Here is a 139,442-nt window from a genome sequence, read left to right as displayed (position 1 = left end):
TTTTTATTATTGATTTCCAGCTTAAATTGTAGTATTTGTTGAGATTTATTTTGTCAATTTTTTTTTTTTTTTTTTGAGACGGAGTTTTTCTCTTATTGACCAGGCTGGAGTGCAGTGGTGCCATCTCGGCTGGCTCACTGCAACCTCCGCCTCCCGGGTTCAAGCGATTTTCCTGCCTCAGTCTCCTGAGTAGCTGGGACTACAGGCGCCCACCAGCACACCCGGCTAATTTTTTGTATTTTTAGTAGAGACGAAGTTTCACCATGTTGGCCAGGCCGATCTCGAACTCCTGGCCTCAGGTGATCCGCCCACCTCGGCCTTCCAAAGTGCTGGGATTACAGGCGTGAGCCACTGCGCCCGGCCTATCTTGTCAATTTTTATGCATATCTATGTGTTCTAAAAAAGAACACACAGAAAAAAATTGTTTTCTACAGAAAATGTTGCAATATTTACATCCCTGTTTGCTGTCTGCTTCATGCCTCAATTAATGAGTATGTAAAAATTTCCCCTTATGATGTGGACTTGTACATTTATTCTAACAATTCTGTCATTTTTCTTTTTTCCCAAAGAATCAGTTGATTTTTTTTTCTGTAAAATACAGACATCCCTGTTTGCTGTCTGCTTCATGCCTCAATTAATGAGTATGTAAAAATTTCCCTTTATAATGTGGATTTGTACATTTATTCTAATAATTCTGTCATTTTTCTTTTTTCCCAAAGAATCAGTTGATTTTTTCTTTACTGTAAAATACACATAACACAAAATTTATCCATTTAACTACTTTTCTTCTTTTTTCATGCTACCTTGTCTAAGACCATTTTTAACTATTTTTTTAGATTTTAATTCATTTTATTTTATTTTTTATTTTTTTTTAGACGGAGTCTCGTCTTATCACCCAGGCTGGAGTGCAGTGGCGTGATCTCCGCTCACTGCAACCTTTGCCTCCCAGGTTCAGGCAATTCTCCTGCCTCAGCCTCCCAAGTAGCTGGGATTATAGGCACGTGCCACCACGCCCAGCTAATTTTGTATTTTTAGTAGAGACGGGGTTTCTCCATGTTGGTCAGGCTGGTCTCGAACTCCCAACCTCAGGTGATCCACCCGCCTCAGCCTCCCAAAGTGCTGGGATTACAGGCATGAGCCACTGCACCTGGTGGAGATTATTCTTTTTGAGCTATAAATTTCCCTCTGAGCACTGTTTTCACTGCATTTCATAAATTTTGGTATATCGTAGCTTTGTTTTCATTTGTCTCAAAATATTGTTCTATTTTCTGATTTCTTTTTGAAGTTGTGTGAATGTATTATTTCAACATAATTGTGAAATTACTTTTTTCTTCTGTTATTTATATCTAGCGTCATCACATTATAGTTAAAGAAATACTTTGTATGATTATGATTTTTAAAAATTCTTTGGCCGGGCATGGTGGCTCACACCTGTGATCCCAGCATTTTGGAAGGCTGAGGTGGGAGGATTGCTTGAGCTCAGGAGTTCAAGATCAAACACCATAGGGAGGCAACATAGTGAGATCTCACCTCTACTAAAAATTAAAAAAAAAAAAATAGCCAAGCATGGTGGCACGTACCTGTACTCCCAGCTACTGGGGAGGCTGAGGTGGGAGGATCACTTGAGTCTGGGAGACAGAGGTTGCAGTGAGCTATGATTGTGCCACTACACTCCAGCCTGGATGACAGAGCGAGACCCCTGTCTCAAAATAAATAAAGAAATAAAAACAAGGCCGGGCGCTGTGGCTCATGCCTGTAATCCCAGCACTTTGGGAGGCCAAGACGGGTGGATCACTTGAGATCAAGAGTTCGAGACCAGCCTGGACAACATGGTGAAACTCTGTCTCTACTAAAAATACTAAAAATTAGCCAGTCGTGGTGGTGGGCGCCTGTAATCCCAGCTACTCAGGAGGCTGAGGCAGTAGAATCACTTGAACCCGGGAGGCGGAGGTTGCAGTGAGCCAAGATTGCGCCATTGCTCTCCAGCCTGGGCAACAAGAGTGAGACTCTGTCTCAACAAAAAATAAATAAATAAATAAATAAATAAATAATGAATAAAAACAAAAATTTATTGAGGCCAGGTGCAGTGGCTCATGCCTGTAATCCCAACAGTTTGGGAGGCTGAGGCGAGCAGATCACTTGAGGTCAGGAGTTTGAGACCAGCCTGGCCAACCAACATAGCAAAACCCTGTCTCTACTAATACAAAAATTAGCCATGCATGGTGGCGCGCCTGTAGTCCCAGCTAGTTGGGAGGCTAAGACATGAGAATCATCTAACCCAGGGGGTGGAGTTTGCACTGAGTTGAGAACCCGCCACTGCACTCCAGCCTGGGTGACAGAGCAAGACTCTGCCAAAAAATTGAAAATAAAAAAATTGAGACATTTAATTTGTCTAACAAATGACCAGTTCTGGAGAATGTTCCATGTGCATTTTGGAAAAATATGCATTCTTATGGGTGGAGTGTACTGTATGTATTATGTCTAGTTGGTTTACAATGTTGTTTAAGTTCTGTATTTCCTACTGATCCTCTAACTGTTCTATCCATTAATAAAAGTCGTGGGGTTGTTTTTTTGTTGTTGTTGTTGTTTTTTGAGATGGAGTTTTGCTCTTGTTGCCCAGGCTGGAGTGTAATGGCGTGATCTTGGCTCACTGCAACCTCCGCCTCCCGGGTTCAAGCGATTCTCCTGCCTCAGCTTCCCAAGCAGCTGGGATTACAGGCCAACACACCCGGCTAATTTTGTATTTTTAGTAGAGACAGGGTTTCTCCACGTTGGTCAGGCTGGTCTCGAACTCCCAACCTCAGGTGATCTACCTGCTTCAGCCTCCCAAAGTGCTGGGATTACAGGCATGAGCCACCACGCCTGGCCAAAGGGGTGTATTTTTAAGTTTCTAATTATTATTATAGAACCACCTATTTCACCCTTAAACTATGTCAGTTCTTGCTTCATATATGTGGGGGCTCTGTTGTAAAGTATGGACATGTTTATGATTGTTATATCTTCTTGATGGTTTAACCCTTTTATCCATATATAATGTTCTGTTGTAGCAAATTGTAGCAAATTTTGACTTGCACTTTTTTTTTTTTTTAATTTGAGACAGAGTCTCGCTCTGTCGCCCCGGGCTGTAGTGCAGTGGCGCGATCTCGGCTCACTGCAAGCTCCGCCTCCCGGGTTCACGCCATTCTCCTGCCTCAGCCTCCCCAGTAGCTGGGACTACAGGTGCCCGCCACCACACCTGGCTAATTTTTTTTGTATTTTTAGTTGAGACGGGGTTTCACCGTGTTAGCCGGGATGGTCACAATCTCCTGACCTTGTGATCCGCCCACCTCAGCCTCCCAAAGTGCTGGGATTACAGGCGTGAGCCACCGTGCCCAGCCTACTTGCACTCTATTTTTATACTAGTATATCCACCTCAGCTCTCTTTTAGTTACTGTTTTCATGGAACACCTTTTTCCATCCTTTTACATTCAATATATTTGTCTTGGATCTAAAATGAGTCTCTTCAAGACATATAGTTGTATCTCTTTTTTAAATTTTTATTTTACCAATCTCTTTCAGTTGCATACTTTAATCCTATTAAGAGTTGAATTTGCCATTTAAAACACAAGTGCATAGAAGCATAAGTTATAAATCTATGTTAATGGGCATACATTGTGTAAAGGTTTCCTTTGTAACAACAACTACATGAAGATGGAAGGATGAAATTGAATAGGAACACAGCATTTGTATACTGCTGAAGCTAAATTGGGATTATTTAAACTGGATTCTTTTTTATTTCCTTTCTTTTTTTTTTTTTTTTTTGAGATGGAGTTTTGCTCTTGTCGCCCAGGCTGGAGTGCAATGGCGCAGTCTCAGCTCACTGCAACCTCTGCCTTCCGGGTTCAAGCGATTCTCCTGCCATAGCCTCCCGAGTAGCTGGGATTACAGGCGCCCACCACCATGCTCGGCTAATTTTTGTACTTTTAGTAGAGGTGGGGTTTTGCCATGTTGGCCAGGTTGGTCTCAAACTTCTGACCCCTAGTGATCCACCTGCCCTGGCCTCTCAAAGTGCTAGAATTACAGACATGAGCCACTGCACCCGGCCTATTTAAACTAGATTCTTAAGGTTCTGGGTTCACAGGAGGGAGCATATGGGTCTGCCACATGCTGTGGGGGCCATGAACCCCCACCAACTGGCTGCAGCAGAGGCTTCTCCCCACTTCTGGCTGCCCCGGGCCTGCTGCCTCCTACTCCACATCCATTGGAGCCCTCTCAGTTTTGGTCACTTGTCTAAGGGCACCCACGGGTATCCAGCCAAGGTCATCGAGAAAGGAGTCTTGCTCGTTGCCCAGGCTGGAGTGCAGTGGTTATTCCCAGGTGTGGTTGTGCACTATAGCCTCAAAATCCAGGTCTCGAACCACCTGCGGTATCCAGCCAAAGTCATCGAAAAAGAAGTCTTGCTGCATTGCCCAGGCTGGAGCCCAGTGGTTATTCACAGGTGTGATTGTGCACTATAGCCTCAAAATCCAAGTCTTGAGCCACCCTCCTTCCTTGGAGTAGCTGTGACTACAGGTGCATGCCACCATGCTAATTTTTGTATTTTTGTCATGTTGCCCAGGCTGGTCTCAGACTTCGGGCTCAAGTAAAGGATAGTTTTGTTGGATACAGAATTGTTCATTGACATGTATTTTTTCTTTCAGCATTTTAAATAGTATCATCCCACTATTTCCTAGCTTCTGTGGTTTCTGCTGCAAAATTGGCTGTTAATCTCATTGAAACACTTGGATGTGATGAGTTGTTTTGCTCTTGCTATCAGTAATCTTTTTGTCTTTCTACAGTTAGATTATAATTGGATTGGTGTGAATATATTCAAGTTTATTCTACTTGGAGTTCATTGAGCTTCTTTGATGTGTAGATTTATGCCGTTCATCAAAGTCAGGGATTTTTTTTCAAAAGTCTGGGTCTCGGCCGGGCATGGTGGCTCACGCCTGTAATCCCAGCACTTTGGGAGGCTGAGGTAGGAGGATCACCTAAGGTCAGGAGTTGAAGGCCAGCCTGGCCAACATGGCGAAACCCCATCTCCACAAAAATACCAAAATTAGCTGGGCATGATGGCAGGTGCCTGTAATTCCAGCTACTCGGGAGGCTGAGGCAGGAGAATCACTTGAACCAGGGAGTCGGAGGTTGCAGTGAGCTGAGATCACACTACTGCACTCCAGTCTGGCAACGGAGCAAGACTACGTCTCAAAAAAAAAAAAAAAAAAAAAAGGTTATTTGGCTCATGGTTCTGCAGACTATACAAGCAGCACGGTGGGTAGGCATGGTGGCTCACACCTGTAATCCTAGCACTTTGGGAGGCTGAGGCAGGCAGATAGCTTGAGCTCAGGAGTTCAAGACCAGCCCAAACAACATGGGGAAACCCCATCTCTACAGAAAACACAAAATTAGCCAGGCATTGTGGTGAGCACCTGTAGTCCCAGCTACTTGGAAGGCTGAGATGGGAAGATGGCTTGAGTCTGGGAGGCAGAGGTTGCAGTGAGCTGAGATCATGTCACTGCACTCCAGCCTGAGCAATAGAGCAAGAGCCTGTCTCAAGAAAAAAATGCAAAAAAAAAAAAAAAGCACGGTGCAAGCATCATGAGGGCCTCAGGAAACTTTTATTCATGGCAGAAGGGAGAAGGAGAGTTGGCATGTCACATGGTGAGAGAGGGAAAAAGCAGGGCAGGGAGGAAGTGCCAGGCTCTTTAAACAACTAGCTCTTGCATGAACTAATAAAGCCAGAATTCACTCATTACTGTGAGGAGGGAACGAAGCCATTATTCATGAGGGATCTGCCCCCATGACTCAAACACCTCCCATGAGACCCTACAACCAACATTGGGGATCACATTTCAACATAAGATTTGGAGAGGAAAACATCCAAACTATATCAGATGGGGTCTCAATATACTGCCCAGGCTGGTCTCAAACTCTTGGCCTCAAGTGATCCTCCTGCCTTAGCCTTTCATTGCTAGCATTATAGACACGAGCTATTGCACCCAGCTAAATTTGGGGTTTGGCCATTATTTCTTCAAATATTCCTTTTGTTCCTCTTTTTTCTCTCCTTCTGGAATTCCATTATGTGTATGTTGCTACTCTAAGAAACCCACAGGTTTCTTAGGCTATGTTCATTTTTATTTTCTTTTTCCTTTCTATTCCTCAGACTGGATAATTTCAATTGTACTATCTTGAAGTCTGCTGATTCTTCTGCCTGCTCAAACCTGCTGCGCAATTCTAGTAAATTTTTTATTTTAATTATTGTTATCTTCAGTTCTAGATATGTATTTGGTTCCTTTTTATAATTTTTATTGATTGATGTTCTCTAGTTGTTGAGATATTGTCCTCCTGCTTTAATTTTTTTCTCCATGGTTTCCTTTAGCTTTTTGAGGTATATTTAAGACAGCTGAATAAGGTCTTTGCTCAGTAAGTCCAATATCTGAGCTTCCTCAAGGACAGTGTTTCTGTTCATTTCTTTTTTTCCCCCTATGAATGGGCCAGGCTTTGTTTCTTTGTATGCCTCATAATTTTTGCTGAAAATTGAACATTTTGAAGATTATAATGTAACTTTTAAAATCAGAATTGTTGCCGCTTATTGTTAGAGTTATGTGAGTTTTTTAGTTTATATGTTTAATGACATATCTAAACTCTGTCATGTGTAGTCACTAAAGTATCTGTTTTGTTAGCTCAGTGTCCACCTAATGTTTTGACAGATACTTCATTTTTTTAAACACCTGGAGCAAGAAAAAAAATCTGCCAGACTTTGCAGTAGAGCTCTTTGTGTTGGGCACACTTGTAATATTCAGCTGGTCACTTTCCAACTCTGCCTTAACCTTCATGACCTGCTGGCCCAGGACTTCAAGGTCAGCCAGAGGTGAGAGCTTAGGAATTTCTCAAATCTTTTTTTTTTTTTTTTGAGAGGGAGTCTCTCTGTCGCCCAGACTGAAATCTGCAGTGGTAGAATCTTGGCTCACTGCAACCGCTGCCTCCTGGGTTCAAGCAATTCTCCTGCCTCAGCCTCCCAAGTAGTTGGGATTACAGGCTGGGGCCACCATGCCTGGCTAACTTTTATATTTTTTAGTAGAGATGGGGTTTCGCCATGTTGGCCAGGCTGGTCTTGAACTCCTGACCTCAAGTGATCCGCCCACCTCGGCTTCCTAAAATACTGGGATTACAGGTGTGAGCCACCACAACCAGCCACTCAGCCACTTTTCTGAACCTGCACCCTGCCCTGTTCATACACATGGTCTGGATATCCAGAAATACGTGAAAGCACTTGAAAACCTTTATTTCTCCAAAGCATCTCATGCCTCAGCCTTTCCTCCCAGGCTTTTTGGTGTCTCTATTGTTTGCTCCAACTTATATCATTTGCCCTAAGTGGTAGTGAGTGGTTCATTTGACTTTAAATATTTTTGACCAACACCCTCTGTGTTGGTCAACTCTCCACCCTCAGAGAGTTCTGAGCTATTTCTTCACCCTGAGAGAGTTCTGAGTTAGAGCAAATAAAGGCAGTCTTTGTATTAGTCCTTCAAAAAGCCACCTGAGAGACAACCACGATTCTTTGAAAACAAGATTGACTTTGGTTCCTCCGATATCTGGAACCCACAGGAATGTGAACTGTTATCTTCAACAGCATCACCATGACTGGGAGGGATAATTAAGCATAAGTAAAAATGACACAAAGCCTTCCTACCAGGCATTAAAGTTTTTTTTTTTTAACAGCTTTATTTAGATAAAATTAGGTTCATCCATGTGGTAGCTTTTTAAATTTTATTTTATTTTTTTTGGAGACTGAGTTTCACTCTTCTCGCCTAGGCTGGAGTACAATGGTGTGATCTCAGCTCACTGCAACCTCCACCTCCCAGGTTCAAGCAATTCTCCTGCCTCAGTCTCCGAGTAGCTGGGATTACAGGCGTGCACCACCACACCTGGCTAATTTTGGTATTATTAGTAGAGACAGGGTTTCACATGTTGGCCAGGCTGGTCTCAAACTCTGACCTCAGGTGATCCACCTGCCTCTGCCTCCCAAAGAGCTGGGATTACAGGTGTGAGTGACCGCACTTGGCCAGCATTTTTTTTTATTACTGAATACTATTTTATGGCTATGCCACGTCTTATTTATCCACTTGTTGGTTATGAACGTCAGGGTGATTTCTGCATTGTGGCTCCTATGAATAATGCTTCTATGAACATTCGTGTACAAGTTTTTGTGTGGACATATATTTGTTGCCTTAAAGTCTATTTCACCTCATACAAATATAGCCAAGCCAGCTTACTTTGAGTAGTATTTGCTTATAATTTCCCATCCCTTTCAAACTTTCTGTGCCCTATGTGTTTGATATTGCTTGTAATGAAAATACAGCTTTCGGCCAGGTGTGGTGGCTCACACCTGTAATCTCAGCACTTGGGTGGCTGAGGTGGGAGGATGTCTTGAGGCCAAGAGTTAGAGACCAGCCTGGGTGACATACTAAAACCCTTTCTACGAAACAATAAAAATAAATTTTAAAAATTAGCTGGGCATGGTGGTGCACACCTGTAGTCCTGGTTACTTGGGAGGCGGAGGCAGGAGGATTGCCTCAGCCCAGTTCAAGGCTGCAGTGAGCTGTGATCACATCACTACACTCTAGGCTGGGTAACAGAGCGAGACCCTGTCTCAAAAACCAAAATGTGTGCGTGTGTGTGTGTGTGTAGCTTTAGATCATTCTTTTGTTCAGCCTAGCGTCTGTCATTTACTGACAAATTTAGTCCATCACAGTGGAAATAACTGTTGTTTTTGGATTTGTATGTATCATAGTATGAAATGTCTTATTCTATGTTTTATATGCTTTATTTCTCCTTTCTCATCCTTTTTTTTTTTTTTTTTAATGGAACCTTAAAAATTTCATCCCCTCAGCCGGGTATAGTGGCTCACGCTTATAATCACAGCCCTTTGGGAGGCTGAGGCAGGCAGATCACGAGGTCAGGAGTTCGAGACCAGCCTGGCCAACACAGTGAAACCCTGTCTCTACTAAAAATACAAAAATTAGTTGGGAGTGGTGGCAGGCGCCTGTAATCCCAGCTACTCAGGAGGCTGAGGCAGGAGAATTGCTTGAACCTGGGAGGCGGAGGTTGCAGTGAGCCGAGATCGCACCACTGCACTCCAGTCTGGGTGACAGAGCTAGACTCCATCTCAAAATAAATAAATAAATAAAAACATCCCCATCCCCACTACTTTGGAATTTATATCTATTTATTCTCGTTTTTTTAGTTAGCCTTACACTGTGAACACTTAGCTTTAAAAGGAATAAATATTTCTTATCTACTCACACAAAATGGAAGAACCACAGAATATTTCAACTTCTATCAGCCCTCCCATTGTACATTTTAAAAAACTTTTTATCTTGAAATATTTTATAGATTCACAGGGAATTGTCAAGATAAGCATAGAGGTCCTGTGTCCCCTTCCATCCAGTTTCCTCCAATGGTTACATCATACATATAGTACAATATCACAACCATGACATTGACATCATTTAAAAATATATATAGTCCACTATCATTTTATCATGTGTAGATTCATATAACTGCCACTGCAATCAAATATAGAACTATTCTGTCACCACAAAGATCATTGTCATGCTATTCCCTTGTAGTCACATCTACTACCCTCTCCCACACCATCTCTAGCCCCTGGCAACTAATCCATTTTCCATCTCTGTAATTTAGTTATTTTGAAAAAGTTATATACAGTGCATGACATTTGGAGACTGGCTTTTTTCACTCAGAATAAGGCCCTTTGGGTGGGATGTGGTGGCTCACGCCCGTAATCCCAGCACTTTGGAAGGCCAACGTGGGAGTATTGCCTGAAGCCAGGGGCTTGAGATCAGACTGGGCAACAAAGCCAGACCCCACCTCTACAAAAAATAATTTAAAAATTAGCCAGGCATGTGGCAGGTGCCTGTAGTCCCAGCTACTCTGGAGGCTGAGGTGGGAGGATCACTTGAGCCCAGGAGTTCGAGGCTGCACTGGGCCATGATCATGCCACTGTGCTCGCTCTGGCCTGGATGACAGAGTGAGACCCCATCTCTTAAATAAAAGAAAGAAAAAAGAAGGAAAAAAACAGAATAATGCCCTTGAGATTCATCTAAGTCATTATGTACATCGTTCTTGTTTATTCCTAAGTACTATTCCATAGTATTGATGCACCAGTTTGTTTAACCATTCTTCAGCCATAGGACTTTTTGCTTGTTTCTAGTTTTTGGCTGTGATGAATAAAATTGTTACAAATAATCCTGTACAGGTTTTTGTGTAGATATGTTTTTGTTTCTCTGGAATAAATGCTCAAGAATGCAATTATGAAGTTATATCAGCATATGTCAGATTTTAAATAAATTGCCAAACTTTTTCAAAGTGGCCGTACCATTTTACATTCCCACCAGCAAGGTATGAAAGATTCCATTTCTCTGCATCCTCATCAGCATTTGGCATTGTCACCGTTTTTATTTTAGATATTCTCTAATATATATACAGTGATATTTTATTGTGATTTTACTTTTTTTTTTTGAGACAGGATCTCACTTTGTCATCCAGGCTGGAGTGCAGTGGCAGCGATCATAACTCACTGTAAGTAATCTCCGCCTCCCAGGCTCAAGCGATTCTCCCAGCTCAGCCTTCACAGTAGCTGGGAACACAGGCATGCGACACCACGGCTGGGTAATTTTTGTAGTTTTTTTTGTAGAGGCGGGGTTTCACCATGTTGCCCTGGCTGGGCTCAAACTCCTAGATTCAAACAATCTGCCCCCTTCTCAGCCTCCCAAAGTTCTGAGTGGTGGGATTACAGGCATGGGCCACGATGTCCTGCCTGTGGTTTTACGTTTCATTTCCTTAATGGCTTAGTGATGTTGGTCATCTTTTCATGTGCTTGCCATTCTTATAGCTTCCTCAGCAAAATATCTCTTGATGTCTTTTGCCTATTTTCTAATTGGATTTTTTTTGTAACTGTTGAATTTTGAGAGCTCTTTACATATTCTAAATGCTAGTCATTTGTCAGGATATGTAGTTTACAAATATTTCCTCCCCGTCTCAGCTGTCTTCTCATCCTCTTAACAGGGTCTTTGAAAACAGCAAAGGTTTTTAATTTCAGTGAAGTCCAATTCATTTTTTTTTCTTGCAAGGAGTACATTTTTGCTGTCATATTTGGAAACATTTCAAGCCCTGGGTCCCCAAGATTTCTGTTTTCTTATCTAAGTTTTAGAGCTTTACATTTGACATTTAAATCTATGATCCATTTTAGGCTAGTTTCTATGTAAGATTTAGATGGAGATTTTTTCATGTGTTTTTTTTTTCTTTTGCCTATGGATAGCCAATTGCTCCAGTACAATTTCTGAAAAGACTATCCTTCCTCTATTGAACTGTTTTTTTGTTTTTTGTTTTGAGACAGAGTCTCGCTGTGTCACCCAGGCTGGAGTGTAGTGGTGCGGTTTCAGCTCACTGCAAACTCTGCTTCCCAGGTTCAAGCAATTCTCTTGCCTCAGCCTCCTGAGTAGCTGGGATTACAGGCGCCCGCCACCACGCCCGGCTAATATTTTGTGGTTTTAGTAGAGACGGGGTTTCACTATGTTGGCCAGGCTGGTGTCAAACTCCTGACCTCATGATCCACCCGCCTCAGCCTCCCAAAGCGCTGGGATTACAGGTGTGAACCACCTCACCCTGCCATATTGAACTGTTTTGTAACTTTTTCAAATCAGTTGGCTGCACTTGTGTGAGGAGACTATTTCTGTGTTATTTTGTTCTGTTCATCTATGTGTCTTTCTGCCAATACCTTTTTGATTACTGTCTCAATTTAGTAAATCTTGAAATCTGGTACAGAGACCACCCCCCTCCATGTTCTTTTTCTAATTATTATTATTTTTTAATATAAGAGATGGGATCTCATTATGTTGCCCCAGCTGGTCTGAACTCCTGGACTCAAGCAACCTCTCACCTTGGCCTCCCAAAGTGATGGGATTACACGTGTGAGCCATCACGCCTGGGCCTTCTTTTTTAACATTAAAGTTTTGTAGTTCCTTTGCCTTTCTATATGTTTTAGAATCATCTTGTGTATAACTACAACAATTTTGCTGGGGTTCTGATAGGAATTGCATTAAATTAGTATATCAGTGTGGACAGAATAAACATCTTTACTATATTGAACCTTCTAATCTGTGAACATGGTATATGTATCCATTTATGCAGATCTTTTTTGATGTCTTTCATCATCATTTTGTAGTTTTCTGCCTCCAAATCCTATAAAAAGATTTTTTAGATTTATCCCAAAGTACTATTTTTGTTTGTTTTTTGAGACAGTCTCACTCTTGTCGCCTAGGCTGGAGTGCAGTGGCGTGATCTTGGCTCACTGCAACCTCTGCCTCCCGGGTTCAAGTGATTCTCCTGTCTCAGCCTCCCAAGTAGCTGGGATTACAGGTGCCCACCACTATGTCCGGCTAATTTTTGTATTTTTAGTAGACACGGGGTTTCACCATGTCGGCCAGGCAGGTCTCAAACTCCTGACCTCAGGTGATCCCCTGGCCTTGGCCTCCCAAAGTGCTGGGATTACAGGCATGAGCCACTGCGCCTAGCCCAAAGTACTATTTTTTAGCAAGAGAAAATGGTATTGCATTTAAAATTTTGATTTCCATGTGCTCACTGCTAGTATATAAAATGCACTTGATTTTAGCGTGTGTTTTATCTTTATCCAGTATTTTAGCCCCCAGATTAGCATTATTAGTTTCACACAGTCATCAGTGCTTGTTTAGTTACCCAAATGCTTATCACTGTTTCCAGTTCTCTGAATCTCTTTTCCTCTCATTCACTTTTCTTCTTCTGATAGAACAAACACCTTTAAAAAGTTCTGCCAGTAGTCATTTTCTTATAAACTATGTATTTAAAAATGGTTTTCTTTTGCCTTCAGTCAGAAAATTCCACGTTGACATCTCCTCAACTTTTATATTAGGTTGGTGCAAAAGTAATTGAGGTTTTTGCCATTTTTAAAAAAAATGTGACAGCTTAAGTAGTTTCCTTTTCTCTGGTTGCCATTAAGATCTTTTTCTGGCCTGGAGTGGTGGATTATGCCTCTAATCCCAGGGTTTTAGGAGGCCACAACAGGAGGATGGTTTGAGGCCAGAGCCAGGAGTTCAAGACCAGCCTGGGCAACACAGTGAGACCCCATGTTTCTATAAAAATTTTAAAATTAGCTGGGCGTGGTGGCACATGCCTGTAGTCCCAGCTACTTGGAAGGCTGAGGTGGGAGGATTCCTTGAGCTTCTAAAATTCGAGGCTACGGTGAGCTATGATCATACCACTGCACTCCAGCCTGGGCAAGAGGGCAAGACCCCATCTCTAAAGAAAACAAATTCGGTCAGGTGCGGTGGCTCACGCCTGTAATCCCAGCACTTTGGGAGGCCAAGGCAGGTGGATCATGAGGTCAGGAGATCGAGACCATCCTGGCTAACACAGTGAAACCGTCTCTACTAAAAATACAAAAAATTAGCCGGGCGTTGTGGCGGGCACCTGTAGTCCCAGCTACTCGGGAGGCTGAGGCAGAAGAATGGCGTGAACCCGGGAGGCGGAGCTTGCAGTGAGCCAAGATCGCGCCACTGCACTCCAGCCTGGGCAACAGAGCGAGACTCCATCTCAAAAAAAAAAAAAAAAAAAAAATTCTTTTTCTATGGTATTCTGTTTTGCTCTTCACCATCATGTGTCTCAGTGGAGATTTCACTTACTTATCCTGTTAGTAACTCATTTTTTGCTTCCTGAATTTGGGGTTTCTTACCTTTCTTGAAGTCTGGAAAAATATCAGCCATTTTATTTTATTTTTATTTTATTTTTTTTGAGACAGAGTCTCACTCTGTCGCCCAAGCTGGAGTGCAGTGGCGCGATCTCAGCTCACTGCAGCCTCTGCCTCCTGGGCTCAAGCGATTCTTCTGCCTCAGCCTCCCGAGTGGTTGGGACTACAGGCAGGCGCCACCACGCCCAGCTAATTTTTGTATTTTTAGTAGAGATGGGGTTTCACCATATTGGCCAAGATAGTCTCGAACTCCTGACCTCGTGATCTGCCCACCTCGGCCTCCCAAAGTGCTGGGATTACAGGCATGACCCACCGCACCCTGCAAACATCAGCCATTTTATAGTTCTCTCCACTCTGTTCTCTCCTTCTGCAACTTCTATTAAAGCCTGTATTGGACCTTTTTACTTTATTTTTGTAGTCTCTTACCCTCCCTTGTTTGCTGCACTTCCTTGAGTAAATTCCTCAGAACTACCTTTAAAATCTGTTGTCTCTAATATAGTTTAACTCATCCATTGAATCTTTTTTCTTTTTCCTTTTTTTTACAGAGTCTCATTTGGTTGCCCAGGCTGGAGTGCAGTGGCACAATCTTGGCTTACTGCAACCTCTGCCCCCAGGATTCATGTGATTCTCCTGCCTCAGCCTCCTGAGTAGCTGAGATTACCAGCGCATGCCACCACACCCGGCTAAATTTTTTGTATTTTTAGAGACAGGGTTTTGCCATGTTGGCCAGGCTGGTCTCGAACTTCTGACCTCAGGTGATCTGCCCACCTCGGTCTCCTAAAGTGCTGGGATTACAGGCATGAGCCACCGCACCTGGCCATTGAATCTTGTTTATAGGTCACAGGTTAACACAATTTAAAATCTAAAGCATGGGTACAGGGTTTCAGTTTGGAAAGATGAAGTTCTTGAGATGAATGGTGGTGATGGTTGCATAATGTGAATGCACTTAATGCTACTGAAGCATACAGGTAAAAGTAGTTAAAATGGTAAATTTTGTTATGTATTCAGATTTTAAAATCTGTGTTAGAATAAACAATTTATCCCAAAGGCAGGATTCCTCTCTCCCACTCCTATCCTTATTCACTTCATTCCTTCCCTATTCACGCTCCATAGATATAACTACTTTTATTACACTCTTCAAATGTCCTTTCAGTGTTTTTTCAAATGCAAATTCTAGGCAAGTCAAGTATATGGTCTTATTTCCTCCACCCCTTTCAGTTTTTTACATTTTTTTCATCCGGTAACATAACCTAAATCCTTTCCTAACGAATTCAGTGCACCTTATTTTTTAATAGCTGCCTAACATTCCATTGCGTAAATGTTCATGGTTTATTTAGCTGGTCCACTTTCATTCAACATTTGGGTTGTATCAAACATTGTGCTGTCACAAATAACACTTGTCCAGAGATGAGGTCTCACTCTGTTGCCCAGGCTGGAGTGCAGTGGTGTGATGATAGTTCAATGCAGCCTCGCACTCGGCTCAAGGGATCCTTCCAGCTCAGCCTCTGGAATAGCTGGGATTACTGGCAAGCGCCATCACTCCTAGCTGAAAATTTTCATTTGAAAAGGCTGTTTTTCATTTTTTGAACCTTTTTTCAAATCTGCATTTTTTATTTTTGAGACGGAGTCTCGCTCTGTCGCCCAGGCTGGAGTCAGTGGTGTGATCTCGGCTCATTGCAACCTCCGCCTCCCGGATTCAAATGATTCTCCTGCCTCAGCCTCCTGAGTAGCTGCGACTACAGGCGTGCACCACCACACCTGGCTAACTTTTGTATTTTTAGTAGAGACGGGGTTTCACCATACTGGCCAGGCTGGTCTTGAACTCCTGATCTCATGATCCACCTGCCTCGGCCTCCCAAAGTGCTGGGAAAACAGGCATGAGCCACCGCACCCGACCCTATTTATTTTTTAGGCAAAGTTTACTTTTGTTGCCCAGGCTGGAGTGCAATGGTGCAAAATCGGTTCACTACAGCCTCCTGGGTTCAAGCAATTCACCTGCCTCAGCCTCCCAAGTAGCTGGGATTACAGGCATGTGCTATCACTCCCGGCTAATTTCATATTTTTGGTAGAGACGGGGTTTCACCACCTTGGTTAGGCTGGTCTCGAACTCCTGACCTCAAGTGATCCACCCTCCTTGGCCTCTCAAAGTGCTGGGATTACAAGTGTGAGCCACCACACCCGGCCTCAAATCTGCATTTTATACTGTTACTCTTTTTCACTTATTCTTCCGCTTTTTTGAGACAGTCTTGCTGCCACCCAGGCTGGAGTGCAGTGGCATGATCTTGGCTCACTGCAACCTCCACCTCCCAGGTTCAAGTGATTGTCCTGCCTCAGCATCCCAAGTACCTGGGATTACAGGTGCGCGCCACCATGCCCAGCTAATTTTTGCATTTTTAGTAGAGATGGGGTTTTACCATGTTGACCAGGCTGGTCTCTAACTCCTACCTTCAAGTGATCCGCTCGCCTCAGCCTCCCAAAGTGCCAGTATTACAGGTGTGAGGGAGCCACCGTGCCCAGCCTTCCTTTTATCTTTCGGGTCACCTGGTATTCAGCTGTAGGTAAACCATTCCCTCTTATGATTTGAAATGTGGGGGCTCTGAGCTCATTTTTGACAAGGTTAAATTTATGCAACCTCAGAATTTAAATTCTGAGGCTGTCAGTCTTCATAAAGTATTTGTTTGCTTCTTCCAGGTGCCTGAGAGTAAAGCCAGTCCAGGGAGATTCTTGATGTTAATATTTAACTTCGTGTGTTGACAGACCACATAAATGGTATATACCTTGAAAATCAAAATGCACATGAACACAAACTCCTGGTGAAAAAGTTTTGAGGGATGATTTCATCTCTCCCAGTCCACAGCCCAGACCAAAACAGGCAAGTTTCCCTCCACTTCCCTATGCTGGGGGGTGACGGGGTGGAAGGGGCCAGATTTTTTTTTTCCTAGTTCACCTATGTGCACTGCCCTTAAAAGGGTCCTGGTTTGGCTGGGCATGGTGGCTGTTTGTAATCCCAGCACTTTGGGATGCTGCGGTGAGATCACTTGAGCCAAGGAGTTTGAGACCATCCTGGGCAACATAGCAAGACCCCATCTCTACAAAAACATTTTAAAATAAAAAAAAGGTGAATTACTTACATACCTTATCTCATCTTAAGCCCCAAAGTTAACTGTGTCATGCGGGTTTTTAGTTTCCTTTTAGTTCTCTCTGGCCACTGGAGATTGTACTTTATGGTGAGCTGATTTGTATCATAGTTCTACTCAGCATTTCCATGTGTCCTGTATTATATGAAATACACATCATTTGTGTGTTTCAAAGCATTTAAATTACCCCACTGGGGCACAGAGCAAGGTTGTAAAGACCATGAAGTTAGGCACATGAATTTGAATCCTGGCTCTTGCACATTAATAGCTCTGGAATCCTAAGTAAATAGTTTCCCTCTCTAGAGTTTCCTCTTCTGTAAAATCAAGATGGTTGATCAGAGGACTATATGCTTAAAGGATATAAAATGCTTAGTATACTGCCCAGCATATATTAAATAATTACATTTTCATTTTTTAGTAATTTCTACAAAATAAAATGGTACTTGTTAAGAGGGTTTAAAACTATTTATACTTTCAAAATGCAGCAGTAAGAGTGGCTGCAATAGTAGGCAAATTACCCAACTATTTACATATAGATACAACTATTGTTACTCATTGGTAATTAGATCATAACAGTCAGTACCAAGCTCTGACCGCATTTAGTAGTTAACAAAATTATTTTTAAAAGGATCATGAACTAAAGATTATCATATGGAATACAGTGCTGATGTGAAAGATAAACATTTTATAAAACGAACTGAAGTTAGAGACAACATATTTGGTCCAGAATTTTCTTACCACGAGAACTATCCAAAAATTGAACAAGCCGCATCACAAAAAAGTGAGGTGGTCACTTAAGTATCCAAAAGCAGAAAGCGAAGGACTGCTTAACAGAACAGAAGGAATTCCTATATTCGGAAAAGTCAGAAGTCAATGTTGAAATAAAGGAGAAAAACTACTTGGATAACTGACTTATGACACTAATTTAAAAAACCCAGTGAATACTACATTAAAGAAAAAGACCGGGCACAGTGGCTCACGCCTATAATCCCAGCACTTTGGGAGGCTGAAGCGGGTGGATCACCTGAGGTCAGGAGTTGGAGACCAGCTTGGCCAACGTGGCAAAACCCTGTCTCTACTAAAAATACAAAAATTAGCTGGGCATGGTGGTGGGCTCCTGTAATCCCAACTACTTAGGAGGCTGAGGCAGGAGAATCACTTGAACCCGGGAGGCAGAGGTTGCAGTGAGCTGAGATCGCACCACTGCACCCCAGCCTGGGTGACAGAATGGGACTCTGTCTCAAAAAAAAAAAAAAATTAAAATTAAAAAAGAGTTAAGAAAAAGACAAAAGATAAACACCAAATAAAACTTCTTAAATAGGTAGAAACATTGAAAACCAAACTTGGGAAATTTTTTTTTAGCCAATTAAAACTGAATAACATGAGATTATTTCTTATGCCTGGTTCCATTCTAAGTCAACCACACCATCATCAAAATTTCTCTCTCTGAATATATATTCTTTTAAGTACATTGTTATTTTCCTCCATTGCATTATAGACATTCATTCCAAATGTTAACTTCCAAATATTAAAATACTCAAAGTCACAGAAAAGTCAGAATTAAATTTTATTTCACATTGATAGAAACCATGAAAAACATTTAAATTTTCCCATGTTACAGCACAACATTTCAATGGAATATTTCTTGCCATAAATAATATCTTGCTGATTTGTAGAAGTGAAATAACAGTTTATGTTCTTCAAGGTAAAGAAAAATGACATAGTAAATGATTGTTTAAAATTTTTAAATCCAGACATAAACATATGGCTTCATTATTAACATCCTGTATAGTCCATTACTAAATTATTTCCATTATCAATTAGCACCCATTTATAAAGATGCATTCTTAATATTGTTTTGGTCAGCTGGAATACAGCAGAAAAATTAACACAGTTGAGAAATACCAAGCATACATTTTTGCTACATATTAATCTGTATGGTAACTACACTTTATGGTATAGGGTTCTGACTAGCCTTTATTACCCATAAGTTTGTTTTCAAATAATTTTTACCAGTAATCTGGAAATTTTGACAATTTAAAATGATTGCTATTTTTATGTTTGCATGAAAAACTAATACAAAAAATAATTTGACTAAAGTGAAAATTTCAAATAAGTCCACTGGCAGATGAAAATAAAGCAAAAAATTACAATAGATTCCTCATCTTCTACAGTAGTTGGTTTCAAATGTGTACAAAGTAAACTCTATGCTATGAGAAGATGAAATCATCTTAGAAGTTAGTTTTTAAGATCAGTCTTAAAGATATTTCAGAACATACTAGAATATGATCTAATTATTCTTTCAGTTGTTTACAGAAAAATGAAACCACAGAATTATTCCTGTTACCTGGGTTGAAGATCCTAATAGCTAGGTGTAAATTTGGATAAGGTACAGTAATTCGAAATAAGTAGTGCATGAAGTTTTAATGTCTGATTTCTCTATAAAGCATAAATAGATTTTAAATACCTTATATCTGTGACCCAGAATGTCAAATTACAGCATGTATTGACAGTAGCTGTCTATTGCAGAGAGGCAATACTTGGTCTGCTATGAAGGACAATAAAGAAAAAACAAATTTTTTTTTTCTTGAGAGAAAAGAGTATTAAATAGAAATAATATCAGGGAAAATAAAAGCCTGGTCCCAAAATAAAAGGGCCATTAACTGAAGAGAACGATTTTACTTTTTCTTGACAATAAACAGCATTATCCCTATTATTAGGAATAATGTAATACCACCTCATTCTTATTATGTATTATAATCATTATGTATATATGAACACATATATAAAAATATAGACACTGCATGGTGACTAAGCAATTTTGGAATAAATCCATAGACTAAGTCACAGCATGCATAAATTGTTTATATCTTAACTGCTCATTTATACCTGAACAAATTTTCATTAAGCATACTGCTAATTTTCAAATGATGTAATAAAAAATCTGGTGGCAGTACTGTATTATTTTGCTGAATTACATTTGAGAAAAAAGAAGCTACCTGCTTCATCTATTCTAATATAGTAGATCCTGGGTCGTCTTATAAGAATACATGTATAGAAACTTAAAAGATCATAAATTTCTCATGAGGAGATATTATTTGATCTGTGTTATTGGCATGTATTTGCAAAACATTTTAACACTGCAAAACATTAGAAATTTGAAGACTGGGCATGGGAAAAGGTTTATACTCTACTACAATGATGCTGGTGTACTTCTACACAAGGCCTCTTAGTGACGTCAATCAATTGGAGGTAGGAGTTTATCAATGAATTGCTTGACATCCATCATTTCCTGTTTGGAATAAAGTAATTTAATAGGTAGGTAGTTATGTAAGTCAGAAATTAAATTCCCACTAAAATGCCACTAATCAAATCTATGGTATGCATAAAGGTGAAATCACATTTTTACTACAATTAAATAAGACGAAAGAGAAATGAGGCTCCAACAGAAATTTCAGGACATTTCCTATCATGATTATTGTACACTGAAATGACAGCTCCCATCCAGTATTAGTTCTGCATCTTCCTATACTGGAACAATGTAAGACACTGGGGGGCAGGGAAGTTTAGAAGCGATGGTGCCTACACTGAGAAGTCTCAGTAAGTGAGCAATTACTGACAACTAAGTATGAGTGACAAAGCAGAGCTTCTACCATTCTTCAAACTGAATTATGCGCTAAATCCATAGCATTAACTATGTTGTGTCTTTCATAAAGAATTACATACAACTAACCATTTGATAGAGAGCATGTACCTAAGATGTTCCTGGGAAGATATGAACATTAATATACCAAAGATTTATCACAGAAGAAACTTTCTCCTCTTAGCCTCTTGCATTTGGCTCAGTTTTCTCACCTCCCTCAAACTCACTTCCTGCTATCAGCTCTTATATTTCAAGGCCTTACTTAGCCTCACAGTGCCAAATAGTAGCAATGCAGCTAACCTTCAGCCTTGTAATTTAGTCACTCAGAAAAGAGCCCCAGCATGAAAGTGTTCTATTTCACAATACTCTGAAGTCCCAAAGAGTTTCCTGTGAGATCACCTCCCACTATCCTACTTCTCCTCATTTTCTGCTCCTCCTCATTCAGCCCAGAGTTGTTGTAGACTCATCTATAGAGCTTTTATGAAGCTCCAGGGTATTTGTGATACAAAGCCCATGAAGAAAACAGCTGCTCTAGAGACCTTCAGTCCCTCTTGCACACATTAAGGGTTCCAGGACTTCCCCTGCCCTCTCTTTTCTGGATTCAACACTGTAATACTCTATATCAGTAGGGGAACACCCTAGGTTCAGGTTCCCAGGCACCCTTGTCTTTCTGGATAAATCATATTACCACCTCCTTCTCCGTCCCTAAATTATTTAACCCAGGCTGAGTGGCTGTAAAACTGTCAGTGTGACTATCTCACTAGGAATCAATTTTTACTCTAGGTCTTCTCAAGCCTCCAGACCTATCCAGGCCTCCGGCCTCCTTCATTCTATCAAGTGATCGCATCTTCTACTTGACTGAAAAGATAAGCACATCTAATATGAGCTCCCAAGCACTCTCTTCTCTCTCCATCTCCTGTTTATATTCATCCATCCTTCCTTTTTTCTTTTTTTTTAGGGTCTCACTCTGTCACTCAGGCTGGAGTGCAGGGTGCCAACATGGCTCACTGCAGCAGCAACCTCCGGAGATCAAGTAATCCTCTCGCCTCAGCCTCCAGAGTAATTGGAACCACAGGTGCCCGCCACCTCACCCGGCCTGTCCTCTTCTATCTTGATTGAAAATGGTTTTCTCCTCTTTTAAGGCAAGCACTATACATCTCAGGACTTAATTCTATTCTATGATCCCTCTGAGAATGCCTCTGTCAATTATCTTCTCTTTACTGCATCTTCTTCCTCCCTCCTTCCACTCATAGGTCTTTCTCTGATCCCACTGAAGAACAGATTTCCTACTCTTCTTCCTCTTTACCAAAACTTTTTTAAAAGGTCTATACATGTTGCCTCTGCTTCCCCATTTCCCTATCCACTTCACACAATCCTTTGCATTTTGGCTTTATCTACCCAAACATCCAAGGTCACAGGTGGCTTAATATTGGGTACTTTCTTCCTAACCTATTTCTCCTTAATCCTTCTCTGGAACACATTACGCATCTCCTTCCCACTCTGAAATTCTCTCCACCCATAACTCTCAACACCTAACTCCTTTTCTCATTAGGCTAAACTGTAATGTGTCCCCCAAAGTTCTATCCCTGAGCTTTTTTTCTTATAATGCTTTCTCAAGATAATTCTTCGTTGATCAATTATATTAGTAATTATTTCAAATATCCATTTCCAGGCTTGAACTTCAGACAAGTATTTCCAATATCCTATTTTGATATTGTGGGGGCACATTGATCTCAATACATTAAACTCAGTATTATCTCCTTCCTTTACTCTAAAACTGTTTCTTGCACCTACTTTTTATGATGGCATCAGAGCTAGAAATCTCAGACCCTTTTGATACTTCCTTGGTTACCACACCCCATATAATTAATCTCTAAATCCTACTGGATCACCTGTCTCTAGAATGTAGATCAGATCACATCTCACTTCAACCAAAAACACTGACAGCTTCCTGCTGCCTGGAGAGTAAGTCTAGTAAGTCCCTTCTCAGCACAAAGAGTCTCTGTTCCCTATGTCTTCTGTCCTATCACGCCCAGCTTTTCCTAAGACTGAATGGCTTGCTTTTCCTGTCCTATAGTTCTTTCTCTGCGCATTTGCTATCCAAATCCCACCGTTTTTCAAAATCTAGCTGTTTCATCATGGTCTCAGTGCCTCCTAAGATAAAATTAATCTCTTCTCAGTTTTTCAGGGCACCTTTTGTTATTTTCCAAGGGCACTTTTTAAAGCTTCTAATACAATGTATATCACATTCTGCTATCCATACAGTTACTTAGACATGCATCTTTCTATTAAATTTTATCTTAAATTTTAATGAAAGGGAATGTTTATTATTCATCTTTGAATCATGTACAATGCTGTGTATAATAGCCAATCAGTAAATATTTGTTGAATTAAGTTGAATACACACTCATCTAATGACTGCTAACTTATGACTCAATATGAATTAACTCATTTAAATCCCCAAGCATTCAAATGTTACTTTTCTTGAAAATATCATATGAAAAAAGTTACAAATATGGCGCTGATCACTGCTTCCAGACACCTACCTGTTGACACGAACTGTGCATCATACCTTCATAGGTTTTAAAGGTCACATTGGCTGGATTCACCAATGTTTTTAGTTTTTCAACCGTAAGAGAACCAAACATCAGGGGAACCAAAGGGTCACAATCCCCGTGGCACTGGAGAATAGAAATATCTCTATTAGCACCACCGATAGGACCCTGCAAAAAGCAAAAGAAGAAATAGTATTATTTTTGTAAAAGTATAGGACACTATGTATGCCAGGCATTTAAAATTGTACATAAATATGCATATATATAACATATTAGAAGTTACATTTGGCCAAAAAAAAAAAATTCCTTCATCCATATACTCACCACATCCCTTTGACTTCTATAGGATGTATGATCACCTTGCCTCATATTATATATCTTCCCAATGAATGAGTTCCTTGAAGCAGATTATATATACGTTTTTTTGTTTCGTTTAGTTTTTTTGAGACGGAGTCTTGCTCTGTTGCCCAGGCTGGAGTGCAGTGGCGTGATCTCAGCTCACTGCAACCTCTGCCTCCCAGGTTCAAGCAATTCTCCTGCCTCAGCCTCCTAAGTAGCTGGGATTACAGGCACGTGCCACCACGCCCGGCTAATTTTTTTGTATTTTTTAGTAGAGACAGGGTTTCACTGTGTTACCCAGGATGGTCTCAATCTCCTGACCTTGTGATCCACCTGCCTTGGCCTCCGAAAGTGCTGGGATTACAGGCGTGAGCCACTGCACCCAGCCAAGAAGATTATATTTTAATCCATCTTTATATTTTCAGCTTTTTTTTGTTTGGTTGGTTGGTTGTTTTAGTATTTTGAGTTGCTGTTTTATTCAGCTATCTTTTTTTTTTTTTTTTCCAAAGACAGTCTTGCTCTGTTACCCAGGCTGGAGTGAAGTGGCACAATCGTGGCTCACTGCAACTTCCACCTCCTGGGTTCAAGTGATTCTCATGCCTCAGCCTCCTGAGTAGCTGGGATTATAGGTGTGCACCACCACGCCCAGCTAATTTCTGTATTTTTAGTAGCTACGGGGTTTCACCATGTTGGCCAGGCTGGTCTTGAACTCCTGACCTGAGGTGATCCACCCGCCTCAGCCTCCCAAAGTGCTGGGATTACAGGCATGAGCCACCGCATCTGGTCTAAAAATAAGTATGATTTCTATATGTTAAAAAGAGTCCTAATTTTCATATATATCCTAAAATGTATCAAATCCTTCTAAGATTTGTGACAATAAGGTTTCTTTCTAATTCCATTCTATGTACTCCACAATACAGACAGTATAGCGTACAGAAATAAGGCCTAGTAATACATCACAAAAGTCTAAGAAAATTATTTTTAAAAAAGGATGAGTGCTGTAAGTGGAGGACTCGGTGATGGTGATGTGTCAGTGCAGCATTACTGACTGCAGCAAAAACATGGCTGTGGAGGTGGGGATGCTGATGGTGGGGAGGCTGTGATTGTGTGGGGACAGGAGGTAGATAGTAACTCTGTACCTTCTGCTCAGTTTTGCTGTGAATTTAAAACTTCTCCAAAAAATAAAGTTTATTAATAAAAAAAATAAGATGACTTTATCTCCAACATTATCTACTAGCTACCTTTAGCTCAGTAATCTCATGTTGAGTGCATCAACCAAATTACCTGTGGAAAGGAAGCCCGAAGTGGAAGCCAGCAACTGAGTGCAGTGACACCTGCCAGTTTCTGCTGCGTGGTAAGGGCAGTATATAAAGATAAAGCTCCTCCCTGAAAAGACAAGCAGGGAAAGAAAGTCAATGGAACACACACGCTTGCCCACAGCAATTTAGGGAATTTCTTGTTACTAATGATATCCATAAAAAAAATCAAACTCGGTGGCTGGTATCAAATCAAATAGGGCAAATAGCGGAAATACAAACACACCCCACCGTGTCCTAAAGGATGCGGTTCTCTACACCAGAGAACATACAGACTTCCTTTCCGACGAGACATAGTTTGTACCATGGGAAACTGCTGCACTTACAACATGCCTTACGAATATTCTGAATTTATATTTTCTCCTTTGCAGAGTTTTAGGCATAAAATCCAATCTGGTCTTAAATTGGTATTACTTTCTTTTTTTTTTTTTTTTTTTTTTTCTGAGATGGAGTTTCACTCTTGTTGCCCAGGCTGGAGAGTAATGGTGCAATCTTGGCTCACCACAACCTCCGCCTCCCGAGTTCAAGCGATTCTCCTGCCTCAGCCTCCCGAGTAGCTGGGATTACAGGCATGTACCACCACACCCAGCTAATTTTGTATTTTTGGTAGAGACGGGGTTTCTCCATGTTGGTTAGGCTGGTCTCAAACTCCCGACCTCAGGTGATCCACCCGCCTCAGCCTCCCAAAGTGTTGGGATTACAGGTGTGAGCCACCGTGCCTGGCCCTTAAATTGGTATTACTTTCTAAATGAGAATTTAAGATAATAATAACTATTTAGCAGACACCTTCAGAGTATCTGCCTACCCAGCTCACAACATCCCGCATTCTGGAAGCTGTACTCCTGCCAGCATCCAGAAGCCCCATCACTCTGACCATGCCCATGGGTTACTGCAACACATGAGTACACGAGAGCCTTTCACATCCCAGGCAGTGATGTTTTCTCCTGGCACTGTGGAAATGGGATTCGACGACCACCAGTCACTCTCTGTGTGGCTACACCTGTAACATGTAAATTCAAGAGCTGGAAAAGCTATAGGCTGCAAAAGCCAAGATGGCCAATTGTTTATGGAAAGGTAAATGAAACAGACAAGCAAAGAAACAAGAGATGAGAGATGGTGAGCAAGGCCCAACTGCTTTTCAATTCCTAGCTACTTCCTGAGGCCTTGCCTCATTTTCCTCCTCAGTTTCCTTCATAGGATGCCACAGACTCATTGCTTACTCCTTGCTTGAGGTATTGAGTTGGTTTCTATATACTGTAATGAATGAATATCAAATATACAGACTCCCACATGAACTTGTTATTCTGGATCATTATTATTATTATTTTTGAGACAGAGTCTCAGCTCTGTTGCCCAGGCTGGAGTATAGTGGTGCGATCTTGGCTCACTGCAACCTCTGGCTCCTGGGTTCAAGTGATTTTCCTGCCTCAGCCTCCGAGGTAGCTGGAGTTACAGAGGCGCGCACCACCATGCCCGGCTAATTTTTGTATTTTTAGTAGAGACGGGGTTTCACCATGTTGGCTGGGCTGGTCTCGAACTCCTGACCTCAAGTGATCCGCCCACCTTGGCCTCCCAAAGTGCTGGGATTACAGGCGTGAGCCACCGCGCCTGGCCTGGATCATTAATTTCTGTCCCTATGTTTATGTCACAATGTGTATTACAATATACATTATCTGTGAATTTCAACAAACACCAAATCAGTAACACCTTTTCACTATATTGTATCAACAAATCTTTCTACTGAATTCTATCTTCTAAATAATTTCAGAATTCTGACATCTCCCTAATTAAGGTAATCCAAACATCTCCCTAATTAAGGTAATCCACAAACTTAGAAGATTTACAGATGATAAGTTAGAGCATCTGGGGACTGGTTCCATGGCAAACAGCTTATATGCCGCAGTAGCCATGAAAGAAAGGTCCGTATGAGGAAGCTATGTCTGTGGAGGGAGTACAGAAAGCAGGGGAAAAAGTACAGAGACAAAGAAAAATGCCAAAAATAAAACACCACATATTCATACCTAAAACCTGTAATATGTGAAGGTAAAGGGAAGAAATTCTCTTGTCTTCCACTTTACTGTTCCTATCAGTAGTCTCCTCCTATAGAGGGGACTCATGCCTGTGTTATCAGTTTTAATTAATTAAAAGGATACACTGTGTTAACTCAGAAATTTAATTACATGTGTATATGTGTATTATAGTTCTTTTAAGAAGAAATTAATTAGTTCCAGTACACTGAAACTTAATTAAACATTAAAGGTAAGTGTATCAGTCAAGATTCTATAACATCAAAAAAGACTACTCTATAGAAAGGATTAATGCACAGACTTCTAGATAAGTATACTGATGGTACTGACATTCCACTCAAATTTTATCTTACCTGAGAAAACCCTCCCAAAATAATTCTGTTAGAAGGAATGCCATTCTTCACTTCTTGATCAATCAAAGCTTTTACTAAAAACAACATGAAAGTTAGTCAGCAATACTTTCAGAGTTAAGCCCACTGATAAAATTTAAATTAGGAAAAAATTAGTAATAGAAAAGCGCAATTACTTTTAAGGTGGAAATGAGTGAAAAATTCAAAGCACTTCATTAAAATACAAAATTAGAATGTATTTTCATATGCCAATGGAGAACAATGTGAAAAGGAAATTTAAAAAAAATCAAATTTCCGATAGTCACACATAAAATTAAATACCTAGGAATTAAACAAAGAAGTGAACGGTCTCTATAATGAAAACTATAAAACACTGATGAAAGAGGACACCAAAAAATGGAAAAAAGATTCCATGGTCATGGATAAGAAGAACCAATAACAATATTGATTGTTATTGTTCATGAATTCTTCTAATCCATGACCATGGAATATTTTTCGCAAATCACCCAAAGCAATCTACAGATTCAATGCAATCTCTATGAAAATACCAATGACAATCTTCACAGAAATAGAAAAAACAATCCTAAATTTTTTTTTTTTTTTTTTTTTTTTGAGACAAAGTCTCGCTTTGTCACCCAGGCTGGAGTGCAGTGGCATGATCTTGGCTCACTGCAAGCTCTGCCTACCGGATTCATGCCATTCTCCTGCCTCAGCCTCCCAAGTAGCTGGGACTACAGGTGCCCACCACCATGCCCAGCTAATTTTTTGTACTTTCAGTAGAGACGAGGTTTCACCGTGTTAGCCAGGATGGTCGATCTCCTGAACTCGAGATCTGCCCGCCTCGGCCTCCCAAAGTACTAGGATTACAGGCGTGAGCCACTGTGCCTGGCCACCTAAAATTTATATGGAATCACGAAAGACTCAGAGTAGCCAAAGCTACCCTAAGCAAAAAGAATAAAACTAGAGGAATCACATTACTTTACTTCAAATTATACTACAGAGCTATAGTAACCAAAACTGCATGGTACTGGCATAAAAACAGACACATAGACTAAAGGAACAGAATAGAGAACCCAGAAACAAATCTATACACACACACCTACAGTGAATTCATTTTTGACAAAGGTGTCAAGAACATACACTGGGGAAAAGACAGTCTCCTCAATAAAAATGGTACTGGGAAAACTGGATATCCATATGCAGAAGAATAAAATTAGACCCTATCTCTTGCTGTATACAAAAATCAAATCACAATAAACACTTAAATCTAAGATCTCAAACTATGAAACTACCACGAGAAAAAATTGGGGAAAATCTCCAGGACATTGGTCTGGGCAAAAATTTCTTGAGAAATACCCCACGAGCATATCAACCAAAGCAAAAACGGACAAGTGGGATCACATCAAGTTAAAAAGCTTCTGCACAGCAAAGGATACAATCAACAAAGTGAGGAGACAACCCACAGAATGGGAGAAAATATTTGGAAACTATCCATCTGACAAGGGATTAATAACCAGAATATACAAGGAGCTTTAACAACTCTATAGGAAAAAAACCTAATAATCTGATCAAAAAATGGGCCAGGCCGGGCACAGTGGCTCATGCCTGCAATCCCAGCACTTTGGGAGGCCGAGGAGGGTGGGTTACGAGGTCAAGTGATCAAGACCATCCTGCCCAACGTGGTGAAACCCCGTATCTACTACAGATTAAAAAATTAGCTGGGCATGGTGGTGCGCACCTGTAGTCACAGCTACTTGGGAGGCTGAGGCAGGAGAATCATTTGAACTCGGGAGATGGAGGTTGCAGTGAGCCAAGATTGCACCACTGCACCCCAGCCTGGCGAAAGAGCAAGACTCTGTCTCAAAACAAACAACAACAAAAACAACAGGCCAAAGATCTGAATAGACATTTCCAAAAAGATGACATAAAAATGGCAAACAGGCATATGAAAAGGTGCCCAACATCACTGATCGCCAGCAAAATGCAAATCAAAACTACAATGAAATATCGTCTCACCCCAGTTAAAATGGTTTTTTATTCAAAAGACAGTTAATAGCAAATGCTGGCGACGATGTGGAGAAAAGAGAACCCTCATACACTGTTGGTGGGAATGTAAATTAGTACAACTACTATGGGGAACAGTTTGGAGGTTTCTCAAATAACTAAAAATTGAGCTAGCATATGAACCAGCAATCCCACTGGATATATACTCAAAAGAAAGTATCTTTCTTTTAACTATATTTGGGTATATATCTTTTGGGATATATACCCAAAAGAAAGGAAATCAGTATATTGAAGAGATATCTGTACTCCCATGTTTGTTGTAGCACTGTTCCCAATAGCCAAGATTTGGAAGTAACCTATGTGTCCATCAACAGATGACTGGATGAAGAAAATGTGGTACATATACACAATGAAGTACTGTTCAGCCATAAAAAAAGAATGAGATCCAGTCATTTGCAACAACACAAGTGGAACTGGAGATCATTATGTTAAGGGAAATAAGCCAGACACAGAAAGACAAACATTGCATGTTCTCACTTTTTTGTGGGATCTAAAACTAACTGAACTAACAGACACAGACAGTAGTAGAAGTATGGTTATCAGAGGCTGGAAGGGTAGTGGGGGGCTGGAGGTGAGGTGCAGCTAGTTAATGGGTACAAAAAAAATAGAATAAGACCTACTATTTGACAGTATAATAGGGTGACTATAGTCAATAGTAACTTAGTGTACATTTTAAAATAACTTACAAGAGTGTAAATGGATTCTTTGTAACTCAAAGGATAAATGCTTGAGGGGATGGACACCCCATTCTCCATGATGTGCTTATTTCACATTGCATCCCTGTATCAAAACATCTCACGTACATATAAATATGTACACCTACTATGTACTCACAAAAATTGAAAATAAAAAAATAAAATTTTAATTAAAACTTCAATAATTTCCCATTAAATATTTTGTTAACAACAGTTCTTTCTCTCATCAAGAGATGGATTTTTAAAAAATTAATAGTTAATTCTGCTCATATATATTCCATGTTTCTCTCTTTAATGAACCATAGGCATTTGTACCTAAAAGCTGTCATTTTATAATTGTACGTAGTTAAGTGTTTACAATTGTACGTAGTTAAGTGTTGCACTTAGTTAAGTTAATGGTTTAAAAAGTGTTTAAAACTATTCATTCTATTGTTTTTTAAAAAATCACAGAATTGGCCAGGCACAGTGGCTCACGCCTGTAATCCCAGCACTTTGGAAGGCTGAGGCCAGCAGATCAACTTGAGGCCAGGAGTTTGAGACCAGCCTGGCCAACATGGTGAAACACCGTCTGCACTAAAAATACAAAACGTAGCCAGGCATGGTGGCACAGGCCTGTAGTCCTAGCTATTTGGGAGGCTGAGACAAGAGAATCACTTGAACCCAGGAGGTGGAGGTTGCAGTGAGCTAAGATCGCACCACTGCACTCCAGCCTGAGCAAGAGAGCAAGACTCCATCTCAAAAACAAACAAACAAAAAAAACCAGAATAAATCTCTTTTGCTCGCTCACACTCTCTCTCTGTGTCTCTGTCTCTGTCTCTCTCTCTCTCTCTCTCAAAACAGGGTCTCACTCTGTTGCTGACCTCCCAGGCTCAAGCAATCCTCCCACCTCAGACTCTCAAGCAGCTGAGGCGGCCACAGACATGCGCCACCACGCCCAGCTAATTTTGTTTATTTTTTGTAGAGACTCTTGCCCAGGCTGGTTTTGAACCCCCGGGCTCAAGTGATCCTCCTGCCTCAGCCTCTCAAAGTGCTAGGATTACAGGTATGAGCAACATCCCTTGGCCTCAATCACCTTTCACCTAAGGGTAAGGGCACTATGTACCCCCAACTATGTAACCTGAGCACTGTCTTCTTTGTTCAGTAGCACATTCTCTTTTGTTTTTTCTTTCCTGGCTGAGTCTGATTCTAATTTTCTCCAGTAAGTCATCACTTCAGAGAGGAAAGAAGTAACAAGTATTTCGTAGGCCAACTCTATTGTTAGGACAGAATCTTTCATTCTGGACCTCATGAGGCCCACGTATCTTCTTCACAGGGCCCAGGCCCTCCCTGTTTTCCATAGCATCTAACACTTACCCTCATACTTTCGTCATCTATTATTTTCAGACAAGACCCCAACTCTAGGATTCTAACTCCAATCTACTTTTTGATGATCCCATAAGTCAGTGTTGTTGGTTTGACATTCCCAAATATCTCACATCTTTTGAATGTATTTTCCCTGTTTTAAAGACCTTAAAGAGTTCTTTTAAAACAAAAGGGCTGCGCTCAGTGGCTCGTGCCTGTAATCCCAGTACTTTTGGGGAGGATCACCTGAGGGCAAGAGTTTCCCACCAGCCTGGACAACATAATGAGAATTCATCTCTACAAAACAGTTTAAAAATTAGCCAGGCATGGTGGCACATGCCTGTAGTCCCAGCTACTCAGAAGCTAAGGCGGGAGAGTTGCTGGAGACCAGGAATTTGAGGCTGCAGTGAGATATGATCACCAACTGTACTCTAACCTGGGCGACAGTCTGTAAGTAACTATGTAAATAAAAAATTACCAAAAAGCAAAACAATTCACAGCCAGCCTGCCTTGCCATTGCTGCCCACACCCACCTACACCCACCCACACTCAGGAGTCACCAACCAGATTTTCCTGAAGGCAATCCCAGTCCTCACATTATTATACTTGTCAATATTTCAGTACATATGTGTAAAAGAAAAGCACATTCCTGTGCACCTGTGCATTTCTTTTTTTTTTTTTTTTTTTGAGATGGAGTTTCACTCTTGTTGCCCAGGCTGGAGTGCAACAGTGGGATCTCAGCTCACTGTAGCCTCTGCCTCCCAGGTTCAAACAATTCTCCTGGCTCAGCCTCCCAAGTAGCTGGGATTACAGGCAGGCGCTACCATGCCTGGCTAATTTTGTATTTATAACAGAGACGGGGTTTCTCCATGTTGGTCAGCCTGATCTCGAACTCCTGACCTCAGGCGATCCGCCCGCCTCAGCCTCCCAAGTGCTGGGATTACAGGTGTGAGCCACCGTGCCCGGCCTCCTGTGCATTTGTTAAAAATAGACACGTCCCAGTAAGTTAGTATTCTGTTTCTCCCTCCGAACAACTAGAATTACCATAATCATAAAGGAGATGGACTCCTAACCAGAGACCAGGCTTTCAAGGTTCTGTAAAGCAGAGCTAATACTTCACAGGGGTGTCAAATGAGGTGCCCTGTAAGAAACACCTAGCTTGTAAACAGTTATGTGCTCAATCAGTGGCACCTGTTATTATTACCGCACTAACATTAACAACTTTTTTCTTCCTTTTTTTTTTTTTTTTTTTTTTGAGACACAGTCTCCCTCTGTCACCCAGGCTGGAGTGCAATGGCACAACCTCAGCTCACTGCAACCTCCACCTACTGGGTTCAAGCGATTCTCCTGCCTCAGCCTCCCGAGTAACTGGGATTACAGGTGCCCACCACCACGCCTGGCTAATTTTTTTGTATTTTTAGTAGAGACGGGGTTTCACCATGTTGGCCAGGCTGGTCTCAAACTCCTGACCTCAGGTGATCTGCCTGCCTCGGCCTCTCAAAGTGCTGGGGTTACAGGCGTGAGCCACCGCACTTGACCACATTTTCACTGTTTCTTATCATTATACTCATTATATCATTATTTTCACTGTTATTCCAAGTCTCCTTAATGAAGATAACTGGCCAAAACTTTTTTTTTTTTTTTTGAGAGAGAGTTTCATTCTTGTTGCCCAAGCCGGAGTGCAATGGCGCAATCTCGGCTCACTGAAACCTCTGCCTCCTGGGTTCAAGCGATTCTCCTGCCTCGGCCTCCCAAGTAGCTGGAATTACAGGCGTGCGCCACCATGCCCAGCTAATTTTTTAATTTTTAGTAGAAACGGGGTTTCACTAGGTTAGCCAGGCTGGTCTTGAACTCCTGACCTCAGATGATCTGCCCACCTCGGCTTCCCAAAGTGCTGGGATTAAAGGCGTGAGCCACCACGCCCGGCCGGCCAAAACTATTAAAACATTCTGCTGTTTTCTCCATTTTCCTATGTAAATCAAAGAAAAATTATTATATGTCTGACAGAGTTTAAAGTTGATAAATGCCATTTGTCCCCATCCACCTCATCTCCATTGCCTATACTCAAGTGAGTCCATGTGGACACTGTGGCAAACAAGTAACAGAGTGACCAGAAAGGAAAACAAGCCTGGGCAACACAGGGAGACCCTGTGTCTACAAAAAGAAAAAATTAAAACCTGGCGGGGCATGGTGGTGTGCGCCTCCGTGGTCCCAGCCTACTCAGGAGGATGAGGTGGAAGGGTCACTTGAGTTCAGGAGGTCAAGGCTGCAGTGAGCTTTGATCACGCCACTACATTCCAGGCTAGGTGACACAGCAAGACCCTCTCTGGGGGGCAGGGGGTAAAAGGAAGCAAACAGCAGTACCTCCTGAGATTAGATAAATGTGGTTTTTTTTTTGGTTTGTTTTTGTTTTTGTTTTTCTGAGACGAAGTTTCGCTCTGGTTGCCCAGGCTGGAGCGCAGTGGGGCGATCTCAGCTCACTGCAACCTCCACCTCCCAGGTTCAAGCAACTATCCTGCCTCATCCTCTCAAGTGGCTGGGATTACAGGCGCCCACCACCATATCCAGCTAATTTTTTGTATTTTCAGTAGAGATGGGGTTTCACCATGCTGGCCAAGCTGGTCTTGAACTCCTGACCTTCAGGTGATCCACCCGCCTCTACCTCCCAAAGTACTGGGATTACAGGCGTGAGCCACCGTGCCCGGCCCAAATGTGTAATTTTTAACCAGTAGCGATATGATTACTAAATCTACTAAAAACATTTAAGAACACTTTTGGCTTTAGAAACATTTTCTGTACTTACTATTTTCTGCTGCCTGTTTAATCCCAGATTCATCCTCCTGTGAATCTGGTGAAAGCCCAATAATATCAAACCTGTAAAATAAGGCAAAATCTTTTGATTCTAAGAAAAATCTATTATTGTAGTAAGTATATTTTACTACATTCATGGTAGCTTGGATTAAAAGGCTAACCAGAAATATTTTTTTATTTTATTTTATCTATTTAATTAATTAATTTATTTTTTGAGACGAAGTCTCACTATTTATTTATTTATTTTTTGAGACGAAGTCTCACTCTGTTGCTCAGGCTGAAGTGCAGTGGCACGATCTCTGCTCACTGCAGCCTCCCCCTCCCAGGTTCAAGCGATTCTCCTGTGTCAGCCTCCTGAGTAGCTGGTACTACAGGTGCACGCCACCACACACAGCTAATTTTTGTATTTTTAGTAGACACGGGGTTTCACTGTGTTGGCCAGGCTGGTCCTGAACTCCTGACCTCAGTTGATCAGCCTGCCTCTGCCTCCCAAAGTGCTGGGATTATAGGTGTGAGCCACCATGCCCGGCTAAAGTCATCGTTTTTTAACAGACCTGATGTTAGGAGTCTCAGAGAACAGTTAGGAAAAATCATAGTCTGGAAGTAGCATATAGGAACAAAAAACTGACCCTACTTTCTGACAGTAAAGTGCAGAGGGAATGTGAGGATATCTTCAGAGGGCTGGAAGGGAAGCGGTTTCCTTAAAAACAACCCAGACAGGCAAGAAATTGGAAAGATGAAGAGGCTGTGGTTTAAAAGGGGTCATTCGAATGTTGGGTTACTAAAACCAACAAAGGTTTATCAAGCAGCAGAAGATATTCTCCCACATGATTTTTATTCAAACACTCTCTCCTATTTCCTCTACCTGTATGTACAGCTCCTTAAGTTTACCCCTAAATCTAGAGTATAAAAATGTAAATAGAGGTTAACTATGCAACTTTGCAATTTAAAAAACAGCTAAATAAAAACTGCTGTATACAAAAGCATTTCTGATAACATTAAATAAGTAATATAATGTTCTTATTGAATAAGTAAATTCTTACTTACCATGAAGGCATAGCCATGTTCATATTTAATGTAACAGGCCTAACAGGCCTACATGGAAAAGAAAAAACAACAAAATCAGAAAACAAAGCATAAAAACTGATAAATTCCATTAATCAAAAACAGAGACTTGCTTGAGACCTACACAAAACTATATGCTACAGTTTTAACATATGAACTGTTTTATTTCATCCACACCTGTACAACTCTGCTTTCCACGCCCCTCCAAATGTGTTCTGAAGACAGAGCAACAGCAACAAAGGACGAAGCTTGACAGATACGTTTTCCCTTCTCAACACCCTTACTTACTACTTTTGACTTCTCAGACACGAGAAGAGAAACCAGAAACCAAGACAGTTGGAAATGTATAAAACACGAGATTCCAGTATAGGGCTAAGGACAATGAGTGATTTATTATACTGATACTGTAGCATCAATTCTCATATGCTCAGATTACACTTTTCCTAATTTTCTAGTTCTTAGCTATGTACTTGCTTAAGAGACCTCTAAATAAATAAGGGAAATCCAAAATTTGCCTAAGTGTCCATTATAGCCAATTCAAGTCTGTGATTAAAAATATGCTAGATAATCTGAATTCAGCTCCATCCAAAGGAAAGAAAAATAAGCACACTCTAACTACATCTCACCACTTTCCTCCTGATTCATGAAGTTAAGTCCACCTTAGAGGTTACAAACTGTATCAAAATTTCTTTGAGAATACAAACTTCCTAGGTTGGGCAACAGCCTTTTAAAGCAGTTCAACTTGGGGCAAATATCAATATCCATTGCAACGTAATTAAGAATTCTGGGCCAGGCGGGGTGGGTCACGCCTGTAATCCCAGCACTTTGGGAGGCCGAGGCGGGCGGATCACCTGAGATCAGGAGTTTGAGACCAGCCCGGCCAACATGGTGAAACCCTGTCTCTACTAAAAATACAAAAAATTAGCCGGGCATGGTGGCAGGCGCCTGTAATTCCAGCTACTTGGGAGGCTGAGGCAGGAGAATCGCATGAACCCAGGAGGCAGAGGTTGCAGTAAACCAGGATTATGCCACTGCACTCCATCTTGGGCAACAGAGAGAGACTCCATCTCAAAAAACAAAGAAAAAGAATAAAAAGAATTCTGTCTCTTGCTTAAGCAGAATGATAGAGGACATAGCAACCCTAGCCACAGTATTCACTGTAGCCTAGAGGTAAGACAGACTGTATTTCAGGATAAAAAGAGGAAGAAATGTTTTCTTATCCAATCTTCTCAGCTGTTGTTCTTCTTCCCATTCCCTCTTTCATGTTTATGTATCTGTCCCAACTCTACTGCTACTACCACTTCTGGGGATGAATTACTAACTGACATGAGTATGTCCAATCCCTTCTTGTCTTCTCCATGGTTACTGCTTCTCAGCAACTTTTTGACCTAAATCAAGGGTGTCCAATCATTTGGTTTCCCTGGGCTACATTGGAAGAAGAATTGTCTTGGGCCACACATAAAAATACATTAACACTAACAATAGCTGATGAGGTAAAAAATAAAATAAAATAATATTTAAAAATCACAAAAAAAAAAATCTCATAATGTTTTAAGAAAGTTTACTAATTTGTATTGGGCTGCATTCAAACTGACCTGGGCCACAGGTTGGACAAGCTTGACCTAATGTGCCAATCTTATTGATCTTCTAAGTTTGCTCAAAACTTTCAGAGCCAGAATTCAAAACAAGACCTATCATATTCCAAAGTCTGTGCTCTTTCCACAGTACATCAGCATTGCCCCAAACGATAAAATTAAAGTGTTTTCAACATAATAAAGAGTTCTCACAAATCTAACAGGTAAATCCCCTTCAGAGATACCCTAGGGATATCCTAGAACGTTATAGATATTTGTATATCTAAGATAATTTTTCTGGGAGGCCAAGGCAGGTCGATCACTTGAGGTCAGGCATTTGAGAATAGCCTGACCAACATGGTGAAACCCTGCCTCTACTAAACATACAAAAATTAGCTGGGCCTGGTGGCATGTACCTGTAATCCCAGCTACTCTGGAGGCTGAGGCAGGAGAACTGCTTGAACCCAGGAGGTGGAGGTTGCAGTGAGCCGAGATCACGCCACTGCACTCCAGCCTGGGTGGCAGAGTGAGACTCTGTCTCAAAAATAAATAAATAAATAAATAAAATAATTTTTCTGGTCTTAAGTTCAGCTGACCTCCAAGACAGCAATATTTTAAATTGCTTAACGAAAGAGAAAAAGAGAAAAAAATCAATTTACCTAAGAAACCATTTTAGTTTTAAGGAATTCTACTAATCTTTATTTTTAAACAATATTTAAAAAGTAAAAATTAACTGTATTCAAATACTTTTCTGGAAGGGTAAAGCAATCACAATTGCTCCTCTCCAGACTCTGAATCACAAGCCTGAAGATCAGAAATACTCACGCATGCGGGCAGATATATTTGATATGTGAACTTCTGATACCTGCAAAGGCTTCTGCCCATCCGTGCCTGGTGGAAAAATCATTGAATAATGCTATTAGACACTGTTTTAAATCCCAGTAAGTAAGTAGCAGAAGAGTAACTTTAAAAAACTGTGAAGATAAATGTTAAATCCTAAAAATACTTTTTTGTTGTTTGTTTGTTTGTTTTTTGAGATGGTGTCTCGCTCTGTCGCCCAGGCTGGAGTACAGTGGTGCGATCTCGGCTCACTGCAAGCTCCGTCTCCCGAGTTCACACCATTCTCCTGCCTCAGCCTCCCAAGTAGCCAGGACTACAGGTGCCCGCCACCACACCCAGCTAATTTTTTCTATTTTTTAGTAGAGACGGGGTTTCACCATGTTAGCCAGGATGGTCTTGATCTCCTGACCTCGTGATCCGCTCGCCTTGGCCTCCCAAAGTGCTGGGAATACAGGTGTGAGCCATCACACCCGGCCTAAAAATATCTTTAAAATGTGGGCCCTCAATACTATTAAAACAACACTATGAATCTAAAAAGAACCCAGCAGCTGTTAAGTTTTACCTAGGGATAAGGATGATTTCTCAGATTTCTGAACAGCAATGTGTGCCCCTTCAGATATTTCCACAGGGCTTCACAACTTCCAAACTATAGATATATTTTTAAAATGTCTTTATACAATGTGTTTATAAAGTAGGCAAGACAAATAATTAACATTTTACACAAAGAAAAAAAGCCTTGGCCGGGTGCAGTGGCTCACGCCTGTAATCCCAGCACTTTGGGAGGGTGAGGCAGGCAGATCACCTGAGGTCGGGAGTTCAAGACAAGCCTGCCCAACATAGTGAAACCCCATCTCTACTAAAAATACAAAAATTAGCCAGGCATGGTGGTGTGCACCTGTAGTCCCAGCCACTCAGGAGGCTGAGGCAGGAGAATTGCTTGAACCCAGGAGGTGGAGGCTGCGGTGAGCCGAGATCACGCCACTGCACTCCAGCCTGGGCAACAGAGCGAGACTCCATCTCAAAAAAAAAGAAAAGAAAAAAAAGAAAAAGAAAAAGAAAAAAGCCTCAGATAAATAAACTAAATCAGTTGTCTAACATCTCTACATGCTTACTACACTATTTAAAAACAGTAACTTTCACCTGGGCACAGTGGCTCATGCTTACAAGCACTTTGGGAGACTGAAGCATGCGGATCACTTGAGTCCAGAGTTCGAGACCAGCCTGGCCAACATGGTGAAACCCCGTCTCTACTAAAAATACAAAAACTAGCTGGGCGTTTTTGTGCATTGCCTGTAATCCCAGCTACTCAGGAGGCAGGAGAATCGCTTGAACCAGGAGGCAGAGGTTGCAGTGAGCCAAGACTGGACCACTGCACCCCAGCCTGGGCAACAGAGTGAGACTCCATCTCAAAATAAATAAATAAGTGAGTAAATAAAATAAAATCAGCAACTTTCGCTGAGCATGGTGGCTCATGTCTATAATCCCAGCACTTTGAGAGGCTGAGGTAAGAGGACAGCTTGAGACCAGGAGTTTAAGACCAGCCTAAACAATATAGTAAGACCCACTCTACAGAAAACTTAAGAAAAAAAAATTTTTTAATCCAGCAACTTTAATATTTCTTCATGTGTACATGTTCACATACATACACGTTCAAAGCAGAATACGGAATAATTGAAAAATTATAAATAATCAAATCCTTCTAGCCAGGAATAAACAGTTAATTTTCTGATGCATTTCCTTCTGATTTTTCCCATGCATGTCAATTAAGGAATAGATAGATGCACATTTTACAAAACAGGCATCATGTTATACATATAGTTTCCTGCTTATTTACATTTGGCCATATACTTGATGCTTTTTACATATTATCTCTACTAAAGAATAAAGTACCAGTAATTTCAGCCTTTCTTACATCAAAGAGTCTAGATGAATGTTAGTGTTTTTTTTTTGTTTTTTTTTTTTTGAGACAGAGTCTTGCTCTGTTGCCCAGGCTGGAGTGCAGTGGCGTGATCTCGGTTCACTGCAAGCCCCGCCTCCCGGGCTCACACCATTCTCCTGCCTCAGCCTCCCGAGTAGGCGCCCGCCACCACACCAGCTAAATTTTTTTTTTGTATTTTTAGTAGAGACGGGGTTTTACTGTGTTAGCCAGGATGGTCTTGATCTCCTGACCTCATGATCCATCTGCCTCAGCCTCCCAAAGTGCTGGAATTACAGGCGTGAGCCACCATGCCCAGCCCCCTGTTAAATACTTTTCTATTAACTATTTTTCTGTTTCAACCCACTTCCCCCAAAGTGTTAAAGACATATAAAAATATTAGTAACAACAGTATTAACTGCAATAGTTACATAACATTAACTATAACCAGGATATTATATAGGAGTGTTGTGTATATGCACATGTGTATATGTGTAAATAGCTATGTTAAAGACTTTTTTCTGAAAACTATAAAACATATTAAGAAATAAAAGAAAATCTATATAAATGGAAGGATATCCCACTTTCATGGATTGGGAGATATAATATTTTAAAGACGGCAGTACTCTCAAATTGATCTATGGAGTCAATGCAATCTTTAACAGAATACCACCTGACTTTGCACATATTAGAACCCGATCTAAAATTTGTATGGAAACTCAAGAGACCCAGAATAACAACAACAACAAAAATCTTGAAAAAGAACAAAATTAGAGGACTCACACTTCTTAATCTCAAAAATTCCTACCAAGTAACATTCAGAAAGACTAGTACTAGAGTACAGACAGACATATAAATCAACCGAAAATCCAGAAATAAAACCTCACATTTACTGTCAACTTATTTCTGAAACAAATCAACGGGGAAGGAATAGTCTTTTTAACAAAAGTAGCTGGGACAAGTGGATATCCACATGTAATACAAACAAGTTGGACTGCTACCTCATACCATATGTAAACACTGACCAAATACCTAAATGTAAGAGATAAAACTATAAAACTAGAAGAAAACACACATACATCTTTGTGACCTCAGATCTGGCAATTTCTTAGATATAACATCAAAAGCACAACCGACAAGAAAAAAATAGATAAATTAGAAATCATCAAAATTAACTGTTGTGTTTCAAAGGACACTATGAAGAAAATGAAAAGACAACTTACATAATGGGAAAAATGTTTGCAAATCACATCTAATTAAAGTGTCTAGTATCCATAATAAAAAAAACTTGCAACTCACAAACAAAAAGACAACCCAATTAAAAAATATGCAAAAGACTTGATGAGATGTTTGTCCAAAGAAGATATACAAATGGCCAAAAAGCACAGGAAAAGATGCTGAACATCATTAGTCATTAAGGAAACATAAATCAAAGTCCCAATGATACATCACTTCATACTCACTAGGATGCTATCAATATAATGACGAAAGGAATAAATTCTGGTGTTCTGTAGCACTGTTGAGTGAATATGATTAACTACAATTCAGTGTATATTTTCAAAATGCTAGAAGAAAGGATGTTGAATGTTCACAAAGCAAAGAAACGATAAATGTTTGAGGTGATGGATATGCTAATTACCCTGATTTGATTCTTACATGTTGTACACATGTATCAAAATATATCACTCAGTATCCCATAAATATGAACAATTATGTATCAACTAAAAGTAAAAGGAAAAGAAAAAATACTTTTAAAAAAACTTTGGCCAGGCATGGTGGCTCATGCCTGTAATCCCAGCACTTTGGGAGGCCAAGGCGGGCAGATCCCTTGAGTCCAGGAGTTCAAGACCTGCTTGGCCAACATGGTGAAACCCCGTCTCTACTAAATCTATGAAAATTAGCTGGGCGTGGTGCGCACCTGTAGTCCCAGCTACTCAGAAGCTGAGGCTGGAGAATCACTTGAACCTGGGAGGCAGAGGTTGCAATGAGCTGAGATTGTGCCACTGCACTCCAGCCTGGGCGACAGAGTGAGACTCTGTCTCATTTTAAAAAAAAAAAAAGGAATATACTAAATGTCATGAATTGTTCACATTAAAAGGGTTAGTTTTATGTCATGTGAATTTTACCTCGAATTAAACAAAAAAGACATCTCAATAGAAAAATAGGCAAAAGACTTGAATAGACATTTCTCCAAAGACAAATGAATGGTTAATACACCATGAAAAGATGCTCAACATCATTAGTCATTAGAAAATGCAAACCAAAACCACTGTGAGATACCACTTCATAGCTACCGGAATGGCTATCGTAAAAATGACAAATAATAGCCAAGTGTTAAAGGGTATGGTGAGAAATCAGAACCCTCATACACTGTTGGTAGAAATGTAAATGGTGCAGCGACTTTAGAAAACCTTTAGGTTCTCAAAAGGATAAATATGAAGTTACCATATCCAGCAATTCTATTCCTAGGTCTATACCGAAGAATAGTGAAAAAATATGTCCAGTACAGATGTGGTGGCTCATGCCTGTAAACCCAGCTACTCGGGAGGCTGAGGCAGGAGAATTGCTGGAACCCGGGAGGCGGAAGTTGCGGTGAGCCGAGATCGTGCCACTGCAGTCCAGCCTGGGCAACAAGAGTGAAACTCCATCTCAAAACAAAAACAAAAACACAACAACAAAAAACTTGTACACAAATGCTCTTTTTTAGCAGTATTACTCAACTCCAAGGTGCAAACAACCCAAATGTCCATCAAATGATGGATGAATAAACAAAATGAGGCCAGGCGTGGTGGCTCATACGGTAATCCCAGCACTTTGGGGAGGCCAAGGCTGGCAGATCACCTGAGGTCAGGGGTTCGAGACCAGCCTGGTCAACATGGCGAAACCTGTCTCTACTAAAAATACAAAAATTAGCCAGGCTTGGTGGCGCACGCCTGTAGTACCAGCGACTCGGGAGACTGAGGTAGAAGAATCACTCAAACCCGGGAGGAGGAGGTTGCAGTGAGCTGAGATCACACTACTGTACTCCAGCCTGGGCGGCAGAGTGAGACTCCATCTCAAATAAAGAATAAAATAAAATAAAATAAAATGAGGCACAGCCATACAACGGAGTATGATTCAACAATGAGAAGGAAGTACTGACATGCTATAGCATGGATGAGTCTTGAAAACAATGTTAAGTGAAAGAAGCCAGTTACAATAGAACACAAATGAAAGAGTATAGGGTTTCTTTTTGAGGCAATGAAAATGTTCTAAAATTGACTGTGGTGATGGTTGCAAAACTTATGGTGAATACATCTAAAACCATCGAATTACACACTTTAAATGAGTGAATTGTGTGGTATATGAATTATATGTCAATAAAACTGGTACCAAAAATAAAGACAAAGAATGCATGACTGGACCCAGTCATGAGGAACCATTAAACAGACTCAAGTTGAAGAGTCATTCTGCAGAATATGCAGAACTGAAGGCTGTGGCTATATGCTTTAAAACTGTAAAGGAAATGAAAGAAGAACTGATAAACAGTTTCAGACTCAAGACATGACAGCTCAAATGAACACATACTCCTGGAAAGGATCTCAGGCCAGGAAGGAAACGGACACAGCTGAGAAAGCTGGCAAAACTTCAATGGAGTCTGTGGACTGGATATAGTGTTTAATCAATGCTCATCTCCTAATTCGGAGTGTTGTATGTTGGTTATATACAAGTATCCTTGTGCATGGGAAATACACATGAGAGTATTTAGAGGTGATAGGAAATCATGTTTGCAGGTTTATCTCAAGAGTTAAAAAAAGACTCATCTATATATACATACATATATACACAGGGTGGGGGTGTGGACAAGCACACACAGGACTGAGTGCACACACAATGGAACACACGCAGTAAAAGATGAACCAAGGAAGCTCCATGACAGTGATATGAGATTTTTTTGTACAAAAAGCACACATTTTATTTTAAAAGTGTGAGTTACAATTGCCACAAAAAGAATAAAATACCTAGGAATACAGCTAACCAGGGAGGTGAAAGATCTCTACAACAAGAATTACAAAACGCTGCTCAAAGAAATCAGAGATGACACAAACAAGTGGAAATGCATTCCATGCTCATGGATAGGAAGAATCAATACTGTTAAATGGCCATACTGCCCAAAGCAATCTACAGAGTCAATGCTATTCCTATCAAACTACCAATGACATTCTTCACGGAATTAGGAAAAAATGTTTTAAAATTCACATGGAACCAAAAAAAGAGCCCAAACAGACAAGGCAATCCTAAGCAAAAAGAACAAAGCTGGAGGCATCATGTTACTGGACTTCAAACTATGCTACAGGGGTACAATAACCAAAACAGCATGGTACCGGTACAAAAACAGACACATAGACCAATCAAACAGAATAGACAGCACAGAAATAAGGTCACACACCTACAACTATTTGATACTCAACAAAGCTGACAAAAACAAGCAATGGGAAAAAGGACTCCCCAGTCAATAAAAAGTGCCAGGATAAGTGGGTGACCATATGCAGATGATAGAAACTGGACCCCCACCTAACACCACATACAAAAATCAACTCAAGATGGATTCGAGACTTAAATGTAAAACCCCTAACTATAAAAACTCGAAAGACAACCTAGGAAATACCATTTTAGACATAGGACTTGTCTAAGATTTCATGGTGAAGACGCCAAAAGCAACTGCCAACAAAAACAAAAATTGACAAATGAGATCTAATTAAACTAAGGAGCTATTGCACAGCAAAAGAAACTATCAACAGAGTAAACAAACATCCTGCAGATGGAAGAAAATATATGCAAACTGCGCACCCAACAAAGGTCTAATATCCAGAATCTATAAGGAACTTAAATTTACAAGTAAAAAACAAACCACCTAGCTGTTCTGTGGTGTAGCCATTCTTTTATTCCTTTACTTTCTTAATAAACTTGCTTCCACTTTACTGTTAAAAAAAAAAAATCAAACAACCCCATTGAAAAGTAGACAAAAAACATGAACAGACACTTTTCAAAAGACAGGCTGGGCGTGGTCGTGGCTCACGCCTGTAATCCCAGCACTTTGGGTAGCGGGCGGATCACTTGAGGTCAGGAGTTCAAGACCAACCTAGCCAACATAGTGAAACCCTATCTCTACTAAAAATACAAAAAATTAGCCAGGCGTGGTGGTGCGTGCCTGTAGTCCCAGCTACTCAGGAGGCTGAGGCAGGAGAATTGCTTGAACACAGGTGGAGGGTGCAGTGAGCAGAGATCGCACCACTGCACTCCAGCGTGGCGACAGAGCAAGACTGAATCAAAAAAAAAAAAAAAAAAAAAGACATACATGTGGCCAACAAGCATATGAAAACATGCTCAAGATCATTAATGATTAGAGAAATGCAAATCAAAACCACAACAAAATACCATCTCACAGCAGGCAGAATGGCTATCATTAAAAAGTCAAAAAAGGTCGTTAAGGGTTGGGCCATCAGGAACTTGCGCGTCCATCTCAGGGAGACCTGGCCTTCAGAGATGACAGCATTCAGCCCCAGGAGGAGCCTGCATCCTCGGTCTTCCCAACTTGTGCCGCCCAGGGAGATACAGGACAGTAAGGAACTAAACAGAACCTGCTGTCTGAATGGGGGAACCTGCATGCTGGGGTCCTTTTGTGCCTGCCCCCTCTCCTTCTATGGACGGAACTGTGAGCATGATGTGTGCAAAGAGAACTGTGGGTCTGTGCCCCATGACACCTGGCTGCCCAAGAAGTGTTCCATTTGTAAATGCTGGCACGGCCAGCTCCGCTGCTTTCCTCAGCCATTTATCTACCTGGCTGTGATGGCCTTGTGATGTATGGCATCTCATGGCTTCCAGGACTCCAGAACTACCAGCATCTACACTGCCACTTCTATGCTAGCTGGCATCTGCTTTTCTATACAAAGTTACTATTAATCGACACTGACCTATTTACAGAAATATGATTTTAGATATCATGCAAATTTCATGACCAGTAAAGGCTGCTGCTACAATGTCCTAACAGAAAGATGATCATCTGTTAGTTGTCTTAAAATAATGAATACATTTCCAAAATGGTCTCTAACATTTCCTTATAGTACCAACTACTTCCTACCTCTTTGCCCTGCCCTCCCCCAAAAAACTACTTCTTTTTTCAAAAGTCAGTCATATCTCCATTGTGCCCAAGTCCAGTGTTTCTTGATACATGTAATTCTACCAAAGTCTTCTTAATATGTTAAACAATTGAATTATATCTTCAGATTATTAGAGACTAATCCTAATGTGGACCTTAGGATACAGTTTTGAGTAGAGTTGATCAAAATCAATTAAAATAGTCTCTTTAAAAGGAAAGAAAGCAGCCGGGTGCGGTGACTCATGCTTGTAATCCCAGCACTTTGGAGAGGCCGAGGTGGGCGGATCACGAGGTCAGGAGATTGAGACCATCCTGGCTAACATGGTGAAACCCCATCTCTACTAAAAATACAAAAATTAGCTGAGTGTGGTGGCGGGCGCCTGTAGTCCCAGCTACTTCGGAGGCTGAGGTAGGAGAATGGCGGGAACCCGGGAGGCAGAGCTTGCAGTGAGCCGAGATCGTGCCACTGCACTCCAGCCTGGGCGACAGAGCCTTTAATAGTCATAGATTTAAAAAACTGTTTCTTTACCATCCCCTTAGCTGAGCAAGACTGTGAACGGTTTACATTTACAATTCCTGCAGTAAACAACCTGCAGCCTAAGCGTTCTTCATACGTGGTTCATTCCACAGTTAATTGAAAACGCTCAGTTACAATTTCATGCAGATGAACAACTGATGACTTTATTTACTCAACTGCAAACAGCAGTTAAGAGTAGAATGCATCCTTTTTACATCACCCACATTAGGGCTCATACACCTTTTCCAGGACCTTTGAAAGGAATCAAATGGCTGATCGCCTAGTTGCTAATGCAATTATTTAATGCTAGACACTTTCATGATTTAACCCATGTTAATGCCTCTGGTCTCAAACGCGGATACAGCATTACCTGGAAAGAAGCTAAAGCTATTATCCAGCGATGCCCAACTTACCAAATGGTACATTCCTCATCTTTTACAGGAGGAGTTAATCATCAAGGAATGGAACCTAACTCTCTTTGGCAAATGGATGTCACACATATTCCCTCATTTGGGAGACTAGCTTATGTACATGTATGTGTGGACACCTTTTCTCACTTTGTCTGGGCTGCATACCAATCAGGAGAGTCTTCTGCCTGTGTTAAACATCATCTTTTGCAGTGTTTTGTGGTGATGGGCATTCCAACTTCTATTAAAACAATCAGGTAATGCCCCACGCTATACTAGCCAAGCTCCAGCTACATTTTTCTCTATGTGGAATATTAAACACATTATTCGTATCCCATACAATTCTCAAGGACAAGCCATAGTGGAAAGAATGAATCTCTCCCTAAAACAGCAGTTGCAAAAGCAGAAAGGAGACAGAGAATATGGAACCCCACAGATGCAACTGAACCTAGCATTATTAACTTTAAATTTTTTGAGCCTGCCCAAAGGCCAGATGTTATCAACAGCTGAACAGCATCTACAGAAACCAGCTGCAAAGACAGAAGCAGAACAACCGATTTGGTGGAGAGATCCGATTATAAAAAGTTGGTAAATAGGCAAAATAATAATTTGGGGTAGAGGTTATGCTTGTGTTTCTCCAGGCAAAAATCAACAGCCGATTTGGATACCATCAAGACACCTGAAACCTTATCAGATGAGCCAGATGCCGAGCAAGAGACCCGGGAGCATCCCAAGGGCCCCCTGATTGCAGCCATGTCGAGACGGACGCTGAGGAGGATCCCAACTGTCATGAGCAACACCCGAACACAGCCACCCACCTGGGGACAGATCAAGAAGCTGTCACAGACGGCGGAAGAAAACCTGAGGAAAGCGGGACAACCAGTCACAATGAATAATTTAAAGGTAGCTATGATAGTGGTTATCACCACTGCCTTGAGTATTCCTTCAATAAGGGCTGACACAGAGACCAATTATACTTATTAGGCATATTCATCAATCTTGGCTGGCAATAATGCCTAGATGTAATCACCCTGACACAGTTACATATGCTTTCTGATCTCAGTATTTACCATAATAAATCTGCTCCTATTATTGAGGCATACTACCCTCAAAAACCTATTTGTAAGAAGGACTGGACCTGGCCAGAAATAATGAACATACTTGTTTAGGAAGACTGCACTGCAGAACAGGCAGAGATGCGGCACAATGATTCCTATGGAATCATTATTGATTGGTCCCCTAAGGGGATGTTTAGCTTGAACTGCACCTCTCAGTCTGCATGCCACGGTCACACTATGTTCAGGTGATCTGAACAAAATGGTCAGATGGTAGAAATGATAAGAAGTATGGCAAGAGTTCCTATTATCTGGAACCACAGCAGTATAGTGGCACCTCAACCTCAAATGATATGGCCTGCTCTAGGAGCTTAACATAAGGATTTGTGGAAACTATTAAAGGCTCTTAATAAGATCAAAATTTGGGAAAGAATAAAAAGGCATCTAGAAGGACACTCTACAAACTTGTCTTTGGATATTGCAAAATTAAAAGAACAAATATTTAAAGCATCCCAGGCACACCTGACCTTAATGCCAGGAACTGGAGTGCTTAAAGGAGCTGCAGACAAATTAGCAGCTAGTAACCCATTAAAATGGATAAAAACACTTGGAAGCTCTGTGATTTCAATGATGATTGTGCTTTTAATCTATGTTGTCTTTGTATAGTCTGCAGATGCGGATCCTGACTCCTGCGAGAAGTAGCTCACCATGACAAAGCTGCCTTTGCTTTTATCTCTTTGCAAATCAAAGAAGAGAGACATGTTGGGAGCAAGCCCCCCGAAATCTGGCTATAAACTGGCCCCAAAACTGGCCATAAACAGAATCTCTGCAGCACTATAACATGTTCATAATGGCCCTAATGCTCACGCTGGAAGGTTGGGGGTTTACTGGAATGAGGGCAAGGAACACCTGGCCCGCCCACGGCTGAAAACCGCTTAAAGGCATTCTTAAGCCACAAACAACAGCATGAGCGATCTGTGCCTTAAGGACATGCTCCTGCTGCAGTTAACTAGCGCAACCAATTCCTTTAATTTGGCCCATCCCTTCATTTCCCATAAGGGACACTTTTAGTTAATTTAATACCTATAGAAACAATGCTAATGACTGGCTTGCTGTTAATAAACACGTGGGCAAATCTCTGTTTGGGGCTCTCAGCTCTGAAGGCTGTGAGACCCCTGATTTCCCACTTCACACCTCTATACTTCTGTGCGTGTGTCTTTAATTCCTCTAGCACCGCTGGGTTAGGGTCTCCCTGACAGAGCTGGTCTTGGCAGTTCTCCCATAAAGACACATGCATACTTACTTTCATTGCACTGCTATTCACAACAGCAAAGACATTAAATCACCCTAGATACCCATCAATGGCAAACGGGATAAAGAAAATATGGTACATATACACCATGAAATGTTATGCAGCCATTAAAAAAAGAATGAGACCATGTACTTTGCAGCAACATGGATGGAACTGGAGGCCATTATCCTAAGCAAACCATCACAGGAACCGAAAACCAAATACCACATGTTCTCACTTGTAAGTAGGAGCTAAATAACAAGAACACATGGATACTAGGAGAGGAACAACAGACACTGGGGCCTACTTGATGGTGGAGGGTGGAAGGAGGGAAAGGATCAGAAAAAAGACCTATCAGGTACTACGCTTATTACCTGGGTGACAAAATTATCTGTACATCAAACCCTCAGAACACGCAGTTTACCTTGCAGATGTACTCCTGAATCTAAATACAAGTTACAAAGTAAAAAATAGAAAAGTAGTCCGGGCACGGTGGCTCACGCCTGTAATCCCAGCACTTTGGGAGGCCGAGGCAGACAGATCACTTGAGGTCAGGAGATACAGACCAGCCTGGCCAACATGGCGAAACCTCGTCTCTACTAAAAATAAATAAATAAATAAATAAAAAGTTTATTCTTCTGAAAATAAAAGGAATAGATTTATGAGATAGTAAAGTGTATGTTCCAACTTTTAAAAAGAGCTGGACACAGAAGATATACATATAATACCATTTATCTGAAGGTCTAGAACAGGCAAAACTATGGTATAGCAATAGAAGTCGGAATAATGGTCGCCTCTGGGATGGGAGGGTACTAACTCCAGGAGAATGAAAAATACTCCTGGGGAGCTGGAAATGTTCTCTATCTTCATCAGGTTGATGGTTTCATGGGTGTAAGTAAAAATTTATCCAGCTAAACATTTATTTTTTATTATTTTGAGACAGAGTCTTACTCTGTCACCCAGGCTGGAGTGCAGTGACACGATCTCAGCTCACTGCAACCTTTACCTTCTAGGTTCAAGCAATTCTCGTGCCTTAGCCTCCTGAGTAGCTGGGATTTCAGGCGTGCACCACCATGCCCTGCTAATTTTTTGTATTTTTAGTAGAGACGGGGTTTTGCTATGTTGGCCAGGCTGGTCTCCAACTCCTGACCTCAAGTGATCTGCCCTCCTCAGCCTCCCAAAGTGCCAGGATTACAAGTGTGAGCCACCGCACCCAGCCTGGCTGAACATTTAAGATTTGAATACTTGATTATATCATAATCCAATACAATTTTCAAAATAATTTTCAAAAATAGCAAATCCAACTCAAAAAAGTTCTTACACCAAACCAATCTGAGTTTAGAACTGCATAATAGTTGCAAAGCAAAGCAACTGATAAATTCTCTACCCACCAGACTCAACTACTAAAGTATACATGGTCCCCAATTTACAACGGTTACACTCAAGATTTTTCAACTTTACAATGGCACAAAAGCAAAACACATCCGTACGCTGCTCAACTTTTCAGCTCTGCCAGATGTAACCCCATTGTAAGTCAAGGCGCATCTATATTCAGCTAAAGGTCACCAAATTTGGCTGAGTGTGGCCTTTTCTGGGCTACCTGCTGCTCACTGCTGATCTAGACTTGTGACTTTGGGATAAGCAGGAAGAGAGAGATGAAGTTGAGGGAAATGAGCTGTTTGCCCTGAGGTAAGTCTGAAAACATTTGGGAAATCATTTTGAGACAAGATTATAGATTCTGTAGATAGAAACACCTTCTACCATCTGCTAAGAGAAATGTAAGTTATGAGCTATATCAATTGATTCAAGTACATATTACAGGTCTATGTAAGTCTATGCTCAACAACTCCCCCCCCTTTTTTTTTTTTGCTTTTTATGTTTAACACTTTATTACAAGCTATTCACTTGAATTTGATACACTATTTCAATGTACGTATTTTCAGTGTTAACAGCCACTAAGTTTTCTTCTTTTTTTGTGAGACAGTTTTGCTCTGTCGTCCAGGCTGGAGTGCAGGGATGGCTCACTGCAACCTCCGACTCCTGAGTCCAAGCAATTCTCGTGCCTTAGCCTCCTGAGTAGTTGGGATACAGGTGCCCACCACCAAGGCTGGCTAATTTTTCTTGTATTTTCAACAGAGATGGGGTTTCACCATGTTGGCGAGGCTGGTCTTGAACTCCTGACTTCAAGTGATCCACCTACATCAGCCTCCAAAAGTGCTGGTATTACAGAACTAAGCCATCGCGCCCGTCCAGTTTTCTGTCGGATAATTTCAGTAGAATTAGGAATAAACAACGTGCATAGTTAGCTTTGCAAATAGATTTTAATGTGTATAATAAGCAATATTTTGCAGCAATAATAAATACCTGGCATATGGCCTACCATTCCTAGATCGTGGGCCCAGAGTAGACATTACCAAGTAATTAAGGCACTCTTTGTCACAGAGCCTTGACCAGCAAAGGTATCCAAGCAGCATATAAGATAAAAAACTAGACTGGGTGCAGTGGCTCAAGCCTTTGACCCCAGCAGTTTGGGAGGCTGAGTTGGGCGGATCATTTGAGTCCAGGAGATCGAGACCAGCCTGGGCAATGTGGCGAATCCCCCATATCTACTGAGAATACAAAATTAGCTGGGAGCGCTCCTGCAGTTTCAGCTACTCAGGAGACTGAGGTGGGAGGATCAATTGAGCCTGGGAGGCGGAGGGTGCGGTAAGCAGAGATCACACCACTGCACTCCAGCCTGGGCAACAGACTGAGACCTCGTCTCCCCCTGAAATAAATAAATAAATAAATAAATACAATTTAAACCTGTCTGTTATCTCTGCAAAAGATAACAGTATAAGCACATTATAAAATGTTTTCCATGGTTATTGCCAATGCTGATTTTCTGTAAGCTTTTTCTATTTCTATTTCAATTTCTAAGTATATCGTTACTATATTTTCTATTTCAGGATTTGTGCTGATGACCTCAGGGATAACTAAATAAGTTTTAAACATTACAGTATTATTTCAGCTAATTATAGCTTTGGGAATACACAGCCACTTAAAAAAAATCACACTTATAAAATAATCTTCAGGCTGGGCGTGGTGGCTCACACCTGTAATCCCACCACTTTGGGAGGCTGAGGTGGGTGGATCACTTGACCTTAGGAGTTCAAGACCAGCCTGGGCAACAATGGCAAAACCCTGTCTCTACAAAAAGTAGCCAAGTGTGGTAGCACGTACCTGTAGTCCAAGCTACTCGGGAGACTGAGGCGGGAGTTGTACTAAGCCACGAGCGTACTATGCCACTGCACTCCAGCCTGGGCAACAAAGCAAGATTCTGTCTCAAAACATAGTAATAACAATCTTCCACCTATTTATTAGAGTCCAAAATAAAATAAAGCTTCAATTATGTTCCTCAAAACATTACTACATATAATAAAAGCTTGACCTATATCATGGCTGGCTAAGGCAGATGACAGCCGTATTCCTTTATGTTTTACACTTACGAAGTATATTGAGAAATATGTAAATTGATGGTGACTATAGAAACAGAATAAAAAATGTAAATATATTTATTTATTTATTACATTTCTTGAGATGGAGCCTCTCTCTGTTGCCCAGGCTGGAGTGCAGTGGGGTGATCTCGGTTCACTGCAACCTCCACCTCCTGAGTAAAAGTGATTCTCCTGCCTCAGCCTCTCAAGTAGCTGGGACTACAGGCCTGTGCCACCATAACCGACTAATTTTTTTATTTTTAGTAGAGACAAGGTTTCACCATGTTGGCCAGACTGGTCTCAAACTCCTGACCTCAAGTGATCCGCCTGCCTTGGCCTCCCAAAGTGTTGGGATTACAGGAGTAAGCCACTGCGCGCCTGGCCAAAAATTTAAATTTAACATGAATTTTAGAATTGTTATTAATACAATAAAACATTGGCTATTTTCTCCATACCAAAGAACTCTATACCACTGGCTTTTTGAATACTTAACAATCTTTTGTATGTATTAGACATCTGCCAAAGAATAAAAATGCTGGAGTTCACACAGAAAAGTACAACAGCTTTAAGGTATGGACTTTATAGTTCAAAGGCCTTTTGCTGTACTCACTAGTTTCTACCCCTGTCTGGAGTAACAGGCTGTTGAAGAGTTGCCTCTCAATTATTCACCCCAAATATACAGACAATGCAACAATATTTCACAGTAAATTTTGACTATTTGTGGCTCTGCCCCTATTTGTGCTCAAAATTGTAATTCTGTAATTATTAATATTATTCATTTATATTTTGTGCTACTTCTCTTAACTGTGTTTATGTCTTAACCACATAGACCCTTGTTTTCCCTACTATATACACAGTTTTTGGCCAGCAGCTCTTGTCCAATGAAAGAGCTCAAGAAAATGTATTTTTTAAATAACAGAAGACATGTTGAAGAAAAAAAAAAAAACAACTAGAAGATTATTTTATTCTGAAACACAGTCTTGCTCGGTCACCCAGGATGGAGTGCAGCCTGTAATCTCTTCACTGCAACCTTCGCATCCCAGGTTTAAGCGATTCTCCTACCTCAGCCTCCCGAGTAGCTGGGATTACAAGTGCGCCACCATGACAGGGTTTCACCGTGCTGGTCAGGCTGGTCTCAAACTCCTGACCTCGTGATCTGCCCACCTTGGCCTCCCAAAGTGCTGGGATTACAGGCGTGCACCACTGCGCCCAGCCTTTCTTTTTTTTTTTGAGACAGAGTTCTGCTCTTCTGCTCTTGTTGCCCAGGCTGGAGTGCAATGGCGCGATCTTGGCTCACTGCAATCTCCGCCTCCCAGGTTCAAGTGATTCTCCTGCCTCAGCCTCCCAAGTAGCTGCGATTACAGGCATGTGCCACCACACCTGGCTAATTTTTGTATTTTTAGTAGAGACGGGGTTTCGCCATGTTGGCCAGGCTGGTCCTGAACTCCTGACCTCAGGTGATCCGCCCGCCTCCACCTCCCAAAGTGCTGAGATTACAGGCACGAGCCACCGCATCTGAGGAGAGAAATTTAAAAAACAAACATTCTACATGCATGAAAGATAAAGATTGAGATACAGACTGTATCCTCAACAAAACTGCAGTCCCATAGGAGAAACAAGATATAAACATACCACTACACAGATCAAACGTTAAGCCCTACAAACAAGTTACAAAGAATGTCAAAATGTGGAAGAGAAGGAAAAGATTAGTTTCAGCTACGAAAATCAAAAAGAATTTATACAGTAGGAGCAGTAAGACAGAGGACAGGTTTTCCCCACAACGCACACGCACATACATACGCACCATAGTATGTTTTATTCCTTATTACAATTAGGGGAGAAAAGACAAAAGTAGAAAATGAAAAGCATTTGGACTGGTGCGATCAAGAACTAATCCTTTTTTTAAAAAAAGAAACAATCATTAACAGCTTAGCTCCTATTTGTTATGAGACTATACTGTATCTACAGTTTTAGAATGCACTTTTTTTTTGGTAGAGACAGGATCTCACTATGTTGCCCAGGCTGCTATCAAACTCCTGGCCTCAAGTGATCCTCCTGCCTTGGCTTTCCAAAGTGTTTGAATTACAGGTGTGAGCCATTGCACCTGCCCAGGATACACGTTTTCCACTTAAATTGCTGAAATTCTAACTTATCAAATATTCTTCTTTCTAAACATTTTGGCATTTCAATTTTTTTCACACAGATTTCTCATTGTACAGTCTTTCTTTTTCTGAGACGGAGTCTCGCTCTCTTGCCCAGGCTAGAGTGCAGTGGCGCCATCTCGGCTCACTGCAAGCCCCGCCTCCCAGGTTCACGCCATTCTCCCGCCTCAGCCTCCCAAGTAGCTGGGACTACAGGTACCCGCCACTACACCTGGCTAATTTTTTGTATTTTTAGTAGAGATGGGGTTTCCCCTTGTTAGCCAGGATGGTCTCGATCTCCCAACCTCGTGATCCGCCCGCCTCGGCTTCCCAAAGTGCTGGGATCACAGGCATGAGCCACTGCACCCGGTCTCATTGTACAGTCTTATAAAATGAATGTTCGCAGACATCATTTTTTCCTTAGAAAAAATTCTTTAAAACATTAATGTCACAAAAATCTTTTAAAAAATTAGGCCTTTGCACATATACTGTTATATTAGTCTAGAAGAATACTTAAAAATCAGAGATAGAAATTGAAGACACCTCAGATAAAGTAGGTTAAGACCACATGGTGAAGAAATGACTGCTGTGCTCTATATTTGAATGTTAACAGGTAGCCCATAAGAACCCACAGAAAAATCAAATGACGTATATTATCATCTTAGGAATATTACTCTAAGCAAATACAGCTCTAACTCTCATGCAAGCTAAAAATTACAATGAAAAGCTCAATTTTTCATAGTACGAATATACAAACAGTTCCCAACTTATAATGGCTACATTTATGATTTTTTGATTTTATGATGAATTTATCATGATGTAAAACATCTGTATATCAAGAAATATTAAACAACAGGGGTCAATAATTGTTTTCTGCAAAGGACCAAAAGAGTCAACATTTTAGGCTTTACTAGCCAGAAGGTCTCTGTTGCAACTACTCAACTCAGCCACTCTAGGATGAAAATTAACTATAGACAACATGTAAACAAAAGGATGTGGCTCTGTTCCAACAAAACCTTATTTATGTACAATAAAATCTGAGTTTCATATACTTTTCACGTGTCACTAAGTCTTAAGTTTTTTCCTAACCATTTAGAAAAAGTAAAAACAAGCAGCAGTGAAAATGCATAGGATGCAGCAAAGGCAATGCTCAAATGGAAATGTATAGCTGTAGACATCTGTGTTTAAAAATAAAGATCTCAGGCCGGGCACGGTGGCTCACGCCTGTAATCCCAGCACTTTGGGAGGCTGAGGTGGGCAGATCACCTGAGGTCAGGAGTTCAAGACTAGCCTGGCCAATGTGGTGAAACCCTGTTTCTACTAAAAATACAAAAACTAGCCCGGTGTGGCAGTGAATGCCTGTAATCCCAGCTACTTGGGAGGCTGAGGCAGAGGAATCACTTGAACCTCGGAAGCAGAGGTTGCAGTGAGTTGAGATCATGCCACTGCACTCCAGCCTGGGAGACAAAAAAAATATATATATATATATATATATATATATATATTAAAGACTTCAAATTAACAACCTAATCTTCTACCTGAAAAAAAAACCAAAACCAAAAAACTTTATCCACAGCAAACAGAAAGAAGAAAATAATAAAAACTAGAGTGGAAATAAATGCAACAGAGGCCAGCGCAGTGGCTCACGCCTGTATTCCCAGCACTTTGGGAAGCTGAGGTGGGTGGATCACTTGAGGTCAGGAGTTAGAGACCAGCCTGGCTAACATGGTGAAACCCCATCTCTACCCAAAATTCAAAAACTAGCTGGGTGTGGTGGCACGTGCCTGTAGTCCCAGCTACTCAGGAGGCTGAGACAAGAGAATTGCTTGAACCTGGGAGGCGGAGGTAGCAGTGAGCCGAGATTGAGCCACTGCACTCCAGCCTGGGAGAAAGAATGAGAGTCCATCTCAAAAAAAAAGAGAGAGACTATCAACTAAAGCAAAAGTTGGTTCTTTGAAAAGATCAACAAAAATGGCAAACCTTTAGCTAGATCAACCAAAGAAAAAAAACAGAGAAGACTCAAATTATTACAATCAGGAATCAAAGAACAGACTACTACTAACTTGACACATAAAAAAGATTATAAGAGAACAGTATGAACAATTACATGGTAATAAATTAGATAACCTAGACTAAATAGACAAATTCCTAGAATGACACAAACTACCAAAAACGGATTCAAGAAACAAAATCTATACAGGCCTGTAACAAGGAATTGAATCAGTAATCAAAAGTCTCATAGAGAAAAGCCCAGTACCACATGGCTTCAAGGTGAAGTCTACCAATCCAATGTTTAAAGAATCCTCCTCTCCCTCTCCCTCCTCTCCCTCCTCTTCCTCTTCCTCTCCCTCCTCTTCCTCTCCCTCTCCCTCCTCTTCCTCTCCCTCTCCCTCTTTGCACGGTCTCCCTCTGATGCCGAGACGAGGCTGGACTGTACTGCCGCCATCTCAGCTCACTGCAACCTCCCTGCCTGATTCTCCTGCCTCAGCCTGCCGAAGGCGCGCGCTGCCACGCCTGACTGGTTTTTGTATTTTTTGGTTGAGACGGGGTTTCGCCGTGTGGGCCGGGCTGGTCTCCAGCTCCTGACCGCGAGTGATCTGCCAGCCTCGGCCTCCCGAGGTGCCGGGATTGCAGACGGAGTCTCGCTCACTCAGTGCTCAATGTTGCCCAGGCTGGAGTGCAGTGGCGTGATCTTGGCTCGCTATAACCTCCACCTCCCAGCCGCCTGCCTTGGCCTCCCAAAGTGCCGAGATTGCAGCCTCTGCCCGGCCGCCACTCCATCTAGGAAGTGAGAAGCGTCTCTGCCCCGCCACCCATCGTCTGGGATGTGAGGAGCCCCTCTGCCCGGCTGCCCAGTCTGGGAAGTGAGGAGCGCCTCTTCCCGGCCGTCATCCCATCTAGGAAGTGAGGAGCGTCTCTGCCCGGCCGCCCATCGTCTGGGATGTGGGGAGCGCCTCTGCCCCGCTGCCCCGTCTGGGATGTGAGGAGCGCTTCTGCCCGGCCGCGACCCCGTCTGGGAACTGAGGAGTGTCTCTGCCCCACCGTCACCCCGTCTGGGAGGTGAGGAGCGTCTCTGACCAGCCGCCCTGTCTGACAAGTGAGGAGCCCCTCCGCCCGGCCAGCTGCCCCGTCAGGGAGGTGGGGGGGCAGCCCCTGCCCGGCCAGCCGCCCTGTCCGCGAGGTGGGGGGAGCCTCTGCCCGGCCGCCCCGTCTGGGAAGTGAGGAGCCCCTCTGCCCGGCCTCCACCCTGTCTGGGAGGTGTACCCAACAGCTCATTGAGAACGGGCCATGACGACGATGGCGGTTTTGTCGAATAGAAAAGGGGGAAATATGGGGAAAAGAAAGAGAGATCAGATTGTTACTGTCTGTGTAGAAAGAAGTAGACATAGGAGACTCCATTTTGTTCTGTACTAAGAAAAATTCTTCTGCCTTGGGATGCTGTTAATCTATAACCTTACCCCCAACCCTGTGCTCTCTGAAACATATGCTGTGTCCACTAAGGGTTAAATGGATTAAGGGCGGTGCAAGATGTGCTTTGTTAAACAGATGCTTGAAGGCAGCATACTCGTTAAGAGTCATCACCACTCCCTAATCTCAAGTACCCAGGGACACAAACACTGAGGAACGCGGCAGGGCCCTCTGCCTAGGAAAACCAGAGACCTTTGTTCACATGTTTATCTGCTGACCTTCCCTCCACTATTGTCCTATGACCCTGCCAAATCCCCCTCTCCGAGAAACACCCAAGAATGATCAATAAATACTAAAAAAATTAAAAAAAAAAAAAAAAGAATCCTTCTCCTCATCCCCCCCGCCGAAAAAAAGAAGGAACACTTACTCACTTAGAAGGCCATTATTACTCTGACATCAAAACCAAAGGGTACAAAAAAAAAAAAAGACAGCCAGGTGTGATGGCTCACGCTAGTAAGCCAACACCTTAGGAGCCCGAAGTGGGGGGACTGCTTGAGCCCAGGAGTTCAAGACCAGCCTGCGCAGCATAGTAAGACCCCATCTCCACAAAAAATAAGAAAATTAGCCAGGCATGGTGGTGTGCACCTGTGGTCCCAGATACTTGGGAGTATGGTTTGAGCCTGGAAGGTTGAGGCTGCAGTGAGCTGTGTTCACTCCACTGCACTCTAGCCTGGGTGACAGAGCGAGACCCTGTCTCAAAATGAAAATGACAGACTATCCCATAGGAATATAAATACAAAATCCTAAAAACTACCAAACCAAATCTATCGACATATAATTAGGATTATACACCATGACCAGGAGAGATCTTCCCTAGAATGCAAGGGTGGTTCAACATAAAAATTTAATAAATACAATACACCATTTTACCAGAGATTGTAGCCAGGGAAACTGGCAAGATAAATGGCATCCAGATAGGAAAGGAATCAGTAAAATTCCCTCTCATGATCTTGTGAGCTGAGTATCTTATGATCTTATATACAGAAAATCCTATGAAATCTACAAAAACATCCTAAGAGCTAATGAGGTCAGCAAGATCCCAGGATATAAAAAACTTATCAAAAAGGTATATTTCTATACACTAGCAATGAACAATATAAAAATGTAATAAAGACAACAATTCCATTCGTCATAGTATACAAAAGAATAAAATACTTGGAGGAATAATTTAACAAAATAAGTGAAGGACTTGAAAACTGGGCAGGGCATGGCAGGGCATGCCTGTAATCCCAGCTACCCGGGAAGCCGAGGCAGAAGAATCGCTGGAACCCAGGGGAGGCAGAGACTACACTGAGCCGAGATCGCGCCACTACATTCCAGCCTGGGCTACGGGGCAATACTCTGTCTGAAACAAACAAACAAACATAAAAATCACCAGGATGAAAAACTGTTGTGTTGCAAAACATACTACCAAGAGGGTGCAAAGACACCCGACACAATGGGAGACAATATTTACAAATAATGTATCTGATAGGAGTCTAGTGTCCAGACAATATAAACAATTCTTATAAATCAACAACAAAAAGGCAACCCAATTTTTAAAACGGCAAAGGATCTGAACAGATACTTCTCCAAAGAAAATATGCAAATGGCCAATAAGGATGTTTGAAATGCTTGTTCTCCGGTGCCGTAAAGAAACAGCACTTGAACATAAATTTAATTTATTTAGTAAGGCCATTTTTACTTTCTGCAGAAAGGGTACACTTGCCAGTGGCTGTGTCATGAGAGTACACCGAACAAAGGAGACACAGTCATTTATAATCTGACAAGTCCACCCTACTGCTGTGTCTGGTTTCCATTGGCTGGAACGGGACCTCACATTCTGTTATTTGTCCCGACTGGCTAGCAACTTAGAACTTTTTAAAAGAGGCAAAGGTAGAGGAGAACAAAGGAAGGAGGAAGTTAACTTGTGGAATGCTAAGATAAAAACACTTTTAAATAAGGAAGAGGAACAGGCTATGACCCAATGCTTGCTTGGACCAGTATAAGCATGCCAGGGCAAATATTTAGGCTAAATTGAGGGAGCTAAGAACATAAAGTACATTGATTTCTTTATTACGGTTAGCACCGGTCTTCAAATAAATTTTGCTTTTAAGAGAAGTTACTATTTATTCCTAATTAGATGGGGAGGAAAATCTTTGAAGAGGGACCTCTATTTTACTTGTTTCAAGGACATGAGATGATGCTCAACATTAACCATTAGGAAATGCAAATCAAAATCACAATGCGACACCACTTCACATAGAAATGTATGGCTATAATCAAAAAGACAATAACAAGTGTTAATGAGGATGGCGAGAAATCAGAGCACTCACACACTGCTGGCCATTTATCTTGGCAGAAGTGTAAAAAAGTGCAGTTACTATGAAAACTGTCCTGGAGTTCTTCAAGGGTTAAACATAGAGCTACCATTGACTTAGATATTTGACTCCCAGATATATACCCCAGAGAACTAAAAACATATGTCCATACAAAGTCTTGTACACAAATGTGCAGAGTAGTATTACTCATTAGAGTCAAAAAGTAGAAACAATCCAAATGTTCATTAATTGATGAATGAATTATTTTTATGTGAATTTTCTTAAGAGACAGAGTCTCACTATATTGCCCAGGCTAGACTTGAACTCCTGGCCTGAAAGGATCCTCCTGACTCAGCCTCCCAAGTAGCTGAGACTACAGGTGCATGACACCACGCTCAGCTAATTATTTACTTGGCAATGAAAGAAAGCAGTACTGGTACATGTTACAAAATAGATGAGCCTGAAAAACATTATGTTATAAAATGAAAGAAGCCAGATGCAAAAGACCAAATATTATCTGATTCCATTTCTACGCAGAATAAGCAAATCCACAGAAACAGAAAAAGATAGTGGTTGCCAGGGAGGGGAATAAGTAGTCTGCAGATGAATGTTGGGTTTCTTTTGGGGATGTTGAACATATTCTGGAATTAAGACAGTGGTAATAGTTGAACAACTCTGTAAATAAACTAACTACTGAACTGTATACTTTAAAAGAGTGAAGTTTTTGGTATGTGCATTATATCTCAATAAGTACAGTAGTTCCCCATCAACCACAGTTTTGCTTTCTGTGGATTCAGTTACCACCATCGAAAAATAGGTAAGTACAGAACAAGAATATATTTTGAGAGAGAGATCACATTCACATAACTTATTTTACAGTATATTGTTATAATTATTCTATTGTTGTTGTTCACCTCTTTGCCTAATTTATAAATTAAACTTTATCACAGGTATGCATGCATAGGAAAAAACATAGTATCATAGGGTTTGGTACTCTCTGTGGTTTCAGACACCCCCGGGGGGTGGGGGGGATCTTTGAACATATGTAACAATACTAACACTAATATGTATGTATTAGAATGTATATACTAATACTGTAATAATAAGTAAGTGGCAGGCCAGAATTGAACCATGGGCCCTTGTTTGCCAACCTTTTTTTTTTTTTTTTTGAGATAGGGTCTCACTGTTGCGCAAGCTGGAAGTGCAGTGGCATCATCTCAGCTCACTGCAGCCTCGACCTCCCAGGCTCAGGCGATCCTCCCACCTCAGCCTCCTAAGTAGCTGGGATTACAGGCACACTCTACCATGGCTGGCCAATTTTTTGTATTCTTTGTAGAAGGTGGATGATACGGTTTAGCTGTGTCCCTGCCAAAATCTTACCTTGAATTGTAATAATCCCCATGTGTACGGAGACCCCCTGAAACTATTGCTACAGAATAAAAGATGAAATGCTCCTGATTATTGTAAATACAAAATTGCATGCAGGATTGTGTAAAGACAATGCCAGGTTGGACTGCCAGAACGAGCCAACAGCGTGTGATGTGCTTCCCCCTGCAAAGAGCCTATGAATGGATGTGCAATCACGGAGGATTCACATCACCAAGATTCCTATCCCAGAAAAGCAGATGTTCATAGCTCTGGGAACGGAATGCGACCCTTGTGGAGAGCCTATAAACGGACGCATTGGGGGCGCCTGTCCACATGGATAAGATAGGGCTATAAACGCCCTCATCTTGCCACGGCTCTTCTAGGCCTCTTTAGGGTTAAGACATACTCCCCTTCTGAGAATTTCTGGTCTAACCAGTTGTCTAGCTTCACATCCTGTTTCTATGGATTGTTTGTAACCAGCTTTTGCTGCAACTGTTACTGCTGATTAATATCTTGCTAATCATAGGTTATGGAAAGACTGTGTTTCTGTTTTAAGGCTCTATTAGAAATTACTGATGCACACACTATATTGTAAATTCTTATCTCTGTATACTGTACTTCTACATACAAATGTACTGTATTCCACATACAAATGTTATGTTAAAGAATTATTTCATCCCCATGTGACCATCTCACCTCATAATCAAATGACCCTAAATCCCTCACTAACCTACCCCCACCCTCACTAAACTTAGTAATAAATGCTGGTATATCCAGTGCATTGTTGGCACCGCGGGACCAGAAGACAGTGACCCCCCTGGACCCAGCTTTCACTATCTTGTGTGTGTCTATTATTTCTCAACCTGCCAATCCGCCTAGGAACAAAGAGAGAGCCCCATTGCATTGCGGGCTGCTGGCCAGATCCCGCAATACCCATGTGTCAAGGGTGGGACCAGGCAGAGATAATTGAATCACAGGGGTGGTTTCCCCCATGCTGTTCTTGTGACAGTGAGTTCTCATTTGACCTGACAGTTTTATAAGGGGCTTCCCCCTTTGCTCAGCTCTCATTTCTCTCTCCTGCCACCCTGTGAAGAGGAGCCTTCCACCTTTCCTGAGGCCTCCCCAGCCATGCAGAACTGTGAGTGAATTAAACCTCTTTTCTTTATAAATTACCCAGTTTCGGTAATTATTTATAACAGCAAGAGAACTAATACACAGGGTTTTGCCATGTTGCCCAGACTGATCTCAAACTCCTAGGCTCAAGCCATCCTCCCACCTCAGCCTCCCGAAGTGATAGGATTACAGGTGTCAGCCACCATGCCTGGCTCCAACCTCCATTCTACATAAGAAATACTAAGAACCAGGCAGGGCATGGTGGCTCATGCCTGTAATCCCAGCACTTTTGGGAGGCCGAGGTGGGCGGATCACCTGAGGTCAGGAGTTCGACACCAACCTGGCCAACACGGTGAAACCCCGTTTCTACTAAAAATACAAAAATTAGCCGGGCACAGTGGCAGGCACCTGTAATCCCAGCTACTCAGAAGACTGAGGCAGAGAATCGCTTGAACCCAGGAGGCGGAGGTTGCAGTGAGCCGAGATCACGCCACTGCACTCTAGCCTGGGCAACAAGAGCAAAACTGTCTCAAAAAAAGAAAAAGAAAAGAAAAGAAAAGGAAAGAAAAAGAAAAGAAGAAAGGAAGGAAAGAAAGAAAAGGAAGGAAGGAAGGAAGGAAGGAAGGAAGGAGAAATACTAAGAACCCTTATATGAGAAAAAGAAATAGGAATCTTGGGTTCTAGTCCCCACTCAGCCACTATCTAAAAGTGTGGTCACAAACAGTTCCGTCAGTCTGGTGGTTCTCAGAAGTGTGATCCCCAGACCTGTACCATCAGTATCCAATGAGAACCTGTTAGAAATGCAAATTATGGCCAGGCACAGTGGCTCATGCCTGTAATCCCAGCATTTTGGGAGGCCCAGATGGGAAGACAGTTTGAGCCCAGGAGGTAGACTAACCTGGGCAACATACTGAGACCCTCATCTCTACAAAAACTTTAAAAAATAGCCAGGCATGGTGGCATGCAGCTGTACTTCCAGGCACTTGGGAGGCTGAACCCAGGAGGTCAAGGCTGCAGTGAGCTGTGTTCACACCACTGCACTCCAGCCTGGGCAACAGAGTGAGAGACCCTGTCGAAGCAAGAAGGAGGAGGAGGAAAAGGAGAAGGAAGAAGAGGAGGGGGAGGCAGCGGCAGCAGAGGAGATGGAAGAGGCAGAGGCGGCGGCGGAGGAGAACCCTGTCGAAGTCGAGGGGAGGAGGAGGAGGAGAAAGACGGAAGAGAAGGAGGAGGAAGAGGAGAAGGAGAAAGAAGGAAGAGAAGGAGAAGGAGGAGAAGGAGAAAGAAGGAAGAGAAGGAGGGGGAAGAGAAGGTGGAGGAGGAGAAGGAGGAGAAGGAGGAAGAGGAGGAGAAGGAGAAGAGAAGGAAGAGGTGGAAGAAAGAAGAAAGAAGAAGAGGAGGCATGCAGACAAATTCCTTGGTCTCATTCCAGACCCACTCAATCAGAAACTGGCAGTGGGGCCCAAGAATCAAGTCTTTCAAGTGATTTTGATTCATGCTATAGAATGAGAATCATGCCTTTCTAGTTCTCAGTTTTCCCATCCATAACCAGGAGCTAGTTGTACTGGATGATTCAAAGGTCTATACAGGTTATAAAAATCTGACTCCAACCATATTAATACAAAAAGGATGGCCAAGCTGTAGCCAACTCTTTTGATAATTTTCAATGACAATGAAAAACTCAAGATTTAAGAATTCTGGCTGGGTGTAGTGGCTCACACCTGTAATGCCAGCACTTTGGGAAGCCAAGGTGGACAGACTGCTTGAGCTCAGGAGTTTGAGACCAGCCTAGGCAACATAATGAGACCCTGTCTCTACTTAAAAACAAAACAAAATCAGGACCTGTGTGGTGGCATGCACACATATTATTTCCATTTGTTCATTATCCTGTAGTAATATGGGTGTAGAACAGAGATTCTGGCTGGGTTTGTAAAAGAAACACCACTCATCCCCAACCCCATTCATGTAGCACGTTATTCTTATGAACTCTCCTATCAGTCCCAATTAGTCTTACCAACTAACTAGACAAGAAAAAAAATGACCTAAGACAGATCAGATTCTTGACTGAACACCAGAAGTAGGGTTGATATAAGTCAGAGCTAGGATCGTTCACTTTTGGATAACACGAGTGTGTCCACACTGAGAATTATGCAAATCTACAGAAAGAAGCAAGTGAGAGACCATAAGACCAGGGAAAGGTAGTGAGAATAATGGTGTAGTTGAACAGTGTTCCCCCCAAATTCACATCCACCTGAAACCTCGGAATGTGACTTTATTTAAAAATAGGCTCTTTGCAGATTTCCTTAGTTAAAGGTTGAGATCACACTTGATTAGGGTGAGCCCTAAATCCAATAACTGGTGTCCTCCTAAGAGGAGGAGAGAACAGAAACACAGCAAAGGTCACATGAAGACAGAGGCAGAGGTTGGGGGTATGGTGCCTGAGGCCAAGAAAAGCCGGGAGTTATCAGAAACTGAACAGGCAAGGACGGATCTTCCATTAAAGAGAATGTATGTGGCCCTGTTGACAGCTTGGTTTTGGACTTTTGGCCTGTTTAACTGTGAGAATGAATTTCTGTTGTTTTTAATCCACCTAGTTTGTGGTTATTTATAATGGCAGCCTTAGGAAACTAATACATGTGGTGATTGATGCTCCTCGTATGTCTCGCCCTTTAATTCTTTATTTATTCATTTATTTGTCCAACAAATACTTAGTGCTATTACATGTCCTATACTATTCTAGCACTGGGAATACAGTATTAATTTAAACAAAACACAAAAAATCCCTGTGCTGAGGTATATTTTATGGTATGTGAATTTTATCTTAATGAAAGCTTATTAAAGAAACCTTTGCCTTCATGGACTTTATATGCCAGTGGGCTGCTCTTCTATCCTTCCACAAATTCTAATTTTTGTTTAAGCTAGTTGAAGAGTTTTCTATTCTTTGTAATTAAATGATCTCCAAATCACATTCCATAATTCTATTATTAATAGTTCTTGATTACAGGAAGACTTGCAAACTTATTATGGTCACAAAACATATCCATGTTGCCAATTTATTTTAAATCCTCACCTTGTTTGACCTCTCAGTAAAATCTGATCCAGTCAACCACTTATTTTATCTTTCAAACATTCTTCTCTATACTTTTATAATCTCCTTGGTCTAGGAAATGACACAGGGACTGGTAATACAGATAAGTAATTCCTGGAATACATCGGGGCTGGGGAGTCGCAGGGAGGGGGACACATGAAGAGAACCAAGCTTTCCACCAGGCCTTTCCTCCTCCTCGTTTCCCCTTAATTGGAACTGAGCTTTCAGGTGTGATATTCAGCAGATGGGGAGAGGTCCCATGAATGAAGCACAGCTGTGAGCTGGTGCAACTGGAGGGGCGCACTCCACTGTTGCACTGTTGGCCAGAACCCCCCAAGAACAGAAGTCAGGTTCCTCACGGAATTACAAATATGGAAAGGGAGAAGGCTATAATAAACCCTGTGGTGCTGGGCTGCAATTGGAGGAATCATTATAAACTCAAGATTTTGAATACTTATAAATACTAAAACTGATACATGTGTACATATGTATGTATGTGCATATATTCTTAGCTCTGTCCACTGCAAGGGTCTAGATCTGGGAGCACACATAGCATCCAGATCTCACTGTCTATTAAAAGGAACCAGGGTTCTTGGAAAAATGGCTGAGTCCAGGACTAGAGCAGGAAACATATAAGATAATCCTAGAAAAAATCTTGTACCATAAAGTGAGGAAGTGATCAAATAAGAATGAGGATATGTCCAAAAGACACCGAGTACCAGCTTGAAAGGGTTACTGTGGCCAACTAAAGGACAATTTGAGCATCAAAATAAATAACTAACTTGATTGTTATCCTCTGAATACAATAGGAATCCAAGAGTCTGTAATGATTTAAAATTTTGAAACAAATGAGTATGTACATAAGTAATAAATAAAGGAGAAAGGAAAGCTCTACCCTACAGTAGACTGCTAAATAATAAATCCAGAATAAAGGAATTTTTTTTTTTTGAGACTGAGTCTCACGGTCGCCTAGGCTGGAGTACAGTGGCACCATCTTGGCTCACTGCAACCTCCAGCTCCCAAGTAGATGGGACAACAGGCATGCACCACCCTGTCCAGCTAGTTTTTTTATTTTTAGTAGAGATGAGGTTTCGTCATGTTGGCCAGGCTGGTACTGAACTACTGACCTCAGATGATCCTCCTGCCTCAGCCTCCCAAAGTGCTGGAATTACAGGCATGAGCCACTGCACCCGGCCAGAACAAAGGAAATTTAATTAAAAGACCATATTTTAACTTTAAACATTTAAATATCATAAGATATTCGGCAACTACCACAACAATAGATTCTGGCAATAATCATTAATGGGTGCTAAATCCATGGGTGAACATATGGTGGGGATCAGGAATATGTTATAATATCAAGGTATCTCCCCACAAAATATTTGTAATATTTTAATTACATATTCAATATTTTAAATATTTCATATATTTATTATTTTAATGTGGAGAAACCTGGCAGACACCATCTTAACCAAGTGATAAAACACATCAGTAACAACAAACTCATCATGAGGTCTGCCTAATATGATGCACTGTTATGGACACAGCAACACCCCTGTAGTGTTACTGTCAAAAAGGTATAAATCACAAAACATCAGATAAACCCAAACTGAGGGACATTCTACAAAGTAACTGGCTTACACTTTTTTTTTTTTTTTGGTAGCGACAGGGTCTGGCTGTTGCCCAGGCTGGTCTCAAACAGCTAGGCTCAAGCGATTCTCATGCTCAGCTTCCCAAATCACTGGTATTACCATACCCGGCCTGTATTCTTGACAAAGTGTCAAGGTCATGAAAGACAAGGACTGTTTCAGAATAAAGAAAACTAAAGAGAAATGATAAGTAGAGGCAATATGTGATCCCGGACTGATAAAGGACATTATTGGCTCAAATCAATGAAATGTGAATGGACCTGGTGGATTAGACCGTAGTATCCCATCAGTGTTAACTTCTTAATGATGGTTATACTGGAGTGTCCTGGTACTTAAAAATGTACACTGAAGAATTAAGCTGTAATGAGGCAACACGCCTGCAACTTATTCTTTAATAGTTCAGAAATATTAACAATTGGGTAATTTGGGTGAAAGGTATAAGGAGCTATAAATGTTATTTCTGCAACTTTTATGTAAATTTCAAGTTATTTAAAATGAAAAGTTAAAAAGTTTAAAACATAACAGAATAGAACATAACCTATTAAATAAATCTGAGTCCAGGCATGACACAGTGGTTCATGCCTGTAATCCCAGGGAGGGACTGGGAGGCCGAAGTGGGCAAATCACTTGAGGTCAGGAGTTCGAGACCAGCTTGGCCAACATGGCAAAACCCCGTCTCTACTAAAAATACAAAAATCTGACTGGACACTGTGGCTCACGCCTGTAATCCCAGCACTTTGGGAGGCTGAGGAGGGCAGATTACGAGGTCAGGAGTTTGAGATCAGCCTGACCAACATGGTGAAACCCCCGTCTCTACTAAAAATACAAAAAAAATTAGCCAGGCGTGGTGGCGCGTGCCTGTAATCCCAGCTACTCATGAGGCTGAAGCAGGAGAATCACTTGAACTCAGGAGGCAGAGGTTGCAGTGAGCCAAGATCACGCCAGTACACTCCAGCCTGGACGACAGAGCGAGACAGGGTCTCAAAAAAAAAAAAAATTAGCCGGGCGTGGCGGCACGCACCTATAGTTCCGGCTACTTGGGAGGCTGAGGCAGCAGAACTGCTTGAACCTGGGAGGTGGAGGTTCAGTGAGCCGAGATCGCACCACTGCACTCCAGCCTGGCTGGGTGACAGAGCGAGATTCTGTCTCAAAAAATAAACAAATAAATAAATAAATAGAAAATAAATCTGAGTCCATACTAACTAAATGGGGAGTAGCAGATTAATAAACAAAATGGAATGACAAAAAAAAGGAATGACAGAATTGGAAAATCACACTGTAGAAATGATTGACTCAAGCAATTATCAATGGATGGTAAAAATATTGGGTGAAAGCTTGATGAACAACTTGCATAGTCACAAAGTATCCCCCCGCAACTTGCTTTTTAATTACAAAAGGAAAGTAACTGCAGTCGAGACCTGGAAGATACCACCTTAATCAAAAGATCGAAGTTACAACAATAAAAGGACTCAGCATCATTAGTCTACTGATGCGCGCAATGAATAGGACATATTGTTTACATGGTATTTATACCAGAAATGCATAAACTGAATCTAATCATGAGTAAATACACAAACCCAAATTAAAGGACTAGCCTGTTCTCTGCAGAAGTGTCAATGTCGTGAAAGACAAAAGAAAACCTAGGGAATTGTTCCAGATTAAAAGAGACAAAAGAGACTAAAGAGACATGATAACTAAATATAATGTATGACTAGGGAGGAGATAGCTACAAAGGATATTAATGGAACAATCTGGCAAAGGTTGAATGCATAATATATTAGATAATACTAAATGTTAAATTTAATGGGATAACTTTTCTGTGATTATATAATGTTTAAAATACCCTAGTCCTTCTCACCCACAGTTTTGTTTTCCATGGTTTCAGCTGCCCACAGTCAACTGTGGTTCGAAAATATTACATGGAAAATTCCAGAAATAAACAGTGGGGGATGCTCTAAAACCCCTAGTGGATGCCTGAATCCATGGATAACACCAAACCCTATATATACTATGGTTTTTCCTATACATAATGCTTGTGATAAAGTTTATTGTGTAAATTAGAAATAGGAAGAGATTAACAATAATAAAACAATTACAACAATATGCCAACATCACTTCTCTTGCACTTTGGGGCCATCATTAAGCAATGTAAGGCTGATGTGGATAAAAGCACTACAGGCTGGGCGAGGTGGCTCATGCCTGTATTCCCAGCACTTTGGAAGGCCAAGGCGGGCAGATCGCTTGAGGTCAAGAGTTCCAGACTGGCCTGGCCAACATGATGAAACCCCGTCTCTACTAAAAATACAAAAATTAGCCAGGTGTGGTGGTGCACGCCTGTAGTCCCAGCTACTCAGGAGGCTGAGGCAGGAAAGTTGCTTGAACCTGGAGAGTGGAGGTTGCAGTGAGCCATGATCGTGTCACTGCATTCCAGCCTGGGTGACAGAGCAAGACTCTGTCTCAAAAAAAAAAGCAAAACACTACCACAACAGTTGACCTGATAACCCACATGGCTACCAAGTGACTAACAGATGGTGAATGCATATAGCATGGATACGCTAGGTAAAGGAATGATTCGTGTCCTGGGTGAGACGGAATGAGATTTCATCACAATACTCAGAATGGTGTACAATTCAGGCCAGGCATGGTGGCTCATGCCTGTAATCCCAGCACTGCGGGAGGCCGAGGTGGGTGGATCACTAGAGGTCAGGAGTTCAAGACCACCCTGGCCAACATGGCAAAACCCCATCTCTACTAAAAATACAAAAAAATTAGCTGGACGTGGTAGCACGCGCCTGTAATCTCAGCTACGCCGGAGGCTGAGGCACAAGAATCACTTGAACCCGAGTGGCAGAGGTTGAAGGGAGCCGAGATCATGCCACTGCACTCCAGCCTGGGTGACAGAGTGAGACTCCATCTCAAAAAATAATAATAAAATAAATAAAAAAGAATGGTGTACAATTTTAAACTTATAAAGTATTTCTGGAATTTTTCATTTAGCATTTTCAAACCACAGTTAACCACGGGTAACTGAAACCATGGGAAGCAAAACTGCAGGTAAGGGGAGACTACAATATCTTAAATATTAAATTGCCACTTGTCAGGCTGACAGGTTCAAAGTTTCATCATGCACTCATGGAACCAATCTACAGTCAGCCTTTCCTTAGCATTATCCCACCAAATAATTTCAGAACTGGAGACCTTTGTTTTTTCTTTTATCACAACAGGTTAAAAAGGAGGATACTTTTTTAATATAAACTTAACTTTTGGTCAAGATGTAACGGATGTTCTTGGTATTTTTGATCCTAATAGTCTTCACCATTTTTACTTTTAGCTTCAGTCTGTGGAATCTGCCTAGACTGAAGTTTTTTTTTTGCTTGAACTAATCATTCAGGCATAGAAGCGCTCATTATTGGCAAAGTTAGAGGGTAGCAACCTTCTCCCTGACTTGCAACATCAAGAAAGGTTTGGCCATAAAATAGAGATTCTGCTATTCGAGTTTCATTTAGTAAAATAAGTTCATCATTTTCACAGGACCACTGGATTGCCAGAAAGAGTGCTGCAACCTTTTCTGTAACTCCATACAAAGTTTGTATTATATAACTCGACTTATTAGGCAAAAAATAGGAATCACTTTTAAGTGGTGGCTCACGCCTGTAATCCCAGCACTTTGGGAGGCTCAGGCGGGCCTATCATTTGAGGTCAGGAGTTTGAGACCAGCGTGACCAACATGGCAAAACTCTGTCTCTACTAAAAATACAAAAATTAGCTGGCATGGTGGCAAGCAACTGTAGTCCCAGCTACTCAGGAGGCCCAGGAACCCAGAAGGTGGAGGTTGCAGTGAGTCAAGATCACGCCACTGCCCTCCAGCCAGGGCAACACAGCAGACCCCGTCTCCAAACAAACAAACAAAAATCTAGCCTAATGGCATTTTTTTTTTTTTTTTTTTTTTTGAGTCTCACTCTGTGGCCCAGGCTGGAGTGCAGTCGTGCAATCTTGGCTCACTGAAGCCTCTGCCTCCCAGGTTCAAGTGATTCTCTTCTCTCAGCCTCCCTAGCAGCTGGGATTACAAGCATGCACCACTACACCCGGGTAATTTTTATATTTTTAGTAGAGATGGGGTTTCACCATATTGGCCAAGCTGGTGTCGAACTCTTGACATCAAGTGAACTACCCACCTCGGCCTCCCAAAGTGCTGGGATTACAGGTGTGAGCCACCGCGCCCGGCCCCAATGGTTCATTTTAAAGAAAATTTAGTCGTTCTGGGGCTACTTTATCAAAATTTACTTATCTTCAGTTTTCCTCTATTTCTGCAATTTTTCAACAACATTCATATTTTGCTTAAGTTTCACAGATTATCACCAATTTAAATATAAAAACAAAAACATCTCAATACAGAAAAAGCTTGAGTAAAAGATAAATCATGTATCTAAAGTTAGTACAAAAGGCCAGGCTCAGGCAGCTCCCACCTCTAATCTCTGTGCTTTGAGAGGCTGAGGCTGAAGGATCACTTGAGCCCAGGAGTTCAAAGCTGCAGTGAGCTAAGATCCTGCAACTGCACTCCAGCCTGGGCGACAGAGAGAGCCCTTGTCTCTAAAAATAATAATAAAAGAAAAAAGCAAACAAACAAAAAATAAAATAAAAATAAGTAGTTAGTACAACAAATTGTTTGATAAGCCTCCAAATAAATCTTTGAGTTGCCTCCCCTGCCTTTCAACTCATTAGAGTGAACATCTAATCCCTCTATTCAGAATGCTGCATGCCTTATGTTGCCACTAGTTCTCTTATCAAAATCAACTAGTTCTTCTCTTCAATTTGCTCTGAAATTCTAACTGCTCTGGAAAGCTCTCAATTGTACACCGTCCCTACTAACATTCCACGGATCTCTGGTATCCAATACCCAAAGCAACTAATGAGGAATTTGCAATTTTAATATGTTCCAGAAACCAGAGTTAAAAAATCAATAAACTCACGATGATAAGGGGAAAATTCTGAGGGTTTTCAAAACATAAAACCACCGCACTGTAAGATACATTAACTGGCAATCTTTTAAAATACCATTTTAGCGCCCTTAAACATTAAACCTTTGAACGCGTAAACAAAAGTTGCATGACCCAGTTTCATTACTGTTACTATTAATAATAATGGTACCTACCCAGTATCTCCCAATCCATGTAGGAAAATCACCTATAAGAGAAGAGGAAAATTAATAAGCAATGCCTAAATAAGCCCACACAGGATTGTTACACACTAGCTTTGCTTAAGGTGGAAAACGGAACGAAACCTACGAGAGAATTACACAACACTATCTTCGGCGACTTAATCTCTATCGACCTCTTTTAAATGGCAAAAATTCTGATCAACTTCTCTCTTTATTTCCTGAGATAATGAATGGGGGGGGGGTAGCACTGAGAGGTCCCAGTTAGACATTGAGTGCAAATGATCACATTCTAAGAAAAACAGTTTATCTCTTTCAAGTCAAATCAGGAACATCTCACATATCCTGTAGAATTTTTCCATTGCAAAAGCAAGCTTCCGGAGGCAAAAATAAGTTTGACTTTTCATACACAAGTTTTCTAAAAAACAGTACGTCTGACCTTGTAGGACACTCAATCTTCAAACTTCTTTCATTGAGGATAAGAGTGCGAGGTGACAATAAGGCGATTTCCTGGCGGACTTAGGTTTCCCTCACCCACACACCAGGCAGAAACACGCTGCAGAGGCTGACGCCGCGCTCTAGGCCGGCCCGCGGGGGTCCCGGGGCCGCACTTCCTCCGCAATGCAGGGAGGAGCTGGGGACTGGCCCTAGCGCCGGCTGTGACCCCCCGGCTGCCCCCACCCCCCGCGGACACGGCCGCGCGGACCATTCGCACCCCACCCGGGCCGGGAGGAGCGTCCTCGTCCGCAGGCCGCCACGCGCCCGCAACGCCCACCCCGCGCGAGGGGCAACCACCGGTGGCCGGCCCAGTGGACCCCTCCGAGCCCACGCCTACGCCACTCACCGCAGCGGTGGCCTTCCGGGCGGCGGGCACGATGGCGGGCAGCGGGGTTGACATGTTATTGCCGCACATACACCGCCTCAGCTCACAGCGCAAGCGGAAGGAAGAGCGGGCGCCCGGCCGCGGCCCAAGGGCGTGCGAGCGGCGAGTCCCGGCCGGCCCCACCGGGCGCACGCTCAGGCGCGTGCGCGCCAACGCGGCCCCGCGCTACCTTCCGCGCGCGCCCGCGCGTCCAGGGTCCGCCCTGCCCTGCCCCTCGCCCGCCGCCCCTCCCTCGGCGCCTCACAATGTCCGGGCGGCTCCCTCCCTCCGATTGGCTGCGGCGGCAGCGCGGACCTGGCTGCGCTTTCGCCACACCACGCAGCCTGCGCATGCCCAGTGCTGGCTAGGGAAAATGTGCTCTCAGGTGCAGGCTGAGGGCTGGTCTCTTGGGTCTTGGTTTAGGTTTTTGCTTTTCTGGCGCTGTAGTGAAAAGAATGAGCCCTAGAGCCAATTCACCCAACCCCAGGTGCTCCTTGGTTTCCTGCGGCCGGGGTCTATTCATTTGTAAAAGTCTGGATGGACTGGGAGACGGTGATGGAGCTTTTGCAGTATTTCCGTTTGGGGCTACAGCAGTATGTAGATTTGGGTTCAACTTACCTTCTTTAAACTTTAGTTGGAAAGGGTAACATTTGTCACCAGAAATCCACTACTTCCCTAACTTGATCGACAACACTTATTGATGTACGGATATTGACACAGTACAGGTTTAAGTGAGAGATAAAGCCAGCTGGTCTTCTGGGTCGGTTGGGGACTTGGAGAACTTTTCTGTCTTACAAGAGGATTGTAAAATGCAACAGCACTCTGTAGCTAGGATTGTAAAACGCACCAATCAGCACTTTGTGGCTAGCTAGAGGTTTGTAAAATGCACCAATCAGTACCCTGTAAAATGGGCTAATCAGTGTTCTGTAAAGTGGACCAATCCGCAGAACGTGGGCCGGGACAAATAAGGAAATAAAAGCTGGCCACGCCCCCCATCCCCTAGCCGGCAGCGGCAGCCCTGGGTCCCCTTCCATGCTGTGGAAAGTTTGTTCTTTCACTCTTCACAATAAATCTTGCTGCTGCTGCTCACTCTTTGGGTCTGTGGGACCTTTAAGAGCTGTAACACTCCCAGCACTTTGGGAGGCCGAGGCGGGTGGATCACGAGGTCAGGTGATCGAGACCATCCTGCCTAACACGGTGAAACCCTGTCTCTACTAAAAATACAAAAAAAAATTGGCCAGTCGTGTAGTCCCAGCTACTTGGGAGGCTGAGGCAGGGGAATGGCGTGAACCCGAGAGGCAGAGCTTGCAGTGACCTGAGATCGCGTCACTGCATTCCAGCCTGGGAGACAGAGTGAGACCTTGTCTCAAAAAAAAAAAAACCAAAAAAAAAAAACTGTAACACTCACCACGAAGGTCACAAGCTTTATTCTTGAAGTCAGTGAGACCATGAACCCACCGGAAGGCACCAACTCTGGACACATAAGCATGAGACTAGACTGCCCTTTTCTGCACGGGTGCCTTTATGGCCTAAAATGTAGTTACTCAACAAATGTGTTGCATATCAAATACATGGTAAGATCTGGAAGAGAGCACAAGATAGAAACACTTAAAGCCAAAATGCCCTGACCTTCAGAAGTTTACAATTCAGTGAAGGACATACTGGAGGCTGGGCGCAGTGGCTCAAGCCTGTAATCCCAGCACTTTGGGAGGCCGAGGTGGGCGGATCACGAGGTCAGGAGACTGAGACCATCCTGGCTCACACGGTGAAAACCCGTCTCTACTAACAATACAAAAAAAAAAAAATTAGCGGGGTGTGGTGGTGGTTGCCTGTAGTCCCAGCTACTCAGGAGGCTGAGGCAGGAGAATGGCATGAACCCAGGAGGCGGAGCTTGCAGTGAGCCAAGATAGTGCCACTGCACTCCAGCCTGGGCAACAGAGCAGGACTCCATCTGAAAAAAAAAAAAGGACATACTGGATACCATCCTTAGAGAGTAAGGTTGGGAAGGAAGCTGTAAAAAAAACAACACTCCATTTCTTTCACACGGTAACCAGTGTCAGAGGCGTGTGAACCAGAGCAACTCCATCTTAAATAGGGGCTGAGTAAAGTAAGGCTGAAACCTATTGGGCTGCATTCCCAGACGGTTAAGGCATTTCTAAGTCACAGAATGAGATAGAAGGTCAGCGCAAAATATAGCTTATAAAGATCTTGCTGATAAAACAGGATGCAGTAAAGAAGCCGGCCAAAACCCACCAAAACTAAGATGGCAATGAGAGTGAACTCTGGTCGTCCTCACTACTGCACTCCCATTGAGAGATAACAACGCGCTAGCAGTCCTCGCTGATTCTCAGCACCTCCTCGGCCTCGGTGTCTGCTCTGGCCACACTTGAGGAGCCCTTCAGCCCGCCGCTGCACTGTGGAAGCCCCTCTTTGTGCTGGCAGAGGCCAGAGCCGGCTCCCTCTGCTTGCGGGAAGGTGTGGAGGGAGAGGTATCCGTGGGAACCGGGGCCAGAGCGAGTTCCGGGTGGGCGTGGGCTCGGCGTGCTTAGCACCTGGGCCAGCAGCTGCGGAGGGGGCACCGGGTCCCTCGGCACTGTGGGCCCACCCTCACTGCGCTGGAATTCTCCCCGGGCCTCAGCTGCCTCCCCGTGGGGCAGGGCTTGGGACCTGCAGCCTGCCATACCTGAGCCTCCCCCGCCCCCGCCGTGGGCTCCTGCGTGGCCCAAGCCTCCCCGATCAGCACCTCCCTTTGCTCCGTGGCACCTGGTCCCATTGACTGCCCAAGGGCTGAGGAGTGCGGGCCCACGGCGTGGGACTGGCAAGCAGCTCTGCCTGCGGCCCCAGTGCAGGATCCACTAGGTGAAGCCAGCTGGGCTCCTGAGTCTAGTGGGGACTTGAAGAACTTTTATGTCTAGCTAGAGGATTGTACACACACCAATCAGCACCCTGTGTCTAGCTCAAGGTTTGTAAATGCACCAATCAGCGCTCTGTATCTAGCTAATCTGGTGGGGACGTGGAGAATATTTATGTCTAGCTAAGGGATTGTAAATACACCAATCAGCACTCTGTGTCTAGCTCAAGGTTTGTAAACACACCAATCAGCACCCTGTGTCTAGCTCAAGGTTTGTAAATGCACCAATCAGTGCTCTGTGTCTAGCTAATCTAGTGGGGATTTGGAGAACTTTTGTGTCTAGCTCAGGGATTGTAAATACACCAATCAGCACTCTGTGTCTAGCTCAAGGTTTTAAACACACCAATCAGCACCCTGTGTCTAGCTCAAGGTTTGTAAATGCACCAATCAGTGCTCTGTGTCTAGCTAATCTAGTGGGGACTTGGAGAACTTTTGTGTCTAGCTCAGGGATTGTAAATGCACCAGTCAGCACCCTGTCAAAATGGACCAATCAGCTCTCTGTAAAATGGACCAATCAGCAGGATGTGGATGGGGCCAGATAAGGGAATAAAAGCAGGCTGCCCGAGCCAGCAGCGGCAACCCACTCGGGTCCCCTTACCCTCTGTGGAAGCTTTGTTCTTTTGCTCTTTGCAGTAAATCTTGCTGCTGCTCACTCTTTGCCTTTAGGAGCTATAACACTCACTGCGAAGGTCTGCAGCTTCACTCCTGAAGCCAGTGAGACCAGGAACCCACCAGAAAGAATAAACTCCAGACACACCATCTTTAAGAACTGTAACACTCACCGCGAGGGTCTGCAGCTTCATTCTTGAAGTCAGTGAGACCAAGAACCCACCAATTCTGGACACACCATCAACGCCATGACAGTTTACGAGTGCCGTGGCAATGTCAGGAAGTTACCCTATATGGTCTAAAGAGGGGAGGCATGAATAATCCACCCCTTGCTTAGCATAACATCAAGAAATAACCATAAAAATGGGCAACCAGCTATGGAGTAGCCATTCTTTTATTTCTTTACTTTCTTAATAAACTTGCTTTCACTTTACTGTATGGACTTGCCCTGAATTCTTCCTTGCGTGAGAGCCAAGAACCCTCTCTTGGGGTCTGGATTGGGACCCCTTTCCTGTAATACCAGCGTTCTGAAGGATTTGGGGTCTTATTCACACTGTTTTTAATCATTCTTGTGGATTGGATTTGGACAACGAGAATTTTGTGGATTCTCCAAAAGTTTTAAATTGATGACAATTTACTGAAAATGATAATAGTGGGATTCACATTTCATGTACTTGTGTACATTTATCAGGCTTTTAAGTCCTTTCGTTGTGATATCAGTGTTACTGGAAAGGGATCCCAGTCCCAAGAGAAGATTCTTGGATCTCTGGCGAGAAAGAATTTGGGGCCATAAGTGAAAGCAATTTTATTAGAGAAGCAAAAACAAAACAAAACAAAACAAAACAAAACAAAAAACAAAAGAATGGCTACTCCGTAGGCAGAGCAGGGCTAGGGGCTGCTCCACTGAGTATACTAATAGTTATTGCTTGTTTATATGTTAAACAAGGGGTGGATTATTCATGAGTTTTCTGGTAAAGGGACAGGGATTTCCTGGAACTGAGGGTTCCTCTTTTGACCATATAGGGTAGATTCCCTACCTGGCTATAGCAGTTTACAACTGTCATGGAGCTGGTGAAAGTGTCTTTTAACATGCTAATGCGTTATAGTAAGTGTATAATGAGCAGAGAGGACGACCAGAGGTCGTTTTCCTTGCCATTTTGGTTTTGGTGGGTTTGGGCCAGATTCTTTACTGCATCCTGTTTCATCAGCAGGGTCTTTATAACCTATGTCTTGTAATACCAGTCCTGTGACCTCCAATCTCATTCTGTGACTAAGAATGCCTAACCTCGTGGAAATGCAGCCCAGCGGGTCTTGGCCTCGTTTTACCTTCCTCCATTCAGAAGGAAGTCGCTCTGGTTCTAATGCTTCTGACGTTAATTGAGAAAATAAAACTCTCTAGTTCTTACTGTGAACATGTTCCAAATCACTATTACGTTGAGTTTTTCTATGATGTAATAAATAGAGAATTCTAAGGGCCACCAATCATTTATTAATTTATTCCATTAGTGGGGAGTAGGACAGTTCAGGTTGAGGTGTCTACGCTACTATACCTGCAACATTTACCCAAGTTATGTATCCTCCAAGGAGCTTTCTATGAAAATGATCTCTCTCTTCCCCAGGTAAGGGAATGAAATAAATATAATAATTGAAAAAGACAAAATTATTCTTATTTTAGAGGATATGATTGTACAAAGCAAAAATACAGTAAGAGCATTTAAAAATTACTAATAAGGCCAGGTGTGGTGACTCACACCTGTAATCCCAACACTTGGAAGACTGAGGTGGGGGGATTGCTTGAGCCCAGGAGTTCAAGACCAGCCTAGGCAACAGAGCGAGACCTTGTCTATGAAAAATTTAAAAAGAAAAAAATTAGCTGGGCTCAGGAGGCTGTGGGAGGGGCGTCACTTGAGTCCAGGAGGTCAAGGTTGCAGTGAGCCGTGTTCATTCCACTGCACTCCATCCTGGATGATAGAGCAAGACCCTGTCCCCACCTGTGCCCCCCAAAAATAAACATTATTAACAAGAAAATTCAGTAATATAACCAATTATTAAATCAGCATACAAAAAAGAATGGTTATTCTAGCTACAAACAATAGCTGGTTAGAATATGTAAATGGAAGAAAAATGTTCAAAACAGAAATTTAAAAATATCAACATAGGTCAGCCTGAGCGACAGAGTGAGACTCTGTCTCAAAATAATAATAATAATAATAATAAGGGCCAGGCACGGTAGCTCACGTCTGTAATCCCAGCACTTTAGGAGGCCAAGGTGGGCAGATCACCTGAGGTCAGGAGTTCAAGACCAGCCTGGCCAACATGGTGAAACCACGTCTCTACTAAAAATACAAAAATTAGCTGGGCATGGTGGCAGGTGCCTGTAATCCCAGCTGCTTGGGAAGCTGAGGCAGGGAGAATCGCTTGAACCCGGGAGGTGGAGGTTGCAGTGAGCAGAGATCACTGCAGCCTAGGCAACAGGGCAAGACTCCATCTCAAAAAAAAAAAATACATATATATATATATGTGTGTGTGTATATATGTAAATAAATACATGTTATATATATATAAATACACACACAGGCATATATATTATATATATATGTATACACACACACAAGCAAAACTTTTTAAAAACCACTTTATTGAGGTATGATTGATATCATCTTGATAAGTCTAGGGACAAGCATACACCCATGAAACCATCACCACTATAAAAGTCATAAACATATCCATCACCTCCCAAAGTTTCCTCCCATCCTCTTTATTATTGTAGGGTTTTTTAACCAGATGCAGTGGCTCATGCCTATAATCCCAGCACTTTGGGAAGCTGAAGTAGGAGCATCTCTTGAGCCCAGGAGTTAGAAAACAGCCTGGGCAACATAGGGAGACCTTGTTTCTACAAAAAAAAAAAAATTTGTTGAATTAGCTGGGTGTGGTGGTGTGCACCTATAGTCCCAGCTACTTGAGAGGCTGAGGCAGGGGGATTGCTTGAGCCCAGGAGGTTGAGGCTGCAGTGAGACATGATAGTGCTACTGCACTCCAGGGTGGGTGACAGAGCGAGACCCTGTCTCAGAAATAAAAACAAACATATTGTGGAGGCTTTTGTTTTTGTTGGTTGGTTTTGATAAGAACACGTAACAGAAGACCTATCATCTTAGCAATTTTAAGTATACCATATTGTTATAGGCACTGTGTTGTATAGATCTCCAGAATTTATCTTGCATAACTGAAACTTTGTACTCCTCATCCTTCACCTCTCCATTTACCCCTCTCCTCAGCCTCTGGTAACCATCATTCTAGTCCCTGCTTCTATGAGCTTGACTATTTGAGACTCCACATACAAGTGAAATCATACGATGTTTGTCTTTCTTTGTCTGGTTTATTTCACTTAGCATACCGTCCTCCAGGTCCTACCATGTTGTCCCGAATGGCAGGATTTTTTTTTGGTTTAAGGCTAAATAATATTCCATTGTATTTCTGTATTCATTCATTTCTTAGTATACATTTAGGTTGTCTCCATATCTTGGCTACTGTGAATAATACTGCAATAAACATGGGTATGCAAATATATCTTTGAGCTCCTGATTTCAATTCCTTTGGCTATATACCCATAAATAAGATTGTGAGATCACTTGATAGTTCTATTTATAATTTTTTGAGGGAGCTCCATACTGTTTTCCATAACAGCTACAGCAATTTGCATTTCTACCAGCAGTGTACAAGGGTTCCCTTTTCTCCACATCCTTGCCAGCAGTTGTCTTCTGCTTTCTTGATAATGGCCACCTTAACAGGTGTAAGATGATGTCTCATTGAGGTATTGATTTGCATTTCTCTGGTGATTAATGATGCTGAGCATCTTTTCATATTTCTGCTGGCCATTTATTTGCACGTCCTCTTGTGTGAAATGTCTATTCAGGTCCTTTGCCCATATTTTAGTCAAGTTGTTTGTTTGTTTTGCTATTCAGTTGTATGAATTCTGTGTATATTTAGAATATGAACCTTTTATCAGATACATGGTGTGCAGATATTTTCTCCCATCTGTAGATTGCCCTTTCACTTTGTTGATTGTTTGCTTTGCTGTGCAGAAGCTTTTTAATTTGATATAATCCTACTTGTTGATTTTTGCTTTTATTGCCTGTGCTTTTGGTATCATATCCAAAATATCATTGCCAAGACCAACGTTAAGGAGATTTTTTTCCTATGTTTCTTTCTAGAAGTTTTATGGTTTCAGGTCTTATGTTTAAGACTTTAATCCATTTTGAGTTTATTTTTGTGTATCGTGTATAGATAAGGATCCAATTTCATTCTTTTGCATGTGGATAAACAGTTTTCCCAACACTATTTATTGAAGAGACTATCCTTTCCCCATTGTGTATTGTTGGTGCCCTTGTTAAAAATTAGTTGATTTATATGCATGGAATTATTTCTGGGCTTTCTATTCTGTTCAACTTGTGTATGTGTTTATTTTTATACCAACCCCATACTGCTTTGATTGCTATAGCTTTGTAAGATACAATAATTTGAATTCAGGAAGTGTGATGCCTCCAGCTTTGTTCTTTCTCAAGATTCTTTTGACAATTAGGGGTCTTTGTGGTTCCATGTGAATTTTAGGATTTTTTTTTTCTATTTCTGTAAAAAAAAGCCATTGGGATTTTGACAGGGATTGCATTGAATCTGTAGATCTGTAGATTGATGGGTAGTAAGGACATTTTTAACAATTCTAATTTTTCCGATCCATAAACATGAGATACCTTTCCATTTATTGTTGTCTAATCTTTTTCATCAATGCTTTACAGTTTTTACAGTTTTATAGAGCTTTCACCTTCTTGGTTAAAGTTATACCTAAGCATTTTATTTTTTTATACTATTATAAATGGGATTAACAATTTTTTTTGAATAGGTCGGGTGCCGTGGCTCACGCCTGTAATCCCAGCACTTTGGGAGGCTGAGGTGGGCAGATCACCTGAGGTCAGGAGTTCGAGACCTGCCTCAACATGGAGAAAGCCCATCTCTACTAAAAATACAAAATTAGCCGGGCGTGGTGGTGCATGCCTGTAATCCCAGCTATTCGGGAGGCTGAGGCAGGAGAATTGCTTGAACCTGGAAGGCAGGAGAATTGCTTGAACCTGGGAGGCAGAGGTTGCAATGAGCCAAGATCGCACCATTGCACTCCAGCCCGGGCAACAAGAGCGAAACTCCATCTCAAAAAAAAAAATGTTATTTTATTTGTTCTTAAGGTAATAGTTTGTTCTTAAGGTAACTAACACAACTGATTTTTGTATGTAGATTTTGTATCCTGTAACTTTACTGTATTTGTTCATTAGTCATAACAGGTTTTTTGGTGGAGTTTTTAGGGTTTTCTATAAATAAGATTATGACATCAGTCAACAGAGACAGTTTTACTTTACACAAGCAAAACTTGAATTTACAAGACCTATATCAGGAAAAGTAAAAAGCTACCGAAGTACAAAAAAGACATAATTGGATAGGAAAATCTAATACTGTAAGGTTGTCAATTTTCTTAGAATTAATCTACTAATGCAATGTAATCCCCATTAAAATCTCAAAATATTATGCTTTAATAAACATGATATTTAAATACCCCAAGAAGACTTTTTAATTTAGTTACTTATCAAATTAACATGGGAGAATAAACATACAGGAATATTCATTAATATTAAAATAGAAATAGGGCCCGATGTGGTGGCTCACGTGTGTAATCCCAGCACTTTGGGAGGCCGAGGCAGGCAGATCACCTGAGGTCGGGAGTTCGAGGCCAGCCTGGACAACACAGTGAAACCCCATCTCTACTGAAAATACGCAAATTAACCGGGCATTATGGCGTGTGCCTGTAATCCCAGCTACTCAGGAGGCTGAGGCAGGAGAATCAATTGAACCTTGGAGGCGGAGGTTGCAGTGAGCCGAGATCGTGCCACTGAACTCCAGCCTGGGCAACTCATCTCAAAAACAAACAAACAAACAAAAAAGAGTACTGATGTGGCACTAATCTTCCCAAATGTATGACATCATTTAGAATTACAGAAATTGCAATAGCAAATTACCAGCACAGAGAAAAAAGCAAATCAGATCATTTACTGAATATTCTTTGTGACTTGGATTTATTTCTAGAACAGAATTAAACTCTGAGGAAAACACACATATGAGGGAGAAATAGGTACATGATGAGGGTATTTCATTAACATTTCAAACCAGTGGGGAAAAAAAAAGAAAATTTTCCATAAATGGTATTGGAATAACTGGCTACAGTTGGGAGACAATTTAGCTGGTTCCTCCCACCAAATTTTGGGCAATTCCAGAAGGGAAAAAGACCCCATATTGCATGATACCATTTATGTAAAATGTCCAGACAAGCAAGTCCATAGTGACAGAAAGTAGATTGGCGATTGCCTAGCGACAGGGGGTTGGGGGAATTTGGGAGGAAATGGGGAGTGACTATTAATCAGTATAGGGTTTTCTTTGTGGGTAACCTAAATGTTTTAAGATTAGATTGTGGTGATGGTTGCACAACTCTGAGTGTACTAAAAGTCCCTCAAATGCACATTTTAAATATGTGAATTGTATCTTAATAAAGCTGTTAAACAATCAGTCGTCCATAAATTTGTGAACCTGCTTCTGAGTTCTTTATGATGTTCCATTGATCTGTATGTCTATGCCAATACCACCTCATCTGGACTGGTCTGGTTCTATAAGCCTAAAATCAATGACTGTAACTCCTCCTACTTTGTTTTTCTATCTTGAAGTTACTTTGGCTATTCTAGCATTTCTGCATTCATTTTGGAATTGGCTTGCCTATTCCTCCATACAAGCCTATTAGGATTTTCACTGAGATTGCCTTAAATCTATAGACCAATTTGAAGAAAACTGAGTCTTCTGATCCATGAGCTAGTATATCTCCCAATTTATTTAGGTCACCTTGGATTTCTGTCAGCTTTATTTTATACTTTTCAATGTATAGGTCTGCATATCTTTTGTTAAATTTGTCCCCAGGAATCCCATATTTTCCATGCTACTTTAAATGGTATTTAAAATTTCAATTTGATTGTTTATTGCTAGATATAGAAATTGAACTGATCTTTGCACATTGATTTTGTATTTGCAATTTTCTATACCCACATAAAAGTTCTGGTAGCTCTTTTTGTAGATTTCTTAGGATTCTTTAGACAATTACGTAATTGCAAATAAACAGTTTTGCCTTTTTTCTAGTGATTACGTCTGTTGTTTTCTTTTGCCTTATCACACTATCTAGGACATCCAATAGAAGTTGTGAATGAATGTTGCTTCATTCCAGATATTAGGGCAAAAGTATTCAGCCTTTCACCCTTAAGTATAATGTTAAGTGTAAGTTTTTTTATTTTTTGAGACGGGGTCTCACTTTGTCACCCAGGCTGTAGTAGAGTGTCACAATCACATCTCACTGCAGCCTCCACCTCCTGGGCTCAAGTGATCCTTCCACCTCAGCCTCTTGAGTAGCTGGGAATACAGGCCTGAGCCACCACCCCCGGCACATTTTTTTTATGTTTTGTAGAGATGGGGGTTCCACTATGTTGCCCAGGCTGGTCTCAAAATTCTGGGCTCAAGCAATTCTCCTACCTTAGCCTCCCAAAGTGCTGGAATTACAGGTGTGAGCCACCTCACGTGGCCTATAAGTTTTTTTGTTGTTGTTGTTTGTTTGTATTTTGAGAGTGCAGTGGCACGATCTCAGCTCATTGCAATCTCTGCCTCCCAGATTTAAGTGATTCTCCTGCCTCAGCCTCCTGAGTGGCTGGGATTAGAGGCGCCCACCACCACGCCTGGCTAATTTTTTGTCGTTGTTTGTTTTGAGATGGAGTCTTGCTCTGTCGCTCAGGCTGGAGTGCAATGGCACAATCTCAGCTCGCTACAACCTCCGCCTCCTGGGTTCAAGTGATTCTCCCGCCTCAACCTCCTGAGTAGCTGGGATTACAGGTGCCCACCATCACACTCGGCTAATTTTTGTATTTTTAGTAGAGACGGGGTTTCACCAGGTTGGGCAGGCTGGTCTCGAATTCCTGACCTCAAGTGATCTGCCCCCCTCGGCCTCCCAAAGTGCTGGGATTACAGGTTTGAGCCACCACGCCCGGACATGCCCAGCTAATTTTTGTATTTTTGGTAGAGACGGGTTGGCCATGTTGCCCAGGCTGGTCTCAAACTCTTCACCACAAGTGATCCACCTGCCTCAGCCTCCCAAAGTGCTGGGATTACAGGTGAGAGCCACTGTGCCCAGCCTGTAAGGTTTTGTTTGTGTGCATGTTTTGAGATGGGGTTTTGCTCTTGTTGTGCAGGCTGCAGTGCAATGGCATGATCTGGTCTCATGGCAACCTCCGCCTCCCGGGTTCAAGCAATTCTGCCTTAGCCTCCCGAGTAGCTGGGATTACAGATACCCACTCCCACGCCCGGCTACTTTTTTGTATTTTTAGTAGAGAATGGGGTTTCACCATGTTGGCCATGCTGGCCTGGAACTCCTGACCTCAGGTGATCCACCTGCCTCGGCCTCCCAAAGTGCTGGGATTACAGGCGTCAGCCACTGCACCCGGCCCCAGCCTGTAAGTTTTTTGTATATACACTTTATCAGGTTGAGGAAGTTCCCTTTCATTCCTCATTTGCTGAGAATTATTGCAGTAAATGAACCTTTTGTGACAAATGCTTTTTCTACAGTTATTAAAATAATTTTTAAGTCTGTCAATATGGTGAATTATATTGACTAATTTTTAAAATATTAAGCCAATTTTGCCTTTCTGGGATAAACCCCACTTGGTCATTACCTATTGTCTTTTTATAAATTTAGTTGGATTTAATTTGTTAAAAGTTGTTAAGAATTTTTTTCATGAAGGATATTGGTTTGTAGTTCTCTTTTATTGTAATGTCTTTATCTGGTTTTGATATTAGGATAGTGCTGGCCTCAGAATGAGTCGGAGTATTCCACCCTCTTCAAAAGTCTGAAAGAGTGTATGGAACTCGTATTATTTCTTCTTAAATGTTTGCTAGAATTTACCAGTAAAGCCATTTAGGCCTGAAGTTTTCCTTGTGGAAAAGGTTGGGTTGTTTTATCTTGTTTGTTCTTCTTTTCTTTCTTTCTTTTTTGAGATGGGGTCTTACTCTGTCACCCAGGCTGGAGTGCAGTGGCACAATCACAGCTCACTGCAGCCTTGACCCCCACCAAAGCTGAAGCCATTCTCTTACTTCAGCCTCCTGAGTAGCTGGGAACACAGGCATGCACCACCATGCCCTGTTCATTTTTTTCTTTAATTTTTTTGGAGAAATGGGGTCTCACTACGTTGCCAGGCTAGTCTCACACTCCTGGTCTCAGGTGATCCTCCTGCTTGGCTTCCCAAAGTGCTAGGATTACAGGCATGGGCCACTACACCTGGTCTGGGAAAAGGTTTTTAAATTAAAATTAATTTCCTTTTCCTAGGCATAAAGCTAGTTATTTTATCTATGTCTTCTTTTTTAAAAGATCTTTTAAAAAATAGCTTTATAAAGCTATAATTCGCATACCGTATACCTATGTAAAGTGTGAGATCTAAAATTTGCACAACCATCACCATCATCTAATTCAAAATACAGTCATGCACAGCATGATGACATTTCAGTCAATGACAGACCACATATGTGACAGTGGTCCTGTAAGATTATAATGGAGGTAAAAAATTCCTACGGCTTTGTAATGTCATAGCTGTCATAATGTTGTACCACAATACATTACTCACATGTTTGTGGTGATGCTGGTGTAAACAAATCTACTGCCAGCTGTATAATAGTATAGCACATACTATGTTAAGACACACAAGATGTACAAGTGGAGTAGAAGTACATTGCTTAATGTACAAGTGGAGTACAAGTACATTGCTTAATGGTAGGGATGCATTAAAAAATGCATCATTAGATGATTTTGTCATTGTGCAATTGTCATAAAGTATACTTACACAAACCTAGATGGTCTAGTCTACTCTACACATAGGCTATGTGGGATAGCCTGTTACTCCTAGGTTATAAACCTGTACAGCATGTCCCTCTACTGAATATTGTATGCAATTGTAACACTGTGGTATTTCGTGTATCTAAGCATAGAAAAGATACAGTCAAAATATGGTATTAGATTGATCCAAAAGTAATTGTGGTTTCAGACCATGAATTTTAAATCATTATAACTAGGCTCAAACACATCTTTGTTAATCAAAATAGGAACAATTAAAATCAACACATTTTTGCCAATGATAAATAAGTATGTTAATTTCTGTAGTGTAAAAATCCATGCTTCAGGATTCGATTAACTCTTGGAAAGCATTTTCTGCATGCTGCTGGTTGTGGAAGCATTTTCCCTGCTAAAAACTGTCGAGATGCTTGAAGAAGTGGTAGTTGCTTGGCGGGACATCAGGTGAATATGGTGGATGAGGCGAAACTTTGTAGCCCAATTCATTCAACTTTTGAAGCATTGGTTGTGCGAGGTGTGGTTGGGTGTTGTCGTGAAGAATTGGTCCCTTTCTGTTGACCGATGCTGGCTGCAGGCATTGCAGTTTTCAATGCATCTCATCAATTTGCTGAGCATACTTCTCAGATGTAGTGGTTTCAGCAGGATTCAGAAAGCTGCAGTGAATCAGATCGACAGCAGACCACCAAACAGTGACCATGACTTTTTTTGGTGCAAGTTTGGCTTTGGGAAGTGCTTTGGAGCTTATTCTGGGTCCAGCCACTGACTTAGTCGTTGCTGATTGTTGTACAAAATCCACTTTTCATCGCCCGTCACAAACCAATTGAGAAATGGTTCATTGTTGTTGCCTGCAACACGAGAAGATGACACTTCAGAAAGATGACTTTTTTGATTTTCACTCAGCTCTTGTGGCACCCACTTATCGAGCTTTTTCACCTTTTCAATTTGCTTCAAGTGCCGCATGACTGCAGAATGGTTGACGTTGAGTTCTTCAGCAACTTCTTGTGTACTTGTAAGAGGATCAACTTCAATGATTACTCTCAATTGGTTGTTGTCAACTTCTGATGGCCTTCCACTATGCTCCTCATCTTCAAGGCTCTCATCTCCTTTGCAAAACTTCTTGAACCACCACTGCACTGTATGTTCGTTAGCAGTTCCTGGACCAAATGCGTTGTTGATGTTGCAAGTTGTCTCCACTGCTTTACAACCTATTTTGAACTTGAATAAGAAAATAGTTTGAATTTGCTTTTTGTAGAACATCATTTTCATATTCTAAAATAAATATAAAATAAACATCAAGTAATAAGTCATTAGCAAAATACATAAAGTGAGAAATGTTCATGAAAATGATGTATAACAGAACCACATTTATTTAAGAATGTATTCCAATATCAAACAGCAAATTTCCACAATGCAAAAACTGCAATTACATTTGCACCAACCTAATATAAAAGATAAAAAATGGTATACTTTTTTTTTGTTTTGAGACACTTTCACTCTGTTGCCCAGGCTGGAGTCCAGTGGCACAATCTCACCTCACTGCAGCCTCCACCTCCCATGCTCAAGCGATCCTTCTGCCTCAGCCTCCCAAGTATCTGGGACTACAGGCACACACCACCACACCTGGCTAATTTTTCTATTTCTTTGTAGAGACAGGTTTTTTCCATGTTGCGCAGGCTTGTCTTGAATTCCTGGGCTCAAGTGATCTGCCCATCGTGGCCTCCCAAAGTGAAAAAATGGTATACCTGTGTAGGGCAGCTGCATTATAATCTTATGGGACCACTGCTGTATATATGCAGTCCATTGTTAACCAAAATGTCAGTATGCTGTGCATGACTGTAATACCATTATGTTACAATTGCTTAGAGTATTTAGTACAGTAACATGCTGTATAGGTTTGTAACCTAGGAGCAATAGTCTATACCATATAGCTTAGGTGTATAGCAGGCTATACCATCTGGGTCTGTGTAAGTACATTCTATGATGTTCACACAATGACAAAATTGCCTAATGATGTATTTCTCAAAACGCATCCTGGTTGTTAAGCGATGCATAACTGTATTTAGATCATCTACAAAAGAAACTCTATCTATTAGCAATCACTCCCAATTCCCCCACCCTACCCCTAGGCAACAATTAATCTACTTTCTATCTCTATAGATTTGCCTGTTTTAGACATACATATGTGGTTTTCTTTCACTTAGTACAATGTTCTCAAGGTTCATCCATGTGATAGCATGTATTGATACTTTATTCCTTCTTATTTTCAAGTAATGTTCCATTGTATGGATATACCCTTTTATTTACATTAATAAGTTGATAGATATTTGAGTTGTTTCCATTTTTTCTTGGTCAATGCAGCTAAATGCTTATCAATATTGTTAATCTTTTCAAATACCAACTTTTGGGTTCTTGGTTATTGTTTTTCTATCCTTTATTTCTTTTCATTATATCTTTACTATTTTATTCTTTAGGTTCAGTTTGCTCTTCTTCAGTTTTCAAAGTGGAATGTTAGTTATTAATTTGAGAGCTGTCTTCTCTTTTAATATAGGCAACTATAGCCATGAATTTCCCTGCAAGTGCTGCTTTTACCTGAATCTGATAAGTTTTAGTTATGTTTTTGTTTTCATTCATCTCAAAGTATTTTTTGACTTCCTTTGTGATTTATTATTTAACCCAGTGGTATTTAAGATTGTGTTTTTAAAGTTCCATTTTTTTGTGAATTTCCTAAATTTCTTTCACAAATTCCAGTGTTTTTAGCAAACGTACTTTACATTATTTCAATCACTTAAAATCTATCAAGGCTTGTTTAATGGCCTAGCATGTGATCTATTATGGAGAATACTCCATCTGCATTTGAGAATAATATATATTCTGCTGTTTTTGGGTAGAGTATTCAATAGATGTCTATTAGATCTAACTAGTTTATAGTGTTGTCCAAATCTTCTATAACCTAGACATTTTATGCCTATTTTTTAAATCCATTATTGAATGTGAGGAATTGAAATCTCCAACTACTGTTTTTGAATTGTCTATATCTTCTTTCACTTCTGTCAGTTTTCGCTTTATGTACTTTGGTGCTTTGGTGTTAGGTGCATATATGTTTATAATTGCTATATTTTCCTCATAGGTTGACCCCTTTATCATTATACAATGTCCTTCTCTATTTTTAGTAACAATTTTTTTTTTTTTGAGATGGAGTTTCACTCTGTCGCCAAGGCTGGAGTGCAGTGGCGCGATCTTGGCTCACCACAAATTCTGCCTCCCGGGTTCAAGCGATTCTCCTGCCTCAGCCTCCTGAGTAGCTGGGATTACAGGTGTATACAACCAGACCTTGCTAATTTTTTGTATTTTTTTTTTTGAGACGGACTCTCACTCTGTTACCCAGGCTGGAGTGCAGTGGTGTGATCTTGGCTCACTGCAACCTCTGTCTCCTGGGTTCAAGTGATTCTCCTGCCTCAGCCTCCCAAGTAGCTGGGATTACAGGCATGTGCCACCACGCCCACCTAATTTTTATATTTTTAGTAGAGATGGGGTTTCACTATGTTGGTCAGGCTGGTCTCGAACTCCTGACCTCATTATCTGCCTGCCTCAGCCTCCCAAAGTGCTGGGATTACAGGCATGAGCCACTGTGCCCAGCCCAAATGTCATTACTTTTTAAGACTTAATAATATCCCATCATATGTATATACTATACTTCATTTATCCATCTATTTGTTGATTGACAGTTGGAGTACAAGTATGTGCTTAGATCCCTGCCATTAATTTATCTGGATATATACCTTCAGCTCTCGACATTTGACTTTGATGTGTCTAGATGTGGCTCTTCTTTGATTTATCCTTCTTAGAATTCATTGAGCTTCTTGGATGTGTGAATAAATGTTTTTCATCAAATGTGGGAAGTTTTCAGCCACTACATATTCACTATATATAGAATTCTAGGTGGTTGTTGTGGTGGTTTTCTTTTTTTTGAGATGGTGTTTTGCTCTGTTACCCAGGCTGGAGTGCAATGGCACGATCTTGGCTCACTGCAACCTCTGCCTCCCAGGTTCAAGTGATTCTCCTGCCTTAGCCTCCTGAGTAGCTGGGATTACAGGCTCCTGCCACCATGCCCAGCTAATTTTGTATTTTTATTAGAGACGGGATTTCTCCATGTTGGTCAGGCTGGTCTTGAACTCCCGACCTCAGGTGATCCGCCTGCCTCAGCCTCCCAAAGTGCTGGGATTACAGGTGTAAGCCACCGCGCCCAGCCTTTTTTTTTTTTTTTTCCAGTACTTTAAAGATGTTGCTCCAGTGTCTTCTGGTTTTCATTCATTTCAAGATGTCTATAACATGTTAGCTTGAGAATAGAAAAAAAGAAACAAAAGTCTGCTACCATTCTTATCTGTGTTCCTCTGTACATGTGTGTTTTTTTTATTTTTTGGCTGCTTTAAAATTGTTTCTTTACCACTGATTTTAGGCCTATAATTATGATGTGCTACTGTAGACTAAAGTAGCGTGTTCTCCCCCAAATTCATATGTTGAAATCCTAATCCTACAACAATATGATGTTGTTAGGATGTGGGGCCTTTGGGAGGTCATAATGTCATGAGGGTGAAGATCTCATGGATGCGATTATCGCCCTTATAAAAAAAGACTGCAGGGAGCTTAGTGCCCTTTTGACAGAGATCACAGGGAGCTCTCCAGCCTTCTTTCTGCCAACAAGAAGTCAGCTGTCTGCAACCTGGAAGAGACCCCTCACCAGAACCTGACTATGCTGGCATCCTGGTCCTGGACTTCCAGCATCCAGAACTGTGGAAAACAGATATTTGTTGCTTATACTACCTAGTCTATGATAATTTGTGTATTGGCCCAAATTGACGAAGACATGTGCCTTGGAATAGTTTTTAAAATTTCTCCTGCTTAGGGTTCATTGATCTCCTTGGAAATGTAGGCTTATAATTGTCATTATAATTATCATTAAATTTGGAAAAAGTTAGCCTTTATTTCTTGTATTTTTTTTTGTTCCATTCTTGCTCCACAATTTTTGGGAATTCAATGACACCTGTACTAGGCCACTTGATGTTATTCCACTGCTCACTGATGTTATGTTTATTTTTTCCAGTCTTTCCTCTGTTTCATTTTAGATGATTTATGTTGTCCCCAAGTTTATTAATTATTCTTCTACAGTGTTTAACCTGCCGATGATCTTTTTCAGACTATGTTTCCTCTCAGACATCGTATTTTTCATCTCTACATGTCTACTTTTAGGTTTGTTTTTGTCTGTTAATTAGCAGATGTGTTCTTTTTATTATGGTAAAAACATGTCACATAAAAGTTGTCATCTTAAACTTTTTTTTTTTTGAGATGGAGTATCACTCTGTCGCCAGGTTGGAGTGCAGTGGTGTGATCTCAGCTCACTGCAATCTCTGCCTCCTGGGTTCAAGCGATTCTTCTGCCTCAACCTCCTGAGTAGCTGGGATTATAGGTGCATGTCACCACATCCAGCTAATTTTTGTATTTTTGTAGAGACGGGGTTTCACCATGTTGGCCAGGATGGTCTCGATCTCCTGACCTCGTGATCTGCCTGCCTCGGCCTCCCAAAATGCTGGGATCACAGGTGTAAGCCACTGCACTTGACCAAACATTTTTAAGTATACAGTTCCATAGTGTTAAGTATATTCACATTGTCATGAATCTTAAAACTTTTTTTTATATCTCTCCTTAAAGTGCTCATCCTTCTACCTTCTTGAACACATGACCCATATATTAACTGTTTTAACTTTCTTGACAACAATTTCTATCGCTTCTGCCATTTCTGGGTCTGTTTATATTGAGTGATTTTTTTTCATCATAGATCTTATTTTCCTGCCTGATCATAAGTGGCATTTTTTACTAAATGACAGATACTGTAAATTTTACTTTGTTGATTAATGAAGTTTTTGTATTTTTTTCTGATTTGGGGGCTTTGTTTTGGGATACAATTAAGTCACTTAAAATCAACTTTGTTATTTTGAGGCTTGCTTTTTTGCTTTGTTAGGTGGGCCCACTACAGCCTTTAGTATAGGACTAATTTGGTCTCAGTATTGGTACAACACCCTTGTGATAATGCCCCTTCTGTTAGATCTTTTGATTTGGCTGATGGGAACATGAAGTTTTCCCAACCTTGTGTGGGTTCTGAGACTGGCTCTGCCAGAATCTTTCTGGTGGGCTTTTACTGGCCTTGGTAGTTTCCTCACACAATGTGCTGATCAATTCTCCTTTGAAACTCTCTCCGTAAGCTGGAGTGCAGTGGCGCTATCTCAGCTCACTGCAAGCTCTGCCTCCTGGGTTCCTGCCATTCTCCTACCTCAGTCTCCCGAGTAGCTGGGACTACAGGTGCCCGCCACCAAGCCTGGCTAATTTATTTGTATTTTTAGTAGAAACGGGTTTTCACCGTGTTAGCCAGGATAGTCTCAATCTCCTGACCTCGTGAACCGCCTGCCTCGGCCTCCCAAAGTGTTGGGATTACAGGTGTGAGCCACTGTGCCCGGCCAAATCTCATTTTTTCAAAAAAGAAAATCCAGCTGTACTAAAAGCAAAAATCTGGGTGGGCGCAGTGGCTCATGCCTGTAATCCCAGCACTTTGGGAGGCTGAGGCAGATGGATCACTTGAGGTCAGGAGTTCGAGACAAACCTGGCCAACATGTTGAAACCCTATCTCTACTAAAAATATAAAAAAATTAGCCAGGGGTGGTGGCACATGCCTATAATCCCAGTTATGGGGAGGCTGAGGCAGGAGAATAGCAATAGCTTGAAACCAGGAGGCAGAGGTTGCAGTGAGCCAAGATCGCACCACTGCACTCCACCCTAGGTGAAAAATGAGATTCCGTCTCAAAATAAATAAATAAATAAAAGCAAAAATCTGAAAAATATATTGTTAATGGATATATATATATATATATACACATATAATAAAAGTATGAAGAAATACAGGGGAAAGATAAATTCCAAATTCAGAATGTTGGTTACTTCTGGGGAAGCTGTGAGAAAGAGGAATGTGATAAGATGTGAAAAAGGGCCTATGATTGTATATGTAATATTTTATTTCATAAGCTGGGTGGTGGGCACACAGATATTCAGTTTACTATTAGTTATATTTAACATCAGACATCAGACTGAAAATATCTTACAATAAATAGATTCCCAAAAGAACAGAGGATTAAGTTATTAAAAAGACAAAGACACTCTAACAACACTGAAAGAAAAAAAGTATATATCTTAGGAGCATCTATGACCTTGACTGAAGCTTTTACTTTCTCCTTCAAATGTGTGTGTAGGCTGGGTGTGGTGGCTCACGCTTGTAATCCCAGCACTTAGGGAGGCTGAGGTGGGTGGGTCACATGAGGTCAGGAGTTTGAGACCAGCCTGACCAACATGGTGAAACCCTGTTTCTAGGAAAAATACAAAAATTAGCAGGGTGTGATGGCATGTGCTTATAATCCCAGCTACTCAGGAGGCTGAGGCAGGAGAATTGCTTGAACCCAGGAGGTGGAGGCTGCAGTGAGCCAAGATCCCGCCATTGCACTCCAGCCTGGGTGACAGAGTGAGACTCTATCTCAAACAACAACAATAACAACAAAAAACAAATGTGTGTGTAATATATAAGAAATAGTCTTAAAATTACAATGATCAGGCTGGGTGTGGTGGCTCACGCCTGTAATCCCAGCACTTTGGGAGGCCCAGGCGGGCAGATCACTTGAGGTCAGGAGTTTGAGACCAGCCTGGCCAAAATGGCGAAACACCGTCTCTACCAAAAAATACAAAAATCACCTGGGTGTGGTGGTGCACACCTGTAATCCCAGCTACTCCGGAGGCTGAGGCAAGAGAATCACTGGAACCCGGGAGGTGGAGGTTGCAGTGAGCCAAGATTGCGCCACTGCACTCCAGCCTGGGCAACAGTGAGAGACTCCATCTTAAAAAAAAAAAAATTACAATGATCAACGATTTATGAAATAATTGAGCCGGTCTTGTGCCCATTTCTTTGATTTTTGCTCTGTGAATTTGATATGGAGAATATACATGTCTCCAGACTATTCTTTACTTTTAGAGAATTTTAAGGCCGTGTGGCTGAAGCTTAGGAAACTGAAATCATTAGTAGGGAGAAGGAGGTAACAGTTTAAGGGCTCTTTCTTGCAGCTCTGTAAAACAGTAGGAAACCATTTCCCCAATTTTAGAGGAGTGAAATAGCAGAAAGACTTGGGGAAGCTCACCAGATCACCTTCTGTCTTGTGCCTACCAGAAGGACCAGACCTGGCAATACTATGCCCCTGTACAGTTAACAGAACTCTTGCCACTGCCAAGCATGTATCTATGTCTTTCCCTCCCTCCCTATTTTTTTTTTTTTTTTTTTTTTTGCAAGGGAGTTTCACTCTTGTTACCCAGGCTGGAGTGCAATAGTCCAATCTCAGCTCACTGCAAACTCTGCCTCCCATGTTCAAGTGATTCTCCTGTCTCAGCCTCCCAAGTAGCTGGGATTACAGGCATGTACCGCCACCCCTGGCTAATTTTGTATTTTTAGTAGGGTGGGGTTTCACCATGTTGGTCAGGCTGGTGTGGAACTCCTGATCTCAGATGATCCACTCGCCTTGGCCTCCCACAGTGTTGGGATTGCAGGCATGAGCCATGGTGCCCGGCCTTTCCCTCTTATTTTTCCTCTCGGTTTGAAGGATTGTGGTAGTCATTAATCATGTTTTCTAAATATTCCTGATTCTCTGTTTTCCAGGACATGGTAGGATTGCATTTCCTAGGCTTGATTTGGATGAAGCCATGTGAGTAGTTCTGGTTAGTGAGTTGTAAGTGAAAGAGACAAGCATCACTTCCAGACCAGAGCTTTTCTTTCTTTTTTATTTTTATTTTATTTTATTTTATTTTTATTTTTTGAGGTGAAGTTTCACTCTTGTTGCCCAGGCTAGAGTGCAATGGTGTGATCTCGGCTCACTACAACCTCTGCCTCCTGGGTTATAGCGATTCTCCTTCCTCAGCCTCCCAAGTAGCTGGGATTACAGGCACCTGCTACCATGCCCAGCTAATTTTTCTATTTTCTATTTTTAGTAAAGATGGGATTTCACCATGTTGGCCAGGCTGGTTTTGAACTCCTGATCACAGGTGATCCGCCCGCCTTGGCCTCCTGAAGTGCTGGGATTACAGGCATGAGCCACTGCACCTGGCTGAGAGCTTTCCATTGTTGGTGTGAGATCCTCCAGATTCTCTTTTCATCTGTCACGACAACATGCAAGTTTCAAGCGGGTGCCTGCTTGCTCAGCTTGGGTCTTAATTAGACAGATAAGGAGCAGAGCCCCCAGCTGATCCTTCATGGGATTACTATGTAATTCCAAAATAAACCTTTGCTTAGAAAGTGCTAAAAGTTCCTTTGTATCATTCAGCTTAAATGACCCTTTGGAAAGGCAATCCTTGACCACTCAGGATAAAAGTCCTCAAGGATATTGGTTACTTTTTTAACACATTCCCATGTTTAATTGTCTTCATGGTACTCCTTACTCCCTGAAATAGTTTTTTATTTATTAGCAGTTCGTGTGTGTGTGTGTGTGTGTGTGTGTGTGTGTGTGTGTGTGTGTGTGTGTGTGTGTGTGTGCCTCCCCTCTTTAAAACAGAAAATTTGCTGCTTATTTCATTCACAGAAGTCTCCCTAATGCTTTGAGGATAGAGACAAGTAGGGACCAGATCAGCCAGATACTTACAGGCCATGGCAAGAAGTTTGCATTTAATTCCTTTTTTTTCTCTTTTATTTGTGAGACAGGGTCTCTCTCTGTCACCCAGATTGGAGTGCGATGGTGCCATCTGGGCTCACTGCAAAGTCCGCCTCCCGGGTTCAAGTGATTCTCCTGCCTCAGTCTCCCAAGTAGCTGAGATTACAGGCACGCACCACTATACCTGGCTAACATTTGTATTTTAAGTAGAGATGGGGTTTCACCATGTTGGCTAGGCTGGTCTAGAACTCCTGGCCTCAAGTGATCCACCTGCCTTGGCCTCCCAAAGTGCTGGGATTACAGGTGTGAGCCACTGTGCCTGGCCCCTAAGTTTGCATTTAATTCTAAGTGCAACATGAAGCCACTGAAGGACAATGAGGCTCTGACTACTTTCAGAGAATGGCCATGGGAATGGGGCAACAGTGACAGTGAAAATAGATCAGTCAATAGACTGTTGCATTATCCTAGGCAAGATGATGGTGGCTTGAACTAGGGTGGTGTCTGTGGACCAAAGATATAGGTCTTGTTGATGTGGGAAATGGGGAAAGTGAGGAAACAAGAATGACTCCCAAATTTCTCTCTTTAATAACTAGGTAAACAGGGGTTCCATTTGTTAAGATGGGAATAGCAAGGGACGAACAGTTTGGGGGAAGGTTGTGGCAAAGGGCTGGAAATCTAGAATTCCCTTTTGAGTATATTAAGAAGACATTCTGATTTATGTATATCAATTTGGGGTAGCAGATATAAATCTGAGAATTTTTAAGTCATTTATGATCACTTTTGGAGAATATCTGTATACCGAAATACATTTTAACATTAGTGCTGGGCACGGTGGCTCACACCTGTAATCCCAGCAATCTGGGAGGCCAAGGCAGGCATATCACCTGAAGTCAGGAGTTCGAGACCAGCCTGGCCCACATGGTAAAACCCTGTTTCTACTAAAAAAAAATATACAAAAATTAGCTGGGTGTGGTGGCAGGCACCCGTAATCCCAGTTACTTGGAGGCTGAGGCAGGAGAATCGCTTGAACCTGTGAGGCGGAAGTTGCAGTGAGCCAAGATCATGCCATTGCACTCCAGCCTAGATGACAAGAGCAAAACTCGATCTCAAAAAAATAAAATAAAAACATTTAAAGGTCAGACAGGTGTGGAGGAGCCCCCAAAAGTAACGGAGAAAGATCAACTAGGGATGGAAGAAGAAAACCAGAAACGTGGGCAATCCCAGAAACTAAACAAGGGAAATATTTCAAGGATAGAGTGGTCAAGTGCTTTGAATGCTGCTAAGAACTAAGGTAAGAGGACAGAAATTTTTTTTTGCTTTTTTTCTGGAGACAGAATCTTGCTCTGTTGCCCAGGCTGGAGTGCAACGGTGCAATCCCGGCTCACTGCAACCTCTGCCTCCCGGGTTCAAGCAATTCTCCTGCTTTAGCCTCCCAAGTAGCTGGGGCTACAGATGTGCACCACCACATCCAGCTAATTTTTGTGTTTTTAGTAGAGACTGGGTTTCACCATGTTGGTCAGGCTGATCTTGAACTCCTGGCCTCAAATGATCCACCACTTTGGCCTTTCAAACTGCTGGGATTACAGGCGTGAGCCACCACGCCCAGCCAGCTATGTAACTTTTTAATCTTAGTAGCCATCTTTTTTAGGAATAGAATGGAATGCAGGTTTGCCCTAAGCAGTTCCCAGCTTGACTTTTTTCTTTGGCTTAGTGATTTTGGGGTCCCAAGATTTATATTCCTTTCCCACTGTGAAAGCAAGCAGAGAAATGGGCACAGCTAGAGGGATACAGAGTTGGTGGGGGTAAGAAAAGTGTTATTTTGTTTTTACTTTTTGTTTTTTTTGTTCGAGACTGAGTCTCGCTCTGTTGCCCAGGCTGGAGTGCAGTGGCATGCTCCTGGCTCACTGCAACCTCTGCCTCCTGGGTTCAAGCAATTCTCCTGCCTCAGCCTCCCAAGTAGCTGGGATTACGGGCACATGACACTATGCCCAGCTATTTTGTTTGTATTTTTAGTAGAGATGGAGTTTCACCATGTTGGCCAGGCTTGTCTTGAACTCCTGACCTCGTGATCCACCTGCCTCGGCCTCCCAAAGTGCTGGGATTACAGATGTTTTTACTTTTTAAAGATGAATCATATTAGAACAAGCTTGTGTTACAGCATTTTTGTACACTGATGAGACCATCCAGCGTGAGGAGAGATTGGATGATTCAGGAGAGAGAAGGAATCACCAAAACAACAAAATCTTGGCAGGTGCAGTGCTTCACACATGTAATGTCAGCACTTTGGGAGGCCGAGGTGGGCAGATGACTTGAGATCAGGAGTTTAAGACCAGCCTGGCCAACATGGTGAAACCCCATCTCTACTAAAAATACAAAAATTAGCTGGGTGTGGTGGCAGGCACCTTTAATCCCAGCTACTTGGGAGGCTGAGGCAGGATAATGGATTAACTTGGGAGATGGATGTTATAGGGAACTAAAATCCTGCCACTGTACTCTGGCCTGGTGACAGAGCAAGACCCCATCTCAAAAAAACAAAACGAAATAAAACAAAAGAATAAGGAAAAGTCAGGCTGGTTGCAGTCGCTCACTCCTGTAATCCCAGCACTTTGGGAGGCCAAAGCTGGAGGATAGTTTGAGCCCAGGAGTTCAAGACCATCCTGGGCAACTTAGTGAGATCCCATTTCTATTAAATAAATGAATAAATAAGAGAATAAGAAAAAAATCAGTAACTGAAGCAGAGAGGATACAAAATAGTCATCTTGGAGAGTGAAAATACAAAGTTTTTTGAACACTGGAATAGGATGACCAATTTGAGACTCCTAATCACGAACTTAAAGCCTATCAGGCCTGGTGCAGTGGCTCAGGCCTGTAATCCCAGTACTATGGGAGGCTGAGGCAGGAGGATCGCTTGAGCCCAGGAGTTCAAGACCAGACTGGACAACATGGTGAAACCCCATCTCTACAAAAAATACAAAAATTAGCTGGGCGTGGTGGCGCACACCTATAATCCCAGCTACTCAGGAGGCTGAGGTGGGAGGATTGCTTGACCCTGGGAGTCAGATGAAGCTGAGATCACACCATTGCACCTCAGCCTGGGCAACAGAGCAAGACCCTTTTTTCAAAAAATAATATATATATATACACACATATAAAGTAAGCCTAACAGCCTGAAAGTCAGTTGTTTTAGCTGGTAAAGAGGAAAACACTGAAAATTGCCCTAGAGAGAGCAAATATGGTAATTGTTGTAGCTCATTTACACTAAATAATCATTTAAAGTATATAGTTATAATATAATACATGGCAATGTTGAAGAAAGATACAGCTAACAAAAATTGGAAAGTAGAAGGAGTGAAGAAGTATGAGAGGTTGGGGTGTGAATATCTTTATCTTACCCAGAGTGAGGAGTTAATGTATATTTTTGAAGGTTGAAAATCCAAGAATTAGATGTTTAAAGTACTTAGATTACATAATTTAAATTACAAAGTTTACCATGAGAGAAGAAAAATTTTAGGAAGAAATAGCTTAAATTACCTAAATCTTCATTTATCATAAGACAAGTGAATATACAATGCTAAAAATTGATAAAAGGCTGGGTGTGGTGGCTCATTCATGTAATCCCAGCACTTTGGGAGGCCAAGGCAGGAGGACTGCTTGAGCCCAGGAATTCAAGACCAGCTTGGGCAACATGGCAAAAACGCGTCTCTACAAAAATTACAAAAATTAGTTGGGCATGGTGGCGGATACCTGTAGCCCCAGCTACTCAGGTGGCTGAGGTGGGAGGATCACTTGAGCCCAGGAGTTCAAGGTTGCAGTGAGCTGTGATCAGGTCACTGCACTCCAGCCTGGGTGATAGGACAAAACTTGTCGTCTCAAGGAAAAGAAATGAGCCAGGCTCAGTGGCTCATGCCTGTAATCCCAACACTTTGGGAGGCCAAGGCAGGTGGATCACCTGAGCTCAGGAGTTGGAGACCAGCCTGGCTAACAAGGTGAAACCCCATTTCTACTAAAAGTACAAAAATTAGCTAGGCATGGTGGCAGGTGCCTGTAATCCCAGCTACGTGGGAGGCTGAGGCAGGAGAATCACTTGAACCCAGGAGGCACAGGTTGCAGTGAGTCGAGATTGTGCCATTGGACACATTGCCTGGGTGACAAGAGCAAAACTCCATCTCAAAAAAAAAAAAAAAAAGAAATGATAAAAAAATTAGTGAAGTAGACATTTTATTAATGTGTAAACAAGGAGACAATCATTAGAAGAAACAAAAACAACATTAAAAGTGATTGCTTATGGGAGTGAAACTAGAAATGGAATAGGAAATAACTACTTCTCATTATAAGCCCTTCTGTACTATCTGATTTTTTCAACATATGTAGGCATTACAATACTTAAATAAAATTAAAATCTATTTAGGTGTGAATAAAGACCTTTAGGTTGGAACCAAGTTTTATCAAGGCAAAATTAGTTAAGTTTTATCATGGGGACATTTATTTCCAGCCCCTTTCCATGCCCTCTTCATAGCCTTCTCTCAATATTAGTTTTCTCTCAATATCAAAGGGATTCATTGTTCTCCTGCCTCTGGCTTTCTCCCACCTTCACTTAGGAATATTGCTTCTCCAGTTGTTTTCTGCTCAACTTTTTTTTTTTGAGAGGAGTCTTGCCCTGTTGCCCAGGCTGGAGTACAGTGGCACAATCTCAGCTCACTGTGACCTCCTCCTCCTGGGTTCTAGTGATTCTCCTGCCTCAGCCTCCTGAGTAGCTGGGACTACAGACACCTGCCACCATGCCCAGCTAATGTTTGTATTTTTTGTAGACACGGGTTTCACCATGTTGGCCAGGCTTGTCTCAAACTCCTGACCTCAAGTGATCCACCCACCTGGGCCTCCCAAATTTCTGGGATTACTGGGATTACAGGTGTGAGCCACTGTGTCCAGCCTATTCCCTTTTATTTTCATTTCCCAGTCCCGTTCTCTGCTAATCCTGAAATTTTCTTTTTTTTTTTTGAGATGGAGTTTCGCTCTGTTGCCCAGGCTGATCTTGGCTCACTGCAACCTCTGCCTCCTGGGATTTCAAGCAATTCTCCTGTCTCAGCCTCCTGAGTAGCTGGGATTACAGGCTCATGCCACCATGCCTGGTTAATTTTTGTATTTTTAGTAGAGACAGGGTTTCACTATGTTGGTCACACTGTTCTCAAACTCCTGATCTCGTGATTCGCTCACCTTGGCCTCCCAAAGAGCTGGGATTACAGGCATGAGCCACCGCGCCCGGCAAAAAAAAATTTTTTAGAAAAATAATTAACTCAAAGGAATTAATCTATGTTAACACACTGTCAGGTGCTGATATATATATAGATTGGGGAAGATTTCGTGGCAGTGTGTGAAGTCTTCCAAAGCAGTTCAAATTGTATCATTTCATTCTTTTTTTTTTTTTTTTTTTTTTCCAGACAGAGTTTTGCTCTTGTGGCCCAGGCTGGAGTGCAATGGCGCGATCTTGGCTCACCACAACCTCCGCCTCCGGGGTTCAAGCGATTCTCCTGCCTCAGCCTCCTGAGTAGCTGGGATTACAGGCATGCACTACCACTCCCAGCTAATTTTGTATTTTTATTAGAGATGGGGTTTCTCCATGTTGGTCAGGCTGGTCTCGAACTCCCAGCCTCAGGTGATCCGCCTGCCTTAGCTTCCCAAAGTGCTGGGATTACAGGCGTGAGCCACTGCGCCCGGCTTCATTGTTATTATGTAATGTATTCAGCAGTTATTATCAACTGGGGTTGGAATCAGGATGGACCTTAAATAGTTGTTGAGATATTAATGTTTTTATTACAAGTTCTTGTTAACTTGATTTAAACAGGATTTAGCACATCCCAAGCATGTAGGTGGGTAATAAATATGACTTGTGCAATTATGAGGATGACATAAAACTACTATATACTTAAGGTAAAGATTGTTGACTTATTGACCACACACCCTTAATTTACATTCTTACAACACAAACGAAACTCATCAAATTATTTTGACAGTTTTATATGCTTAATCAACATGTTGGATATGGGATAAACAAACACGTAGCCTACAATTAACTGTCAACAATTGTTATTCCCATTATTATTAACTGATGTCCACCAATAACATTATATAACCCATACGACTTCTACTTCCAAGAAGTGCAGCATATTTCTTGTATTTTATTTATTCAATGAAAAAATTTTCCATGATAAAAAACATTACTGGCATTAACACTTAATCAAGAAGTTCATTACTTAATGCAAACAATGATTTTTTGGGGACTGAAAATAATTGTGCACTTTTCTGTAAATTAGGGTACAGTTTGCAATTATATTTTGCAATTTTCTTGCCAAAGGTAGGAAAGTTTAATAAAAACATAATGAAAACTACTGAATTAAAAATCACTAAAGGCAGGCTGGGCTCAGTGGCTCACACCTGTAATCCCAGCACTTTGGGAGGACAAGGCAGGTGGATCATTTGAGGTTAGGAGTTTCAGACAAGCCTGGCCAACGTGGTGAAACCCAGTCTCTACTAAAAAACCAACCAAACAAACAAACTAAAAAAGCTGTACGTGGTGGTGCATGCCTGTAATCTCAGCTACTGGGGAGGCTGAGGCAGGAGAATCGCTTGAACCTGGGAGGGGAGGCTGCAGTGAGCCGAGATGGCGCTACTGCACTCCAGCCTGGGCGACAGAGTGAGATTCCATCTCAAACAAACAAACCAAAAATCATTAAAGGCAGAAAATAGGTTCTATTTCCCCCCACACCCCATTCTATTTCTTCTGTGCTTCTAAATAGAATCTAGACTTTACCATCATATCATTTTATCGAACTCATATATTTTGTTTTTGCTAATTCGTCTACAAGAGGCCTACTTTTTAACTTTTAAAAAACATTCACGGGCCAGGCGCGGTGGCTCACGCCTGTAATCCCAGCACTTTGGGAGGCCGAGGCAGAGGGATCACCTGAGGCCAGGAGTTGGAGACCAGCCTGGCCAACATGGCGAAAACCCGTCTCTACTAAACATACAAAAAAAAATTAGCGGGGCGTGCTGGTGAACGCCTGTAATCCCAGCTACTCAGGAGGCGGAGGCGGAAGAATTGCTTGAACCAGAGAGGTGGAGGTTGCAGTGAGCTGAGATTGAACCATTGCACTCTAGCCTAAGCAACAGAGCGAGACTCTGTCTCAAAATAATAATAATAATAATTCACTTTTGGAAACTGTTCCCTACTAGATTTCAAACAACTTGGGAATGAAATCCTATTTGAGTTCATCCATGTGTATTTCCAACAAGTTCAGTGTCTTACTTATAAATAGTACTTGAAGGAATGAATACGACTTTTTCTTTATGTAGTTATTTTACACTTGATTTAAAGGAACTTAAAAAAGACGCAGTTAAACCTAGAGACAGACGCCCTCCAAAAATTGTCTCACCTTCATTATTTGTGATTACTAGTTAGAACTAGCAGAAAAAACTCCCCAGCAAGTGAAATGTCAAACCATTACTAAAAGAAAGAAAAAGAAAGGAACAGTCTTTTCTATATTTAACTCACTTGAGAGAAAAAAGAAGAGCTGGTATTTTTCGAGTAATAATGTTCGTATTTTGTGATGCAGATACTCAATTTTACATTCTAAAAATACTTTTATAGTAGGAAGCAGTGTACGTTTGAATCCTGGCTCTGCCGCTTGTTGCAAGAAGTTGGTCAAGCTATCGGACCTTGCTAAGCCCTCCCTGTTGTAACTGTAAAATGTAGTAACACCATTTACCTCTAGAATGGCTGTAAATCGAGTAAGGCTTATTTAATACAGCGTCTGGCATACACCAGGCGTTCAGTATGGCGCCAGTCATTAACAATAGGTGGTTACTAACTGCGATTCACTCAAAACAATACAGATGCACACGGATGAGAGTTTACACTTCGAGTCTTATTCAAAGATTGGTTATTAGCCAGGCATTTTGATAGGTGCACTGTTTTATTTTCGTACCTCACGGTGTATAATTACGCAAGCTCAAAAGCTAATAATTGACAGCTCACTTTGCTTTACTCTGGGTTCTGCATTGACCTCAGAGAAGACACGGCCCAGACAAACAGGCAAGGCCCAACACTGACTCAAAAAAGATCCTTTATTTAACGCAGTGTTTTTAGTGCATGCTCTTGTTTGGCGAAAGAGAAGGTTTTACGTTCAGAATATTAAAAGGGACCCCGAGGACAAAGCAGGATCTCGGAAAATAAGATCACATCCCCAAAGAACTAAAAGGACAACCGAGAAAAGGTTGCAGACTCCCACGCCTCTGCCCGAGTCCCGGGCTTGCGCGCGCGGCTGCAGCGCGACAGGGGCGGGGCCACGGCCACAAAGCAGCCCCCGAGACCACGTGGCCTCCGAGCAGCTCAGGGCGCCCTTGAAAGTTCTTGGATCTGCGGGTTATGGCCGGTCCATTGCAGGGCGGTGGGGCCCGGGCCCTGGACCTACTCCGGGGCCTGCCGCGTGTGAGCCTGGCCAACTTAAAGCCGAATCCCGGCTCCAAGAAACCGGTAAATGGGTGGTGGCGGTGCGGGGAAGCGCTGGGGACCCGGGCGATGAAAGCGGCCCTTCTCTCCCTGTCATTAGGAGAACTGCCCTTTCTGGGAGGGTGTTGGGATGAAAGTAGGATTGCCTCGTGCCTGTTCTCCCTTACTGCCCAGAGGGAAATCTTTCCACGTGCACCCAGTTCTTTTTTTTTTTTTTTTCCGAGACGGAGGCTTGCTCTGTCGCCCAGAAGCAATTCTCCTGCCTCAGCCTCCCGAGTAGCTGGGATTACAGGCGCCCGCCACCACGCCCGGCTAATTTTTGTATTTTTAGTAGAGACGTGGTTTCACCGTGTTGGCCAGGCTGGTTTTGAACTCCTGACCTCGCGATCCGCCTGCCTCGGCCTCCCAAAGTGCTGGGATTACAGGCGTGAGCCACCGCCCCCGGCCGCACCCAGTTCTTAATAAGGTTATGTTTAAAAGTGTAAAGATACCAGGCGGAGAAGCCGACTCGCTGAAACTGCAAAGTCATTGTGTCATTCAAAATTGGATTTAAAATGAAATGTTTTCCCCGTGTATCTTTATGTTCATTGGAAAGATCTAAATTGCAGCTGTCCCTTCTGCAGTTCACTAAATACAGCTAGAAAAGCTGTTAGTTGACAATATACTGTCATTTTAACAGTCAGTTCATTGCTTTCATGAAATGACAGGAAATTAAGGAAAAGATTTTCTTCAACAAATCAGTTTTCAAATAAAATTACAGGTTTATGAATAACATTTGCATGTTTACAATTAATTTCAAAATAAATTCTTGACTATCATTTAAAATGTTGTGAATATTTCATTCTAGGATTTTTTTCGGTTTCAACCTATTATAAAAACCTTATCCCCATCCTAACCTTTACTTTTTGCTTTTGAAACACACTTGGACTTTGGTTACAAGAATTAGCTATGTCTTTAGAGGCAAAGATGCTAACAGAGTGTGTGGACCTTTGAGCAACTAGGACATGCTTGACACAACAGTGTTAGCTAGCACTGGTGGGCTGGGTGAATGAACAGCATAACAAAAAGTGAAGAGCTGAAATGCAGTTTTTAGAAATGCATCTGAAATTCATAAAATTCTCTTCTTTCCTTGCAGGAGAGAAGACCAAGAGGTCGGAGAAGAGGTAGAAAATGTGGCAGAGGCCATAAAGGAGAAAGGCAAAGAGGAACCCGGCCCCGCTTGGGCTTTGAGGGAGGCCAGACTCCATTTTACATCCGAATCCCAAAATACGGGTTTAACGAAGGACATAGGTAAGGTTGCTTTGCTTTTTAAAGTACAGGTCCCCAATTTCCATTAAAAAGCACCTAAAAATAGTTTGGTAGAAATTTGGTGGAAATTGTAAATTCACTTTGAAGCAAACTTTTGCTACTGTTCCCCTGAACCATTTTTTGGTAATGAAATCTTGCCTGGATTATTAAAAGGAAAAGAAGCCCAGACATTGCACTTAGACCTGCAAAATGGAGATTCTAATGCCAGCTCTAATGGTTATTAAAAGAATGAGCAATAATAGACAGTATACATAAAAATCTGGCCCACTGTAGTCACCTAATAAATGATAACTACCATTATTACTTTGAGCTCCATAGTAAGTTAAATTTTCCACAGATTTATTTGTGTAAATAAGTGAAGTAAATGCTTAGAGAGGGAAATAATTTTTAGTGGAACAAAGGTGGTACAGGTTTCTTTTCATTACCCAAAACCAAGCAATATTACATGTTTGTGTTACACTCAAGAGGGTTTTGTTTAGTTAAATAATTAAAATTGGTGGAGGAAAACACAGGACAAAGCTTTGAGTTGATTTCGAGAAGTTACAGGAAGATGAGAGTTTTCCAACTCTTACATTCTTGTTTTACAGTTTCAGACGCCAGTATAAGCCTTTGAGTCTCAATAGACTGCAGTATCTTATTGATTTGGGTCGTGTTGATCCTAGTCAACCTATTGACTTAACCCAGCTTGTCAATGGGAGAGGTGTGACCATCCAGCCACTTAAAAGGGATTATGGTGTCCAGCTGGTTGAGGAGGTAAGTCTTGATTAGATCTTTTGGTGTTATATAGGAGGATTTTTTTTTTTTTTTTAAGATGGAGTCTTGCTCTGTTGCCTGAGCTGGAGTACAGTGGCGCAGTCTCGGCTCCTGCAACCTCCACCTCACAAGTTCAAGTGATTCTCCTGCCTCAGCCTCCTGAATAGCTGGGATTACAGGCACCCACTACCATGCCCAGCTAATTTTATTTATTTTTAGTAGAGACAGGGTTTCACTATGTTGGCCAGGCTGATCTTGAACTCCTGACCTCAAGTGATCTGCTCACCTCGGCCTCCCAAAGTGCTGGAATTACAGGTGTGAGCCACCATGCCTGGCCCGTAGGAGGATATTTTTGATTTCCAGGTAATCAGTACTCTACCCCCTTTATTTTTAGCCCATTTGTGTTTATAACTGTTATGTAGTGGTGATTGCTGTGGTTTTGGAAAGCTGTCATGCTATCATGGCAGGGCTCTGTCCCTTGGTCCTGGAATGCTGCTCTTCTGCATATCTGTAAAGCTTGCCTTCTTTTTTTTTTTTTTTTTTTTTTTGAGATGGAGTCTCGCTCTGTTGCCCAGGCTGGAGTGCAGTGGCACGATCTCGGCTCACTGCAACCTCTGCCTCCTGGGTTCAAGAGATTCTCCTGCCTCAGCCTCTTGAGTAGCTGGGACTATAGTCGTGCGCCACCACACCCGGCTAATTTTTTATATTTTTAGTAGAGGTGGGGTTTCGCCATATTGGCCAGGCTGGTCTTGAACTCCTGACCTTGTGATCCACCCACCTCGGCCTCCCAAAGTGCTGGGATTACAGGCGTGAGCCACCGCCCACGGCGCCTCCTTCTTTTGGTTCTCTGCTTGAATGTCAACGTATCAGGAAGATCTTTTTTTTTTTTTTTTTTTTTTTTTAGTAGAGATGGAGTCTCACTCTGTCTCCCAGGCTGGAGTACAATGGCGCGATCTCAGCTCACTGCCAACCTCTGCTGCCTAGGTTCAAGCTATTCTCGTGCCTCAGCCTCCCGAGTAGGTGGGACTACAGGTGCGTGCCACCATGTCTGGCTAATTTTTTTTATTTTTAGTAGAGGTGGGGTTTTGCTATGTTGGCCAGGCTGTTCTCGAACTCCTGACCTCAGGTGATCTGCCCGCCTCAGCTTCCCAAAGTGCTGGGATTACAGATGTGAGCCGCCCCGCCTGGCCGGGAAGGTCTTTTTTGAGAGTCTTTTTAAAAGAGCACTTGCCCTGCTTCAGGAGTCACACTGTTTCCTTTACTCTGCCCAAAGTATTTTTCTTTGAATATATATGAGCACTTGACATTTATTACCAAGTTATGCATTTGTTTTCATTGTCTTCCCCACTAGAATATAAGCTCCCTTGAGGGCAGGCGCTTTGATTCATTGCTTTACTTTCTTCTTTATTTTTTTTGAGACAGTATCTCACTCTGTGGCCCAGGCTGGAGTACAGTGGTGTCATCTCAGCTCACTGCAACCTCTGTCTCCCGAGTTCAAGTGATTCTTCTGCCTTAACTTCCCAAGTAGCTCGGGTTACAGGCACCTGCCACCAGGCCCAGCTAATTTTCTGCTTTTTTTTTGTTTTTGGAGATGGAGTCTCACTCTGTCACCCAGGCTGGAGTGCAGTGGCACGATCTCGGCTCACTGCGATCTCCACCTCCTGGGTTCAAGCGATTCTCTTGTCTTAGCCTTCCAAGTAGCTGGGATTACAGGCATGTGCCACCATGCCAGGCTAATTTTGTATTTTTAGTAGAGACAGGGTTTCACCGTGTTGGTTAGGCTGGTCTTGAACTCCTGACCTCAGGTGATCCGCCTGCCTCGGCCTCCCAAAGTGCTGGGATTACAGACGTGAGCCACCCGTCGGCCAAATTTTTTGTACATTGTTAATCAACTACTGTTTGCCAATAATACAGTTGTATAGGTAAGTTAGTGTCCACTAGAGGGAAGCATATATTTATGAAAAAACCTTTCAGATTCCTTTGAAAAAGTGAACTGTATGGATAAAAACTTTCCAAATAAAGTAATTTGAAAAGAGAATACCAAATACAAGATTAAGCCTCAGTATTCTACCCTGAGTGTATATAAAGAAATACACATGTAACTTAACATATGGAAATCCATGACCTTATCAGCCCTTAAACTGCACATCCCAACATCCTTAGGTGTTGTCTATTAGATTAATAAAAATAACCCTGAAAACTTTACCCCAGGGCACTGGTCAAGTAATTGCAATGACACATTATTTATAGCTCTATTAACTGATTTACTTCTCTGATTTCAGATTTGCAGTAAATAGTGAATAATAAGACAGTTTTGATCCTTTAGCACAAAATTATCAATTTGGAAACATATGTTCTGAAGGAAAAGCAAAATGAAAGAAACCTGATATAAAGATAGTCCTAAAAATGCTATTTATACTACTGAAAATACTGGAACTGACACCAATGCCCCCAAATAGGGAGATGGTTAAGCAAACTATGGATTGCTTAAAAATCACAAATGATACAGCAAGACCCTGTTTTATTGAATCAAAGGTACTATTGATTTTAAACATATACCAGTATTGGATATAAAAAAAGTGTGAAAATGCATCTTAGAATTGATGGAATATTTTTGAAATACATGAAAAATTAATAATAGAAGGAGCTAAACTGGGAGCCACTTTCTTTCAGCTTCATGAAAGCTTTCTGTTGCCATAGAGTGGTAATGCTGCCATCTTTTTGCTTTTATCAGAATCTGCTTTGAAATTAGAGAAAAATATAGCACATCCTGACTGTGACCAAAAATTTAACTTTTCAGAGTTCAGAGCTACATTTTCCTTTTTTTTTCTGTCTTTTTTATTTTTTTTGAGATGGAGTCTCGCTCTGTTGCCCAGGCTGCAGTGCAGTGGCACAATCTCGACTCACTGCAGCCTTCACCTCCACCTTGGGTTTAAGCCATTCTCCTGCCTCAGCCTCCCGAGTAGCTGGGATTACAGGCACATGCCACCATGCCCGGCTACTTTTTGTATTTTTTAGTAGAGATGGTGTTTTACCATGTTGGCCAGGCTGGTTTCAAACTCCAGACATCAAGTACTCCGCCCTCCTTGGCCTCCCGAAGTGCTAGGATTGAGTCACCGCGCCCGGCCTAGAACTACATTTTCTTTTCTTTTCTTTTTTTTTTTTTGAGATGGAGTCTTGCTCTGTCACCCAGGCTGGAGTGCAGTGGCGCGATCTCGGCTCACTGCAAGCTCTGCCCCCTGGGTTCACGCCATTCTCCTGCCTCAGCATCCTGAGTAGCTGGGACTACAGGCACCCGCCACTACGGCCAGCTAATTTATTTATTTTTTGTATTTTTAGTAGAGACAGGGTTTCACCGTGTTAGCCAGGGTGGTCTTGATCTTCTGACCTCGTGATCCACCCGCCTTGGCCTCCCAAAATGCTGGGATTACAGGCGTGAGCCACTGCGCCCGGCCTAGAACTACATTTTCTAGTGTTGACTATTCTAGGAAAAATTGGAGGTTTTTTTTTTTTTCAGCTTAGAGGCTATAATAAAGTCAATAGTGAATGCAAAGTGAAATTTCTATTGTCTTCTTTTCCCTAGTGAGGCCAACTTCTCCAAAGCTCAGATTTTGTCAGATTTTCTGTTCTTCCACCTGCTCCAGCCTGCATATTCCCCTGTTTAACCTCCTGCTGGCCTCTTGCTTACTTAGGGATAAGGAAGATTAGTTTTTAATCTATGTTTGACAGCATAATGTTGTGGTTAAGAATACAGATGCTGTGACTAAACTCCCTGGACTAGAATACTTGCTTTGTGACCTTGGGCAACGCAACCTCTGTGCGTTGGTATTTCCATCTATGAAGTCGGTATTTCCATCTATGAAGTCGGGATAGCAATAATCCTATCATAAGGTTGTTATGAGGATTAAGCAGCCTACTATTAATGAAGTCAGGAATGAATGTGTAGTAGGTGTACATAAAATGGAAATGTAGTCAGTCTTACACGGATTGAAAATTAGTAAAACAAGGTAGCCTAAATAAAATGTTAAAAAAAAAGTGATAGGACCTCGAAGCAGAGATATTTAAAACAGGAATTATAGTCATCCCTTAGGATTGGTTCCATGACCGCCTCCTCTCACTACAATCCAGATGATCAAGTCTCTAAGATGGCCTAGTATTTGCATATAACCTGCCACATCCTCCCATATACTTTAAATCATCTCTAGATTACTTATAATACCTAATATTAGGTTGGTGCACAAGTAATTGTGGCTTTTGCCATTGAAAGTAATGTAAATACTATATAAATAGTTGTTATACTGTATTTAAAAAAGAATTGTTTTCTTATTGTTGTATTGATTTTTTTTTTTTTTTTGAGATGGAGTCTTGCTCTGTCTCCCAGACTGGAGTGCAGTGGTGTGATCTCAGCTCACTGCAGCCTCTGCCTCCCGAGTTCAAGTGATTCTCCTGCCTCAGCCTCGAAATAGCTGGGATTACTGGTGCCCGCCATCATGCCCGGCTAATTTTTGTATTTTAAGAGACGGGGTTTCACCATGTTGGCCAGGCTGGTCTCAAACTCCTGACCTCAGGTGATCTTCCTGCCTTGGCCTCCCAAAATGCTGGGATTACAGGCATGAGCCACCATGCCTGGCCTTATTTTATTTTTATTTTTATTTGAGATGGAGTTTCACTCTTGTAGCCCGGGCTGGAGTGCAGTGGCGCGATCTTGGCTCACTGCAACCTCCCCCTCCCGGGTTCAAGCGATTCTCCCGCCTCAGCCTCCTGAGTAGCTGGGACTACAGGCGCGCGGCACCACACCCAGCTAATTTTTTTTATTTTTAGTAGAGATGGGGTTTCTCCATGTTGGGCAGGCTGGTCTTGAACTCCTGACCTCAGGTGATCCACCTACCTTGGCCTCCCAAAGGACTGGGATTACAGGCGTGAGCCACTGCGCCCAGCCTTATTTTTTATTATTACTTTTTTTCCGAAAATTATCCATTCAAGTTGGTTGACTTACAGATGTGGAACCCACAGATATGCAGGACTAACTGTATTGTTACGTTATAGGCACTTTGGAGGGAAAAACACTGTCTAAAAAGGAAGCTTGACATAATTAATTTACTTTTAGCCAAGCTGTTTACCAACAGACTGTTTTGACATATTTCAGGGTGCTGACACCTTTACGGCGAAAGTTAATATTGAAGTACAGTTGGCTTCAGAACTAGCTATTGCTGCCATTGAAAAAAATGGTGGTGTTGTTACTACAGCCTTCTATGATCCAAGAAGTCTGGGTAAGTTTGTTCCACGGTCATTTTCTTCTTTCTCTCTTTGTCTCATGTTGGCTACTACTTTTAAATTACTTAGTGAATGGCAAATGTTGGTAGTAGTTTGGATGTAGTATTGATCTACATCTACCATATGGATTATTATGATTTAAAGAATACAGCCTGTTGCTGACACATACACCAAGGGCAAAAAAGGCTCTCAGCCCCTCCCCTGAACTGTAGACCTGCATCTGCCTGCCTTGCCAATTCTCTTGAATGTCTAGCAGGGACCTCAAATATAGCATATCTGAAATGTCTCTTTTCTCTCTTTTTTTTTTAAGACAGAGTCTTGCTCTGTTGCCCAGGCTGGAGTGCAGTGGCGCAATCTCTGCTCACTGCAACTTCTGCCTCCCAGGTTCAAGCGATTCTCCTGTCTCAGTCACCGGAGTAGCTGGGGTTACATGTGCCTGCCACCACACCCAGCCAATTTTTGTATTTTGGCTAGAGGCGGGTTTCAGCATGTTGTCAAGGCTGGTCTTGAACTCTTGACCTCAAATGATCCACCCTTCTCAGCTTCCCAAAGTGCTGGGATTACAGGTGTGAGCCACCACGCCCAGCCTCTCTTTTCTCTTTTACCTCAGCCTGGCTCTTCTTGTAGTCTTCCCTATGTAAGTAAATGACAAGTCTATCCAAAATTTGGAGTCCTGAACTTTTTCTTTTATGCCCTCATAAATCTTTTGAGTTGTTTCTTCAAACTGTGTCCACATTTGACCACTTCTTCAGCTACTGCCAGTCTGTCCTAGCCACTGTCCTCTTGCCTGGATAACTGTGGGCCCTCAGGTTGCCTCTCTGTTTTGCTTCCATCTGTAGTGGAGTGACGTGGCACAAGGTTCCTTTTAAAGCTTGGACTGTCACTCCTTTGCACAAAACCTGCAGTGGTGTCCATGCTGCTCCTGCAAGGCTGGCTGTGATCTGCACCAGCTCTTGTCCCTCCTGGTGTTCCCCTGCTCCCTCCATTCCCTTACTGGCCACCTGGTTTGGCCTTCCTCCATACACTGAGCCCTGTGTACTGTGTACTTCAGCCTTGGCCTCTGCTGTTCCTCCTGCCTGGAGCTTCCCCCACTTGGAATATTCATGGCTTTGGGCCCCACTGTTCCAGGTCTCTGCTTATTAGGAGATCTTTCTCACCTGTACTAAATAAAAGAGCATATGTACACACATGCACACGCACACACGCACACATGCACAGTCACATCCTGTCCCCTTGCCCTGCATTGTGTTTGCCCTTGGCAGCTATCACCAGCTGACAAAGTATGAGTTCATTTCTCTTTCTCTGTTCATTCTTTCTTTCCCATCTCTCAGGATGATGGAGACCTTTTGCTACCTGCTGTATCTCCTGCACATAGAGCGATGCCTGGTATCTAGAAGAGGCTCACTTAAATTTTGTTGAATAAATTAATTGGATTTTTCAAGTTGCAGAGATGACAACCAAATGTAACTTGTTGACTAAATGCTTTACAAAGGATTCTTTGATGCTTTTACATTCAAATGGGAGTTAAACATTTCCTGGCCAAATTGCATGATTAGAAGAAAATTCTTTGAAAATTAATATATAAAAGGGAAAAAGGGAAGGATTTGTGTCATCTGTATGTAGAGTTTGAAACAAATAACTACCATTTACTTTTTCCCATAATTGAAAGCGTTTTAAAAATATTCATCAAAGGCCGGGCGCAGTGGCTCATTCCTGTAATCCCAGCACTTTGGGAAGCTGAGATGGACGGATCACATGAGGTCAGGAGTTCTAGACCAGCGTGGCCAACATGGTGAAACCTCATCTGTACTAAACATACAAAAATTAGCGGGGTGTGGTGGCAGGCGCATGTAATCCCAACTACTCGGGAGACTAAGGCAGGAGAATCCCTTGAACCTGGGAGCAGAGGTTGTAGTGAGCTGAGATCGCGCCACTGCACTCCAGGCTGGGTGACAGAGTGAGACTGTCTCAAAAAAAAACAAAAAAAATTTGCCAACATGCTGATTCCGTTTTCCCTCTAGTTTATTATAGATGAGCATCTTGTCTTATTTTGGTCCATCACTCAGTTTTTAGGGTAAGCTGCCTCAAATATGAAAACCAGCATTTTTAAAAGAGTCACAGACATTTTGGAAGGACTTTGGCGTTAGTGTGTTTTTCAGTGATTGTTACCACAGAATGTGGTGGTGGAGTTTGTTCTCTAGCCAGATGCCCTCTGCCACACTGAGCTGGCATCTTCAGAGGCACCCTCAGCCTTGATGCTCTTGTGCGTGGCTCTCTGCAGCAGCTCTGCAGGTTGTCGCAGGAGCTTTTTGTTTAAAAAAGTAATAAAACAAATCCAATCACAGGTTTATCACTTAGTAGTAATTTTGACTCTGAATAATTTACTTTGTTGTACTTTAGTTTTCCAAGTTATAGAAAATTTTTTGCACCATGGTCTCACTCTGTCACCCAGGCTGGAATGTAGTGGTGTGATCAAGGCTGACTGCAACCTCCAACTCCTGGGCTCAAGTGATCCTCCCACCTCAGCCTCATGAGTAGCTGGGACTACAGGTGTGTGCCACCATGCCTGGCTAATTTGATTTTTATAAAGATAGGGGTCTTACTGTGTTGCCCATGCTGGTCTCAAACTCCTGGTTTCAAGTGATCCTTGGTGTGAGCCACCATGCCGGGCCAGAAATTTTTTTTTTTTCTTTTCATTTGAGATGGTCTTGCTCTCTCAGGCTAGAGTGCAGTTCCACTCACTGCAATCTGAAACTCCTGGGCTCAAGAAATCCTCCCACCTAGGCCCCCTGAGTAACTGGGACTACAGGTGCATGTCACCATGCTAACTTTTTTTTGTTTTATGTTTTGTAGAGATGAGGTCTCACTATGTTGCTCAGGCTGGTCTTGAACTCCTGCGCTCAAGCAATTCTCCTACCTCCCAAGGTGCTAGCATTAAAAGCATGAGCCATTGTGCCTGGTCTACAAATTTCTTTCTTAAGTATATTTTGAAGATACTTTCTTGATGATTCAAGGACATCCACTATTTACTTACCCTCTGTTGTAGGTGAAGTAGGTAGGATGGTTTATCCAGAGCATGACCTGGCTTTAGGTGGCTCTGCTTTCTAATTCTTGGTCTTGACCCTTAGCAGATAGCTTCCAGTTCTCATTTCTGTGAGTGGCCTGCCTGGAGTACCTCCTAATCACCATTTCTCATTTGCCCTGTGTGGAGATACTGCTAGGTAATGCAATATATTAGAGTTGTATAAAACAGCTGTCAGATTCTTGCATTCAGCAAACAGCCAGAGGCTAGTGTTTGCTAGATACTGTTCCAGCTGATGGAGAGACGATAGTGCAAGAGTCAAAAGTCCTTTCCTGGCCGGGCGCAGTGGCCTCACGCCTTTAATCCCAGCACTTTGGGAGGCCAAGTGAAGTGGATCACCTGAGTTCAGGAGTTCAAGACCAGCCTGGCCAACATGGCAAAACCCCATCTCTACTAAAAATACAAAAATTAGCTGAGCATGGTGGTGCATGCCTGTAATCCCAGCTACTTGGGAGGTTGAGGCAGGAGAATCACTTGAGTCTGGGAGGCAGAGGTTGCAGTGAGCCGAGATCATGCCACTGTACTCTAGCCTGGGTGACAGAGCGGGACTTTGTCTCAAAAAAAAAAAAAAGTCCCTTCCTTCACAGAGCTTATGCCCTGGTGGGTGATAGTTAACATCTGTCTCATTGTATACCAAATACTATACATGTGTGAATGGATTCTGTGGATTACATCAGGTAAACTTTGTAACTGCTCTGTGACATATGTACTATTATTTTGAGGTTCTCAGTAATTTCCTTAGTACTGTTTTGATTTCTGTAACCAGCTTTGGTTAAGGTTGCATTGCTAACACGATGAGTAGAGTGTCAGTTGTATTCATATAGTTATCTATTTGTGTAATTGCTTTCTAAGCTATCTAAAGGCCCTGTGGCATCTGTGATATCTTGTGCATAGGCCTTTTTTTCACTATCTCACTTTCAGAACACGTGTCTGGGGTCCTTTAAAATGTTTGAAAACAGAACTGGGGTTATGCAGCATTCCTGGTTTGTTTCACATAAGATTTCTTTGCCTGCTCTTTAGTTAAGATAACTCATTTTAGTAAAATTGGTTTTCCAGATACAGGTATGGTTGCTCATGCCTGTAATCCCAGCACTTTGGGAGGCCCAGGTGGGTGGATCACCTGAGGTCGAGAGTTCCAGACCAGCCTGACCAACATGGTCAAACCCCGTCTCTACTAAAAATACAAAATGATCCGGGCGTGGCGGCATGTGCCTATAATCCCAGCTACTTGGGAGGCTGAGGCAGGAGAATTGCTTGAACCCATGAGGCAGAGGTTGCAGTGAGCCGAGATGGTGCCATTGTACTCCAGTCTGGGCAACAAGAGTGAAACTGCGTCTCAAAAAAAAAAAATAATAAAAATTAATAATCAAGAGAAACTCTGTAACATCTCTATGGTACAGCGTTACATCTCTATGTTAGAGTTACATCTCTAGGTATGTCTAGGAGCTAATATTTGCATCTCACTTTTTAAATTTAGACATTGTATGCAAACCTGTTCCATTCTTTCTTCGTGGACAACCCATTCCAAAAAGAATGCTTCCACCAGAAGAACTGGTACCATATTACACTGATGCAAAGAACCGTGGGTACCTGGCGGATCCTGCCAAATTTCCTGAAGCACGACTTGAACTCGCCAGGAAGTATGGTTATATCTTACCTGATATCACTAAAGATGAACTCTTCAAAATGCTCTGTACTAGGAAGGATCCAAGGCAGATTTTCTTTGGTCTTGCTCCAGGATGGGTGGTGAATATGGCCGATAAGAAAATCCTAAAACCTACAGATGAAAATCTCCTTAAGTATTATACCTCATGAATTCCCGTCCAAGGAAGCAGAGTTGTTAAAGAGTACTGGAATAGGAGCTGAAGGATCTATATTCCCTCATTGCATTTTCCTTATGTATAATTTTCCAGATGGTGATGTTACTTTTCAGTGTACTCATATGTCTCATTTTCATCTAAAATTAAATGGCAGGAAACAAGGACTGCATAGAGAAACTGAGTCTGTGTGGGTTCTGTCTCAAAGATACAAACTCCCTGATAGTCTGTGGAAGGAAAATGACAACTATTTTAGACTATTTCTAGTTTGTTTTTTCAATGATCTTTTCATCCAGGCCTTGTTACTGTTACAGATCAGAATGAATGCACAAGTGGAATGGGATTGACCTGTAGGCCTGCTCTGCCGAGATGAGAGCAGATGGAATGAGTTGGTGACCCCTCTTAATCTGTAGCCTCAGGGAAACACGGCTACCCAATGTCAAGATGGTAAACCCTCAACTCGAAGAGTAAGATCAGGACGTATGCTTAAGATGTAAGGCTGAGGAGTAGCTGGTAGGCAGTATGTTTGCCAGTGACATTGAAGGTGAGAGAAACAAAAATTACAAATGAATTTATTTTCTCAATTCTGTGGTAAAAGTGTTACAGGCAGGCCTTTGTTCTTAGAGCTCCCAAGATGGTGGTGGCCACTCCCAAGATGGCAGCAAGCCTTTTGTTCTCTGACCTGGGGTTCTTGGCCTCACGGATTCCAAAGAATGGAACCTTGGGCCATGCGGTCAGTGTTACAGCTCTAGTAGAAGTCATGGGTCACGGAAGAGAACTGTGGAACCCAGTGACTAGTGTTCAGCTCGATTAGGATGAACCCTGGGCCCTTAGCCATGCAGGAACAATGGTGAGCCTCTAGCCCGATTGGGAGCGGCAGTGGACACCTCTCTGGATCAGAAGCACAGCAGACACCCTGCTGGATCCAGTGGGTGGAAGTCAATGGTGGGTCTGGGACAGCAGTGAACAGCAGTGGTGGACAGTGAGCAAAAGCTCAGCTCGAGCTGTAACAAACACAGACCAGAAGAGTGTGCAGTTGCAAGATTTAATAGAATGAAAACAGCTCCCATACAATGGGAGGGGACCCAAAGGGGGTTGCCCACTTCCTGCTCAAATGCCTGGGTTTATATCCCGATCATTGTCCCTACCCCTGTACTCTCAGGCGATATATGATTTGACTATTTCTCTACTTCCTGCTTTTAGCCTAGTGTGTATTTTACTGAGCCCTCTTTGCTACCTGATTGGTCGGCTGTGAGCTGAGTTACAAGCCTCGTGTTTAAGGGTAGGTGTGGTCACCTTCCCCAGCTAGGCTTAGGAATTCCTAGTCGGCCTAGGAAATCCAGCGAGTCCTGTCTCTCAAAAGTAGACAATCATGATTAAGCCATTAACATATTTTTCTTGAAGAAGGTAAGTGTTCTAGTATTAATTGATATCCTTTTACTTATCTCAGACATTAGAGACCTTTATCTTTCAGTCATTACAACTGATTTTGAAAAAATGGTTCAAATATTATATGAGCAATACAAACAATTGATAATGTGAGAATTAAGCTTAGTTAATGTAAAAGATTCAGCAGTTAATACGTTTTTTTTTTTTGAGGCAGTCTCCCTCTGTTGCCCAGGGTGGAGTGCAGTGGTGCAATCTCAGCTCACTGCAACCTCTGCATCCCGGGCTCAAGGGAGCGGTTAGTATGATTATTTAGCTTCTGAAAGACACTTTATATCCAAATCATATGAAGGCTTAATTTACATTGAGCAATTAAAGATTGATCTTGAATAATTCATAATACTTCCACAGTAGAAATAAAATGATTCCTGGCTAGTTATTTTCTTAAAAATAAAAAAATTTGAAAACCTCAACAATGCAATATTTGTTTTGTTTGCTTATTGATCTCATATATTGCTCTTCTGAGATTCTATTTACAAAATAATTTATGTACCAAGATTATCTTTCAATTTTTTTTTTTTTTTTTTTTTTTTTGAGACGGAGTTTCTGTGTTGTCCAGGCTGGAGAGTAATGGCATGATCTCAGCTCACTGCAACCTCTGCCTCCTGGGTTCAAGTGATTCTCCTGCCTCAGCCTCCTGAGTAGCTGGGATTATGGGCATTTGCCACCACGCCTGGCCAATTTTTGTATTTTTAGTAGAGACGGTGTTTTGCCATGTTGGCCAGGCTGGTCTCGAACTCCTGACCTCAGCCTCGGCCTCTCAAAGTGCTGGGATTGCAGACGTGAGCCACGGTGCCCGGCGTCTTTCAATTTTTATCCAGGATTATATAATTGACTTGTTATTAAACAATTCCTTAGAACCTAGGACTTGTAAAGAATCATGACTGGGACCGTCTTTTTTTTGGGGGGGGGTGGGGGGGACAGAGTTTTGTTCTTTTTGCCCAGGCTAGAGTGCACTGGTGTGATCTCAGCTACTGCAACCTCCACCTCCCGGGTTCAAATGATTCTGCTGCCTCAGCCCGAGTAGCTGGGATTACAGGTGCCCGCCACCACACCTGGCTAATGTTTTGTATTTTTAGTAGAGATGGGGTTTCACTATGTTGGCCAGGCTGGTCTTGAACTCTTGACCTCAGGTGATCCGCCTCGGCCTCCCAAAGTGCTAGGATTGCAGGCGTGAGCCACTGCGCCCAGCCGACCATCTTCTATAATAACACGAAATCCTGTGAATTTCAAAGGACAGGCAAAAATTTTAAAACATGCTTTTATTTTTCAGAGACCCAAGTGACGGAGCTGGTGTGTTAGCATTCATTTTGGATCCATTGATAGGATCCCCAAGTCACAGTGCTTGAATGAGACAGTTTATTTTTCTCTTGTGCACGAAGAGCTGCTATCAGTTGAGGGCTCGTTGCTGGATCTGCTCCACAAAGTCTCAGCCCGAGGCACCCTCATTCCTAGAGTGAGATACTCATTTTCATGATCCAAGCAGGCAAAGAGCAAGCCTGCTTTTCCTAAGGAAGTTTCCACACAAAATTCTTGTTTATATACCATTGGCCAGAACTTGGATGCAGTCCCATTATTTCAAAGGAGGTTGAAGCCTTTAACTTTGGCCGCTTCTGAGCTGAACTGAAAAATTCTATTATAATGGGTGCATAAGAGAGTAGATGTATTAGACAACCAGCAAGGTAATTGTCACCTGTGTTGGTATTGAGACCTCAACTCTGAAGTTAATTGACTTAACATCAGACAAACACAGGAAAAGTGCAGAATTATTTAATTCTATACCATCTGGAATGCTAGGTTCAGTAAGTTGTATAACAGCCAATAAGTTGATTATTAATCTTGATTTACAAAGTATTTTTGAAGAGTGATGATGTCAGAGGCATTTGACCCACAGGACTCCATCTTGAACAGGGGCTGGGTAAAAGACCTACTGGGCTGCATTCCCAGGTGGTTAGGCATTCTTAGTCACAGGATGAGATAGGAGGTTGGCACGAGGTTCAGGTCACAAAGACCTTGCTGATAAAACATGTTGTGGTAAAGACGCTGGCGAAATCCCACCAAAACCAAGATGATGAAAGTGACCTCTGGTCGTCTCCACTGCTCATTATACACTAATTATAATGCATTAGCATGCTAAAAGATACTTCCACCACAACATGACAGTTTACAAATGCCGTGGAAACGTCAGGAAGTTACCCTATACGGTCTAAAAAGGGGAGGAGCCCTCAGTTCTGGGAATTGGTCACCCCTTTCCCAGAAAACTCATGAATAACCCACCCCTTGTTTAGCCTATAATCAACAACCATAAAAATAGCTAGCTAGCAGCCCATGCTGCTGCTCTGCTTATGGAGTAGCCATTCTCTTATTCCTTTATTATTATTACTATTATTTTTGTTTTTTGAGATGGAGTCTTGCTCTGTTGCCCAGGCTGGAGTGCAGTGGTGCGAACTCAGCTCACTGCAATCTCCGCCTCCCAGGTTCAAGCAATTCTCCTGCCTCAGCCTCCTGAGTAGCTGGGACTACAGGCACCTGCCACCACGCCTGGCTAATTTTTTGTATTTTTAGTGGAGACGGGGTTTCACGGTGTTAGCCAGGATGTTTTCTTGATCTCCTGACCTTGTGATCCGCTTGCCTCGGCCTCCCAAAGTGCTGGGATTACAGGCGTGAGCCACCGCGCCCGGCCTCCTTTACTTTCTTAATAAACTTGCTTTCACTTTATGGATTGACTCACCCCAAATTCTTTCTTGCCCAAGATTCAAGAACCTCTTGGGGTCTGGATCGGGACCCCTTTCCCGTAACAATGACAAAGCACAGGAAACCATCTGAGAAGAAGCATTCACTTTGTTCTATGCCCGCTTTTAATAAACATTTTTAATAATAAAGCCATCTTCCTATGTTAAATATTTTACAAAATGTCTTTTTTTTTTTTTTTTTTTTTGAGACGGAGTCTCGCTCTGTCGCCCAGGCTGGAGTGCAGTGGCGCGATCTCAGCTCACTGCAAGCTCCACCTCCCCAGGTTCATGCCATTCTCCTGCCTCAGCCTCCCGAGTAGCTGGGACTATAGGCACCCGCCACCACGCCCGGCTAATTTTTTGTTTGTTTGTTTGTTTTGTTTTTGTATTTTTAGTAGAGACGGGGTATCACCATGTTAGCCAGGATGGTCTCGATTTCCTGACCTCGTGATCCGCCCGCCTCAGCCTCCCAACTGGGATTACAGGCGTGAGCCACCATGCCCGGCCTTAAATATTTCAAAAGTCATATTTGCATATAACATAGGGAGGAAAAGAGAGGATAAGATACAAAGAAGGTTGCTAAGAAAAGCGCCAAGGTACAAAGAATGTGTTTTTGGCCAGGCGTGGTGGCTCACGCCTGTAATCCCAGCACTTTGGAAGGCAGAGGTGGGCGGATCACCTCTGAGGTCAGGGGTTTGAGACCAGCCTGGCCAACATGGTGAAACCCCCATCTCTACTAAAAATACAAAAATTAGCCGGGTGTGGTGGTGCGTGCCTATAATCCCAGCTACTTTGGGAGGTTGAGGTGGGAGAGTCACTTGAACTTGGGAGATGGAGGTTGCAGTGAGCTGAGATTAAAAAAAAAAAAAGAAGAATTCTTAGAGTACAGTGAGATGAAGATAAAAACATAGTGAGATGCCAGGAACTCTGTGTTATTAGGCCTGAGGGCCTCTTCTATCTTTGTTAAGGGGAGGGCTAACCTTCTCTCCTTTCGTACAACACATTTTCTGAGTATTCATTATTGGGGTATTTAAATTGCGCTCTCTTATTCTTAAGCCATTTAAAATGGAATCTATTAGACAAATCACTTCATCTTTTAGACTGTAAAATACAATGACAAGCTTTGTAAAATATGAGGACTGTGTAAAATGACCTCTAAAGTCTGTTGTAATACACTGATGATAAAGATGTTCCCTTGGGCTGAGGAAAACTTCTCTGACCTCAACCTATTTGCATAGAAATGAACTTCCTTAAATTTAAACACATCCTGTGTTCTGTATTCATGTAAGAGGTTCCATTTTTTTCATATCAGAGTGTACTGGCTTTGCTTTAGGTAAGTTACTGCCTTGCCTTATTTGTGCCACAGGAGGTTTTCCTTTTGTGATTCAGTTCACAATTGTACGTTTGGAGGGGCTGGTACTGCCTCAACAGGAAAAGTTCTTAATGGGGAACAAGGGAGGAAGTTAGTCACCTAAAGATAGACTGCACAGGCAACAGCCTTCCAGGCTCAGAGTGACCCTTGGGTTCCCTCCCCCATCCTCCAAGTAGAATGACTACACTACCCTAACAACAGTTATGGAAGGGAAAAGAGACAGTCAAACATTAGACTTACTTCACTGTGGTTGTCTTAGGTGGCCTACAGGTGAAAGGAAATTGGGATAGAATGATAAAGGAAAGAAAGAAAACAGGAAACAGATGTCTGGTGATGAATAATGCTCAGATAGTACTTATTCAGTGAGCATGGGCTTAGTCACAAACAGCTGTATCCTGGTCTCAATATTAGAATCGTGCAGATAAGTTCTCAGCCAAAACAGGCACGTTCCACAAAATCTGTCCATTCTGTTTAATAAAGTTAATCCTCAAATTGCTGTATAGCCGGGAGACTCAAGTTCATTGTAACTACGCAGCAATACTGGGCTCTATGATGCTGATATACCATGGCCCTTCTGCCGTGTACAAGGATAATGGGGCAGAGAGTGTGCTAGCAGATGGTATTGTTATCTTGTTAAGGGTTCATATTACTTGGAAATCTAAGAATAAAAGTAAGAATGCTTCAGTGTAGATTTTAGTCCTCTCGTGGTATGTGGCTTCCAGTATGTGTGGCTAGTTTGCATCCAATCCATTGAGTTAATATGGATTTTAAAATATTTTTTTAACTCCTTAGAGAAATAATTGCTAGGGATTTCCTGTCTGTTGAGTTCCCGGGTTTTCTTTTTTAAAAATGCTACTCTCTGTTCTTTGACAATGAGAGTGGCTCTACCATAGCCGGGGAAGATGTCAGATAACAGCAGTGTAACCCAATTTAGTTGGTGTCAGAGAAAAAAGTGCGCTCTCTGATGTTCATACAGATTCCAGAATGGCTGCATTTTGATGCTTTACTGAAAAGACATAGCATGGTTGAAGTAGCACAGCTTCCATGTCACCAAACCTGGATTTGAATCCAGGCTCTGAAAGCAGCTGTGTGACCTCGGGCACATCACATAACTGCTGTGCTCTCATCTGTCTCACATGTGAAATGGAGAAAATCATACCCACCTCTGTGCTTCTGTGTCTGGGAGACTCAGTGAGGTTATTTGCGGGGAGACACGAAGCTCAGCCAGTTTGCAGAGCCACCTGGAGCAGTTTACTTGGGCTCAGATGCCAAGACTAGCTGTGTGACCTTGCTATGTTACTTAATATCTCTGCCTCAGTCTCACCATCTGAAAAATGGGGGATGATTAATCCTAATGCATATGGGTATGAAGATTGAAAGAAGTCAATATTTGTAAAGCACTTACCATAATGCCTGACACATAAGTGCCTCTGTAAGTGTTCATAAATCAAGTTTTTTTTTTTTTTTGAGACAGAGTCTCGCTCTGTCGCCAGGCTGGAGTGCAGTGGTGTGATCTCCGCTCACTGCAAGCTCCGCCTCCTGGATTCAAGTGATTATCCTGCCTCAGCCTCCTGAGCAGCTGGGATTACAGGCACCTGCCACCACACCTGTCTAATTTTATATTTTTAGTAGAGACAGTTTCACCATTTTGGTCAGGCTGGTCTTGAACTCCTGACCTCAGATGATCCACCTGCCTCAGCCTCCCAAAGTGCTGGGATTACGGGCCTGAGCCACCATGCTTGACCTCACTTGGCATAATGTTTTGAAAGTTATCCATGTGGTGGCATGTTCCAGTACCTCATTCTTTTTTATGGCCAACTAGCTTTCCATCGTGTGGAGTGTGTATGCATTCATCAGTTGGTGGACATGTGGATTGTTTCCATGGTGGGGCTATTATAAATAATGCTACTGTAAACATATGTTTGCAAGTCTTTACGTGAACATGTTTTTCTTTTTCTTGGGAATATATTTAGCAGTGGAATTGCTGAGTAGATTAGCAAATTTATGTTTAATTTTTTTTTCTTTTTTTTTTTTTTGAGACAGTGTCTCACTGTGTCACCCAGGCTGGAGTGCAGTGGCACCATCTTGGCTCACTGCAACCTCTGCCTCCCGGGTTCAAGCGATTCTCATGTCTCAGTCTCCTGAGTACCTGGGATTACAGGTGCGCACCTCCATAGCCCACGTAATTTTTTTGTATTTTTAGTAGAAACGGGGTTTCACTATGTTGCCTAGGCTGGTCTCGAACACCTGGCCTCAAGTGATCCACCTGCCTCAGGCTCCCAAAGTGCTGGGATTACAGGTGTGAGCCACCATGCCCGGCCCATGTTTGACTTTTAAAGAAACTGCCAAATTGTTTTCCTAAGTGGCTGCACCATGTTACTCCCCCACAAGCAATGAATGTTCCTGTTTCTTACATCCTTGCCAACATTTTTGTTGCAAGGCAAAATGCAACATTATCTGCATTTTTGATGATAACCATTCTAGTGGGTGTGAAATAGTTTCTCATTGTGGGTTTGATTTGCATTTCACTAATAATGATGTGGAATATGTGGAATGAGAATAGCTTCTTGGCCATTTGTATGTAAGAGACTTCATATTCTTCTATGTACTTGAAATTTTATACAGATAATTCTGATGATTATCGAGCATCCATATATATAGGAAGTTTTAAAAGCTTTATCTGTTCATCTTATTCAATCCTCACCAGACCCTTTTATTTATGCCATTTTATAGTTGAAAAAAATTGAGGCACAGAGAGGTCAAGTATTTAGTATGAGGACATCTAGCTCGAAAGAAGTATTAGGGCTAAGATTTAAACCCAAGTCAACTGGCTCCAGAGACAATGTTCTTTTTTTTTTTTTTTTTTGAGATGAAGTTTCACTCTTGTTGCCCAGGCTGGAGTGCAGTGGCACGATCTCCGCTCACTGCAACCTCTGCCTCCCAGGTTCAAGCGATTCTCCTGCCTCAGCCTCCCAAGTACCTGGGATTACAGGCATGCACCACGCCTGGCTAATTTTGTATTTTTAGTGGAGATGGGATTTCACCTTGTTGGTCAGGCTGGTCTCGAACTCCTGACCTCAGGTTATCTGCCCGCCTCAGCCTCCCAAAGTGCTGGGATTACAGGTGTGAGTCACTGCACCTGGCCTATGTTCTTGGATACTAGACAAACGGTTGTTATATACACATAGTACATTAAAATGATTTAAATGTTTTTATTATGGTAACATTTACATGACACAAAATGTACAATTTCAACCATTCGTAAGTGTACATTAAGTCGCTTTAAGTGCATGATATACATTAAGTGCATTCACAACGTTATGCAACAATCACCGCTATCCATTTCCAGAACGTTTTCATCATTCCAAACCTAAACTCCATTCAATTAAACTGTAACTCTCCATTTTCTCCTGCCCCAGCCCTTCGTAACTATTATTCTACTTTCTGTCTATGAATTTGTCTATTCTATGTATCTCATATAAGTGGCACCATATGATATTTGTCCTTTTGTGTCTGGCCTATTTTACCTAGTTCATGTGGTTCATCCATATGACAGCATGTATCAAAATTTCATTCTTAAATTTAAAATAATTTTAATTATGGTACAAATACATATCACACAAGGCCGGATGTGGTGGTTCATGCCTGTAATCCCAGCACTTTGGGAGGCTGAGGCAGGCAGATTACCTGAGGTCAGGAATTCAAAACCAGCCTGGCCAACATGGCAAAACCCCGTCTCTACTATAAATACAAAAATTAGCTGGGCATGGTGGCGGGCGCCTGTAATCCCAGCTACTTGGGAAGCTCAGGCGGGAAAATCCCTTGAACTTGGGAGGTGGAGGTTGCAGTGAGCCAAGATTGCATCACTGCACTCCAGCCTGAGAGACAGAAGGAGACTCTGTCTCAGAACAAACAAATAAAATCACACAAAAAATATCATCTTAACCATTTTTAAGTGTGCAGTTCAATAGTGTTAAGTATGTTCACACTGTTGTGCAGTAGATATCCAGAACTTTTTCATCTTGCAAGATGGAAACTCTGCAAGATGGAAACTCTATACCCCTTTAAACAAACAACTCCCTATTTCTTTTTTTTTTCTTTTTCTTTTTCTTTTTTTTGTTTTTGAGACGGATTCTCGCCCTGTCGCCCAGGCTGGAGTGCAATGGCACGATCTCGGCTCACTGCAACCTCTGCCTCCCGGTTCAAGTGATTCTCTGGTCTCATCCTCCTAGTAGCTGAGATTACAGGCGCCTGCCACCATGCCCGGCTAATTTTTTGTATTTTTAGTAGAGACGGGGTTCTCAACATGTTGGCCAGGCTGGTCTTGAACTCTTGACCTCAGGCGATCCACCTGCCTCAGCCTCCCAAAGTGCTGGGATTACAGGCGTGAGTCACCGCACCCGGCCAACGACTCCCTGTTTCTTCCTCCCCTCCCCAAGTCCCTGGCAACCACCATTCATCTTTCCTTTTCAATGAATTTGACTACTCTAGATACCTTATTTAAGTGGAATCATAAGTATTTGTCCTTCTGTGACTGGCTTATTTCATTTAGCATGTCTCATGCTTCATTCATCTTGAGCACCTGTCAGAATTTGCTTCCGTTTTAAGACTGAATAATATTCCATTGTATGTATATACCAGATTCTGTTCATTCACTCCTCTGTTGAGGGACATTTGGGTTGTTTCCATCTTTTGGCTGCTGTGGTTGATGTTGCCCTGAACATTGGTTTTCAAGTTTGAGTTCTTACTTTTTTTTTTTTTTTTTTTTTTTTGATGGAGTCTCACTCTGTCACCCAGGCTGGAGTGCAGTGGTGCAGTCTCAGTTTGCTGCAACCTCCAGCTCCCAGGTTCAAACGATTCTCCTACCTCAGCCTCCCGAGTAGCTGGGATTACAGGTATGTGCTGCCATGCCTGGCTAATATTTTCTGTGTTTTTCCAGTAGAGATAGGGTTTTACCATGTTGGCCAGGCTGGTCTCGAACTCCTGACCTCAGGTGATCCCCCTGACTCGGCCTCCCAAAATGTTGGGATTACAGGCATGAGCCACCGCACCTGGCCATGAATTCTTGCTTTCAATTCTTTTGGGTATATACCTAGGAGTGGAATTGCTGGGTCATATGGTTATTCTATGTTTGAACTTTTTTTTTTTAGAGATGGAGTCTCACACTGTTGTCCAGGCTGGAGTGCAAGTGGCTTGATCTCAGCTCACTGAAACCTCTGCCTTCCAAGTTCAAGCAGTTCTCTTGGCTCAGCCTTCAGAGCAGCTGGGATTACAGGTGTGTGCCACCACACCCCGCTAATTTTTATATCTTTATTAGAGACAGGGCCTCACCATGTTGGCCAGGCTGATCTCCAACTCCTGACCTCAGATTATCTGCCCTGCTTGGCCTACAAGGCACTGTGCAGATAATTTTCAAATATTTATTTGATTAATCATTCCAAGGCTTGTTTATTGAGTACCTCCTAAGTCCCAAACTCTGGGTCTTCCATGGTGAATAAAATACATGGTCTTTGCCCTCATGCAGTTGATAGCCTAAAAGCAGAGTTGTTCACACAAATGAATATAAAATTGCAATGAAGATAAGTGCTGGAAATGGTGTTTATGTGGGACATGACTGCATACAAGAAGGTAATCTGATTTAGTAAGTGAAATCAGGGAAGGCTTCCTTTAGAAGTGACAAAACAAGGGTTGACAGTGAGCCCAGTGAGGCGATGAGAGCAATCCTTCTGTGCAAAGGGAGCAGTGTGCGTCAGGATGCTGTGCCTGAAGGAAGCATTGCATTACAGAGATCTCAAAGACCTTTTTGGAACAAAAAAGCAAAGAAAGGCTGTAGGAAACAAGGTAAAAGACATTTCATCTTCACAGAAGTTTTTTAAACATTGAGGTGAAATTCATATACCATAAAGTTGACAACTGAAAACAATTCAGCAGAATGTCATACATTCTCAGTGTTGTGCAACCACCTCCTCCATCTAGTTCCAAAGCATTTCATCACTCCAAAAGGAAACTAATACCCATTAAGCAGTCTGTATTCATCTCTCCCTGCCTCCAGCCCCTGGGAACTACTAATCTGCTTTCTTTCTCTTTTTTTTTGGAGACGGAGTTTTGCTCTTGTCACCCAGGCTGGAGTGCAATGGCGTGATCTCAGCTCGCCGCAACCTCTGCCTCCTGGGTTCAAGCAATTCTCCTGCCTCCTGCCTCAGCCTCCCAAGTAGCTGGGATTACAGGTGCCTGCCACCACACCCAGCTAATTTTTGTATTATTAGTAGAGATGGGGTTTCACCATGTTGGCCAATTTGGTCTCGAACTCCTGACCTCAGATGATCCACCCGCCTCAGCCTCCCAAAGTGCTAGGATTACAGGCATGAGCAACCACTCCCGGCCTATTAATCTGCTTTCTATCTCTACAGAATTATCTATTTTGGATATGTTATGTAAATGAAATCATACACTATGTGGTCTTTTGTGTCTGGCTTCCTTCACTTAATATATTTTCAAGGTTCATCCAATGTTGTAGCATGAACCAGTACTTCATTCCTTTTGATGGCTAAATAATATTCCATTGCATGTATATATCACAACTGTTTATCCACTCATTTGTTGATGAACATTTGGCCTGTTTCTACCTTTGAGTTATTGTGAATAAAGCTGCTGTGCACATTAGAGTGCAAGAATTTGAGTCCCTGGTTTCAGTTATCTAGGGTACGTGCTGGGGAATGGAATTACATGGTGATACGGTTTGGCTGTGTCCCCACCAAAATCTCAACTTGAATTTTATCTCCCAGAATTCCCAAGCATTATGGGAGGAACCTAGGGGGAGGTAATTGAATCATGGGGACCAGTCTTTCCCACGATATTCTCATTATAGTGAATAAGTCTCACACGATCTGATGGGTTTATCAGGGGTTTCTGCTTTTGTTTCTTCCTCCTTTTTCTCTTGTGGTTGCCATGTAAAAAGTGCCTTTCACCTCCTGCCATGGTTCTGAGGCCTCCCCAGCCATGTGGAACTATTAAGTCCAATTAAACCTGTTTTTCTTCTCAGTCTTGGGTATGTCTTTATTAGCAGCGTGAAAATGGACTAATATAGTAAATTGGTACCAGTAGAGTGGGGCGTTGCTGAAAAGATACCTGAAAATGTGGAAGTGACCTTGGAGCTGGGTAACAGGGAGAGACTGGAACAGTTTGGAGGGTTCAAAAGAAGACAGGAAAATGTGGGAAAGTTTGGAATGTCCTAGAGACTTGTTGAATGGCTTTGACAAAAATGCTGATAGTGATATGAACAATAAAGTCTGGGCTGAGGTGGTCTCATGGAGATGAGGAACTTGTTGGGAACTGGAGCAAAGGTGACTCTTGTTATGTTTTAGCAAAGAGACTGGCAGCATTTTGCCCCTGCCTGAGAGATTTGTGGAACTTTGAACTTGAAAGAGATAATTTAGGGTATCAGGCAGAAGAAATTTCTAAGCAGCAAAGCATTTAAAAAGTACCTTGGGTACTGTTAAAAGCATTCCATTTTAAAAGGTAAACAGAACATAAAAGTTCAGAAAATTTGCAGCCTGATGATGAAGTAGAAAAGAAAAACCCATTTTTTGAGGATAAATTCAAGCCGGCTGCAGAAATTTGCATATGTAGCAAGGAGTCTAATGTTAATCTCCAAGACCATGGGGAAAATGTCTCCGGGCCATGTCAGAGACCTTCATGGCAGCCCCTCCCATCACAGGCTGGAGGCCAGGAGGAAAAAGAGGTTTCGTGGGCCAGGCCCAGCATCCCCGTGCTGTGTGCAGCCTAGGGACTTGGTGCCCTGTGTCCCAGTCGCTCCAGCTGTGGCTGAAAGGGGCCAATGTAGAGCTCGGGCTGTGGCTTCAGAGGGTGGAAGCTCCAAGCCTTGGCAGCTTCCACGTGGTGTTGAGCCTACAGGTGCACAGAAGTCAAGAACTGAGGTTTGGGAACCTCTGCCTAAATTTCAGAAGATGTTTGGAAATGCCTGGATGCCCAGGCAAAAGTTTGCTGCAGGAGTGGGGCCCTCATGGAGAACCTCTGCCGGGGCAGTGCAGAAGGGAAATGTGGGATCGGAGCCCCCACAGAGAGTCCATACTGGGGCACTGCCTAGTGGAACTGTGAGAAGACAGCCGCCATCCTCCAGACCCCAGAATGGTAGATCCACCAACAGCTTGCACCATGTGCCTGGAAAAGATGCAGGTACTCAATGCCAGCCCATGAAGGCAGCCAGGAGGGAGGCTGTACCCTGCAAAGCCACAGGGAGGGAGCTGCCCAAGACCATGGGAGCCCACCTCTTGCATCAGTGTGACCTGGATGTGAGACCTGGAGTCAAAGGAGATCATTTTGGAGCTTTAAAATGTGACTGCCCTGCTGGATTTCAGACTTGCATGGGCCCTGTAACCCCTTTGTTTTGGCCAATTTCTCCCATTTGGAATGGCTGTATTTACCCAATACCTGTACCCCCATTGTATCTAGGAAGTAAATAGCTTGCTTGTGATTTTACAGGCTCATAGGCGGAAGGGACTTGCCTTGTCTCAGATGAGACTTTGGGCTGTGGACTTTCGGGTTAGTGCTGAAATAAGACTTTGGGGGACTGTTGGGAAGGTATGATTGGTTTTGAAATGTGAGGACATAAGATTTGGAGGGGCCAAGGGTGGAATGATATGGTTTGGCGGTGTCCCCACCAAAATCTCAATTTGAATTTTATCTCCCAGAATTCCCACGTATTGTGGGAGGGACCCAGAGGGAGGTAATTGAATCATGGGGGCCGGTCTTTCCCATGCTGTTCTCGTGGTGGTGAATAAGTCTCACAAGATCTGACGGGTTTATCAGGGGTTTCCGCTTTTGCTTCTTCCTCATTTTTCTCTTGCCCCTTGCCATGCAAGAAGTGCCTTTTGCCTCCCACCATAATTCTGAGGCCTCCCCAGCCATGTGGAACTGTAAGTCCAATTAAACCTCTTTTTCTTCCCAGTCTCAGGTATGTCTTTATCAGCAGTGTGAAAACGGACTAATACACATGGTAATTCCATGTTTAACTTTTTGAGGAACAGCCAAACTGTTCTCCACAGTGGCTGCACCATTTTACATTCCTGCCAGCCACTCATGAAGGTTCCAATTTTTCCATATCTTTGCCAAGATTTGTTATCGTCTGTCTTTTTGATTGTAGCCTTTCTAGTAGGTGTGGAGTGGTATTTCATTGTGGTTTTGATTTGCATTTCCCTAGTAATTAACGGTATTGATAATCACTTTCATGAACTTATTTGCCACTTGTATGTTTTCTTTGGAGAAATGTCTTTTCAGGTCCTTTGCCTATTTTAAAATGGTACCATTTGTCTTTTTATTGAATTATAATAATATTTATGTATTCTGGATACTAGATCCTTATTATATATATTATTTGCAAATATTTTCTCTCATTCTGTGTATTGTCTTTTCACTTTCTTGACAGTGTCTTTTAATAAACAAAAGTTTTTAATTTCAATGAAGTCTAAATTATCTATTTTTTCTTTTTTTTTGCCTATGGTTTTGTTGTCATATCTAAGTAATGATTACCTAATGCTAAGTCATGCAGATTTACTCCTAGGTCTTAAAATTCTCTGTTTTCTAGCTTTACCTTTTCATTTGAGCATTTAATACTTTTGAGTTAATGTTTGTATGTGATGTGAGGCAAGAGTCCAACTTTATTCTTTTGCATGTGGTATCAAGTTGTCCCAGCAACATTTACTGAAAAGAAATATTCTGTTCCCATTGAATTGTCTTGTATCTTTGTAGAAAATCAGTTGGCCATAAGTGCCATTGAGCTATATATGTCTAACTTTATATACTTGATACATAAAGTCTTATACAGTCTTGATTACTGTAGTTTTGTAGTAAGTTTTGAAAATAAGAAATCCTAGACTTATTCTTCTTTTTCAAGATGGTTTTGACTCCTCTGGGCCCCTTGAATTTCCAAACAAATTTGAGAATCACCTTGCCAATTTCTGCAAAAATGGCAGCTTGCATTTTGATAAATGCAAGCTTTAAATCTGTAGATCAATTCAGAGAATATGGCTATTTTAACAATACTAAGTCTTCTAGCCAGACATGGTGGCTCACTTCGGTAATTCCAGCACTTGGGAGACCAAAGTGGGAGGATCACTTGAGTCCAGGGGTTTGGGACCAGCCTAGGCAACATAGTGAAACCCCATCTTTACAAAAAAGTAAAAAATAAAAAATTAGCTGGTGGAACATGCCTATAGTCTCAGGTACCTGAGGGACAGGCGGAGGCTAAGGTGAATCCCTTGAGCCCTGGAGGTTGAGGCTGCAGTGAGCCATGATTGTGCCACTGTACTCCAGCTTGAGTGACAAAGTGAGACCATGTCTCAAAAAAAAAGTCTTCTAATCCATGAACATGGGCTATCTCTTATCAGCATGTGTTTTTGTCTTTTATTCTATTAATTTGGTGTATTACATTGATAGATTTTCAGATATTAAACCAACCTTGCATACCTGGGATAAATTCTACTTGGTCGTGGTATATAATCCTCTTTTATATGTTGCTGAATTTGGATTGCTTGTATTTTGTTGAGTTTTGCATGTATCATTTAAAATATATTTGTAGTTTTTTGTGATGTCTTTGGTATCAGTGTTATACTAGGCAAATAGAATGATTTCAAAGTGTTTCCTCCTCTTTTTTTTTTGAAGAATTTTTGAAGAATTGGCATTAATTCTTTAAATATTTGGTAGAATTCACCAGTGAAGTCATCTGACCCTGGGCTATTCTTTGTGGGAAGTTTTTGATTAATAATTCTCTTGTTATACATCTTTTCAGATTTTCTATTCTTTTTTATTTCTCTTTTTTTCTGTGATTTTCTATTCTTCTTGAGTCTGTTTTTGTAGTTTGTGTCTGTCAAGTAATTTATCCATTTCAACTAGGTTATCTAATTGGTTGGCACACAATTTTTCACAGTGTTCTCTTTATTTTTATTATTTTATTTTATTTTTGAGACAGAAACCTGCTCTGTCACCCAGGCTGGAGTGCAAGTGGCATGATCTGGAATCACTGCAACCTCTGCCTCCCGGGTTCCAGCCATCCTTCTGCCTCAGCCTCCCGAGTAGCTGGGACTGCATGCATGCACCACCATGCCCAGCTAATTTTTGTATTTTTAGTAGAGATGGAGTTTCACCATGTTGGTTAGGCTGGTCACAGTGTTCTCTTATAATTCTTTTATTTATTTTTTATATTTCTTGAGACAGGATCTCACTCTGGTTGTCCAGGCTGGAGTGCAGTGGTGCCATCTCAGCTCACTGCAGCCTAAACCTCCTGGACTCAGGTGATCCTCCCACCTCAGCTTCTCGAGTAGCTGGGACTATGGGCAAGCATCACCATGACTTGCTAATTTTTTGTATTTTTAATAGAGGTGAGGTTTCACAATGTGTCCCAGGCTGGTCTCAAACTCCTGGACTCAAGCAATCCACCAGCCTCGGCCTCTCATGGTGCTGGGATTACAGGTGTGAGCCACCATGCCAGGCCTGTTATAAGCCTTTTTTATTTTGGGTTGGGACTGTTGTCTTATTCATTTCTGATTTAGTCATTTGCTCTGCACATGGTAAAAGATACCTTTTATATTACCATAAGAATATTTATAAACCAAAACTTTAAAATATTTAAATTTTTTAAAATTTGAGACAGTCTCGCTCTGTCGTCCAAGCTGGAGTGCAGTGGTGTGATCTTGGCTTACTGCAACCTCTGCCTCCTGGGTTCAAGCAATTCTCCCACCTTAGCCTCTCGAGTAGCTGGGATTGCAGGCACATGCCACCACCCCTGGCTAACTTTTGTATTTTTAGTAGAGATGGGGTTTCTCCATGTTGGCCAGGCTGGTCTTGAACTCCTGGCCTCAAGCAATCCGCCTGCCTCGGCCTTCCAAAGTGCTGGAATTATAGGCATGAGTCACCGTGCCCTCCCCAAAACATTTTTTTAATGTAAAGAAACTTACATTTAAAATAAAACTAGAATAGTAGACATACTATGTGCAAATGCCATAAATTGACATCTAGTCTGCCAACATAAGGATTCTACATATTTTTCTTGTGTACTTTCTGTAAGTCCTAAACATTTTCCTTCACAGTGCCTTCTCATATCAAGCAGAGGTTTGTGGTTATTTCTCTTCCCTGACTTCAATATTACATTGACATCAAATCATCACTCAACTGATTTTAAGATGAAAGACCACTGGTTTGGAGGACTAAGATTTATAATGCAGCAGGTGTTATAAACTGCTGACTGTCTTAAATATAAGGAGTGACTATGGCCCAGAGAAATTCCTGGGGAGGCTGGGTCTCTTTTTATTGCTTCTCCCGTATGTAGGTGGGACAATTCTTAGGAGGGATTGGGTCATTGTTCTGTGTACAAAAGTTGCTGGAGGCAGAGGTAGAAATTTGCTGTCTTGCACAGGGAGATGTGATAGAGAATTTTAGGCCATAGCCCAGTCCAGCCAGCTGTAGCTCAGTGTTGCTGCTAGCTAGCCTAGTTCCTCTCTGGAGTCACATTGGTCAGAATAACCTGACACTGGGAAGGGAGTTATTCTAATGCATACTTATTGCTTCCTATTAATACTGTATGTAGCATCTCTGCAATTTTATTGCATTAACTGGAGAATGAGGAAGTGTTAGCTGCTGCTGGATATTGTCCGGAGTTAGAGAAGCTGCCGTTATATTCCCCTCATGACTCCCCGCTGGCCCCTGCTGTCGAAGCTTCGCTGTGGCTTCACTCTCAGGGCGTGTATCTGCCATCACTGCCTGCATGCTGATAGCCTGGGACACACTATTGCACACCAAGCGCCTTTGAGCAGGCACTTGTCTCACTTTTCTCAAATGCTGAGTTGAAGGGGTGTCCACGCCTTTTTCCTCATTGAGCCAGTAGTCTCTTGGTTACTTGTACGCAGTAGTTATTGAGAGTGAAATGCTGACTTCTGCTTTGACAGACTAGAGTGAGGGACCCACGGAAGTCATGAGCAATGACCCCTGAGAAGCCTTCCAGCTCTGGAGCGCTCCAAATCATCCTCCTTTTCCCTCGAGTGGAAAAGTAGGTTTTGTTATCACAAAGTGAATGTAGCCGGCTCAAAATAGGCAAGACTGCCACCTACTGACCAAATGGGAACATTCCTCAGGGAATTTCTAGGTTTGATCTTTGTCCTACAATTAATTGGGATAATTAGTTATTCATGAATTTATAATTCAACAAACCTGAAATACACACAGGACACAATGCTGGACACTGGAGATAACAAAAAAAAATTTTTTTTTGAGACGGAGTCTTGCTCTGTCGCCCAGGCTGGAGTGCAATGGCACCATCTCAGCTCACTGCAATCTCCACCTCCGGGTTGAAGTGATTCTCTGGCCTCATCCTCTTGAGTAGCTGGGATTACAGATGCACGCCACCACGCCTGGCTAATTTTTGTATTTTTGTAGAGACGGGGTTTCACCATGTTGGCTAGGCTCCTCTCGAACTTCTGACCTCGTGATCAGCCCACCTTGGCCTCCCAAAGTGCTGGGGTTACAGGAGTGAGCCACCGCGCCCGGCCAGGAGATATTAAAATTAGAAAGGTAGAGTTATTGCCCCATGGGGATACAGAGACCAGGAGAAGGGAACAGGTAATTAAGGGAACAAATCATTAAAATACAGTGTGGTGCTATGCTATAAGTAATCTGCCTCCCAACACCCTGGTTCACCTTCAATTTTAAAGGTATTGGAACCTAAATCTGGGTACCACAAACCCAAGTTCTTTATTGGGAGAAGTTGGTGACCAAAAAAGAAAAAAAAAACAAAAAGAAAAAGCAACCAAACCAAAAGTAGTAACACTGCCTTTTACCGTGATGTTCACTTGACCCTCTCAGAAACACTTTAAAGTTGGATACCATTATCTCTCTGTTTTTGGATGTCGACTTTCTTAAGTCTCCTAAACTTGCATTTATAGTACCTCCTAGCATCTTAAGAATACAGAATAGGCAAACTCTTAAAAAAGTCCCTTGCGACTATATATTATACATACGTATCTGAAAGCTGCATATTATTTAATAAAGAGAAGCCCAAAGAGGTGTGCACTCACAAGCTAGCAAGGTAGCAAAGTGGTTTAAAGTAAGAGTTTTGGAATGACTTGGTCCTGGGTTTATGTTCCAAGTTGGCCACTTACCCAAGAGGGCTATTAACACTCTAAGCCACAATGAGATACCATCTCACACCAGTCAGAATGGCTATGATTAAAACAAAAAAAATAGGCCGGGTGCGGTGGCTCACACCTGTAATCCCAGCACTTTGGGAGGCCAAGGCAGGAGGATCACTTGAGGTCAGGAGTTTGACAGCAGCCTGGCCAACATAGTGAAACCCCATCTCTACTAAAAATACAAAAAATTATCCTGGTGTGGTACCCTGCGCCTGTAATCCCAGCTACTCGAGAGGCTGAGGCAGGAGAATCGCTTGAACCCGGGAGGCAAAGGGTGCAGTGAGTCAAGATCATGCCACTGCACTCCAGTCTGGGCGACAGAGCTAGACTCTGTCTGGAAAAAAAAAGAAAAGAAAAGAAAAGAAAAACAGATGCTGGTAAGGTTGTGAAGAAAAGGGAATGCTTCTACACTGCTGGTGGGAATGTAAATTAGTTCAGCCACTGTGGAAAGCAGTTTGGAGATTTCTCAAATAACTTAAAACAGAACTACCATTCAACCTAGAAATCCCATTACTGGGTATATACTCAAAGGAATATAAATCATTCTATCATAAAGAAACACACACACATATGTTCATAGCTGTGCTAGTCACAATAGCAAAGACATGAAATCAACCTAAGTGCCCATCAAAGGTAGATTGCTTAAAGAAAATGTGGTTCATATACACCATGGAATACTATGCAGTCATAAAAAAAAAGAATAGGCTACGCACAGTGGGCAGATCACTTGGATCCAGGGGTTGGAGAACAGCCTGGGCAACATGGCGAAACCCTGTCTCTACAAAAAAATACAGAAGTTAACTGGGCATGGTGCAGCATGCCTGTAGTCCTAGCTACTTGGGAGGCTGAGGCAGGAGGATTGCCTGAACCCAGGAGGCAGAGGTTGCAGTGAGCCATGATTGCGCCACTGCACTCAAGCCTGGGTGACAGAGACACTGTCTCAAATAAATTAAAAAAAAAAAGAAAGAAAATCTATTTTTTTTTTCCAGCAACATGGATGGAGCTAGAGGCCATTATCTTCAGCAAATTAACGCAGGAACAGGAAACCAAACACTGCATGTTCTCACTTATATGTGGGAGCTAAACATTGAGTACATGTGGACACAAAGAAGGGAACAACAGACACTGGTGTCTACTTGAGGCTGGAGGGTGAGAGGAGGGAGAGGATAGAAAAACTACCTATAGCGGATTATGCTGATGATCTGGGTGACAAAATAATCTGTATATTGAACTGTCACAACACAGCAACATGTAATTTACCCACATAACAAACCTGCATATGCACCCCTTGAACTTAAAATGAATGTTATAGGCCTGGCGTGCTGGCTTACGCCTGTAACCCCAGCATTTTGGGAGGCCGAGATGGGTGGATTTCCTGAGGTCAGGAGTTTGAGACCAGCCTGGTCAACACGATGAAACCCTGTCTACTAAAAATACAAAAATTAGCTGGGTGTGGTGGTAGGTGCCTGTAATGCCAGCTACTTGGGAGGCTAAGGCGGGAGAATTGCTTGAACCTGGGAGATGGAAGTTGCAGTGAGCCAAGGTCGCGCCACTGTACTCCAGTCTGGGTGACAGAGAGAGACTTCATCTCAAAAAAAAAAAATAGAGTAAGGGTTGAATATTCAAGTAGATTGATTTTGGGCAATTTTTTTTAATAATAGTTAATTCAACATCACCAATTCATCTCAAGTAATCTCTTGTAGAAAGGCAGAAAATGAGTTTGATTTATGGATTGTTAGCATCTAAAATGATCTTTACACATAATAAAAACTTTCTAATTCTTTTTAGGCAATTAGGCTTAATTTGACTCACTAAAATGTGCTACATATATAAAAACTAAGTCCATGCTACTCAGAGTGGTTTACGAACCAGCAGCATTGGCACCTCCTGGGAACTTGTTAGCAGTTAGATTTTCAGTTCTCACCCTTCAATTTCTGAACGAGGTTCTGCTTTTTAACAAGATCCCCAGATGATTTCTGTGCATATAAAAGGTTGAAAAACTGATAGAAGTTAAGGAGCCTATATTATTATTGCAGTACCACATCCTGAACAATAGGTGGAGCTATTTCTTCAAATTTTGGCTACTTCTTAAGGGTGTTTAGAACAGCCGCTGTAAGTTGTTTTGCAATTCTTTTTTTCCCATTGACATGACATTTTGCTATTTAAAGGAAGAGAAAACACACGCCTGTAATCCCAGCCCTTTGGGAGGCCGAGGCGGGTGGATC

At 42.1% G+C, this 139,442-nt stretch overlaps 2 protein-coding genes and 3 pseudogenes across 7 annotated transcripts; 2 read left to right on the top strand and 3 right to left on the bottom strand.

Annotated features, from left to right (window-relative positions):
• Positions 1-18,510: 18,510 nt before the first annotated feature.
• Positions 18,511-73,753, bottom strand: LYPLA1 (lysophospholipase 1). Of its 6 annotated transcripts, none has more exons than XM_031013917.3 (9): positions 73,500-73,747; positions 72,653-72,684; positions 37,562-37,627; positions 35,145-35,192; positions 34,090-34,160; positions 27,190-27,263; positions 24,778-24,879; positions 23,146-23,322; positions 18,511-20,248 (listed from the first exon to the last, which is right to left on the bottom strand). In XM_031013917.3, exons 1-9 carry the CDS (start codon positions 73,566-73,568, stop codon positions 20,195-20,197), a joined length of 693 nt encoding a protein of 230 aa, XP_030869777.2. In that variant the 5' UTR covers positions 73,569-73,747; the 3' UTR covers positions 18,511-20,194. The 6 variants fall into 6 exon arrangements, with proteins under 6 accessions (XP_030869777.2, XP_055204733.2, XP_055204727.2 ...); XM_055348758.2 differs by lacking the exon at positions 73,500-73,747 and adding an exon at positions 73,095-73,302 and having other exon boundaries at positions 37,602-37,627; XM_055348752.2 differs by lacking the exons at positions 27,190-27,263; positions 35,145-35,192 and adding an exon at positions 52,123-52,199 and having other exon boundaries at positions 73,500-73,753.
• On the top strand, positions 41,790-45,434 carry LOC109027904 (protein Cripto-like; annotated as a pseudogene).
• Positions 73,754-87,242: 13,489 nt separating the features above from the next.
• Positions 87,243-88,270, bottom strand: LOC134759027 (histone-lysine N-methyltransferase SETMAR-like; annotated as a pseudogene).
• Positions 88,271-102,141: 13,871 nt separating this feature from the next.
• MRPL15 (mitochondrial ribosomal protein L15) lies at positions 102,142-117,649 on the top strand. The gene is made up of 6 exons (XM_063709286.1): positions 102,142-102,474; positions 103,839-105,259; positions 106,371-106,525; positions 107,131-107,296; positions 112,443-112,566; positions 117,130-117,649. The coding sequence occupies exons 2-6, from the start codon at positions 105,152-105,154 to the stop codon at positions 117,465-117,467; spliced, it is 891 nt and encodes a 296-aa protein (XP_063565356.1). The 5' UTR covers positions 102,142-102,474; positions 103,839-105,151; the 3' UTR covers positions 117,468-117,649.
• Positions 117,650-122,546: 4,897 nt separating this feature from the next.
• Positions 122,547-122,649, bottom strand: LOC115935706 (uncharacterized; annotated as a pseudogene).
• Positions 122,650-139,442: the final 16,793 nt, after the last annotated feature.

This window comes from Gorilla gorilla, chromosome 7 (genome assembly GCF_029281585.2).
Source record: "Gorilla gorilla gorilla isolate KB3781 chromosome 7, NHGRI_mGorGor1-v2.1_pri, whole genome shotgun sequence".
Lineage (NCBI taxonomy): Eukaryota > Metazoa > Chordata > Mammalia > Primates > Hominidae > Gorilla > Gorilla gorilla.
The sequence above is the reverse complement of the archived record's forward strand: the minus strand, read 5'-3'. Positions and strand labels throughout refer to the sequence as shown.

What these genes read in the sequence shown, in the direction of transcription:
- MRPL15 (XM_063709286.1), top strand. Translation starts at nt 105,152, where the DNA reads ATGGCCGGTCCATTGCAGGGCGGTGGGGCCCGGGCCCTGGACCTACTC. An exon ending in GGGTTTAACGAAGGACATAG is followed by an intron (nt 106,526 to 107,130) that starts GTAAGGTTGCTT and finishes CTTGTTTTACAG; the next exon opens with TTTCAGACGCCAGTATAAGC. An exon ending in GTGTCCAGCTGGTTGAGGAG is followed by an intron (nt 107,297 to 112,442) that starts GTAAGTCTTGAT and finishes GACATATTTCAG; the next exon opens with GGTGCTGACACCTTTACGGC.
- LYPLA1 (XM_031013917.3), bottom strand. Translation starts at nt 73,568, where the DNA reads ATGTGCGGCAATAACATGTCAACCCCGCTGCCCGCCATCGTGCCCGCC. An exon ending in AAATATATCTGCCCGCATGC is followed by an intron (nt 35,193 to 37,561) that starts GTGAGTATTTCT and finishes TTTTCCATGTAG; the next exon opens with GCCTGTTAGGCCTGTTACAT. An exon ending in TGCACAGTTCGTGTCAACAG is followed by an intron (nt 20,249 to 23,145) that starts GTAGGTGTCTGG and finishes TATTCCAAACAG; the next exon opens with GAAATGATGGATGTCAAGCA.